Source organism: Maniola hyperantus, chromosome 25 (assembly GCF_902806685.2).
Source record: "Maniola hyperantus chromosome 25, iAphHyp1.2, whole genome shotgun sequence".
In the NCBI taxonomy this organism is placed as follows: domain Eukaryota; kingdom Metazoa; phylum Arthropoda; class Insecta; order Lepidoptera; family Nymphalidae; genus Maniola; species Maniola hyperantus.
In genome coordinates, this window is record NC_048560.1 from 1 (window position 1) to 113,941 (window position 113,941).

At 39.6% G+C, this 113,941-nt stretch overlaps 6 protein-coding genes across 14 annotated transcripts; 2 read left to right on the top strand and 4 right to left on the bottom strand.

Moving 5' to 3' along the window:
• The first annotated feature begins 5,558 nt into the window (after positions 1 to 5,558).
• LOC117993835 (pleckstrin homology-like domain family B member 1) lies at positions 5,559 to 56,064 on the top strand. Of its 4 annotated transcripts, XM_069507306.1 has the most exons (21): positions 5,559 to 5,617; positions 21,777 to 21,859; positions 22,069 to 22,242; positions 22,803 to 22,946; positions 23,697 to 24,386; positions 24,977 to 25,113; positions 29,955 to 30,060; positions 30,460 to 30,580; positions 31,594 to 32,614; positions 32,927 to 33,126; positions 33,737 to 33,865; positions 34,410 to 35,542; positions 36,107 to 36,247; positions 36,871 to 37,120; positions 40,287 to 40,317; positions 43,164 to 43,169; positions 51,284 to 51,365; positions 51,756 to 51,881; positions 52,387 to 52,486; positions 53,494 to 53,581; positions 53,941 to 56,064. In XM_069507306.1, exons 1-21 carry the CDS (start codon positions 5,574 to 5,576, stop codon positions 54,121 to 54,123), a joined length of 4,989 nt encoding a protein of 1,662 aa, XP_069363407.1. In that variant the 5' UTR covers positions 5,559 to 5,573; the 3' UTR covers positions 54,124 to 56,064. The 4 variants fall into 4 exon arrangements, with proteins under 4 accessions (XP_069363407.1, XP_069363406.1, XP_069363404.1 ...); XM_069507303.1 differs by lacking the exons at positions 5,559 to 5,617; positions 21,777 to 21,859; positions 22,069 to 22,242; positions 22,803 to 22,946; positions 43,164 to 43,169 and adding an exon at positions 23,087 to 23,470; XM_069507304.1 differs by lacking the exons at positions 5,559 to 5,617; positions 21,777 to 21,859; positions 22,069 to 22,242; ... (2 more) ...; positions 24,977 to 25,113; positions 43,164 to 43,169 and adding exons at positions 27,011 to 27,167; positions 27,873 to 28,502.
• A 6,263-nt stretch (positions 56,065 to 62,327) lies between these two features.
• LOC117993829 (uncharacterized) lies at positions 62,328 to 63,972 on the bottom strand. The gene has a single exon (XM_034981698.2). It carries the CDS (start codon positions 63,594 to 63,596, stop codon positions 62,355 to 62,357), a length of 1,242 nt encoding a protein of 413 aa, XP_034837589.1. The 5' UTR covers positions 63,597 to 63,972; the 3' UTR covers positions 62,328 to 62,354.
• A 28-nt stretch (positions 63,973 to 64,000) lies between these two features.
• Positions 64,001 to 67,856, bottom strand: Dcps (Decapping enzyme, scavenger). Its single transcript, XM_034981701.2, has 4 exons — positions 67,488 to 67,856; positions 66,271 to 66,416; positions 65,192 to 65,416; positions 64,001 to 64,512 (listed from the first exon to the last, which is right to left on the bottom strand). Exons 1-4 carry the CDS (start codon positions 67,828 to 67,830, stop codon positions 64,213 to 64,215), a joined length of 1,014 nt encoding a protein of 337 aa, XP_034837592.1. The 5' UTR covers positions 67,831 to 67,856; the 3' UTR covers positions 64,001 to 64,212.
• Positions 67,857 to 70,848: 2,992 nt separating this feature from the next.
• Positions 70,849 to 92,749, top strand: wrapper. 3 transcript variants are annotated; one of them, XM_069507204.1, is made up of 13 exons: positions 70,868 to 70,977; positions 71,082 to 71,247; positions 79,214 to 79,371; positions 83,943 to 84,000; positions 84,377 to 84,498; positions 85,618 to 85,759; positions 86,600 to 86,744; positions 87,104 to 87,234; positions 89,185 to 89,289; positions 89,593 to 89,715; positions 89,953 to 90,034; positions 90,836 to 90,888; positions 91,384 to 92,749. In XM_069507204.1, exons 1-13 carry the CDS (start codon positions 70,933 to 70,935, stop codon positions 91,587 to 91,589), a joined length of 1,536 nt encoding a protein of 511 aa, XP_069363305.1. In that variant the 5' UTR covers positions 70,868 to 70,932; the 3' UTR covers positions 91,590 to 92,749. The 3 variants fall into 3 exon arrangements, with proteins under 3 accessions (XP_034837707.1, XP_069363306.1, XP_069363305.1); XM_034981816.2 differs by having other exon boundaries at positions 70,849 to 71,247; XM_069507205.1 differs by lacking the exons at positions 83,943 to 84,000; positions 84,377 to 84,498 and having other exon boundaries at positions 70,865 to 70,977.
• On the bottom strand, positions 73,353 to 75,453 carry LOC138404108 (uncharacterized). Its single transcript, XM_069507338.1, has 2 exons — positions 75,359 to 75,453; positions 73,353 to 74,371 (listed from the first exon to the last, which is right to left on the bottom strand). The coding sequence occupies exon 2, from the start codon at positions 74,361 to 74,363 to the stop codon at positions 73,368 to 73,370; it is 996 nt and encodes a 331-aa protein (XP_069363439.1). The 5' UTR covers positions 74,364 to 74,371; positions 75,359 to 75,453; the 3' UTR covers positions 73,353 to 73,367.
• On the bottom strand, positions 92,747 to 113,322 carry Spred (Sprouty-related protein with EVH-1 domain). 4 transcript variants are annotated; one of them, XM_069507223.1, is made up of 13 exons: positions 113,119 to 113,322; positions 111,019 to 111,134; positions 106,100 to 106,200; positions 105,466 to 105,631; positions 103,884 to 103,895; positions 102,871 to 102,953; positions 102,499 to 102,628; positions 100,862 to 100,938; positions 100,185 to 100,284; positions 99,426 to 99,516; positions 98,253 to 98,364; positions 97,356 to 97,447; positions 92,747 to 96,936 (listed from the first exon to the last, which is right to left on the bottom strand). In XM_069507223.1, exons 1-13 carry the CDS (start codon positions 113,136 to 113,138, stop codon positions 96,807 to 96,809), a joined length of 1,230 nt encoding a protein of 409 aa, XP_069363324.1. In that variant the 5' UTR covers positions 113,139 to 113,322; the 3' UTR covers positions 92,747 to 96,806. The 4 variants fall into 4 exon arrangements, with proteins under 4 accessions (XP_069363324.1, XP_069363323.1, XP_069363325.1 ...); XM_069507222.1 differs by having other exon boundaries at positions 106,100 to 106,203; XM_069507224.1 differs by lacking the exon at positions 103,884 to 103,895 and having other exon boundaries at positions 102,871 to 102,914; positions 106,100 to 106,203.
• Positions 113,323 to 113,941: the final 619 nt, after the last annotated feature.

Consider the following 113,941-nt stretch of genomic DNA (forward strand, 5'->3'; position numbering starts at 1 on the left):
CTGTGATCTGACTCCTCTTGCAATACGGTATTTGACACATAGTCAAATTAGTTACTTTTTCTGAAACGTCAAAACGCGCACGTATGCAATATTCGATGAAATACTGATATGTGACGTCACGTCATTGTGACGTACTTTTTAATTTAATCGATAATTTAAAATGGTTACTACACTTAACTAACAAAGGACGTGGATTTTATGTATTTTGGAAAACCCTCTATTTAATAATCAGTGAGAAATAATTTATGTTTGATGTAGTCAAATACCCAATTACTTGAGCAAACACTGTTCTTTAAAACTGACAAATTTTTGTTCGCTTACAAATCCACATTCATACTAATATTATAAACTAGCTGACCCTGCGAACTTCGTTTCGCCTAACAGTCGATTCAAATTTTTTTTTTTTTTTAAATATCAATTCACTATCAGAAATTCTAAAATCCCCACGATTTAGGACTTCAGTACTTTGCAGCATCAGGATTGAGGAGTTAGGATCCGAAGTTCAATGATGTAGCCTATGCTTGGTACCTAAAATAATTTTGCATCATCCGCAGTTCCCGAAACATTATAGTTTAGGAGTGCTGTACCCTACATCATCAGGGTTGAGGAGTTGAGACTTGAAGTCTGAGAATAAAGTCCTTGCTTGGTACCTACAATATGAATTCACTATGAACACTTCCTGAATCTTGATAACCCAGGCGGGCAGTAACCCTGCAGCATCAGGATTAAGGAGTTGAATCCAGAATTTTTTATGTGACCACGACGTAAACTTTTTTTGTTGATTTAAAAAAAAAAATTTGCAAATCGGTCCAGAAACCTCGAAAAAATCGATGTAGAAAAAAGAACCACCTCCTTTTTGACAGTCGGTTAAAAAAACCCATGACCTTGAAATATTTACGGAACAATCTTTAAAATATCCCCTTTCTAACAAAAAAAGAATGAATGAAATCGGACTACGCGTTAATGAATTACAACTCAGTATACATTTTAACTTTCATCCCCTCTCCTACGGGAACCATGCTGAATTTCGGGATAAAAAGTATCCTATATTCTTCCTCATAGTATGGCCTCAAATCGTACCAAGTTTCATTGGAATCCATTCAGTAGTTTCAGCGTGATGCGCGGCCGTGATACAGACAGTCAGACAGACAGACAGACAGACAGACAGACAAAAATGAAAAAAATTACAGTTTTGGGTTCAGTATCGATTATAGAGTGCCCTCGAAAAAAAAATTTCAAAATATCTTCAATGTACAGAATTTGACCTGTTACAGTTTTATTATAAGTATATAATATAATATCTTCAATGTACAGAATTTGACCTGTTACAGTTTTATTATAAGTATATAATATATAATATATATTGATTGATGGGAAAGTGTGTCTGTGTGTTTGTTAGTTTTTCACGGCCCGTCCGTTCAACCGATTTAGACGTTTGGTACAGACTCTGTACTCTGTACTACAGAGATAGCTTGCGTCCCGGGGAAGGACATAGGCTACTTTTTGTCCCGGAAAATCAAAGAGTTCCCGCGGGATATTTAAAGAACCTAAATCCACGCCGATGTAGTCGCGGTTTCTGTAAACGGAACTGTAAAAATCGGCCAAGTGCAAGTTGGACTCGGACACGAAGGGTTCCGTACCCAACCATCGTACAACAAATAATACATTTTAATTTATAATGGCGGCCCTTTTTAAGTTTTTATTATTTGTGGTTGTAGCGGTAATAGAAATATACATCATTAATCATCATCAACCGATAGACGTCCACTGCTGGACATAGGTCTCTTGTAGGGACTTCCACACGCCGTGTCTGGCGCCGCCGCCGTCCAGCGGCTCCCTGCGACTCGTCTGAGGGGTCTTCCAACGCTGCGCCTTTCGGTACGAGGTCGCCATTCCCCAACATCGAAATACACATTCTGTGAAAATTTCTACTTTATACCTGTTTTCTATTACGGTTCACGAGATACAGCCCGCTGACAGACAGACGGTCGGACGGACGGACAGCGGAGGCTTAGTGATAGAGTCCCGTTCTTACTCTTCGGGTACGGAACCCTAAAGCTCGAGGGTATATAATGTAATAGGCTACTGATAGCCAGATAATGACATGTTTATCGCTGGGGGGTTATCGACCCGAGCCTCAGCGCGCCAGGTGGGGTCGGAGTTCGATTCCCGCTTACTGATAATGCTCACTTTGAAGCTTGGACGATTTCTTTGAAGTTTACGTGATATCTTTTTGCTTACCAAGGGGCGAATGATAATTAATTAATTACCATTGATAATAACAATTACTTATCAAAACAAATCCTCATCACCCATCACCCATGACCCATGTTCAACCCATCATCACCCATGTTCAACCCATCATCACCCATGTTCAACCCATCATCGCCGCCATCATTTTACTACATTTTTAAAACTTGTGTTTTTACACAAACATAGTTATAATAGATTTGTTAAATGGAGTAAAGGTAAGTCCAAAATGTGGATTTAGGCAGGATTTAGGATTTTGCAGCTAACTGCAAGTAGATTATGTGTAATAATAAAATTAAGAATGAATTACAATGTAAAATTACTTCTATGTCCAAAATCATAGAGTTGTAATTCGTTTGAATTGTTACAGACATGTTTTATGATTAACTTAACGATGGAAAGCAAGCTAAAATAATTCTTACGTGTATTGAAATAGGGATAATGTTAAGTGCACAGTTAATGTTGTCGTCGTGTAAATAAATCAAAACTTATACTGCAGTGGAAATGACGCCCTTACGCGCTAAATGTTAAAGGTGATTCTAAATTAGGCGCGAGTAGGGTGACCACTGACCAGCCAGTTGTCAGTTGGTTCAACGGTTAACTTGCACAAGTTAATAAGTGATTCAAGTGAGATCTGTCATCGATCGAGCAGCGAAGAGCAAACCTCAGCACATCACTTGTACATATTTAGTTGTCAACCAATCGAGCGTCAAGTTTCACTGATTCTAATTACAACTACTTTATCTATTATGTATGAGTGGTTCCGTGCGAGAGAATCGTTCGGAATCAGCTATACCTATTGAAAGGAAATCTTGTTGTTGCATATATAAAAGGAAAAGCTGATTGATCTATCAACGCACACCTCGATTTAATGGACGGATCGGGCTGACATTCTGCACGCAGATAGCTATTATGACGTAGACATCCGTTAAGAAAGGATTTTTGAAAATTCAACCCCTAAGCGGGTTAAATAAGGGTTTGAAATTGGTACAGTGCACGCGGACGAAGTCGCGAGCATAAGCTAGTGTTGCCTATACCGATGAAAAGGTGATGTACGTAATGTTGATGTTGTTTTTGTGTCAAGTTCACTTTTACACAAGTGTCTGTTTGTTTAGCATCAATTGCTTGACGGTGCCGATTGGAATCGGCACGACTTTAAAGTCAACTTTCCACGCCTAATTGTACAATTTCGTGCTTATAAATATTTTTTATTTATTTAAGACTACATGATGCCCGCGACTTCGTCCGCGTGGATTTAGGTCTTTAAAAATCTCGTGGAAACTCTTGCCTTGAAAAGAAAGCCTACGTTCTTCTGCGGGATGTAAGCTAACTCTGTACCAAATTTCGTCAAAATCGGTTGGACGGATAGGCCGTGAAAGGCTAGCAGACAGACAGACAGACAGGCACGCTTTCGCATTTATAATGTTAGTACGGACAACTGACATCAACAAAGTCTATATTATGCTCTAGTCTAGGCGAATAAAAATTAAATTATGATAAACTTTAGGTATACTGCTTCATATGTATTGCCTATTGGTAAAGATATCAAGTATATACCTACTTTATTACTATCTTATATTATATGTATTGTATGTTGATAGCTTCTATAAATGTTCTCCTCTGTATTACCTTTAATAGATATCACTTTACATTCGCAGTTATGGTTGGGCCACACTAGCGGGATTCGCCAAATGATTTATGATGTCGTGACTTGTATGGCCGGCGGAATCGTATCGTTCACTACACATATTAGCGCTAACCCGAATGTGTAAGCGTATAGTCCGCGACAGGTTGAGAATTGAGATGGCAATCGGGGTATGAGGCGAGGCGAGAGGGGGGGGGGGGGCTCCGGCCCATCGGCTGTTAGTTCTGCGACAGACCTGCACATTTCCACTTCAACTTGCTAAGCCTTCGAGCTATGTCGGTCGCTTTTGTTCTGCTGCGAGTTTCCTTGTTCCGGATTTTATCCCTCAGAAAAACCAGGTATCCACTTATGTTCGCGAACTGTGTTCCGCGCAGCTGCTAACGGCTCTGATGGAGACTGTACGCGCATTTCCATAAGTAACACGCCACGAACAGACTGAGCTTCCCTTTGTGTTCGCCCACAAAACCGCAACCGATTCGAGCGCGAACGTATCCACTACGAGTATGTAGAGCAGTTGCGGGAACAAGAGGCTCGCGAACATAGTGGATACCCGGCTTAAGGCTTTCCAGTATCGACGATTCGAAGACCTGAAATAGCTGGTCATGCCAGCTGAATTGTTGTGTGACCATCTCGTCATTTGTCGATTCCCGATAGTGGGCCCGCAGCATTGTAAATAGATTCCTCATTGTAATACAGTCGTTGTTGGTTTGCTTCAAGTGTAATATTCCTATCTCACGGGAATGTAACAGCAGACGATTTGTTATGTTTATCTGCCGTCACCCGTCAGTCATCTGTTATCAGCGGATCGAGATACTGTGGACTTCCACGTACAACACTTTACCATACCATGTTTACCACTTTTGTTGCGCTGCGCTAACGAAATTATTTCCTTTTAAAAATAGTGTGTGTCTATGATATTGTGCTGTGTTTTTAATTAAATCATTAAAGAAAGCATCTAATGTAATCTAATCTAAATCAGCCTGTGCTGTCCCACGTCTGGGCAAAGGCCTCCCTCCGATCCTTCCACAATTTTCTATTTCGTGCCTCTTCAGGCCACGTAACTGTAAAATCTAATTCATCGCCAAAGCATATTTGTGTAATATTTGCAAGAGTTATTTGTGACCATTTCTCGGAATTATTCTAGTTTTTAGGGTTTCGCAGTTCGTACCTCAAAGGTAAAAAGGAACCCTTACAGGATCACTTTGTTGTCTGTCTGTTAAGAAAACCTATAGGGTACTTCCCGTTGGCTTAGAATCATAAAATGTGGCGAGAAAAAATCCGAAACCCGTTACGTTTCATAGTAAGATAACTATACCAAGCAGGGTATAAGCGTACAAAAGAGCTTCACCTGTACATTCTAAAACAGATTTTTATTTATTTTTATGCATAATAGTTTTTGATTTATCGTGCAAAATGTCGAAAACTACGATATAGCACGAAACCCTCGGTGTGCGAGCCTGACTCGCACTTGGCCGGTTTCTTGTAGTACGTGAAGGTATGTGTTTGTTTGTATAAAACGCTGACTGTCTGAAAATTAATTTAAAAATTTGTAGGCTTTATTGAAGGATTTAATATGATTGAAGATTAATTTGACTGTTCAACAAAATGTGGATAACTGTATTGTTCTGGCTGAGATGGAAAGTTAGCTAATCTGAATCAGAAGTCCGAATGTGCATCAATGTGGCCGATGTGCGGATATACGAGTAGGACAGACCGACCGAGGTATTTATATCTACATACTTTTTTAAAGGCTATGTAGTATATTATAATAGTATACATTTTTTTATGCGAATTTTAATTTTAATTTAATTTTAAAATTTCAAGCTGCGCTTTGAACATTATCGTAGGAACGAGGCAGTAGATTCAACAACCTTATCTTTGACTAGCTTATGCTCGCGACTTCGTCCGCGTGGCCAACATTTTCAAACCCCTATTTCACCCCTTTAGGGGTGGAATTTTCAAGAACCCTTTCTAAACGGATGCCTACGTCTTAATAGCTATCTGCTTGCCAAATTTCAGCCCGATCCGTCCAGTAGTTTGAGCTGTGCGTCGATAGATCAGTCAGTTAGTCAACGTTTCCTTTAATATATACAGATATATATAATGAGTTGAATGTTTGTGTGTTAGGTAAGTATTTATGGATGGCATGCAATTGTCCAGTCACGTCGACTTATGAAATGTTAGTATTCAGGTATACACTGTACAGGCGGCAGGTTGCTAACTTAGGTCTTAGGTCACTTTCGTAGACTCGCTAATGGAATGTATCGTACCTAGACCCTAGTACCTACCAATGCATGGTGCTGCAATCGATATGTTATGATCAAACATTTGGAACAGATTGCAATCAATATTTGATTATAATTATCGATACTAAGTAATATAAATTATTAAATTTTTTGAATCCAACGTGTCATAGAAATTGAATGAAAACAAGCATAGTTTCGTTTTGTACAGACCTCAGATTTAATTATTTGGCCTAATCATCCATACTAATATTATAAATGCGAAAGTGTGTCTGTTTGTCTGTCTGTCTGCTAGCTTTACACGGCCCAACAGTTTAACCGATTTTGATGAAATTACAAAGTTAGCTTACATCCCGGGGAAGGACATAGACTACTTTTTATCCCGGAAAATGAAAGAGTTCCCACGGGATTTTTTAAAAAAACCTAATTCCACGCGAACGAAGTAACGGGCCTCAGCTAGTATTTATATAAAAGTGTGCAGCACCCACTCAGCACCCAGTTGTTGCCAGGTAAAAGTGTGCAGCACCCACTCAGCACCCAGTTGTTGCCAGGTAAAAGTGTGCAGCACCCACTCAGCACCCAGTTGTTGCCAGGTAAAAGTGTGCAGCACCCACTCAGCACCCAGTTGTTGCCAGGTAAAAGTGTGCAGCACCCACTCAGCACCCAGTTGTTGCCAGGTAAAAGTGTGCAGCACCCACTCAGCACCCAGTTGTTGCCAGGTAAAAGTGTGCAGCACCCACTCAGCACCCAGTTGTTGCCAGGTAAAAGTGTGCAGCACCCACTCAGCACCCAGTTGTTGCCAGGTAAAAGTGTGCAGCACCCACTCAGCACCCAGTTGTTGCCAGGTAAAAGTGTGCAGCACCCACTCAGCACCCAGTTGTTGCCAGGTAAAAGTGTGCAGCACCCACTCAGCACCCAGTTGTTGCCAGGTAAAAGTGTGCAGCACCCACTCAGCACCCAGTTGTTGCCAGGTAAAAGTGTGCAGCACCCACTCAGCACCCAGTTGTTGCCAGGTAAAAGTGTGCAGCACCCACTCAGCACCCAGTTGTTGCCAGGTAAAAGTGTGCAGCACCCACTCAGCACCCAGTTGTTGCCAGGTAAAAGTGTGCAGCACCCACTCAGCACCCAGTTGTTGCCAGGTAAAAGTGTGCAGCACCCACTCAGCACCCAGTTGTTGCCAGGTAAAAGTGTGCAGCACCCACTCAGCACCCAGTTGTTGCCAGGTAAAAGTGTGCAGCACCCACTCAGCACCCAGTTGTTGCCAGGTAAAAGTGTGCAGCACCCACTCAGCACCCAGTTGTTGCCAGGTAAAAGTGTGCAGCACCCACTCAGCACCCAGTTGTTGCCAGGTAAAAGTGTGCAGCACCCACTCAGCACCCAGTTGTTGCCAGGTAAAAGTGTGCAGCACCCACTCAGCACCCAGTTGTTGCCAGGTAAAAGTGTGCAGCACCCACTCAGCACCCAGTTGTTGCCAGGTAAAAGTGTGCAGCACCCACTCAGCACCCAGTTGTTGCCAGGTAAAAGTGTGCAGCACCCACTCAGCACCCAGTTGTTGCCAGGTAAAAAACTCTACCTACGTCCGCGTTGCCATGGATACCTGTTGAGTTTCCTCCACAGCTCACATTCAATCCACTTAATTACAAAGAGCACGTGTCCACTCCACACTGACTGACTGACAGAGCGGAAGCATGTTTTGTGTCTTGTCTTTGTTTATTGTCACGCTATCGCTATGGACTAAGAGCCCGAAAGGGCTAGACCTTCGTTATTTTACAAAAGCTGCAAGTTTCTCGGCATATTGTCCCCAACAGGCAACACTGGGAGGAACGATCAGCGACTATGAAGTGTGGATCATGGTGGCATTTGCATTGGCAACCCCCTGCCAATGCAATACCTTGACGTAACATTTTGTTACACCTTTGTTGCCTGTCATCTTCCAAAAAAAGCCAACATGATCCAATCTTCATAGTCGCTGATTGTTCCACCCAGTGTTGGGGACAACACGCAGAGAAACTTGCAGCCTTTAAAAAACAACGAAGGTCCGGCACGCGCTGGCTCTCTCTCTTCTACTCACGAACACCAAAAATATCTTGAACAGATGCACGTAGACGTGAAAAACGTGGCTGTTTTGTTTGGCGGCCGATTTGATTTGTGTCAATGACTTGAGTGATAGAGCCTCGATAGTTCAACGGGTAAAGGAGCGGACTGAAGCCCGAAAGGTCGCCGGTTCAAATTCCACCCGTTGCAATGTTGTCGTACCTACTCCTAGCACAAGCTTTACGCATAATTGGAGGGAAAAGGGGAATATTAGTCAGCAATTAACTTGGCTAATATTTAAAAAAAAACACTGTGTACACACTAGCTGTATCCGTCGTTCTGTAGACTGGTGTAGAGTGGCGCCCTCTAGTGTCTACATATAACACGAGAGTGGTCATTTGACCGCATTTTGTGTTTACCCACAATCGCAATATACCTACTTGCGATATGATTAAACGACAAATCAACAAACAAACACACTGTCGCATTTATAATATACATGAATTAAAACTAAGTAGGTACTTAGAAGTATAAACATTATTAACTACTAGTAGCTGAAGCCCGCGACTTCGTCCGCGAAGATTTAGCTTTATAACAATCCCGTGGGAACTCTTTGACTCTCCGTCCATGCAAAAACCACGTCGATTCGTTGCTCCGTTGCGACGTGATTGACGAACAAACCAACAAACCACAATAAACAATTGCACACTTTTGCATTTATAATATGGGTAGCACACCCGCACGTCATCCGCGCTACCCCGCACCGGGTTAACGCGAGGGTTGTGCGGGTGTGCGGGTGTGCGGGGCGCCGCCACCCCGATTACCATCTCGATCTGACGCGTAGTACCATGGCACCATGTACAGCATGGTGCTTTGGTATTCAGTACAATGTCCTGTGTTGAGTCGACACCATGGCGTCCCGCGCGCTATAAATATCTCACGACAGATGCACGTGACGCGACACGCGGCAGATTGTTTATATATACTTATTTTGGGCTTCGTTTCGTGAAAGCGATGATTTCTCGTGATTTATTGCATTTTCTATTATGATTTATTGACGAGCAGTATGAACAATTACTATTTTTGTTTCTCGCATGCGCAGCAAACAGAGTCTATAGTACACTGTTATTGTAAAGTGTTCACAAGCAACGAAACTTGTACAACCTTTGCCAACGCATTTCTGCCATTTTATTTCAGAGATTGATTTGAACACAGTGGAAATAATTTACCAAAGACTTATTACTTATTTAATAGAATTGTCTTGATTTTTTTTTTTCAAAATTTAAATAGGTACCTATTGCAACTGTAGTAGTAGATCATTTACATTTTTAACAAATTGTGGATGAAATATCTGAAATAAATGTTATTATTATTATTTTGGATATACATCTACTCTCACGCCCGCGTACAAAATAGATACATATAAAAGCCAAAAGAGTTATAATATACTTACATACATAAAAATAAATAAACCTACATAAACATTACATACATACATATTTGTAACGGGCGGAGGATTACACCCCGGCAGGGGAGACCAAACGGCCGAGGGTCAGGGCGACAGGTGAAGAAATCGGCGGACTATCCTAGCCGAGTCCAGCAAGACCGCTTTTTGCATCCTGGCTGCGAGCGAACTGCCACGGTGTAAGGGTGATAAATTGGGCGGAATAGAAATATACCCGGATACGGAATAATCTACCACCTTACAAAGATTAGAGGAAAAAAAAATAATTTTAATTTACTTTACTTGCTTGATCTATCTACCTAGTAAAGAATAGAAGCTAGCCGTCGACTCCCTTGTAATGTATATGAGGTGTTATAAATGAAATTTGCTAGATGTTAGGCAAAATTGTTTTTAATGTAACTTTTACCGGGGTCGCTTAATACATAGTGATGGCTAATAATGCTTAGTTATTCTAGCTTAATGCCAAGACTTAATTTAGATACATTAGAATGCCTTAGGTAGATAGTACATAAAATCTATGTTTTAAATTTAAGATGCCATTGGCATGGAATAGACAATGACACAGTAAAATTCATAAAATTGTTTCAAAATAAAAGCTCAGTAGTAAAGACAGGGTTCTTACTGTACACATACACTAAGAAGGTTCACTAAACTGTTCCAGGATACAAACATTTGCTTACTTGTAGGTGCGAAGACTGCAAGGTAGCTGGACGGCATCGGCCAAGATCCAAAACTCAATTTATTTGATTCTTCACAACCGAAATGTTTCATTACAAAGATTTTCACCAAGTCTTATCCATAGAAATTAAGTTGCCAACGTGAATGTGCAAAAGAAATAAATACGGAAAACCGAAAACTAAAAACGGAAACGCAAACGGAAAACGGAAACCCTATTGAACTCCTGGCCACCAATGGTTTTCAGAAGTCCACCCACAACCCATTATCCTCATTTATTTGGGAAGGTAAAATAACTGGAACATAATTGATGAAACATTGAAATACGTTAGGATGACTAAATTTATACTATTGTATTTTCCCAGGCGAAGCCATGGGCGAAAAAGAATGAGATTTTCCTGGAACGAAAAAAATTCGTCTTCACATGTTGACTCCAGAAAAATTCTAAATCTCACCAATCGGTGTTGCCTGACGCAACCCGAGTGTGGCCGCTCTCATTTAGTTTGATCATAAAGCCAATTCATTTTTGAATATTTGCGGAACCTAAGGATATATTATAAGAACCGTTTTGTTAATGACTTAACAATAAACAAATGATATTATGGTTTTATTTAATTATTTTGTTTTATTTTTACGACAATTGACAACGAAGCAAACGCCATCTATTGTGGCTCGAATGAACTCTGAACATCGACCCACGCGTAGTTCTGCACCTTGATGCTAGGTGGCACCAACATACTTTGAACAAAATAGATTTTAATTAAAAGCGAAACGCTAATTAGTAGTTCAAAATTTACAACGTCACAATACTTCCCCTCCTACGAAAAGGTTCAACAGGTTGAACCACGCTGCCCTCAGCGTCATCCAACAACTACTAACAATTTGCCTGAAACAAACAAAAAAAAACACAGAAGTTACGCGTGAACGCACATCTACTACTAACAAGGAAAATTGTCTAACAAAATAAATATACTGAAAACAGTGTAAGGTTTTATACATTATACTTAACTACACAACCCTAACTTCTAAAAAGAATATATACAAAAAAACTTCATGGTGTCTAAGACACTTGAGTGGAAACATCTTGGCATCATTCTTCAGCTGACTGATAGAATGCGTCTAGGCCTACGGTGGTTCACTCTTTTAAACTACCATCTTAATATTTGTTACTCAACAAATACGGAAAAACTGGTTGTGAACGGGTCCATCTGATATGGCAACCGTTCTCTATCCCATTCGGAAAAATAAAACCGAATCAAAATCGGAATATGAGAAAAAAAAACGAAATAACTCTCCTAGAAAATAGATCTCGGAACAGAATCGGAAAAATAACAGAAATGATCCATTATCTAGAAGGAAAACGAAAACAAAACACAAAACCCCCCCTTTTCGTTATCCCCAAAGTACGATATTTGCATTTTTACTTTCTCAACCGGTTGGTCTACCACAAGCATTCCAATCATCACATATTCATCCCTACATACATCCACTACATTCCTCCTCAACTGAACCATGGTAATGTAACTGTTAACTCAGAACATCACTACACTCATTCAAATTTCTAATTGAATATTGCTAACTTAAATATTCAAACAGTTTAGACCAAACTAAGTAATGGCAAATATCTACTTCTTAATATCCTTAATATGCCAAGTGCCTATTGGGTGGTTGTCAGCTACTCTAACTAGTTCATAAACCAAAGGTGACAAAACCTTGACAACCCTGCACTTTTCATACTTAGGTGCCAGCTTAGCTGCGAAAAAATTTGTAGCGTCGCTTTGTGGATAGGTCTTTTTCCACACTATGTCCCCAACAGAATAGCTTGCAGACCTACGCCTTAAGTTGTAATGCGTTGCATACTCTGCATGAGCCTGAAACAAATTTCTCCTAACCTGACCAAATATGTCCTCCAAAGTTCCAAACTTTCCTGCGTATTCCTCCCTTGGAATTCCGGCCTCGTACTCCTTATCCGTGTCCTTATAGAAGGAACCATTTAAGACCGGTTCTCTAGCGTGGACAAGGAAGAACGGGGAGAATCCAGTGGATTCATTAACCGCACTGTTTATGGCGAACTGGACCTTGTACAGGTTTTCGTCCCAGGACCTGTGGTTATCTTTCACAAAAGCGGCTACAGCAGTCATAACAACCTTATTGTACCTCTCAACAAGGTTAACTTGCGGAGTGTACAGTGGTGTGTAGTGTAATTTCGGAATATTATAACGCTTAATGAGATTACGGAATTCAGATCCTGTAAATTGGGACCCATTGTCCACAATCACAGTCTCTGGAACACTATGGTTCAAAAATACAAAATTCTCTAGCGCTTTAACAACAGCGGCACCTGTGGCACGCCGTAACGGAAACAACATTGTATATTTCGAAAAACAACACGTCACCACAAAAGAAATGTAAATCCTGATTTAGACCTAGGCAAAGGTCCGACTAAATCAGCCGAAATGACCTGAAAAGGTCTCTCGCAGACTTTAGGCTTCCCTAGCAGACCTGGAGTGGCTGATGTCGTGTGTTTATACGCAGAGCAAGTATCACAATTCTTAACGTACTCAACCACGTCCTTATACATACCACGCCAAAAATATCTGAGGGATAATCTGCGATGAGTTTTGAACACACCAAAATGACCTGCAGTTGCGTCTGCATGGTTTTGTTGCATAATTCTAAGGATGTCGTTCTTGTGGACTACCTCTTTCCAGTCGAACTCACTGAGAAGCTGGTATTTACATTTACTGTAACGATATAGTTTATCGTTCAAAATACTAAAATTCGGAAAATTTGCTGGATTGATTTTACAGCCATTAAATGTTTTGTCATACCAGTCATCTACCAAAACTTGTTGACTAGAGTTATCATCACGATCACCAACTACATCTACGTGTATGAGTCTCGACAAGGTATCCGGAACTACATTATCACAACCCTTCCTATGTTCGATAACAAAATTATACTGTGATAATCTACAACCCATCTGGCGAGTCGTCCTGAGGGATTTTCTAAATTTAAGAACCACTTTAGGGATGCATGGTCTGTGATAATTGTGACTGGCTTGGAACCAAAATAAGCCTGAAATTTCTCCACTGCAAAAATCACAGCTAGAGCCTCGCGTTCCGTCGCGCTGTAATTCCTTTCGTTTTTATTTAGGCTCCTACTGACATACGCAATGGGATGATCGCAACCATCGGTTTCTTGCGTCAGCATACCGCCAACACCATATGCAGAAGCATCACAATGTATTTTGAATGGTTTTTCAAAATTCGGTACCGCAAGAACAGGTGCGGTTACCAACGCATTCTTCAATGTATTAAATGCTACCTCTGCCTGTTCGCTCCACTCAAATTTAGGTGCGTTCTTTCCTTTACTCGTTAGTCTATTGAGTGGTGCAGCGATGGTTGAAAAATTCCTAATAAAGCGCCTGTACCAAGAACAAGTGCCTAGGAAAATCTTTACCTCCTGTGCAGTTTTTGGGGTCGGAAAGTTCAAAACTGCGGCAACTTTTCCAGGATCTGTGCGTAAACCAAATTCATCCACTATATACCCTAAATATTTCAAAGAGTTTCTAAAAAAATTACATTTATCAAAATTTATGGATAGTTGAGCCATTTTTAGTTTATCCAGAACTCTGTTTAATAAAATTAAATGGGTTTCAAAATCAGCAGAACAAATAACAATATCATCTATATAACAAAATACTATTCCATTTTCAATATCACTACAAAAATTTTGATTAAATAACTGGTCCATTAACCTCTGCTGTCGTGCTGGTGCACCGCATAGGCCAAACGGCATGACTTTAAATTTGAATAACCCTCTACCAGGAACTGTAAAACTGGTTTTTTCCTGAGAGTCGTCAGCTAACGGAATTTGCCAGAAACTTGAACTTAAATCAATCGATGATAAAAACCTTGCCTCTTTCAAGCTATCTAGAATTTGTGGAATGTACGGTATTGAGTATGAATCCCCCTTTGTCACTGAATTTAATTTCCTGCAATCTAGGCAAAATCTCCAGTCTCCATTTGCCTTTTTCACTAAAATTGCTGGGTTATTCCAAGGGCTTTCACTCGGAGTAACTACGTCCATTTCCAGCATCCTATCTAACTCTTTACATAAAGCTTCCTTCTTTTCGGGAGAAAGTGGATATTGTTTTATTTTTATTGGCAAGGCATCACCGGTGTCAATAACATGTTCAATTAATTTTGTTCTACCCAATCCAATTTTCGTTGAAGAAATATCTAAAAATTTATTTACTACAGACTGGGCTAATTCTTTCTGTTGAGATGATAAGTTTTCAAAAGAAGTGATGGTATGAATTTGTTCATTATCAATCGCACAAATATTGTAAAATTGAGAAGGTGCCTTAATTAGTTCTAAATTATCAAAAATGCCAGGGGCTAACTGAAATGTTTTCCAAAAGTCACAGCCAAAAATAACATCCGCTATTATAGAGGGTACTACAAAAAATTTTATTATGTGAGTTACGGAATTATAAGTAATCGGAATAAACATATAACCCATGCAATCAAGTTTGTCTCCATTTGCCACTGAAAATGTGGTATCAATACTGCTATGCAATTTATAACCGAATCTCAAAAAAACCTTGTGCGCCTGGTTACCCAAAATTGACGCGCAAGCACCGGAATCTAGTAAACCTGTAATTTCAAAACCGTCAACAAAAACCTTTAAATGTGGCCTAAAGTCTCGTTTATCCACTGAATACAGAACTGTGTCAGGTAAAAGGGATGTTTTGTTGTTAATGACCAAGTTCTTTACTTGTGTCTCTGCACAGTTCTTACTAATTAGTTTTTTGAATTTTTGTCCGGAGCGGGTTTACTAGTCGCCTTTTTACTACAACTTGGACATGTCTTTACTGTAAAGTTCTGACGTCCACACGAAAAACATCTAATAAATTTCGGAACTGTCCTGCAAAATTTAAAGGAATGGTTACCCTTGCCGCACTTGTAACATAGTTGTTTATTTGTTTTCGAAAAATCAGTGCCTTTACTTGTATCAACCTTAGGTGCAGGTGTGACTGAAAGTGTGTTTATCTGTTTTGTCACTTGTTTGTAAGCAAACTCTGAACTTAAAGTTGCCTTACTGTTAGTAGGCTCAGAAAATAAGGCGGGACGCTGCCTCGCAGCCTCTAGTTTGCGACACTTTTCCTTCAACATTGCGACAGACTTAATGTCAACAAGAGCTAATTGTTCTGAGTAAAAAGGGCGAATATTATGTAATAAAATTTGTAACTTTTGTTCTTCGGAAAGTGGTGTTGACAACCTTGAAAACATGCCAAACATTACAGCGAAATAGATAGACACAGGTTCTTCAGAGCCTTGTGTTCTTGCTCGAATTTCACCTAGCAACCTGTAGTCATAATCTACTGCATCAAATTCCTCTAAAAATAAAGTTTTCAATTCTGACCAAGACGAAACTTGACATTTGTTGCCTCTGTACCATAACAATGCTCGGCCTGTAAAAAGATGAAATGCAGAAACAAATAATTTTCCATCTGAAACGCCATAAGATCTTTTATATTCCTCAACGCGTTCGATGAAACTGCGCGGATCACCCTGTCCGTTGAAATGTAACTTCCACTTGGCAACATTTTTATCACCAGTGCAGTCAACGGCGGTACTCTCGGAATCCAGTGATTCGTCGTGAGACGACTCATTGTCAGCATCTAATCTGGAAATCAAACTCTGCAACTTTGTATGTAATTCACTCTTCCTACTTATTAAGCTGAGTTCGGAACACTGTATTCTCAAAATTCTAAAGTACAAATGTGAAGCTAAAGCTTTAGACCTACAGAGGGCATGTCTATCTTTAGTGTCAGAACACTTTTTTAATAAATCTTCTAAGTCTTGAAGTTTTTTAGTAATAACCCCTAACTCACTTTCAGAAGAGAAATCTGTCTCTAAAATTGATTCAGAAGGAATTTCCTGAATTAATTGTTTTAACTGTTTCTTTAAACCTAGCACTGTAGGTGCTGGAGTTTCGGAACGAATGGATACCTCATAACACAATTCGTCCTTCAAAAGTGAATGAAACTGGGCAAAAGTCTGTTCCATTGTGTTAAGTCAAAACACATTTAACAAAATATCGAGCTTGTGTAACTGTCTATGTTTAGCCTTATACAAATTGGTTAAACACAAACACAAAAGAAGTTATTTAAACTTATTAAATATACACAAGCAAAATACACCACAAAAACAATATTCTTAAGTCTATCCTAACTATTTTATCAATTATGTTCCTATTCCAAAATATTGTTAATAATACAAGCACATATTATTACTATAGTAAACAAAATATAACAAAATAAAACTTCCCAAAATTGAATAAATGATTGTAAGGTGCAGTATCACCTTTATGAGTACACAGTGTGTTACAACCTTTACAATTACAAAAGTAAACAGGCAACAAAGTTGCAATGAACTCTGACTAGCATATTATCTTTCAAAAAAAACAAAGAGATTGTGCAATGGTTTGATGGCTGTTACTTTACACTTTTAACACATAACCTAAAATACAACAAAATCTGTTTCTAAATGTCACTTTAAACTACCAGCATTCAATTAAACTTAACATGTTTTGTGTGTGAAGTAGCTTTTATCATAACCTTAACACAGCTCTAAACAAAATTTCAACAAAATAATGAAGTATCAAGTCACTGAAAAAAAATTGTTCATAACTTCATACTTGAACTTAATGTAATCTCTGAATATAGTTTATATATTTAGTTTCACAAGTTGTAACTCTTAGTATTTATAAATGTATGTGTGTAACTAGTTAACAGCACATAGCGTTTCAAAACTTTAATTATACTAAGTTACCGGAATTTTCAAACATAAGATGTACTTACTATTGAAAGCAATACCCAACAACAACTCAGTTAAGCAATGTTTATTACTAAACTGAAGGCAAACATTCACTTATACACCTCCAAGGTAAGTCAAATAACATAATTGAACGGCATAAGCACCATTTATAATGTGTTAATTAAATAAGAAAAAAAAACCAATGTTGGACTATACTCAGAAAATTACTTAAACTATCAAACAAAATTTCTAACTATTAGTTATTATTTAGTTAGTTAACCATAAAAAACAGCTTAGTGCTCTTTGCAATGTGTCACTACTTAGAAAATTGTACAATCAGCGGAGTACATTTCATAAAATTCACAAAATTTCTCAAAATATACTGAAATAACTATATAAAAAAAACGTTCGGGCGCCATTTGTAAGGGTGATAAATTGGGCGGAATAGAAATATACCCGGATACGGAATAATCTACCACCTTACAAAGATTAGAGGAAAAAAAAATAATTTTAATTTACTTTACTTGCTTGATCTATCTACCTAGTAAAGAATAGAAGCTAGCCGTCGACTCCCTTGTAATGTATATGAGGTGTTATAAATGAAATTTGCTAGATGTTAGGCAAAATTGTTTTTAATGTAACTTTTACCGGGGTCGCTTAATACATAGTGATGGCTAATAATGCTTAGTTATTCTAGCTTAATGCCAAGACTTAATTTAGATACATTAGAATGCCTTAGGTAGATAGTACATAAAATCTATGTTTTAAATTTAAGATGCCATTGGCATGGAATAGACAATGACACAGTAAAATTCATAAAATTGTTTCAAAATAAAAGCTCAGTAGTAAAGACAGGGTTCTTACTGTACACATACACTAAGAAGGTTCACTAAACTGTTCCAGGATACAAACATTTGCTTACTTGTAGGTGCGAAGACTGCAAGGTAGCTGGACGGCATCGGCCAAGATCCAAAACTCAATTTATTTGATTCTTCACAACCGAAATGTTTCATTACAAAGATTTTCACCAAGTCTTATCCATAGAAATTAAGTTGCCAACGTGAATGTGCAAAAGAAATAAATACGGAAAACCAAAAACGGAAACGCAAACGGAAAACGGAAACCCTATTGAACTCCTGGCCACCAATGGTTTTCAGAAGTCCACCCACAACCCATTATCCTCATTTATTTGGGAAGGTAAAATAACTGGAACATAATTGATGAAACATTGAAATACGTTAGGATGACTAAATTTATACTATTGTATTTTCCCAGGCGAAGCCATGGGCGAAAAAGAATGAGATTTTCCTGGAACGAAAAAAATTCGTCTTCACATGTTGACTCCAGAAAAATTCTAAATCTCACCAATCGGTGTTGCCTGACGCAACCCGAGTGTGGCCGCTCTCATTTAGTTTGATCATAAAGCCAATTCATTTTTGAATATTTGCGGAACCTAAGGATATATTATAAGAACCGTTTTGTTAATGACTTAACAATAAACAAATGATATTATGGTTTTATTTAATTATTTTGTTTTATTTTTACGACAATTGACAACGAAGCAAACGCCATCTATTGTGGCTCGAATGAACTCTGAACATCGACCCACGCGTAGTTCTGCACCTTGATGCTAGGTGGCACCAACATACTTTGAACAAAATAGATTTTAATTAAAAGCGAAACGCTAATTAGTAGTTCAAAATTTACAACGTCACAACGGAAACCCAGTCGCCTCAGATGTTGAGCGAGGCTGACTGGGATCAACCCATTCGCAGATATGACGATTGGGATGATTTCAGTGGACTCCACATGCCACATGTCGGAAACCTCGTGAGCCAGATCGAGATACTTGCGCTTTTTCTCCGTCTCAGCTCTCATGAGGTTCTCGTCATACGGAATGGTGATGTCCACCAAAAACACCCTCGACTGTGCCCGGTCCACCACCACGATGTCAGGCTTATTCGCTAGAATAGTCCTGTCCGTGATGATGGACCGGTCCCAATAGAGCCGGACTCCGTCGCGCTCGAGTACCGGCACCGGTGTGTACTTGTAATACGGCAGCCTCTCATCCAGGAGACCGTACTTCAGAGCAAGCTCTTGGTGAAGGATTTTGGCTGCTTGGTTGTGTCTGTGCAGATACTCAGTGTTGGCAAGCGCTGAGCATCCCGAAAGCACATGTCTGAGTGACTCGCCGGGATGGCGACAAGCTCGACAGATGTCATGAGTGCCATCCTTCAGAATGTACTTTCGGTAGTTCCGCGTCTTGACCACCTGATCTTGTATCGCACAGACAAAACCCTCGGTTTCCCCGAAGAGGTCACCAAAGCGCAGCCACTGCACGGACGCTTTTTTATCTACGTGTGGCTCATTAAGAGCTTTAAAAAAGCGTCCGTGCAGCTCCTTCTCCCTCCATACGGCCTCCCGGTCAGAGGTGCTAAGTACCACCGGTTTCTGCCACTCGGTTTGGGCTAAGGATAGTGGGGTGAGTCCTTTATCACATTCTATGACCTCTCTATGCATGGGGGACCCCCTCATCGTCTCAAAGTAGGTTCTGAGGTTGGCTATCTCCCGGTTATGCATGGTCTTGACGCTCAATACGCCTCGACCACCACACTTCCGGGGGATATACAACCTCATCACAGACGATTTTGGGTGGTGCATGCGATAAAGAGTCATAGTTGTGCGGACTTTTCTGTCCAGGGCGTCAAGTTCGGTCTGAGTCCATCTGAGCACGCCAAAGGTGTACATGAGAACGGGCATGACCCAGCCGTTATAAGCTCGGATTTTATTGGCGCCTGACAAATAACTTTTACAGATTTTTGTCAGACGGCCAAAAAAGGCCTCGCAAACAGACTGTTTCACGTCCGTCTCTTTTACCCCTAGCGACTGTGACATGCCCAGATACCGGTATGACTCAGCTTCAGAGAGGGTTCTGATGGTAGATGGCTCGAGACTCATCTCAGCCGAATGAGTTACCTGTCCCCTTTCCACATGCATGACCGCACACTTGTCCAGCCCAAACTCCATCCTGATGGAATTGCTAAAGTCAGTGGTGACATTCAGCAGCTCCTGCTATTATTATTATTATTATTTAGTGATGTAACGAATCTCATATTTTGGACATTCGCGGATGCGAATGCGAATATCTGCTGCCAACATTCGCGAATGCGAATATTCAATTTTTGTTTTGGCGCCATTTGTCTATGGCTCGGTGACCTTGGCGGCAGTCCCGTCACCAAATGATATACAGAAGACTGATAATGTGATTACGAGGTTAAGTTACTTTTTATTACATTAAAAAACAAAGAAATTAATGTATTTTGTTTTATTAACCAACTATTAGGTACATCAAAAAAAATTATACTCGCAAAACATTCGTAGTAATTTGACGGAATGCGAATGCGAATATTCGTCACATCACTGGTAGGTGGTAGATAGAACTAGGCTAAAGGAACTCGGAAATGTCGGAGTGGAATATTCGTCACATCACTGGTAGGTGGTAGATAGAACTAGGCTAAAGGAACTCGGAAATGTCGGAGTGGAATATTCGTCACATCACTGGTAGGTGGTAGATAGAACTAGGCTAAAGGAACTCGGAAATGTCGGAGTGGAATATTCGTCACATCACTGGTAGGTGGTAGATAGAACTAGGCTAAAGGAACTCGGAAATGTCGGAGTGGAATATTCGTCACATCACTGGTAGGTGGTAGATAGAACTAGGCTAAAGGAACTCGGAAATGTCGGAGTGGAATATTCGTCACATCACTGGTAGGTGGTAGATAGAACTAGGCTAAAGGAACTCGGAAATGTCGGAGTGGAATAAATAGTAATAAACTGTGTAACGCAGTCTCTGTGTAGTCAGTGCGAGTGAACTCGGCGCCGTTTGTGGTGGTCAGTCAGTACTGTTATGTTAGTGCGATGCAAATACAGGGCGGCACACAAAAGCGCCCACAATGCCTGAAATAGACGCGCGTTTCCTGTGGCTCCGCATCCGTGACTATACACCTGAGTCTGCGTCTAAGGGCCTTCGCACACCTGCAGACCTGCACCTGGGGGCCGGAGCCGAGGGCAACGCATTTTTCTAATAACAGCTCAAACACAGTTTAATTTCATAATAGGTACTATGTAAATGATGCTTGCATGTCTGAGAGTTCTCCATTAGGTTCTCAAAGGTGTGTGAAGTCTACTAATCCGCACTACACGCCCAGCGTGGTAGCCAAAACCCTTCTCACTATGAGAGGAGACCCGTGATCTGTAGTGAGCCGGCGATGGGTTTATCATGATGATGGTGTGGTTATCATGGTGATGACCGCGTGGATTTTTTGGTTTTCGTTAAAATCCCAGGAGTTTTATTTAATAATTTTTCGGCAAGATATGTAGCTTATGTGTATTCCCGGGATGCAAGCTTCTTGTGTATCAAATAGATGATGGCAGCGACTTCGTCCACTTACAATTAGGTTTGCTAAACATTTCATAGGACCTGTTTAATTTTTCGGGACCAGAAGTAACCTATGTGACTATGTCCATCCCTGGGATGCAAGCTATCCCTGTACCAAATTTACCAAGCAGAGGCTAAATGACTTTGATCAAGGTTTTTTTATGAAATTCAGTAACAAAGTTGTTTCCATAATTTGCAGGGTGGCCACGAACACCCCCCACCTGGTGAGCCTGGGCACCGGCCGCCTCAGCACCGCCGTCACGCTGCACCCCATCAAACAAGGTACTCCTCAACCGATACTCGTCCACTGCTGGACATACGTCTGTTGTAGACTTCCACACGCCACGGTCTTGCGCCGCCGCACACGAAGCCGCAGATCCCCGCGCCCGTGTGCCACGAGGTCTAGACCCTTTCTCTATATCAAGCACCCACCTATCACCGCAATATTTTCCACTTATACCATTTTAACTTTCCTGTGTTGTCTCCCTCAGGCCGCGTCACGATCGGCTCGGACCCCACCTGCGACATCTACGTGGTGGGCACCGGCGTGGCCAACGTGCACTGCCGGGTGGAGAACTCGCACGGCGTGGTCACGCTGTACCCCACCAGTGGGACCACGTTGCTGGACGGGCTGCCCGTCGACAAGCCCACCAGGCTCTCCCAAGGTATGAAGACTATATAGGGGTCCCGTCAGCAGCTAGCCCTGCGGTGACTAAAACACCTCATCACGGGCAAGTCCTTGCACGGGAGACGACACTAGGCTCTGGTAGCGATGATGGGGGGGGCTTTCTTTCAAAGCTTTCGGGGTTTTGGATATGAGCACGAGAAGGTCGGAGCGTAGACTTCATCAGTCTAGCCCTTTCTAGCTTAATGTGCCTCCTACCATGCGATGATCGGTCCCGGTCTCTACCCTATCTACATTATAGATCACAGAGAGATGTACGGGAGCGGTGTGCACTGTGCAGGCTCGACCGTGCCAAAGGCAGTTATACTCGGTAGCGCCAGCTGGGCCGACGGTTGTGTCTTGAAACTTCTATATATATAGTCCAGATTGCAGAAAACTCCGTTAGTGCGAGTACTGTCTTCGGTACATTTGTTCGGGGACTACGTCGTGAAATGTTATCGGTTAAACAGCGCCCTCTAGTTTCATCTGTGGCAACCGCCACAATCTCGTGCAACCACGTCTCATTGAACGAGCTACTTATAGATGTTAGTCATGTTCCAGGCAGTATGCTGACCATCGGCCGCTCCAACTACCTCCGCTTCAACCACCCCGAGGAAGCCAAGCTGATGAAGTCCGTGCTACCCTCGGGGCACGTGTCCATGGCGCCTATCCAGTTCCAACCGAACGAGCAGTGTGTGCCCACAGGTAAATACGCTCCAACTACCTCCGCTTCAACCACCCCGAGGAAGCCAAGCTGATGAAGTCCGTGCTACCCTCGGGGCACGTGTCCATGGCGCCTATCCAGTTCCAACCGAACGAGCAGTGTGTGCCCACAGGTAAATACGCTCCAACTACCTCCGCTTCAACCACCCCGAGGAAGCCAAGCTGATGAAGTCCGTGCTACCCTCGGGGCACGTGTCCATGGCGCCTATCCAGTTCCAACCGAACGAGCAGTGTGTGCCCACAGGTAAATACGCTCCAACTACCTCCGCTTCAACCACCCCGAGGAAGCCAAGCTGATGAAGTCCGTGCTACCCTCGGGGCACGTGTCCATGGCGCCTATCCAGTTCCAACCGAACGAGCAGTGTGTGCCCACAGGTAAATACGCTCCAACTACCTCCGCTTCAACCACCCCGAGGAAGCCAAGCTGATGAAGTCCGTGCTACCCTCGGGGCACGTGTCCATGGCGCCTATCCAGTTCCAACCGAACGAGCAGTGTGTGCCCACAGGTAAATACGGCTAACAATGTATAAACAAAACAGTATTAGAAATAAATAGTCGAAATTTTCGTAGGGATCTTTAATTTTTTTAAAAATAAAATGTAGCCTGCTAGATGATGCCCGCGACTTTAAGGATTAGGTTTTACTAAACCTAAAGCTGCTAAAAGCTCGCAGACAGACAAACTTTCGCATTTATTTACAATATTAAGTATGAATGTTCAAATATTTTTTTTAGGCTATGTTAACCACAACACAGACCCAAGCAGCCAATGTTACCAGCACAGTCTCCAGCACCTGTACCGCGACACCTCGCTCTCGTTCCTCGACCACGAGCTGGACATGACCCTCAAGGAAATGTCCAGGAAGAAGCCCCCCCTGGCGCCCAAGAAGCCGCACAGAGACCTGGACGCCTCCGACTCCAACTCCGACCAGGAGTCCAGGCCGAAGATAGGCAGCATCATGGCTAAAGTCTCCAAATTCGAGTACTACGCCAAACAACACAAAAACGTCGGCCGGAGCCAGTTCTACACGACCAACGAAATAGAGATTTCCCCAAAAGTGTTCAGCTCGAACTCACTGACTGTCAACACTCCAGCTAAAGACGTGCTGGGCAGCCGCCATATCCCCAACTACATGAACAAAAGACAAGACCAAAAGATGATTGTACTCAGCGAAAATAATTTAGATACCAAAAACTGTTCGTACACAAATGTGGCTCCGAGACAAAACAACAAGACCAGAATAGATGACATCGTCAGAAACTTCGACGACACGACACGAAACGACACGAAGCTGCCCAAGAAGGTGAACAACGACCAGCAGGGCCGGCCCGACCAACACATATACGGGAAAATTAACACGGACCGAAAGGACAAGAATCATTTGGATTGCAAGAATGATAGCAAGAATTTGAATCTGGATATAGGTAAATATTTACAGCTAGACTGTATGATGATTTTGTCCACGTAAATTCAGGTTTTTATAAATCCCTGTTTTTCCATGGTTAAAAATATCCTATGCCCATTTCTGAGATGCGAGTTACCTCTGTGCCAAGTACCCGCCTGTTAATGATGACTTCATCAAAGGTGGACTTAGATTTTTAAAATTTTGCTTTGATTTTCCGGGACAAACAGGAACAAAAAGCAACCTATGTCCATCCCCGGGATGCAATCTCTCTCTGTACCAAATTTTGACAAAATCAGTTCAACGGACCAAACACCAGTTGAAAAACCATGTTTGGTTTGGTTTGGTTGGTCTCATTAGATCAGTATAAATAAATTTTTCGATAATTATTAAATAGAGGGTCTTCCAGAATACGTAAATCTACGCCCTTTGTTAGTTTCACGTGTAATAACCATTTTAAAATATCAATTAAACTAAGTAAGCACGACAAATAATTGTGACGTCATATACCAGTATTTCATAGAAGTTCGAATACTAAACGCGTGTTTTGACGTTTGATAAAAAGTTACTGATTTGACTAGTTGTCAAACACCGGATCGTGCCATGTTCCAGGCGAGTACGGGCGGCTGTGCGGGGTGGGCAAGGTCGTGTGTCTGTCGTCGCCCTCGTACGAGCACAACCCGCAGTACTCCCCCGTGTACGCCAACTGCTACGAGCGAAGCGTGGAAGCGGAAACTATGAGGAAGAAGGTAACTTGAACATTTTTTTACATCACTGGCTCGACAATGCTAGTTTATGTATGACAATGACAAGACCTGTTTTTTAGGGTTCCGTACGTACCTCAAAAGGAAAAAAGGGAACCCTTATAGTATCACTTGGTTGTCTGTCTGTCTGTCCGTCCGTCCGTCTGTCCGTGTCTATCAAGAAAACCTGACACCGAGAATAATAAAATTTGGCATGTAGGTAGATCTTATAGTAAAGTAAATTATCCGAAAACCGTGAATTTGCGGGTACATCACGAAAAAAAAAATTAAAATGTGTTCATGAACAATTAATTAGTATTTTCAACTTTCAAAGTAAGATTATACTATACCAAGTGGGGTACCATATTATGGTTTCTACGTTCGTAGACTATTTTGTCTAACAAAATGTACATGTTGTAGTAAATAATTGAGAGGCCGCTAGTGGCTACTGTAAGGATACCTATTTCCTTACATTTCTCTCGAAGGGAATCGTGTGGTTTTATATTATAAATTGCGCGTATTGCCCTTTTTTGTAAAACAATTTTTTTCCAATATCTGCCGCTTTACCCCATATCAAGATTCCATAACACATGAAACTATGAAAATAAGTTAATTATACCATTTTTACAGTTTCCACGTCAGTTAACAGTCGAATGTTTCCAACAGCGTGAGCTGCAAAACTCAGTTGTAATAGTAAGAATAGTTTCATACGGTCCGTCTGTCTGCGTGCCCCGTCGAGTGATATCTCATTGAATCTACATATAATAAAACTGTAGGTACCAGTGGCGAAGGGTGAAAATCTGATAAAGGGAAGCCGGAAACGTACTTACCTACAAGAATATCAGCTGTTCGATTTTTGTTTTCAAAACTTAATTTAGAAAAATTACTATCGTTACGTAACAAGAAATCTGTTAAACAACAATCTATGTGAATTAAGGCCATATCTGATTTTGGCTTACCAAACTGAATCAAAATTACCGTGAACTTACACTTATAAGTTATTAATCACATCCCCAATTTATTATATAAAAATAAAACACCACTAACAACTTTAAAAACAAACAAGCATGGCCGCTTCACAAAAACAAAATATGTATCAATATCAAATAACCCTTCAAAATACAAAATACTCAAAATAGTAGCATGTACCTGTTAAAACAATACTATTAATATAATTTTTAATTTGGAGGTATTATAGGGTAACTCGGATCCAACCGAGTTATTTACGTCAAATTTGTCTGACCTGTCAGAGTTCCAATTTCGTATTCGCTACTGGGCCAGATTAAATTGGTGTGCTCTTTATTAGTCGACCGTAGAGCGAGACAGACCTAGTTCGCTCATTTCGCTTTCGCTAGGGAAATGAAAGAGATAAATACTAAGCAAAAATCTAACTAGGGAATCCGATATTTTACGGCTTGTAAGGTGTAGGACGTAGGTGTATGTTACTTACATTAGCTGTTATGTTTTTAACTTAAATTAGTACTTAATAACAAAAGAAAAATTAGCATTTGTGACGATCGAACCTTTGTATTTACGAACGTATTACGGAATTTATGTGAATAGTACCTACTTACGCTATATTATGCCAATTCTTAAAGGGAAGCCGATAGGAATCGTGTTATATTGACTCTTCGCCGCTGGTAGGTACCTAACTAAACAATTTGTAGTGGCTTTGGAAGTCGGTTTTTGAATGTCACTTGTTTTGTTCATAGAGTTTCAAATCACATACAGTAATAAAGAAGTTTTGACTTCGTATTAAATCTATTCCGATGTTTGCCGAAGATACCCGATCTAACATTTAATTAAGATTTATAATATGTGCTGATAACTGTGTGAGAGACGGCAAGGAACAATAAGTGCTATCTTATGATAACAAGTGTGTTGCGTGCGTACTACGTAGATAGCACGACACTCGGCAATGCAGTTGTTTTGTGTTGTCCCAGCTATGGACACTGAACACCTGTAGATAAACTGTACAAAGTAATATATTAGTGGTCCTACTGACAGCGTTACACTGAACTTTGGAAATAAGAAGTGTCAAAGTACTTCCTATACAGCTTGTATGAAATAATTAAGTTTATAAGTGTTATACGATGTTATGAAAAAGTGCACTGCTCTAACCCTAACCTACATAATATAAAAAGTGTTTAATAAAACAAAGAGTTATGTAAAAATATTGTGAAGTGTTATCGCAATTAAGATAAAATAAAATTTGACTAGGTATTAATTTAGGTTAAATTTTGACAATTACCAAAAGTGCATATTAGAAAAATTATAATTTGACGTACTTAGTGTTTTTTTTTTCATTTAAATTATTTGAGAACAAATAAATGAACAAATATAAATGAACTTTTATTTACTTAGTGCTAAAATTATTTATTAATCATGAAATTTGTAGTATTTTTTTAATTAGATATCAATTCAATTAATGTAATTATTATTAGAAACGAGAAGAATTAATTCGAAATTAATAACAGTTTCTCAAAAGGCTTTGTTCTTAGTTGGTTCTTTGTGACAAAACTAGAGGTATTATGCTACAAAATGACTTCTCACGCGCCATCTTAACTTTACGTGTCAATTGTCACGTCAAAAGTACGATTTTAGTTCTTATTTTAAAGGCGAATCGTACTTTTGGCATCACACTTGACCCATAGGGTTAACATTTTGTACGGACAATACAACATTTGATCTAAAATACCTTTAGTTCTATTGTTTTGATATTTTGAAAAAGTTACAAAAAACTCACTCTCTTCTACTTCCTATAGATGACAACGAAGAAGCAGACGAATTTAAAATCATACTAATGTAAAAAGTAGTGTTTAGTGCAAAAAGTGTTTAGTGTAAAAATGACTGTAAAATCAACACAAACGAACTCAAACAAAAGTGTATCACTCAAACATCTACTCAAACTCTTTGTTACAAACATCAAGAAGAACACTCAAGCTTTGAAAGCGTTAAAATGTTCTTTCGAAAACAAATCCAGCAGTCGAAAAGAAAACTACGAACAAATATTCGAAATAGCGAACTCTGTCAACGAAAAACTCGAAATTGTACAAAAACTTCGAAGCGACATCAAAATATACAAAACGATAAATACTATACTGACGAATCATTACATTAAATTGACTAGAGACCATGAAAGTAGCATCGATGCCAAAATAATTAACATCGAAAATCAGATTCTGCACACTTACGAAAACTTACGATGCGATATATCCAAGATGGCCGACGCCTGTGTTGCTAGAGACAAACATTCAAACTATATTTCTGCACCAGTGCAAAACATTTTTATGGTTGGCAATGATTTCAAAAGTAATCAGTTCAGTGAACTGTGCATTAGAAACCAGATGTATAATAGTATAATACACAAAATTGATGACTTGTTTGTTGGTTTGGTAAGTTCTACATCGTTATAGAAAACTTTATGGAATTTTGTCCTTTAAAGTCTCTAAAATAGAGTTGATAAATAAGTAATCACAGAGTTTCTATCTAGTATTTTTAGGGTTCCGTACCTTAAAAGAAAAAAGGAACTTTATTGTCTGTCCGTTTATCGTGTCTGTCAAGAAAACCTATAGGGTACTTCCCGTTGACCTAGAATCATTATTGGTAGATAGGTAGGTAGGTAAGCTAATATTTATTATAAATAAATAAATTATATTCATGAAATAATAATTTTCAAAGTAAGATAACTATACCAAGCAAGCAATTAAATAGCACTTGCTTTAACTTGAAGGAAAACATCGCGATCAATCCGCAGTAGGTCAGCGTGGTAGACTACAGTCCCTTCTTGTTCTGAAAGGAGCTACCCGTGCTAAACCGGCAATAGGTTCCTCAGGATGATGATGATGATTGTTTAAATTTTATTAACCATCACAGATTAAATTATACTGTTGTTTTATGTCACATACTGTATAAATTATACTGTTGTTTTATGTCACATGCTGTATAAATTATACTGTTGTTTTATGTCACATACTGTATAAATTATACTGTTGTTTTATGTCACATGCTGTATAAATTATACTGTTGTTTTATGTCACATGCTGTATAAATAAGAATGTGATAAAAATTATCTGCACTATTTGATAATTACAATAAAACATGCGAGTCGGATTAGCTGTCTTCCTACATTGTTCTATGATAAAGGGCCAACTGTTCTTATACTCGAAAAATGCGTACAATTTTTTTTTATTCTGATACAAGTTAGCCCTAAACTGCAATCTCACCTGGTGGTAAGTGATGATGCAGTCTAAGGCCTCGTTTACGGAGACGCGGGACGTCGCGCGTTGCGACGGGCGGCGCGGCCCGCACTGAATTTAAACATAAATGGCGTTGTTTGAGTGCGTTTACGGAGAAGCAATTTTATGCGCGTTTGTTTGAGATGGAGCGTTTTTTGCGGCCGAGCCCGCGGACGGCATCGACGCGTCCCACGCGGCGTTCATCGCGGCGTTCATCGCGGCGTTCATCGCGGCGTTCATCGTGGCGCCGGCGGCGCACGCGGCGGCAATTCTCGATGAAGCGATGCCCGCAGCGGAACCGTCTGTCAGTTTTTATTTGGAAATCCCATAACGCAGATGCGTCGCCACTCTTGCCGCCTCGCATCTCTATGAACAACATCGTATATTGTCATATGTTTGTGATTACGCGTGCGATTGTCAGTGCCGCTTCACGCGCCGCCTCACCGTAAACAAAAGAAACGTACGACGCCACGCCACACGCGACGCGTGACGCCCCGCGTCCCGTAAACGTGGAAGCGGGCTAAACTGGAAGGGGTATGGCAGTTTTTTTTAAACCCATACCCCTTTGGTTACTACACTTTACTGTCTTGATAAGACCTACTGTTTCAGGCGCACCAGGACAGAGTAAAGGAGGAGGAGCAGAAGGACGCGGAGACAGCGCGCCTGGAGGAGATACTGACCATGTGCGCCGAGTACGAGAGGCAGATCGCTTCAGGTATTACAATACATAAAACTTAAAGTTAGCCTTATCTCATTACTATACGAATCATGCCCGCATGAAATGGTACCAACAATACTGGCTGCATATCTGCGTTAGAGAGCCTGGCTGATCCGTTGCGCAAAAAATGAGCCAACCCTTCTGTCACCAGAATTGATTATTAATCGCGGAGAAATGGCTGGTACATCAATGTGTGTAAAAAAATAGGATTTGTCGATAGTCGATAACAGGTTATAAAAAGCGCCCATACTTTTTACCTGCGTCTACTACCTGCGTCCGAACGGGAACGACTTCTGCGGCATTCTTACACCCATAGGATCGTAAAAATGACCCCGTTCGCACGTTCGTAATGGCCTTAGTATAGCGCTTTAGTGAGGCGGTGTGTTTGTCCCGCAGGTGTGCCCATCACCCCCACGGAGAAGCGGCCTCACAACAAGATCATCACCAACGGGTCGTTGCCGCGCAGCGTCACGCTCACCAACCCCAACTTCGTACAGACCAGCGATGGTTACTACAAGTTAGTACTATATAGTCAAACCGGCCGGCTAAGGGTTAATAGCAATAAAACTTTTTCACAATAGTGTTTTAACAGTCATAAGTCCTAATACGTGGGAGTGAAATTTAACCTAAGGGGATACTTGTTATAAAGCTAAAGATCTTTTCTATATCCCGCAAACAATGGATTCTTTACCCATGCATAGGTAAATAAAAGTCAAATAAATGTATATTTTAAATAGCCACTATCATAGCTGTACATAAGGTAAATAATCTGTCACATTTATATCGAAACATCAGACTAAATAGTAATTTTACTATTTGTTTACGCTGAAAATTTAAATAAATCCGACCAGGTACTTACCTATTCATATATGAACTCTTCCGCGATCTATATCCTACCAATTACAATCCGGGTATCTTTAAAACAAGAGTAATTCAATTCTCTTTATTGCGAATTTGGGTTAGTTTACACATCTTAAAGGTATTATTAGTGTAAATAGGCAAACGCGGTAAATCTTCGGTGAACGCGTCCCATCTTAGGCCTCATCATCACGTTCTATCAGGTGTGAATGTGGTCAAGCCTATAATGAATAAAAAATAAAAATAAACTATACGTAATATTTTTCGAACGTGTGGTTATTTTGTCAGTTGTGCTGGTTGCCTGTTCGGATATCCGTTTGTTGCAACCCTGTTGTCAATTTATTTATGACTCTTCTGCAATTATTATTGACATCATTTGACATTGAACCTTACCGCAAACCCTTACATTAGCTTTTTGTGTGACTTGTGATCTTTTGGAATATTTTATCGAATTAGTAAACTTTTATGGCTTTTAGCTCTTAGCCGGTCGGTTTGACTATACCAATAAAGTGGAGGTTCGCCCGAACCTCGCGATATCCCACAATTCCCGATCCTATATCCATACATGGATGTCTTCAATTATTTAATTGTGGAAACATTATTTTTATCTGTTAATTAAACATTAAACTTTTATCTAATTATGACATTGATAGCAAATTTTATCATCCACAGGTTCGAAACTAGTCACAGTAGAAGTTCTCCAGTTAGCCAATCGTTGCCCATACAGAGAAACCTATCGAGCTACGAAAACTTCGACACATCACAATCTCCTAAACCAGAATGTATCACCCCTGAAGTATCTATAACTGATAATAATTACCAAAATGTGGGGAGAATGGACGAATTAGGTATCCCAGTGTTCGATGAGATGACACGAAACGATCTATCTAGTCCCTTAATGATAAGAAAGCTGCAAAACCAATCCCCCATAGGAAGCCCATACGAAAATGTCTATTACAAAAACAACATAGGTTTCAAACCTAAGTCTCCTAACACGCAGAGTCCTAGAACAAGAATCAAAACATCGTTCGCACACAAGAATCTACCGTCTCCACAGTATTTCATATTCCCGTCTCCTGTCGACGGTACAACTAAACCGTTTGCCGATACGAGTATAAATACCACGGGTAATAATAGTACAGGTACAAAACCGAACTGTGAAGGTATCGAAAAACAGTTGAGTTTGGAAGAGGAAATACCTATGATCGATGATGCGGATTTGACGAACGATATCGAGTTTCGATACTCGAAAATAATCGAGAAAAACGACGATTCCACGCAAAATGATACCGAAACTGATAAAACTTGTATCGATTTAAGATATGCGAAAATCGATACGCTTGAATCGAAAGATGAAACAGACGAAAATGAAGTAGAATATGCGATGGTTAAAAATAAAAGTTTCGATGATGTGAAAAATGAGTTAATGGCTGACATACCGGAGTTGGAGGAATTCGAGAAGGAATTAAAGCAGAACAAGAGGGAGAAGATGATAAGAACGATTACAGGAGATATTAAGAGGATGGATGTGGAAGACGATTCGTTTATTACGGTTCTGGATGAAACGGTCGAAGAGTTGAAGTCCAAGTATGAGAACTTGAAGGAAGAAAGAAGAAAGTTGGTCACGCAAATACACGAAATTAAATGTAAGATGACGGAAATCAGATCGCAGGAGGATGATATACTTAGAGAAGTAAGTCCAAATTTTATTTAAAAAAAAGGCTCCTACTGAAGGCTGAACTATTAACGCACAGCTCAAACTACTGGACAGATCGGGCTGAAAATTGGCATACAGATAACTATTATGAAAGGATTTTTGAATATTCAACCCCTAAGGGGGTGAAATAGGGGTTTTAAATTTGTGTACGGACGAAGTCGCGAGCATAAGCTAGTCAATTAATAAAGGCTTAAAAGTCAAAATTTTCTAAAATCAAATGTTTTTTCAAAATGCATTTCATATATGGTTGTAGAATCTCTAATACAGATTATATCGATTTAATTACAGTTGGAGATGGAGAAAGCCCTAATCAAAGGAGAGTACGACTCGGAGATCGCAATCCTGAACATAGAACAGAAGAAGAGAGCAGAGCTGGTGGTCAGGGCGAAGAAGATAGAAGAAGAGATTCGGCAGCTCAAGGAGAAGCAGGAGTTACGGCACAGTGAGATGAAGGACCGAGTGGAGATCGCCACTCTGAAGGCTGAAAGGTGAGTGCCACGAGAATGGGGGTCCCCAGGCAGAACTCAGAGAGCGCCACAAGAGGTCCGTGCACAGGTATAACAGATATGCAACTGGCGTGGCCCCTCCCCTCAGTCCCTCCCCTCAGTCCCTCCCCTCAGTCCCTCCCCTCAGTCCCTCTCGCTCAAGCAGAGGTACTTACTTGTCAAATGTTATTCCGTCTATTTTATGTTCACTTCGGCTATTGTAGCCTAGTTACTAGTTACTAGTTACTAGTTACTAGTTACTAGTTACTAGTTACTAGTTACTAGTTACTAGTTACTAGTTACTAGTATACTGCAACCCACCATTGCACAATAACTTTAAAAAGAAAAATTGTCAAAATAAATCAATTTTTTCTTTACAAAACCTGAGTCAACATAATCTCACTTCATGTTTTTTGTCAAGATCTTACGTAAAAAATACATTTTGACAAACAAAAAACGTGGCCACGGTGATAAGGACAAAAAATAATCATTTGTCTCGTTTTAACAAGTGCTTAAAAGCATTTAGCTATCTCGCTCTAACAGTAAGTAAGAGTCACAAAAGGGCATCTCCTTTTTTATACTTTTAAATATTTGTTTTTTTTTCTTTACACAGGATCGAAAAAGACTTAAAGGAGAACAAAGCGACACTGGAAGAGCTGCAGAACGCGCAGGACATCCTCGACAACGAGACCAAGATCTCCGAGGATCTGGAGTTCCAACATCTGGAGGAGGAATCCGAACTGTAACTTAACTTCTCTTCTTACTCTTCTTCTAAATATATAAAAGGGAAAGCCGACTGACTGACTGTTCATTCCAATTGTTAATTATTCTAAAAAGTATTGAAACGTTGTTGCCGGCTCTTCTCGGTAGAATCTTCTTTCCGACCCGGTGGTAGAGTCCCAGGCGTAGCTCGATGACACGCTCTTTTGTCCTAACTCCTACGTCAAATAAATACATTTTGAATATCAGTATTCAAGTTGATAAAAAAACTAATTATATGAATAAGTATGGCATAATATTATATATCAAATCTTATTATATAGGTATCAAATCTTTGAAAAGAGCAACTGCCGAGTTTCTTGCTGGTTCTTCTCCGTAGGAAAGGCATTCCGGATCAGTGGTAGATGAATTTGACGAATCAAAAGTACTTTTAAAAGTTTAAATTAATAAAAATATTTTTATTTATTTATTTGCATGTCTATTAATTGGCTCGCAGAGATGCTCAAATTTTTCAATATCTAATTCATGAATGAATTCTCACATTTAAAATATACCTTATGTTACAGATTAGCTAACAGAGAAGATTTACAAAACGAAATAATGCTCCTATCCAAGAAGATAGAAGCTCAAAAGACCAGAATTCTCACGCTCAAATCTGAAGCCAACAATAATCTGACATCAGCGTTAGAGGAAACCAAAGTGTTACAGGCAGAATACGTGAAGTTACTGAACCAAGTCGAACATTTAACTGGCAAAGTACAGTTAATTGAGAAAGAGTTAAAACCAGTGGTAGCTAAACTGAACGACATAGAGAGAACGCAGTCGCCCGATAGTGCCTTCTACACCGATCAGACGAGAGCCAAATCCGGCGAGTTCGGATCCTCGCCGCAGAGCTCGGACAGCGACGACCTAGATGTAGCTAAAGTATCCAATTTCGAAGATCACACCAAGCTACTGAAAGATAAATTTAATTCTATCGACCAAATGTCACAATCTATGATAGTGGATATAGAGAGGAGAGTTACAACAGATCTGGACGATCCGATAGAAGTCGACAGCAGTCCGTCCAAATCCTCCAACTCCTCCAAAGAAAAGAAAGGTTTCTGGGAGAGGAATTTCGATTCTCTGAAACGCAAGAGTAAAGATAAGAAAAAATCAGAAAAAGTCGATATAATGTCTCAAAGTTTGAACGAGAACATTTTCTTCAACGACAATATCGAAGTAGATGTATCGCTCGACAAATTCAATAGTTTAAGAAATTCCAAGAAGAAAGATAAAAAAGAAAACGGACCGGTCAAAAGTAATTCGTCGTCCAAAATACCAACCTTTGCAGCGTTAGGGAAAATTATCAAAAAGGACTCGTTGAAAAGAAAAGAGATGAACGCACAGAAGGATAAGGATAAAGAAAGAGACAAACAGATACAAAACCAAAACGAAGAAGCAGAGCAGAATAACGTTAAAATTCGTTACGTTAAAAACTTCAAACCGATAATAGCAGATAACAAGTATGTCAAGTCAAAATCGTTGTCACCAGATAAGATATCGAGTGAGGCTATCAAAGAGGAGGAGGAGAGTGGTGGTGTGTGCAAGAGGTCGGAGAGGAGTGCCAAGATGTTGCACAGGAAGAGTTGTGGAGACGAGCCCAATGTGAGGAGCGACTTCCACAAGATCACCGATTCTGGCAAGATCCCATCGCAAGGTACATTCATACTAGTCAATTAAAAACTAATAAATGCAAAAGTGTGTCTGTCTGTTTGTCTGCTAGCTTTTCACGGCCCATCCGCTTATCCAATTTTGACTTTAGGTATAAACATAGCTTGCATCCCGGGACATCGCATCACATTTGAAAATGGCGCCGTAGAGCCGCCATATTCAATTTAATTAAAAGTGCGAGTCAGACGTGCGCACCGAGGGTTCCGCACTACAGTCGTATTTTTTCGACATTTGGCACGATATGCATAAAAAGAAATAAAAATCTGTTTTAGAATGTACAGGTAAGCCCTTTCATATTGTACGGGAGCGTTGTGCGGTGTTTTTTTTTTTTTATATAACCTCAAATTTAGGGTTTTCAGATTGTTTCCTATACTTGTGCTATAAGACCTACCTATCTGCCAAATTTCATGATTCTAGTTCAACGGGAACTACCCTGTAGGTTTCTCGATAAACAGACGGACAACAAAGTGATTCTATAAGGGCTCCTTTTGAGGTACGGAACCCTAAGAATGGCGAGTCCTTTCTCAAAACGTATAATTCCGTTGTTCAGATGACATCGACCGGATATCCAAGGTGACGATGGACGCGCCCATCCTGTCCAGCGACACCGACGTCAGCTCGCTGGGCAAGAGGACCCTCGACAGCCTCATGGAGATCGAGAGGAAGCGGATGGAGATGCTGGAGGAGAAAGGTGGGTCGGCGACTGTGGTGGACTACGGCCCAACCCTTCTCATTCTGAGAGGAGACCTGTTCTTAGTAGTAAAGCCACTGCCGTGCGAGGACAACATCTCAAAAAACCGGCGAAGTGCGAGTCGGACTCGCGCACGAAGGGTCCGTACCGTTCGTCCGACAGACGGACGGACAGTCTTACCTTTTGGGTAAGGAACCCTAAAAAGAAGCATTTTTCAGAAATTGCGATTTTCCGGTTTTTTTCTACGTTTTTGAAAATCCCGTCAGAACTCTTTAATTTTCCGGAACATAAAGCCTATGTCACTCTCCAAGTCTTTGACTATAGACTATATCCATGCAAAAAATTACGCCGATCCGTTTCTCCGTTGTGACTTGTGACGTGATTGAAGGACAAACCTACAAACAAACACACTTTCGCATTTATAATTGGGGGTAGTGAATTTAAATGTCATATGATGTAACCACGTGCGAGGAGCTGATTCATCGTTACCACAAAACACTATCTGCAGATACGGTGTATTGTCCGACACGACAGACGGACAGACTATATATAGATACAGTGACCTTACACGGCAGGCTGCCGATGGCTCCATATGATGATAATTCTTTATCTTTCTTTACCAGGTTGTCAAGTGATAGAAGACGAACGAGAGAAGATATCCGAACTGAAGAAACGGGTTCAGGACGAAACCAAGAAACTGTGGGACCAGCGCGCCAAGGAGATGAGAGCTGACAGCCGCCACCAACACGTCAGCAGCGACCTGGCACACCTGGCGAGCGCGGTGGACTGCGAGGACAGGCTCGGAGGCGGGCTGGACAACGTCAGCTTCGAAGATCCATTCAATGTTACCAATTCCACGATCTATGAAGAGAGGTGAGTGTTCAAATGTCTAATTATTTCTGATAGTCTGTCAAATCTGTCAAGTTTGGAAGTAGGCTGGAAGACGTCAATTTTGAAGATCCATTCAATGTTTTGTTTAAACCAGTGTCACTCGGGATGATGTAAAGATTCTAACGATATCCCCCATACATTTTTTTTGTATTTTTATGCCTTTGCATACCTACAATCGTTTTTAGTTTCTTTGGTTTTTGTCTTTTTATCTCATGTTTTGTGTGCAATGAAGTATTTCTATCTGTCTATCTATTTTAGAAGTTATGGTGGAATTAAGCAACTCACATACATCACACATTATTCATCAGACTTACAAGAACACCGAAAACATTACACACCTTTTTTTGGGCTGTCGTGTAAAAAATAACTAAGTATTAATTAATTAATTAATCAACATTCAAATTTACCATTATAGTAACGCGCGTTTCATCTCCTTAGACTTTTGTTTTCTCTCGTGTTCTTCTTTTTTCATCTCTTTTGCTCTTACCTTTTATTAAATAGCATTATGTACTTTATAATGTTATCTACGGGTACATACCACGATTAATTCGATTGATCAATCGGGTTGAAATATCGACAAATAAAAACATCAAACTAATTGTGATATGTACCCGTTATCTACATTAAAATAAGCTTAAAACCATAGATTAATTATTAGTCTCGCATGCTTAAAACCATGAAATAAGCTTAAAATCATCCTTACTTTCTCTGTCTAAAGTGTAGGGAGCTATCTGTTAAAGCTGCGCCAGACATGAGACCGGTATCAGCTGATAGCTTATCAGTCGCTGTCGAGTGTCGAGTCGCGCACGCGGGTACTACTTGGCCGGCGAGACCAACCGCTCAATTCTTATATACCGATACAAAATGCAGTTTAATATGTATAGCGAATACCTAAGTAATTAATATTTGTGGCAATGTCGTGACAGTTTCTAAATTCTTCCTATTTTAAAAACCGGTTTAGATATAGCGAAATCCGGTTTTGCTGTTGTATAGCGAATAGTGATAATAATTAACTTTTGTGACTATGTTATAAGTGACCAAAAAGGATCTTTTAAAATTGTGGTAATTTTTTTTTAAAGTCAAGTTTTGTCCAATAAGATATTATTTTTTAAATAAATACATACAAATAATAGAAACTGGAATAACAAAAAACTATTTCTTAAAAAAAACTAAATTCACTTTTGTTATCAAAACCCACATAACATGGGACCTATTCGATTGGTTGATGATTTTAATTATTAAATTATTGAATGCACTTAATTTTTATAAAGCCAAAAAAGAGTATTTTTCAAAACTACATTGTAATTTTATGTTCATGAAATTAATTTTTTATAGAGCTTGCAATGAATGTTTGTTACAACATTCATTGCAACAAATTAGTATGTTATTTTATTCTGTGATAATAATAAATTAATTTTGCGTGGATTCAGTTTATCTAAAAAGCCTTCGGAATTTCTTTGATTTTGTGGGATGAAAAATTAGCCTTTCTCTTAGAATCGGGGCCATTATGGTTCTTACGATATTATTATGGTTTAGCAGTGAAGCATTTGTCATTATAATATTATGATAAGCATAATGAGTAACATGATAACTGGCATCTCGTTGAATGTGATAACTGATAACTGATAAGGCTATCAACTTGACCATATGAATGATGCCCTGTCTTATATTATCCTTGCGATAACCTTTACCTTTTGAAATTATGTTTAAGTTTTCAGGAAATCTATCTAAATATATGAAAGGAAAGCTGACTGACTGACTGATCTATCAACGCGCAGCTCAAACTACTGGACGGATCGTGCTGAAATTTAGCTAGCTATTATAACGTAGACATCCGCTAAGAAAGGATTTTGAAAATTCAACTCTTAAGGGGGTAAAATAGGGATTAGAAATTTGTGTCCACGCGGACTAAGTCGCGGGAATAAGCTATAGTTACTGAGTAAATCTATTGGGCTAATATACTTGTTAACTTTGTGAATTATGTAAACGAGTTGCTACCCGCTTGAACTCTGATACTATTTCATCATCATCATCATCATCGACCCGTCGCCGGCTCACTACGGAGCACGGATCTCCTCTCGGAATGAAAGGGGGTTTGCCACAGTACTCACGAATGAATTTAAAAGCTAAAAATATTGATTTAGATTTTAGATAAGTACATAGATTAAACATAAATAAGAGAGGAATATCATCGAAATTAATCATAATTGTCTGAGTAATACAAAACATACAAAAAAATTGAGAACCTCCTTCTTTATCGAAGTCAGTTAAAAATGGTTTTAAAGGTTGACTGCCACGTGTATGTCATAAAGTCATAACCAATTGTATCAGCTCGTCACATCGGCTATAGACAGAGTCAGCCGAGCTGTAACACTGAAGGATGGAGAAAAGTAAACGGAATCTATTATGCTGGTGAGTATCGCTTTACAGTATCCGGCAGGAAATATTGCACTTCGAACTTTAGAAAGAGATAACAGTTTGGCAGGGCGCTGTCTTCCTCGTTGAGACCGACGAATCGCCACAGGGGTATGAGTGGTAGAGATGATGCTCTACGAAACCGAAATCTCTTTCTAAAGGTCGATATTTACTGTTCGACGTTTTGTCGATCTCATCGACAGACAACGCTCTACGAAACCGCTATCTCTTTCTTAAGGCCGATGTACAATATTTCCTAAGTAAGGTCCTACTCCTAGAAGATTCCGATACAAGTTAGCCCTTGACTGCGATCTCACCTGGTAGTAAGTGATGATGCAGTCTTAAGATAGAAGCGGGTTAACGTGAAAAGGTTATGGTAGTCTCATTAAACCCTTGGATCGGTTTCTCTTGTTGCTAATATGAATCCGCATCCGCAAAAGCTTCGCATGAATTGATGCGGATGTTCCGCATTTGCGGATGTGGATGCGAATATCCGTATCACCCCTGATACAGAGGCAGAAGAATCTACTTTTTAAAAAAATGGCGAGAAAACGAGCAAGGCGGGTCACCTGATGTTAAGTGATTACCGCCGCCCATGAACATTTGCAGCACCAGAGGAACCGCCGATGCGTTGCCGGCCTTTCAGGAATTTGTTGTTCCGCCCCTTGAATAACCCCATGTTGTAATTGTTGTCATATACCTAATAGATTGTATGTCTGTGTTGTTGTTACAGTTCGGGGTTCATGTCGTCGTCCATAGAAGAGGTGAGTCATTATTCCGATCATGTTATTGTATACTAGTGACCCGCCCTGGCTTCGCACGAGTAGCTTAATACAATTTTCGCAGAGATCTTTAATTAAAAAAATATTCAGAATATTATGGCACTCAGGAATACTGTAGCTTTCTACTGGTGAAAGAACTTTCAAAATCGGTTCAGTAGTTCTAGAGATTAGCCCCTACAAACAAACTTACAAACTTTACCTCTTTATAATACAGATCTAAACTAGCCTTTCCGCGATTCCGTCCGCGTCAATTTAAGTTTTTTTTTAAATCCAGTGGGAAGTCCTTGTAGCCTCTGTCCTTCTCCGGGATATAAGCTAAGTCTGTACCAAATTTCATTAAAATCGGTTAAATTGTTGGGCCGTGACAAGCTAGCGGACAGACAGACACACTTTCGCATTTATAATATTAGTATGGATGGATGTTTAATGCTACTTATCACTAATTTTTAGTTTGTTTATACGTAGGTACTGTACAACATGAAGAAAGTAGTTTCTTTGTTTCGCAATGTATAATTCAGTGAACTGGTAGATTGTTCATCATCAACAACCGATAGACGTCCAGTCGTCCACTGCTGGACATTATGTCTCTTGTAGGGACTTTCACGCCCCACGGTCTCGCGCCGCCGCCATCCAGCGGCTCCCTGCGACTCGTCTGATGTCGTTCGTCCACCTAGTGGGGGGTCTTCCAACACTGCGTCTTGCGAGGTCGCCATTCCAGCACCTTGGGACCCCAACGTGTATCGGTTGTACGAACTATGTGTCCTGCCCATTGCCACTTCAGCTTCGCAACCCGTTGAGCTATGTCGGTTACTCTAGTTCTCCTACGGATCTCCTCATGTCCTCATTGATGACGTAGAGAAACTCCGCACACAGCGCTCTCCATCGCCCGCTGAGTGACTCTGAGCCTCCTTATGAGGCCCATAGTTAGCGACCATGTCTCGGATCCGGATATGACGTCATCACTGGCAACACGCACTGTACATTTCGTACACAACTATTTATAAAAGGTTATTCTTATGATTATATTAAAGAAACAACAGCGCCTCTTGGCTATAAAAAAATAATCAAAAGTTACTTTCAAAGACACTAAAAACTTTTTCCCTACAAAATGATATACATTTAAAACGCCATGGGCCACGGGCGTCAAATTATTTTCGGTACAATATTTTATTTTGGTCCGTTCCACGCTAGGGTGACCATTCTTTGAAGTAACTGAAGAAAACCCACTCAATCTAAAAAATATACAACTACAGTACTTCATTTTTAGGGTTCCGCACCCGAAGGATGCCAACGGGACCCTATTACTAAGCCTCTGTTGTCCGTCCATCCGTCTGTCAGAGGTCTGTATCTCGTGAACCGTAATAGGTAGAGAGTTGAAATTTCCACTTAATGTTTAATTTTATTGCCGCTATAATCCATACTAATATAACAAATGCGAAAGTGTGTCTGTCTGTCTGCCTGCTAGCTTTTCATGGCTCAACCGTTCAACCGATTTTGACGAAATTTGGTACAGAGACAGTTTGTATCCCGGGGACGGACATAGGCTACTTTTTATCCCGAAAAATTAAAGAGTTCCCACAGGTTTTTAAAAAACCTAAGTCCACGCGGACGAAGTCGCGGGCATCATCTAGTAACAAATAATAAAAATTTCAAAATGACCATTGTGAAAATTAAAAAAATAAGTTATTTCTAGTACGATTTTTAAACCAATTGTATGTTCTGAGAGGAGACCTCATAGCGACAGTTTGCACACCCTGGACTCTGGACCTCTCGCTCGAATTCGTTAGTTGAAGTGAGATAGCGATAAGTGGGTATTTGTAGCGCTCGATCCGCTTTTGTAAACCCTTCTTATTCTGAGACCTGTGCTCAGTAGTGGGCCGGTGATAGGATATGTCCGAGGAAACTCCAACGAGTGGTGCCCCTACCCACGTGTTCTTGTAAAGGAAGTACATAGCGGCATCCGCTCGCGACCACTACATACATATATAGGAAATCATTTGTCTTGTCTGTACAAAGGGAAATCTGTTTTTATAGTCTATTTTATTTTGATGGTTTTGGAACTTTTAGACAAATTGATCGTTTCGTTATTAGTGATTTTTATTAACTGTGGCTTTCCGGTAACGGATGCATCCCGTCTTATTAATTCACTCAAAATAGTATCATTTAAATTATGATGGTCCGTGAAAAGGTAACAGACGTATAGACAGACCTACTTTCGCGTTTATGTTATTAGTATGAGTTTAGATCATATTTCACATCACGGTAGATATAGCTAAATGAATTCAAACCAACCTGCCTCTTCAGAACACACAAATGCACTAGATTTTTCATATAAAAATATTTAGATTATGATTTATGATTTATTTATTCATTTGCTTTCATGGTTACATGAAGCCCCGTTAGGGCATTGCAAAGTTAGGTATATTAACAATACATACATGCTAAATATATAATTATTTTACAATTACATGCAAACTACGTGTTACATTATTTTATAATAGATTTTATCATGTAATTATATAGGGCATTCATTTTGAATCGAAATTATTTTTATTTATTGATCGCACTAATTAATTAAGTTTGTTATAATGTTTATTACCTAACTAATACTTTATTTCAATATTTTTTATATACTTTGTATAGAAGTAATTTAGTAGATATAGATAGAATAGAATACAAGCTTTCACAAGTACTTTTGAATCGTCAAGTGAATCTATCACTGGTTCGGAATGCCTTTCCTACCGAGAAGAACCAGCAAGAAACTCGGCGGTTGCTCTTTTCAAAGATTTGATATGTACCTTCTGATTCCCTCGCATTGCTAGAACGAGCTGCAGGTCAAATCCACGCTCTTTTATCATCTACATCATTTTCAATTGTGTAATATGATTTTTTCAGGAGCATACTTTTAATAGATTTTTTAAACTTGTGTAAAGGCTATATCTAATTCTAAGTTCATGACCCAAAAGCTCTAAGGTCATGGCAGAGGGAACGCAATAGCTATGGGCAATGGGCATGGCAAATATCATACAAGTAGGTACAATTCCTGTTAGGCAAAACATAGTTATCAGTGTATCAGTGATGTGATAACTCGCCTATCTTGTATGTTTGTGTTGTACTTTGTGGACACCGGGTTTATCTGTTCCTAGTACTGATTTCATTTCACTACAAAACTATGTCCAAAGACTAACTCCGGATCCACAGTCACGATAGGAGCTTCTTTAGGGGACCATTTAGAGGGCAGGTGTCATAATTATACAACCTTAATGCATTGTGTAAAGGTTGAATGTGTCATACATGTCGCCTGAATAGTCCTCCAAAGAAGCCCCTACTTTGACTATGAATTAACAGGGTTAGTCTTCAAGTACTGATATATTTAGGCGAGAAGACATCTCGAAGGCAGCATTCGGAAAGCTTCGAGATGTGTTTCCTCAGTGCCTGAAGACCAAAGTGCTTGATGCCCCGTGATGACATATGGAGCCGAGACATGGTCGCTAACTATGGGCGTCATAAGACAGCTCAGTCACTCACTATATACCCATGCAAAAAATCACGTCTATCCGTAGCTCCGTTGTGACGTGATTGAAGGACAAACCAATAAACCAACAAAGACAAACCAATAAACAAACACCCTTTCGCATTTATAATATGGGTAGTGATTAAATACATACCTACTATATTGGTCAAAACGTGTAAAGTGGTTGTCAATCGGCGCTCAACGGACGGACGGACGGACGGACGGACGTGCCAAACAAAATTAATCGAAGACTATTTAAATTTCAGCGCCAACTGTTAAGAAAATATAAGTAGAATCAGGTGTTTTAGGGTTCTTTACACTTTATATATACTAGCTAAAACCCTCGACTTCGTCCGCGTGGATTCAAGTGTTAAAAAGCCCGCGAGACTTTTGGATTTTCCGAAATAATGCCCATGTTCGTCTCCGGAATGCATGCTATCTCTGTACCAAATTTCATCAAAATCGGTTGAGAGGATGGGCCCCATATGCCGCGTCCGTGCACGGACGTCACACAGTGAAGCATAAACGGCTTCATATCAAATGTTCGTGATGTTTTGAATCCGCGCCTCGTACGCACCTCGTACGCGCCTCGTACGCGCCTCGTACGCGCCTCGTACGTGGCACGGCCCGCGCCCGCCACGAGCTGGCATAAATCATCGCTAAGGAGACGGACATTCATACTGGCTGGCAATAAAATGGAGTCGAAATGGGACTCTGAAGAATACTCTCCTTCCGAGATTCGATACGATTTTACTACTTTCGATGTTTACATGTGAATTGAATATAATTACTATGTTGCGATAGCAATCGCGCTCTAATTAAATACTACATTTTGGCGTTTAGATTAGATCTCTCCATAAACCTCTACGACCACGTCTCTGTCCCCGCAAACTTCAATCTGAGAGGACATTTCAACTATTCGTTTAAAATACTTTCTACCTGCTTTCTCTGAGTGATGCTTACAATATGCATTACATATTTTAATCTAGAGTTTGCCGGCAGTGTTGACTTTGCACATCTTACAGACTTCCCGTAGCGATAACTATGACATAGTAGCATCGCAATATGAGTTAGTCAGATTTTGGCGCATCTGCGGAACCCTAACGACCGCGTACGAACGTCAACTACGCACGTTAGCTAATAACACTCGCAATTCCGAGCGGGTTCCGCCCACGGTTTCACTAAACTAAAATAAACTCCTTTTTTCATTCATCATCGCAACTCCCCTTTCGACTAAGCAACGTACTCCTTTGCCTATGTACTAGACCATTTGGTCCATCAAATATACAAAGATGTTACCGAAATGTACGAAATTTTTCTGAGAAATTTTCTTCTGATTTTCTCCTTTCAAAATAGAGAACCTTTCCGTGAAACGCAATAACTTTGATTGTTGTGTTGCTAATTTTTACTAGAAAAAAAGTGTTAATGTACTTAACAATTTTCAAACATTGTGAGCTTTTGCTTCACAGATTAAATAGCAAGGGTTACAAATAAAAAGCTATTCACGTGATTTTTTATATGCTACCTGTGAAATGGTCTATCTGTCTTCCTCGCTACGCTAACCTTAAAATCCTTCACTTGCTCGGAACACTCGCGCCAAATAACAACTTTGCAGCCTTGCACAAATAAAGGCAGAAACAAACTATGGGGCGCGTCCGTAAGCTGCGACTGATTGGTGTGCCCAGTCGTTTGGGACGCTACTTGCGAGATATCTCTCGGACGTCTGAGCGCTCAAGGTTACGTCTGCGACTTACGTCCGATAGTCTGCACAAGAGCGATCACGCACTCATCCGATCCGAATCCGTGGAAATACGGATACAAAAAATCATGTCATACCATAGAAAGAGTTCTATGTTCTATGACAACTTTGGAACGTATTTTCACGGACTCGGATCAGTGCGTAACCGCCGTAAGGCGCGACAGTCAGCCGCGTCCGATAATTAGTTTTATGCTTAACTGTTGCACCGGACGTCCGCCATCATGATCTCTTCTAAACGTGGAACTCGAAGCGGAAAACTAAAATAAACCCCTTTTTAAATTAGTATTATTTAGTCGTCAAACTGCCTCTCGGCCGCACGCGTGCAGGCGGTGTCCCTTTGCCACTTGCCACTTGCCAGTGTCAAGGCGATAGGAAATTAAAAAGTTATTTCGGCCGTGTCCGTGTCGCAAGATATTAAAAAAGTTATTGTATAATTTATGTGACTCTCGGTCGGCGGGAATTTTATGTTGTTTTCACTCGTGAAGTTGTGGTTTGATAAAAACTTTTATTTATTATGAGGACTTTAGAGTAATAAGTGAAGTACTTATGAAATAAAAATACATTTATAAATTAGTAAAAGCTCTAAATAAATCCCTTAGCCTAATCGATATTAATTGCGAGTAAGTCAACTAAAAAATATTTTAAAGTTGTTCGACCATGTATTAAGTAAAAACCAAGTTGAAATAATTTTAGGAAATGATAAGTTACCTAACTACTTACATAATTTTTTTTTTTCACAAACAGTATACAAGTAACAGTATACATATTATAAGTCATTGTACAAGGGTCGTTTATTACAACTTTCCTCGGGATCTCTATTTTTTTGACAATAAAATATAGCCTATGTAACTCAGGAATGGTGTAGCTTCCTACTGGTGCAAGAATTTTCAAAATCAGTTCAGTAGTTCTAGAGATTACCCCTTACATACAAACTTACAAACTTTACCTCTTCATAATATTAGTATAGAAGATAAACAATAAACATCCTGCATGTATCATTATTCATTAGTTACGTATAAATAAACCCATGTAATTCAGCTAACTATAGGTAGGTTTATCACGAATAGTTACATTCCGACACGCCTGCTGTATTGTAAACAAACACTCATGTTATTACCTGATGACGCCATTATGAAATCCGACTGTGACGTCACATGGATTGATGTTGTAACTTGTAATGTATTTCACTAACAAAATGTCATTGTTTAACAATCCATGTGACGTCATGACAGTTCATGAACCTTAAAAGATGGCGGGTAGCGTTTTCGCGGCGAAATTTGAAATGCAAACTTGAAATGCATTTTTATTGCACTTTATCGATCGAATTACATTTTTGTAAATTTTTTGGTAGTTTTTTATTATTTTAGGATCAAATTAAGACACTTTTCAAAAAAGGGTAAAATGCCCTTTTGTCAAGAAGACCACACAATTAGTGACAAACGTTGCTAGCAAAATAACCTATCGACAAATAACATAAATTGGAGGATTGATTTTATTGATTTGGTCCGTAAACAGCCAACTGCCGGTTACGTCACAAACTAGCAACTGTGCGTCACCATTGTTCCCCCCCTCGGGACTAGTCACTAGGAATATGAAGCACGCTCAATGACTGTGGGAGCCATCTCGTCCCACATCAAAAGATAAACTACCTAATTTATATTGTTTGCATTTTTGTGCCGAAACGATGCTTGTTCTGTGCCAACAATTACCAAAAAATACCTCCTCAAATAATGAATGGTAAACAGTTTAACATAATTATCTTATACCGAAATATATTATTATCCGTATCAGTAGTCAGCACTAATAAGCACAGCTTAATAAGAATCAGAAGAAAATCCATAGGAACCAGAATTACAGTCATATCCATCCAAGTCGAAGTTGCAATGGGCAAGGCATATATGTAGTCCCAAAAAACCGGCCAAGTGCGAGTCAGACTCGCGCTCCGAGGGTCCGTACTACAGTCGTATTTTTTCGACATTTTGCACGATAAATAAAAAACTATTATGCATAAAAATAAATAAAAATCTGTTTTAGTATGTACAGGCCCTTTCATATGTTACTTTGAAAATTGAAAATACTAATTATTATTTGCTCCACATTTTAATGTTTTCTGTGATGTAAACACAAATTCAGGGTTTTCGGATTAATTTCTTTACTTGTGCTATAAAACCTAGCTACCTGCCATCATGATTCTAGGTCAACGGGAAGTACCCTATAGGTTTTCTTGATAGACACGACGGACAGACAGACAGACAACAACGTGATCCTACGGGTCCGTGATACGGGTTCCTTTTTCCTTTTGAGGTACGGAACCCTAAAAACGAAATTTTCAAAATCTGCCAAAAATTGTGATAGGTAAAATACAGTGCAAAATATGAATATGATTATCTTTTAATATCTACTTACGAATTTATGACACTGAATAATATCTCTATTACACCAAAATACACTTGAACGGCGCGTGGGCAGGATTTAATGTATAGTACGCGACAGGTCGACATGGCAATCGGAGTGGAGATGTCCCGCACACCCGCACAGCTCCCGCGCTAATCTGGTGCGGGCGAGCGCAGGTGATGTGCGCGTGTGCGGGCCCCCCCCCATACCCCGATTGCCATCTCGACCTGTCGCGTGCTACATGTATAAACTTGTAGTAGGTAACATTTTCCCGCCAAACAGTCGATTCCAAAATGATCTGGAGTTACGAGCCAAATGAGTAATCAGGACATTGTGAATAATGCCTGGAAAATACTAATAAGGCCAAGTTAAATTGGGCTAATCTATACTAATATTAGTTTTAATAAAAATCTGTCAAGTGCGAATCGAACTCGCACACAAAAGTGTTCCGTACCATCGTATAAGCCATTTTGATTTTTGGGGTTCCGTACCTCAAAAGGAAAAAAGAACCCTTATAGGATCACTTCGTTATTTGTCTGTCTGTCTGTCTGCCGTGTCTGTCAAGAAACCTATAGGGAACTAGAACCATGGGCAGGTAGGTAGGTCTTACAGCACAGGTAAGGGTAAAAATCCGAAAACCGTGAATTTGTGGAAAAAACCCCAAAAAAAATTAAAATGTGTGCATGAACAAACTTATACGTATACATCTTACTTTGAAAGTAGATAATTAATATTTTCAACTTTCAAAATAAGATTTTAACAAGTGGAAAGTATAAAAGGACTTTACCTGTACATTCTAAAACATATTTTTATGCATAATAATTTTTAATTATCATGATGATGACAGCTAAAGACTTGGAGAGTGACATAGACTACTGGTTTATCCTGGAAAATCAGTTCCCACGAGATTTTTAAACCGAAATCCACGCGGCCGAAGTAGCGGGCATCATATACCTAATCTGTTTTATTATTTAATCTGGATGAGTTGTGAAATAAATCTAAACTATAATAGAGAGGAAATGAGCAAAACAGATGTTTCATGTTATTATTCCAAAACAATTAATCAGATGAATGTAATTAAGCGATGAAAACGTTAATAGTTTCGTACGTAGGTGTATTCCTGTCGATGTATGAATGTTAATAACATGAAACAGCTGTCGCCCATTTCCTCTCATGATAGTGTTCTATTTTGATTTATTTCACTACTCATTTACCTCAAAGTGGTTTGAGATAAATAATAAAACAGTTTAGGTGATGCCCGCGACTTCATCCGCGTGGATAGATTTAAAAATCCCGTGGGAACTCTTTGATTTTTCGTAATAAAGTCCGGAAGTAGTTTCTATCATTATTATATACAACATGGGGTTATTAAGAGCCTCGATAGCTCAACGGTTAAAGAAGCGAACTGAAAACCGAAAGGTCGCCGGTTCAAATCCCACCCGTTGCACTATTGTCGTACCTACTCCTAGCACAAGCTTTACTCTTAATTGGAGGGGAAAGGGGAATATTAGTCAGCAATTAACTGAGTCCAGGTGTTTAACTAATTATATCCGTGCCATGCGCAATCCGTTGTGGCGTTATTGATGAAAAAACAACGACCCAATAAACCAACAAACAAACAAACTTTCGCATTTGTAATGTGGTACCTACTCTTTTTGATTGAAAAAGATAGATCTAAAAAGTGCCTATGAAGTAGATTTTTTTTGCAAATGCAAAATGTTACCTAAACTATTACAAAATATGCTTTTGAATCTAAATCAAAAACAATGTACTATACAAAACATATACTATAATAGCTAGTGTACCACTAAAGCATATAACTGCGCCATCACTAAAATAGAATAGAGCGATAAAGTTCAGTTTTCAGTGTAATATTCAGAACGTTTAGTTTAAACCCGTATAATTGAGTGTTGATACGCTAATCGCTAATCGCTAATCGCCGTTGTTTATCACCTACGAGTATGTTTTTACGCTTCGCAATATTCCGAATATCTAATATTAGAATACATATTCTGAACACGATATTCGCTTGTTCAATGAATCTTTCGATGGCTCTTTGATTATGATTAAGTAATATTTTCTTTTAAACGGTTTTGAATTTGATGTACTGGTTTTTAGTGTTTTAAACGGAAGCCATTGTACGATTGTTTTTAAATGCACAAATTTTTGATAGTATTTAATACTAAATAGCGCCCGTGAATTCGTCCTCCTGGATTTAGGTTTTTTTTAAATCCCGTTTTTTAAAACTCTGCTTTTACGAGAAAAATAAGTAGTAGCATTATGATCTATGTCCTTTCTCAGGATTTTTGTAAACCTACGAACGGCTGTATAGATAATTTTATGTAGATACAGATACCGTTTAGGCTAAACTCAAAACGTAACAAATAGTGCATTGTAAAGGTGTTGATAGTTACAAAACAATACAAATCTCAATAAATGCTAGCAACATTATGTCCATGTGGCTCACACTGATCAAGAGTTCGCGCCCGGGGCTGCCCTGCTCTCCTAAACCGATACTTGTAAGTATGAGGCACGTGAAAGGTTCTGCCAACTCAGTGTCTAACACTGGATTGGCAGAGCCCATTTGACATTTAGTTTAATCCATTGAAGGTTTTCTACGAAAACATATTTTAATATTACTCGGTGAAGCGGCAATGTAGAACCAACCAGTGTCAAATGAGTTTGCTGGCTACCTTTAAGTGTTAACACTGAGTTAGCGTATCACCCCGCTGTTCTATAATGTCATATCTCTAGTTAGAATGTCGCTATGGATTGGAGACATGGCAACTGCCACTTGCCTTATAAGAAATCTCAGAGTCACTCAGCGACGATAGAGAGAGCTATGTGCGGAGTTTCTCTACGTGATCAATTAGAAATGAGAAATGAGGAGATCCGTAGGAGTACCGACACAGTTCAGCGGGTTCTGAAGCTAAGTAGCAATGAGCAGGGCACCGAGTCGTTAGGCATCTTTATAGTCACGATGTTTGCTAGTTTTAAATTAAATTAAGTTTATCTATCCTTTTCTTATTACACTGACAAGAAAAACATAATCTGTGGCCCTACCGCGGTTGTTTGACAGCTACAATGTAACGATCGCAATCATCTCTGATTGGTTAATGCTCGCTCACTATTGGCCACAATGCATTGTTGCAACAAGAATCGCACAAATTCAGCCAATCAGAACAATTGAGATTGTAATAATGATTGATGCAGGTTTTAGACAATCGCCCTACAGGTTGCGATCAGAATGAGTACCAATGTCCCCTTGCCCTGTGCCGCAGGTCCGCACCTCGCGCACGGACTCGGCGGAGGACGACAGCCGCCCGCTCAGCCGCGCCTCCGACTTCAGCAGGGACAATGTCTGTTAGTATCTATTTCTTTTGTTTTGTTCTCCATTTTAACACTTAAGCATAACATAGAACTCACACGCCATTTTAACTTTGTGTCAAGTGTCATGTCAAAAGTACGATTTTAGTTCTTATTTAAATGCAATGCAAATTTTAATTTTAAGTTTTAAAGGTACACCGTACTTTTGCCTTGACAGTTGACATAGAGTTAAAATAGCGAGTGAGTTCTAATTGTGTACGTGTTATACGTAGATTGTTATTCGCGTGGCTATGGTTGAACCCGGGCGCTACATGAGTTAGAGCAGAGCTGATCGTGATTGGACCAATGTGATACTTACCACAACTTTTGTGTTAAAAAGGCTGGTTTGTGTCGTTAGGTCACTCCAATATTTCCATGATATTCCAGTGTGTGTGGGGAGCGCGCCTCGCCGCAGCCGGCGCGGGCTCGCCAGCGAGTGGCAGCGGCCCCTCACGCGCTACTTGCCCGTCGACCGCGACGACTTCGACTTGCGGAGACACGTCGAGTCCGCCGGTAAGTTGTACCATTTAACCCCCCCTCCCTCCTCTCGGTAAGTTGTACCATTTAACCCCCCCTCCCTCCTCTCGGTAAGTTGTACCATTTAACCCCCCCTCCCTCCTCTCGGTAAGTTGTACCATTTAACCCCCCCTCCCTCCTCTCGGTAAGTTGTACCATTTAACCCCCCCTCCCTCCTCTCGGTAAGTTGTACCATTTAACCCCCCCTCCCTCCTCTCGGTAAGTTGTACCATTTAACCCCGTCCCCCCTCTCGGTAAGTAAGTTGTACCATTTGCTCCCCCGGTAACTTGTACCAGTTGCCCCCCGGTAAGTTGTACCAGTTGTAAGTAATGGTACAAGTTACAACGTTAAAACCCCCCATTTCGTATGAAAGCTGCCCTGAATAATAAAGCTTTTTATGCAATATTCGGCTGTAATTCAGAAGTTATAAGGACAAGTGCAATTTCGCTCAAGTAGTCAGAGAGCTCGCTTCGCTCGGTCACTTAGTTGTTGTGTGTGCAGGTCACCAAGTGGAGCTGTGCCCCTACGTGACAGTGAACTCCGCGTCGTGTCGCGGCTACCTACATAAGCTGGGCGCCAAGTTTCACACGTGGTCCAAAAGGTACCTAAAAACAATTGTATGCAAAGGCGGCCTTATTGCTCAGAGCAATTTCCACCAGGCAAGCTTTGGTGAAAGGAGAAACTAGGTAGCTAGGCTTTCGGATAGTACCTACTTACACGCAATACACAGAATCTTATATATTAGTATATATATATATTAATATATATACTATACATAGTAATATAGTTACCTACATATTATAGTAGGCATACTGCATACATAACAAAATAATAAAAACTAATAAAGTAACTAAACTATTATGGCATAGTTAAATATAATTCTTTAAGGCGATTTTTATATATGGACAAGCATTTCGAATTAGGAAGATTTTTGGATCAAAATGGCGATCGGGGAGGGAACGTCCCGCAGACTCGCCCATACCCCGATTGCCATCTCGAGCTGTCGCGGACTTTACAACTAGTTGACAAAACCTCGAGGTGAAGCCTGCACTCGGCACTGGCAGTGGCAGGCGTCAAATGTAGGCTATGAGCAGTGGCGTGCAGCTCATAGAAGCATAAACACACTGCTTACCCTCATTGTAATAAATCAATGCTTATTTTTCATTATAACCTGCCGTAAAATAAGTTCATACATAAATGCATACCGTGGCTTGAACTCCTGTGCACGCCACTGGCTATGAGACGACTAGGTGTGTGAAAAGCGTCGTGTCAAAAGTGAGCCTCGATAGCTCCGAGGAACCCCACCCGGTGCACTATTGTAGCACCTACTGCTAGCACAAGCTTGACGCTTAGTTGGAGGGGAAAGGGCATTAGTCAGCATAAAATTGGCTTATATTCTTTTTTTTAAATAGTACCTACTTTTGATATGACAATAATTGACACATAAATTTAAAATAACGCGGGTGAAGTCATTTTATACGCATAATACCTATCTCCTTTACAGACTTTGCAACCATCCAACCGATGTGCCCCAAACCGGTTTCATTAGAAAGACAACAATGCGAGGATAGGATGGTATCCGCTAGTACAAAATGTAAATTGTTTCAGGTGGTTTGTGTTCGACAGAGAAACCAAAACGTTCGTGTACTACTGGGACAAGAGCGAGAAGAAACCGCGCGGCGGCGCCTACTTCCAGGTGACGTGTCGCCGGCACACTACTGAGCACTCCTCTCCTCTCACAATGAGAAGGGCTTAGGCCACACAAGTGCGGCTTGGTAGCCTTTCGGGTTCCGTAGCTCAAAAGGAACCCTTATAGGATCACTTTGTATCCCGGAAAATAAGTGTTCCCGCGGGATTTTCAAAAAATCTAAATCCACGCGGACGAATTCGCGGGCATCATCTAGTCGAGAACCTATCGCAAAAATCTCAAATTTTTACACTTAGCTGTTTAAATTGATCAATAAATATATCAGTTTTCCTCTTCTATATTATTCGTATTGCAGATATAAAAAAGAAACTAAATTATTCACATAAAAATGATATATTTATGTACAGGTGATAGAAGAAGTGTACCTCGACCACGGCAACACGTCCAAATCTCCCAACCCCCAAACTACTTTCATAGTAAAGACTAGACAAAGGCGCTACTACCTCATGGCGCCGTCCGGGGAAGCCGCCAGGATATGGATCGACGTTATATTCACCGGGGCACAGGGTTACACTGAATATTTGGAATGAATACTATCAATATTCTATTCTAGAAGAAATATTGAGATAAATCATATTGGACTACGAATATAATATAAACGGGTATAACATTTCCGTTATAGCTAATGGTTTTTGAAGGATATTTAGAATGAATATTAATAATATTTAATTCTGGAACAAATATTGATCTAAATTATTATTATATTCGATTATGAATACAAAGTTTACATGCACCCAATATAATCTCTAATGCTTTTTGAAGCATATTTAGAATGAGTATTAATAATGTTCGTCGAGTATGTTTTCGGGGTTTCCCAGGGTACACATGATCTTATAGAATGATAATTTATTATAATCCATTCTGGTTGTAAAAAGTAAGTTACATTTTTGCATATGGATCTTTTTAAATATTAATATTTTACGATTTCATATGAATATTATTGATATTCAATTCTAGCTATAATATTGTATCGGATTATTCGACTATGGTTGTAAACTTGAAGTGATTATGAAACAAATATAAAGAGGTTGATTACATTGTAGTAGCTCCTCTTAACATTTGAATAATTAAAAGACAATATTCTGAAAATAATATTGGTCATAATTATCATATGAAAGTGATATTCCATTCTGAACTGAATATTCTAAATGTGAATATTGCGTAATATTGTGATGTTAACATATTATGTATTCATAATATTTACTATATTGAGTTATAGTAAACGGTTTTGAGAGACTTAAGAAATGAAAATATTATATATATTAACTGCTTGCTAAATGTAGGTACAAAATACGAACGACTTTATTAAATTAATTATTATATTGATGCAACTTTTTGCATTCGATATTGTATTGATGGGTCCGCAAATTAAAGTTAGTATTGATGCTGCTTTCGATAATTTTTGCGGATTTCTGATATGAAATGGTGTTTAAACATATGATATATCTATTATATTAGAAAGTACATTTTGTACCGTATTATTATACCCATGTTTTGCCATGTAGGTACAATGTACATCTTTATATTATTAAGTACATTTAAAAACATTATTCAGTACGAATATTTATGAAAAATCAATTTGTATGCAATGATATTATAACCAATAATATTCCTATTCAAAGTGCTTATTCTTAAAAGTAACCGTACAGTATTTATATGAGAATAAAATATATACCTAGACAATAAAATATAAATTATGTGCCAATTATTAACTTAATATTCCAATATGGCGGCTATTTTTATACATATTTATCGGTTTAGTGTATTGGTGCCTTGTGACTTGTAGAAGACTGATCGATTTCACGCGAACTACCATTATGAAAAAATAATAAAATAAAAATGTGTGTATCGTTCATTTATTAAATTCAATTTGAAATATTTTCGTATTTATAATAATTAATAAAAACAATTATTAATATTATCGCGTTAAATTATGCACGCTTATTAAAATTAGTAATAAAATGTTACCATAATTAAAAAAGTATTGAGGCAACTTTTACATTGTCTGTCAAATCGAATACTTTTTAAAAACCTACATTTTAATATTTTCATTCAAGATTTAGTTAGTTACTTAAAAAATTATGTTGTAAATACCTACGTCCATATACTTGGTCGCATTTTAAGTAGGAATATGTTTTTAGATAGGAAATTCATCTCACTATAGATATTCAATGTTAGTGCCTGTGCCTGAACTTTTAATTTTATCTAACCTCACTGTTATTTTAAATAGTTTATTATTTGGTATTGCATTTACATACTGCATATATTATTGTAACATAATTTTAAGTACAAAATCGTATTTTTTATTACGACACTACCAGTGTATAGAAAACATTTTATTTTTAAGGCTTGCAACACTATTTTAACTTTTTTTATAAGTAACGGCTGATACCAATATTGTAGGTGTAAGGTCACAGTATCTTAACGAATCTAATTAATTAATTGCATCCTTTAATAAAATATTCATTTTATTATGTCGTTTTCTTAATTACCTTCCCACTCTTCCCTAAAATGTTTACACTGTACGCGAGCTGTGTCTGTCAATTACAAAGTACTCTGTGCTGTCAGCTGTGTGGCGTACACAGACCGTTGACTGTAACTTGTCCCCTGACGTTATGTTGGCACCGCTGCAAATCACACAATAATAAACCCTAAGTTGTAAGTAATAGAGCAAACAAAGCAATGGTGCCCACATGACGGCAGGGGTCAGGGTACAAGTTCCAGTGAACGGTCTGTAGGCGCGACCGTAACAGAAGGTCGAAGGAAGATCTCCTCCGGGCGGGTGCCATGCTCGGAGACCCAGCTAGTCCGAGCGTGCAGCGTTGTACCTAGTAGGTATAAACTTCACTAATGAACAAAAACCCACGTGTCTCTCTAATAATGTTTTAATTAAAAAGCAAAAATAAATTGATTTTCTTCAAAGTTCAATACATCCCTTTTATTTCTTCTGGTCGGTACTCGATGATACAGCCGTCAAAGAGTAGGTATTATTTATATACTCCACTGTCCACAGCTTTTATTTCTGGTCGGTGGTCCACAGCACCTATACGGCACGTGCAGGGCGATTGTCTAAAACCTGCATCAATCATTATTACAATCTCAATTGTTCTGATTGGCTGAATTTGTGCCATTCTTGTTGCAACAATGCATTGTAGCCAATAGTGAGCGAGCATTAACCAATCAGAGATGATTGCGATCGTGACATTGTAGCTGTCAAACAACGGCGGTATGGCCCCTGCTGGGCGATTGTCTAAAACCTGCATCAATCATTATTACAATCTCAATTGTTCTGATTGGCTGAATTTGTGCGATTCTTGTTGCAACAATGCATTGTGGCCAATAGTGAGCGAGCATTAACCAATCAGAGATGATTGCGATCGTGAGATTGTAGCTGTCAAACAACCGCGATAGGGCCACTGATTTGCAACCGGCTTGCATGTCGATTGTTATAATGTTGGTATTGAAGCATACATTCCAGTTTATACATTTTCATTTTTTTCGGTTTTGTATGAAGTCCTCTCTTATTAAGTACCTACAACCTCTTTGGTTCACTCATACATTGATAGGTACATACATCTTCATTTATATCGGTGAACGGTGATTTATATTTTATTACTCTTTGGTTTGGTTAAGTTGTTTATCAATAATTATTTTACAAAATATATAATAATAAATTAATTTCAAACTTTATATTTTGTGATTTAATAATACGAGAAGCCAGCATAAATATTTCTTATTGAAGCCCTAAACTCACTTTAACTATAAAACGTTGTGCACCCTCGCACCATGGAATCAACAAAAGTTAACAAACCAAAGAAAGTCGGCAATTTTGTGAGTCGCTGGATCACAAGGTACTTGCTGTCGACTGAACTGTACATGGTGGAACCCTGGGAGAAGGTGTTTATACGTATCCTTTTTAATATTTTACGATAAAAGTTTTCATCTCCAAAGAGTTAACTGCAACTCTTAGAAACCAACCGCAGGAATTAATTTTACTACTGAACAGCGGGATGACGAGACCCAGATAGAAACAAGAGCGTTAAGTTTTTTTTTTAATGGACTACGCCAGAAACTCGCTTCTGGTTTCGCTCTTTACAAAAACACTAAGGGTAGACTGCTTGGGGTCGGGTGCTCAGATTTCGTTTTAGACCACATTCAATTTATTTTTGCAATATAGAAATTAATAAATAGACTTTTATTTTATCTTCATAACAGATCTGTCTGTTGTATGATAGTCTAAAGTACAAATTCTAATTCTTTGAGTAGGTATAATGGGCTAAGGTCATCTCAATTATTATTACTCTAAAAAGTACTTATAAGTGTTAATTCAACTAATGTTATTACTAACTAGTGGGTAACTAGCTACATTATAGATGCGAAAGTGTGTTTGTTTGTTGGTTTAATGGAGCAATGGATTGATGTATGATTCTTTGCATGGATATAGTTAACTATATCCATTAGACATGGCGAGAGACATAGGCTACTTATTATCTTGGAAAATCAAACCGTTGATTTCCTGGGATAAAAAGTACCTCGTGTGAAGTGGAGGACATCAGCTAGTCTAAATATATAAAAGAAAATGGAGACTGACTGATCTATTGACACACAGCTCAAACTACTTTTTTTTAAAATCAGATACAAGTAAGCCTTTGACTGCAATCTCACCTGGTGGTAAGTGATAATGCAGTCTAAGATAGAAGCGGGCTAACCTGGAAGGGATATGGCAGTTTTTATTCTATCTATCTACACAGCATCGTACCGGAACGCTAAATCGCTTGGTGGCCGGCTTTGCCGGTAGGGTGGTAACTAGCCACTGCCGATGCCTCCCACCAGACCAGACCAGAACTTTAGAAATTATAAAATTCCAAAGCCCTGCCAGGAATCGAACCCAGAACTTCTCTCTAATAAGACCACAGTGCTTACCACTGCGCCAGGGAGGTCGTCACTACGGGGTCGGTCTGAACCAATCAGAGGCGATTGCGATCGTGACATTGTAGCTGTCATTCTACCGCAATGGCTATTTGGTTGTAGCAGCAACAATGAAAAGAAACTTTTAAAAAGTTGACAGTTTCTTAAACTGAAGTTGCTTCATCTGCAAAGCGCCTTAGGGGGTAAATACGGGTTTCAAATACATATGTGCAGCATAAATAATTGATTATTGGTTTCGCTACGCTATGTGCAGTCCCTGCGGACGAAGTATATTATGTTTTCCTCAAGTAGATACCTATGTTATGAATTGGTGAGTCAGATGTGTTGTCCCGCGGACGGCGTAAGAACCCAGCTTTAATTTCCCGTTTTGTGCTATTTCTTACGTTCCTACAATGTTTTGTATGTTTTACCTGGTTGTATACTTGAATAAACATATGGATCTATTATTTATTTATTATCTACTTTGAATATTTTGAACCGTTAGGAACGGCATTCCGAACCAGTGGTAAATTAAAACTACCTGACTATTCATAAGTATTTGTAAAAAGTTTACATGAATAAAACATTCTATTCTATTCTCTATTGAAAGTGAAACCAAAAGTTAATAAAATAATTTGAAATTTGTGTAGTCCGCGTGGACTACACAAATTTCAAACCCCTTTTTCTCCCCCTTAGGGGTTGAATTTTCAAAAATCCATTCTTAGCGGACATCTACGTCATAATAGCTACCTGCATACCAAATTTCAGCCCGATCCGTCCAGTAGTTTGAGCTGTGCATTCATAGATCAGCCAGTCAGTCAGTCAGTCACCTTTTCCTTTTTAACCGACTTCAAAAAAAGGAGGAGGTTCTCAATTCGTCGGAATCTTTTTTTAATTTTTTTTATTTTTTATTTTTTATGTATGTTACCTACATTACTCGAAGACGCCTGGACCGATTTTGAAAATTCTTTTTTGTTTGAAAGGGTATACTTCAAAGGTCGTCCCATTTAAATTTGGTGACGATCTGATGTACATCTTCAAAGATAGATAATGGAACTCCTACACGGATAAGAGTAAATTGCTCGCGATCAGTGTAATAGCTTAGTAAACAGTAGATTTTTAACCAGGCATAGCATATTTTAATACCATGGGGCTACTAAAAATTGTGAAATAAAATTTTTTTACAAAAAAAATAATATGTATTTAGAATAAGATCTTAAAAAAAAGAATTTCATAAAATTAAATGAAAATTTGACAAATTAGTCACAAAATGCGTTGGTATTGAAGGACAAACCAACAAACAAACATACACACACTTGAGCATTTATAATATGGGTTGTGATTTAAAAATGATTTTTGATTTTTGATTTTTGGAGTACACAGTGGTGCAACAATAGGGTGGCAGATGGCCTGCCGCCCGCGCCCAAGGGGAACCGGATTGACTGATCTATCACCGCACAGTTCAAACTACTGGACGGATCGGGCTGAAAGGCATGCAGATAGTTATTACGACGCGCGACGTAGGCATCCGCTAAGAAAGGATTTTTGAAGAGACACGACAAGTGTCGAGACACGCGGACGAAGTCGCGATCATAAGCTAGTTACTAGATAAATAAATCATAATAGTACAAGGAAAAGCTAACACAATGCAATGATTAGCCAACAATGAACATGTCCTTGACAGCAGTAACGCAGATGTGGTGTTCGCGCTGGTGTTCGGCGCGTTCTGGTACTTCAACTACCACATCATAGTCAACGTCATCTCGCAGTTCCGGGACTCCTCTCTCGTTCAACTGCTGTAACTGTTTAGTTTTATAACTTAAGTTGTGTATACATCGATCTATTCTAATTTCTAATGTTTTATTAATAAAACTTATAGTAAAATTTTGTTTTTTTCGGTTCCGTACCTCAAAAAGAGAAAAGGAACCTTTACACTTTGTCGTATGTCCTGTGTGATGATGTGTGCCTTGTGGTCGGATCGTGCAAAGATTACCTATAGTATCTGTCCCGGCTTTACTCACGTGTGTAGTCGACGTTAGCCCGACTAGTTTCGAACCCATACGGGGGGAAACTAGTCGGGCTAACGTCGACTACACACGTGAGTAAAGCCGGGACAGATATTATTTAGAATGGAAATCACTCACGGTAGTTTAAACGCTAAAATTACCTATAGTACCTACGACAAGGCTATCTTGGCGCGTGGTGAAAATCGGAACTAACGTTGCCGTCAAGTGTCCCCTTTGTTCTATAGTTATTTCTCGCTTAGTGGCTTTTGGTAGTGCCACCACGACACAATTTGTTCACCAACAGCGGCCCCCTGTCAATGTTACATACATTAGAAGCTTTAGAAGCCTTAATAGCTCAACGGGTATAGGAGTGGACTGAAAACCGAAAGGTCGCCGGTTCAAACTCCTCCCGTTGCACTATTGTCGTACCTACTCCTAGCACAAGCCTGACGCTTACATAGTTGGAGAGGACAGGGGAATATTAGTCACTAGCTGCTGCCCGCGACTTCGTCCGCATGTAATTAGGTTTTTTAAAATCCTATGGGAACTCATTGATTTTCCGGGATAAAAAGTAGCCCATGTCACTCTCCAGGTTTTTATCTATACCCATGCAAAAAATCACGGCAATCCGTTGCACCGTTGCGACGTGATTGAAGGACAAACCAACAAACAAACACACTTTCGCATTTATAATAAGGGTACTGATTTAACATGGCTAATATTCTTTAAAAAAAAATGTCATTCAAGTGCCAAGAGAGCCTTGTCACACGTCACTAGTTAAGTTATGGTTAAGTTCTTTTTATTTGTCAAGATATTTTGCAAATGCTGTGTACACATTTTATAGATACATTTATCAGCCTGTGTTTGTTTATAAGTGTCGTAGTTTGTGTTAAATTAATGTATTGTGTGTGTTCCTAATAAATAAACGAGATCGTTAATTGCTATGTCGGCCGAGATATTAGTACTGATTCTGAGCACAACCAAATTTTAAAGTATTCGCATCCTATTCTTACTAGGTAATGTAATATGAAAAGGACAGACACAGTTTGACAATTTTAAATTTAATTTTTAAATGTTAAAACCCGTGACCGCACAGTCGCGAGCCTATTGCTTAAAAATTTGTAGCGTGCACTAAAATTTAGAGCCTTTAATGTAAAGTTCATGTTCTGTCCTTTTTTTAGCAATATCAAAAAGTAAAAGATGCAGATACTTTAAATTTAGTTTAGAGATAGACAACACAATCGGCGCCATTGTATAGTGTTATTAATTTTAATTTTTAATTAAAATTAATTAAATTATAGTACTTTTTCCTATTTGCGAGTAAACAATAAAAAACCTAAACTTATATGCAATGATAATAAAATAATAAATTTATAAAACTAAACTCATAAGGTCATTAAAATAGTAATAACTCAAAATGTTATCATTCAGAAAATCGTGTAACTAAAAAACATTAAAATAATTATGTAAGTAACCGTCTTGTTAAAAAAAATAGTACTTAATAAGTTAACGTTAGTGAATCTACCAAGTAAATATTTTTTGTAAGGAATTGCATTCTTAAATCGTGGTGTGATTCCATGGAATTTTTAAAGAATCATGCATTTGAATGTTTTTACGAAATTTGGTAGGCACTTACATAGCCTATATGCAGGTTACATTTTTGTCTTGGAAAATCAATAGTTCCCACGGGATTTCTAAAAAGCATCAGCTAGTCATTAGAACTCCAATTTTACATATGAATCTGTAATCTTTCGATGCTCCGGCGTTACGCCGAAACCACGACCTGTCGCGTAGGTACTATACAAAATAAAACAAGTGACTTCAATTTAAGCAAGTTTATTCACCGATCAAGCTTTCAAATAACTGACAGTATATCCATTGGTATATCGAAAGGACTCCGGCACTTTTAGAGACATTTGCTCCAAGTGACTAAGGCCTTGGCTGAACATGCTCTTTGATACGTCACTATTGACCACGCTGGGGTCCGCCAGCCAAGTTTCAACTTCGTCATTGAGTTCCAACTCAATTTTATACAAGATCTTAGTCAAAAAACTAGATTTTAACATGACTCGTTCTGAGTTAATACATTTTTCTTCGTTTCTCAACACTTGCAACTCTTTATCCATCACCCATATTAGAAGATATTGCTTTTTTGACACCGACATGGTACACTCTAAAACGATTTTACACATCATTGTATATTGCAGGCCGAGGTTGAATTCACGAGTCAAACTTTCTACTGTGTAAATAAAATCATCGATTGTGACATTTTGAGTCGGTTTCTCGTGACTAAAGATATGTTTAACATTGGAATCGTGATGTATCTTAACATCAGAGTTGTATAATTTAACCGTATTCTTATTCTTAACACCCAACCACGCTAGACATCTGTTGCAATGATACACTGTTCGCTTACAATTAAACTTATTGACTTCATCAGACAAAATCGTATTATTGACTATGAAGAATGTCAATCTATATAAAAAATCTAAAGTATTCGGTTGTAGGACATCATTTTGTGGTTTATAGTTGGAACTGTGGGAATGACCATGACAGAACCATTCCGACATATCCAAATTCGCCGTTGGCAATTCCAGGATTCTGTCAAACTTGACAAAACCATCTGAAATGACATTGGAACAATTGGCACATACGATTTTTATGTCTTCTTTGGAATTGAAATTAATATTCATTTTGTCAACTTTAATTTCTTTAGTCAAGTCATTCGTTGAAATGATTTCCGAATAGAAGTTGCCCCCGTTCTTTGGTTCCGTCAAAATCCTGAACGATACAGTGTTTTTCTCGATTTTGAGACATGACATGGAATTCGGTATTATAGAACAGAATTGTTGGATGGGAATAACGCATGTCACATCTGACTCATCGTCTGAATAATCTGACAGACTTTCTATAGATGACAAACTGTCGTATCTCTTCAATTCGTTATCGTAGTAATTTAGTACGATGCAATTGGATTGTATGTTGATTTTTAGATTGCAATCCTTTTTAAAATCTACATTAGTTGTTATATAGACGTTGCAACTCCGCAATCTGGAGCGGAGTTCCATAAAAACACTTTTCACAAGCATTTTGATTTTCCAAAATGTACTGATTACTAGTTCTTGCTGGCTTTTTTTTAATTTACTGAATGATAGTGTTACTTTCTATTGAGTTTCTCAAGAATTTTGGACTAAATCAATTATTTTGAACCTAATGAACAATTGTTATAGGACTCAAGTAATGTAGTTTATCTATCAAGATAAGCAATAATGGATTAAATTTGGTCAAAGTGATATAATTTTTCTTTCCAAATCAATAATATAGGCCCAAATCAATGCTATCAGACCAAATTAACTATATTTGGACCCAATAATTAATTATATTAGATCAATGTGATATAGTTGATCTTTCCAAATCAACAATATTGGACCAATTAATTATATTAGATCAATGTGATATAGTTGATCTTTCCAAATCAACAATATTGGACCAATTAATTATATTAGATCAATGTGATATAGTTGATCTTTCCAAATCAACAATATTGGACCAAATTAACTATATTTGGACCAAGGTGATGTCCTTCTTATATTTCCAAATCAACAATATTGGACCAAATTAACTATATTTTGACCAAAATGAGGTACTTATTTTATCTTTCCAAATGGACAATATTGGACTGATTAATGTTAATATAACTGTCACTTATTTATCAATCAATTGTATATCCTTGATTCTCTTGATATAACCATTAGTTTCGTAAACATTGAACAGGGTGTCCATCTCACGGATGGCGAAGGGTAGGGTAGCTCTCTGATAGTAACTGCTCATCATTTCAATGTTGCCGATGACAGTGTCGAGGAGATGTGACTTCTCCGCATGTATGCCGGGAGCCTCGTGCTTGAGGAACGTGAAGTGCACGTGCAGGTGGTAGAAGGAGGGTTGGTAGTGGAGGTACACCCTCAACTGACTGCCGACGACTTTGTACTTGTCGACGATTGCTTTCTGAAAACGTGGAAAAATTGAAATTAGTTTATTACTAGCTTATGCTCGCGACTTCGTCCACGTGGACTACACAAATTTCACCCCCTTTAGGGGTTGGATTTTCAAAAATCTTTTCTTAGCAGATGCCTACGTCATAATAGCTATTTGCATGCCTTTCAGCCAGATCCATCCAGTAGTTTGAGCTGTGTTGATATATCAGTCAGTCACCTTTTCCCTTTTATATATTTAGATTATTAAAGTGACTAGGCATTTTGGGGGACCCGTGCTCAGTAGAGCAAGAGCACGCGTCTTCTCTCAGAGTGAGAAGCGTCCACCATGCTGGCCAGGTGCGGATTGGCATTGGAAAGCACAGGTAAAGCCCTTTCATATGATACCCCACTTAGTTATCTTACTTTGAAATTACTAATCTTATTTGTTCAGAACACATTTTTTTTTTGTGATCAAACCACAAATTCACGGTTTTCGGATTTTTTCCTTTACTTGTGCTATAAGAACTACCTACTTGCCAAATTTCATTATTCTAGGTCTAGGGGAAGTACCCTATAGGTTATCTTGACAGACACGACAGACTAACAGACAGACAATAAAGCGATCCTCTAAGGGTCCCTTTTTCCTTTTGAACTACGGAACTCTAAAAAAACGGTTCATCATTCAAAAGGTCACAAAAGCACATCCTCACCTTTCCCTCGTCACGGACCCTCTTCAACAGCGGCAGATGTGCCTCACGCAAGTCCCTCAGAGACTTGAGACCTCTCTGTCGCACGATAGCCAGCAGGTACAGGCTCTCCTTGCTTAGCCCGTCCCACTTGAGGTCCGGCAGCAGCACAAACCCTTCCTTGTCACACTTGTTGTCGTACACCACTCTGTCCTGCTCACTCTTGCCTTCTAATATGTTGTATACCCACTAGAAGAATATAAGTTTTTTTTAAATTTTGTTGAAACCAAAATAAAATCAACCTAAGGGGTAATTTGAGCATTTTTAGGGTACCTCAAAAGGAAAAACGGAACCCTTATAGGATCACTGTCTGTCTGTCTGTCAAGAAACCTACAGGGTACTGCCCGTTGACCTAGAATCATGAAATGTGGCAGGTAGGTAGGTCTTAGCTGGCATTCAGGCAAAAATTTGAAAACCGTGAACTTGTGGATACATCACACAAAAAAATTAAATTGTGGTCATGAACTAATAATTAGTGTTTTCAATTTTCAAAGTAAGATAACTATATCAAGTGAGGTATCATATGAAAGATCTTCACCTTTACATTCTAAAACAGTTTTTTATTTATTTTTATGCATTAGTTTTTTAATTATCGTGCAAAATGTCGAAAAAATACGACTGTAGTACGGAACCGTCGTTGCGCGAGCCTGACTCGCACTTGGCCAGTTTTTTATGTGTATAATGCAGCTAATAGAGTCTTGGACTGTAGTAATGAAATGCAGTGATTTGTTTTATAGCGTTAGTTTATGGCGCTAGAATTCATTATTAAAGAGAATAATTTAAAAAATCGATTTTTATTAATCTTCATTTTTATTTTTAAATATATAAAAGGAAAAGCTGACTAACTGACTGATCTGTCAACGCACAGCTCAGACTACTGGATGGATCGGGCTGTTTGGCATGCAGATAGCTATTATGATGTAGACGTCCGCTAAGAAAGTATTTTTGAAAATTCAACCCCTAAGGGGGGGATAAAGCCGGGGGGGATAAAGCCGCGTGGGTAAGCTAGTATTAGTACAGAAGTATAGATGAAGAAGCATTACCTGCAAGTTGAACTGCTCTCTCTCAAGATGCGGTAAAGTAAACTTGTCATACAACTCTGGAGTCTCCGGTATGATGTGAGTCTCCTGCTGGCTGTACTTGGCCACGTGCTGCTCTGTTGCTGGGTAGATTACCGTTGTTTTTACACCTGGAATAACAGAAAATCCATACTAATATTATAAATGCGAAAGTGTGTCTGTCGGTCTCCCCCGTATTCACAATCATTACTATGAGGTCTCATAGTGCGCTTGAACGCACAGTGTGTGGTTCCACCAATCAGATTTTTTTGTCACATCAATTTTCGATGATCTGATTGGTGGAAATCCACACTGTGCGTTCGAGCACACTGTGCAATTTCATAGTAATGATTGTGAATACGGGTGTCTGTCTGCCAGCTATTCACAACCCAACTGTTCAACTGATTTTAATGAAATTTGGTACAGAGTTAGAGCTTACATCCGGGGGACAGACACAGGCTACTTTTTATCCTGGAAAAACCTTTTTTAGTTTCCACAAGATTTTTTCAAAAACTTAAATCCACACAGACAAAGTTGCAGGCATCACCTAGTATTTATAAAGATATTATATCTACATATTTAATATTATGGGTCATACAAAACCCCACCCATACCCACATGGTAAAAAACTATGATAGCCTAGTGGTGGTGTTAGCCTACTCAGCAGTAATGTAGCTTCCTACTGGTGAAGGAATTACTAATTAGCTGTAATTACTTGAGTCATTTATGATTTCGAAAGTCATATGTAATTAACATTGATATAGGTACATAACTACAAATACAATCTTGTATGAAATAAAATTAGCTTAATTTGAACAAGAAAATAGTTAGGTATTTGTGTTTTAAATTATTATGAAACTGGATCTTATGAACCCTACCTAAAATATTTCACATTTACACACAAAGAAAGCATTCACGAGTCAATTTTATCTACTCTTTATCTTTGTTATGCTAGCATATTGTTATCAATGCAACTTTTTTATGCTAATTAGCATTTACATTACATCCGATTATTTTGGGAATTTCCCGATAATTTTTGACGTAGGTTGCAGGAATATGAGACAAAGGGTATAAGAATAAACATATTACTCACGTTTCGTACGAAAATAACTAGGTAGGTTACCAAATAATCGCAAGTTGCCTTTTGTAGAACCTTGAAAATCGAAAGTGCAAAATATGCAAAAAATTTAATTCCCACTCACCATTTATACTGGAATTTGGAAAACACACGTAGTTCCCATAAATATCGTTCTGGAAGAACGTACGAAGCTCACTATCTTCCGAAAAATACCCCTTTTCGGTTAGTTCTTCCTCTTTGAAAGCATTTTTCTCCAAAATCACCAATGCCACACCACTTTTGTCTTTGAAATTCCCAAGGACACAAACAACTTTCCTGTTCGTATTGTTGTTTAGTATTTTACTTGGGATAAAGTCTTTTAATTCCAACTGCGATTCTTTTACACCGTTCTCATTTTGGTCGTCTTTTTTAATTTTCTTTTCGCAAGGCGGTTCAATAACGTCGCTTTGGCAATTCCCGTCAGACATTTTGTGACGGCGTTGCCGTTTGCGAAAATGCTTTTGATTTATGTGAAAAGTTGCCATACGAATAAAACTCCGATGACTAATAATTCCATCTATCGAGCTAACTCCTACTCAGAGTCAATGTACTTTGCCCACTTTGACTTCACAGAGTAGGTAGTAGGTACCTATTTGTTTTTGCTTGAGTGTGGCGGACCTCACTTCCAACTTTTCGGAGTTTTAAACAATTAAATTTTATTTGCTTTAACGGTGCAGTAAAACATCGTGAGGAAACCTAACTACCTACGCCTACGTGGCTGAGAGTATAATGTTCTCAAAGATGTATGAAGTCTGCCAATGCGCATTTGGCAGCGTGGTAGATTACATGGACAAACCATTTTCATTCTGAGAGGAGACCCGTGCTCTGTAGTGAGCCGGCGACGATCATGACAATAATATTATTATTGTTGTTTTATTTTATTCAGACGAGTTAGCCCTTGACTGCAATCTCACCTGTGGTAAGTGATGCGATGCAGTCTAAGATGAAAGCGTGCTAATCTGGAAGGCGTATGGTTGTTTTTATTAAACTCATACCCCTTTGGTTTCAACACGGCATCGTACCGGAACGCTAAATCGCTTGGCGGCACCGGCGGCCGGTGGGGTGGTAACTACTAACTAGCCACATCCGAAACCTCCCACCAGAGCAGACCAGAGATTTAGAAATTATGAATTTCTGAACCCGGGACCTCCCACTAATAAGACCACAGTACTTACCGCTGCGCCAGGGAGGTCGTCAATTATGATAAATTATTACTTATAGCATAGATTTGACTCGTTCCAGCAAGGCGCGGGGCTGCAATTGCTTTACAGTAAAGCATAAATACCTATAGTAAATTGAACACTTGAAAAGAGCAACTGCCGAGTTTCTTACAGGTTCGTCTCGGTAGGAACGCCATTCCGAACCAGTGGTTAATTATTTTGACGATTCAAAAGCACTTGTAAAAGTTTACTTGAATAAAAATATATTCTACTAGCAAATCCTTATTTTACCCCTTTAGGGGATTTTCAAAAATCTTTTCTTAGTGGATGTCTACGTCATAATAGCTATCTGCATGACAAATTTCAGCCCGATCCGTCTAGTGGTTTGAGCTGTGCGTTGATAGATCCGTCAGTCAGTCACCTTTTCCGTTCATGTGTGTACTAGCTTATGCTCGCGACTTCGTCCGCGTGGACTACACAAATGTCCAACCCCCGCTTTATCCCTTTAGGGATTCAATTTTCAAAAATCATTTCTTAGCGGATATCTACGTCATAGCTATCTGCATGCCAAATTTCAGGCCGATCCGTCCAGTAGTTTGAGCTGTGTGTTGGTAGTCAGTCAGTCGCCTTTCTCTCCTTTTAAATATGTACATTGTACATTGTACATATTATATAGATTCTACTCTATTCTATAGATATAACCGCTTCTTCTCTTCTTCTCTCTCTGGGCTGGTTTCCGCCTGTTGTGCGCGCATCGCCCCTCCCCGCTGAAGTGTTCACTCTTCACTGCAGACATCCAAGCTCAGTCCAGAAACCGCTTAAGTAAAGTCAAAGTATAACGGTCGTTGATCCAAAGTGGACAATGATCAATATCACAGCGCGTTCTGTGGAATATGAATAGGAGATTATTTAATTCAGCTCCCATTCAATACGCTCCGTCACTTTACACGTGAATTGATCACCGCCTGCACTCTGACGACACACAATGGACTCGCCTCAAGAATGTCAGACACTATTGACACTATTGAATTAGGGTTTTAAAATTTGCGTAGTCCACGCGGACGAAGTTGCGAGCATAAGTTAGTCAATAATATTAAATATAAACTGAGGGTTCAGTTGAAACGATGGACCACACACAATTTCTTGATGTTTGTAACATCCAGAAAATCTTAATTAATTTCGATTTCATGGCTTAATAGTTTAATTGCATTGAAATGAGATTTAGGAACCGTCACAGAGGTGAGAGGAACCGCAGTGGCGTAGCGGTAACAATTGTGTGCTCTTACAAAATACTGTTCATCATAATCATCATCATTTAAGTTTGCAGGTTTAAATCTGATTTATTTTTTAAGTTTTTATTTCTGTTTTTAGGGTTCCGTATCTCAAGAGGAAAAAAGGAACCCTTATAGGATCACTTCGTTGTCTGTCTGTCTGTCTGTCGTGTCTGTCAAGAAACCTAAAGGGTACTTCCCGCGATGACCTAGCTAAAATCATGAAATTTGGCAGGTAGTAGGTCTTTTAGCATAAATAAGGGGAAAAAACGGAAAACCGTGAATTTGTGGTTACATCACAAATAGGAAATTACATACCTATTAAGATATATTCCATTGTAGACTTATTCTAGATCAAGGAAGTGTCTAAGTCGACATGCGATCCCGAAAGGCGTCTTAAATGACTAATCTTGGTTTAAATGCCGCCTGTTTTATAAAGGTGAATCCATTAATTGACGGGAAGCGCTCGAGTGGGGGGGGGCACACCGAGCTCTATACAATACACCGAAATAATAAATAATAAAAAACAATACAGGAAATAATGTACATCGACCGATGATGCCCGCGACTTTGTCCGTGTGGATTTAGGTTTTAAAAAATCCCGTTATTAAAAAATTAACCTTGAAATAAAATTACTTTTGAATCGTCAAATGCATCTACCACTGGTTCGGAATGCCTTTCCTACCGAGAAGAACCAGTAAGAAACTCGGCGTGTGCTCTTTTCAAATATTTGATATGCAATATTATCCATTAGTACCCATATTATAAATGCGAAAGTGTGTTGGTTTGTCCTTCAATCACGTCACAACGGAGCAACGGATCGACGTTATTTTTTGCATAGGTAGGTACCTATATTTAAAGACACGGAGAGTGACATAGATTAATTTTTATCCAGGAGAATCACAGAGTTCCCACGGGATTTTTAAAAACCTAAATCCACGCGATGTGAAGTCGCGGGCATCAGCTAGTACTGAATAAAATCTCCCATTGTGCCCACAGGAACCCATCTAGTCATTGAATGCGCGAGCGCGGGAGATGATCGTTGTTCTTTTACAGCGCGCGCGTTCAATGAATGACTGTCGTTCCAAATTCGTATTGAATGCGGTTTCATATTTTTCATAGACAATCATTTTTTTTTCGTGAAGTAAACTTTTTAATTTTCATTTATGTAGCGAATTAGGTGTAATATTTTTGTTTTTTTTTTGGATTTCCTTTTGAAGAGTCAACATTTTCGTTGTGTTTTTTAAGGTGTGGTGTTTTAGTATTTGTATAGAAATGGGTTTTTTGAAAGTTTTTCTATTAATATTGCTAGTAGAAATTGTTTTAAGTGAAAAAGTGTTTAAAAGTGTGCCAGTGACTGTAAAAGCTTACGAAAATGATACTGTGTTGCTTCCATGTTATACTGATAATACTGGTTGGTATTTATTTTATTTATTCTTTTTTTTAAATCAGATACAAGTTCGCCTTTGACTGCAATCTCACCTGGGGGTAAGTGATGATGCTGTCTAAGATGGAAGCGGGCTAACCTGGAAGGGGTATGGCAGTTTGTACCGCTTTGGTTTCTACATGGCATCGTAACAGAACGCTGAATCGCTTGGCGGCACGGCTTTGCCGGTAGGGTGGTAACTAGCCACGGCCGAAGCCTCCCACGAGACCAGACTAGAAATTTAGAAATTATAAAATTCCAAACTCTTGCAAGGAATCCAATCATTAATTGCTTTAACGGTGAAGTAAAACATCGTGACGACGGTACCTGCATGCCTGCGAGATCTGTTCTTTCTGCCATATAATGTTCTCGGTGGTGTGTGAAGTCTGCCAATCCACACTTTGCCAGCGTGGTGGACTATGGCTTAAGCCCTACTCTTTCTGAGAGGAAACCCTTTGGCTGGCGATGCATTGAGATGACGATGATTAATCTTGCTTATCTATCATGTTAATCTAAATATATAAAAGGAAAAGGTGACTGACTGACTGACTGACTGACTGAATGACTGACTGACTGACTGACTGATCTATCAACGCACAGCTTAAAATACTGGACGGATCGGGCTGAAATTTGGCATGCAGATAGCTATTATGACGTAGGCATCCGCTAAGAAAGGATTTTTGAAAATTCAACCCCTAAGGGGGTGAAATAGGGGTTTGAAATTTGTGAAGTCCATGCGGACGAAGTCGCGATTATAAGCTAGTTTTAATTAAAAACGTTCATCACTTCTTGAGATTAGTGCTCTCAAACATACATACGGATTACGGACTAACTTTACTTTTAACTGCAAGAGGTGGCTATAAAATATTTAAAGAGAATTTTGGGATTTGCTTTATAATGCGCCAGCGCATCGTCGAAGCACGTTCCTTATACAATAATATAAGTAGGTACTGTACGCGACAGGTCGAGGTGGCAATTAGGGTATTAGCTATCCGCACTGGGTTAGCGCGGGTGCAGGTGGGCGGGGCGGCCCACCCCGATTGCCATCTCGACTTGTCGCATAGGTACTATAGCTACTACTATATAAATAATATTTATTAATAGGAAGCCAACGGTATACAAAGATTTATTTTATATCTGAATTAAAAGTAAAAAAACCACATTAAATTAAAACTAAAATAAATTAAATTAAATCTAAAACCACATCGAGACCACCGAAGCGAGGCATTGTACCCAAGATGCTGGCAGCATTACCTACCCCTTTGGATGGCCAAACTAATTCTTTGACCAAGGTAGCTCCCAGCTCTCGGGTCCCCGGTTGACTCGATAACCCTTTTGAAATCTCCTCAAAAAGAGCTCGAGCCCCCGGGCACCACGGCCCCAAGGTCTCCACACCAAAAGGCACGAATGTGGAGCTCCCGTCGAGGATTTCATAGTTAGTACATATCTATATTAATCTTAAATAGACCTCGGTAGCACAGTGGTAGACTATCGCTTAGAAACTAAAAAGTCCTAAATTCTACTTAACAAAAATAAAATGATCCTTACCTATTATTATACGGTACATTATTCCATATCGTAATTTAAAGTGATCTAAATAAATTATAGTTGTTTAGAGCTTATTTAAATTTAAATTATCATGCGCCAACTTGACATAGGTAGGTATCTACCCATGGAGATATTTCATCCAAGTATCTACCCGTTGGTTTATAGCGTTAGGGCTCTCGAACACGACGCTGTTTCATATTCAAATGTTTAAAAAAATTAGTTTAAAAATGCAATGATATTATAAAACTCTAGAGGCAAAGCTTATACAATTATATTTTAACTAGCTTATGCTCACGACTTCGTCCGCGTGGACTACACAAATTTCAAACCCCTATTTCACCCCATATTAGGGGTTGAATTTTCAAAAATCTTTTCTTAAGAGATGCCTACGTTATTATAGCTATCTGCGTGCCAAATTTCAGCCCAATCCGTCCAGTAGTTTGAGCTGTGCGTTGATAGATCAGTCAGTCAGTCACCTTTTCCTTTTATATATATAGATTTGATATTTCACAAAATATGACGCTGTCCGTTATTAACTTGCAGTGTTGCAAATAAAAGTGTTATACCTTGGACGACGGTACGGAACCTTTCGTGTGCGAGTCCGACTCGCACTTGATTGGTATTTTCTTGAGGAAATCATCGAGATCTTTTGAGCTAATAGGTACATTGTATTCATAGATTTTCTTATCATGAGCAAAATATACAACGGATATCATTTCGGCGAGAGCGGTCGGTATCGACTTAGGATCGAATTTAGTTGTAGAAGCTATACTGCTGCCATTAGAATAGACGAAGTACGATTCGTTATCAATAAGAATCGGTGCTCCATTCTCACGGATCATAGGAGGTTTAAAAATAGTCACAATTCCTGTGGCTTCGGGGAGACCTTCAATTTTCTTAACACCGTCAGCTGTGCGGACGTACAGTACCTTATCATCGGAAAAGAAGTACAGGTTGTTTTGGTAATCTAAAACGATTTGCTTGGGTTTAACAACGTCTTCTAATTTCTCTTTCTTCTCGCCATTATCAGTAACTTTGTACACGTCACGATCTTCTGTCAAAATGTAAATCACTTTACCAAATCTCTCCATATCGATTGCAATAATGCTATCTGTGATTGTTCCATATTTGTCAGCGGAGTTTGTCTCTGGGTTGTACACGTAAAGTCCATCTTTAGCTCCAAAGAAAGCTTTTGTGCTATTGTGTCTTGACGCAGCGGCGTCTCTGCCATAGTCCAGAATTTTTGTGGCTTTTCCTTCCTTGAGGACGTACAACCCTTGATCTACACGGCTGCCATCTTGGTGAACATCTGCTTCAACGAAGAATAATGTTAAGTTTAGACAATCTCGATCCTTCGTTTCAGGTGAAATGAGATTTTCATTCAAATTGAGTAAAACCAAATTCACGATATCATGTTCAGCCTTATATATAACAAATTTTTCGTGGTAAAATTTCTGTGTCCTTAAACCTATCTTGTCTTCTTCATCGTTAGAGGTGGGAGCGGCCACCAGAAGGCCGACCAGCAATAACGCTGTGAAGCACGTCAGCAGTCTCATTTTGAAATCTGAAATAAGACATGTAGAAAAGTGAGTCATTGAGAAGGGGATTATAAACAACTAGACTAGATGATGCCCGCGACTTCGTACGCGTGGATTTAGGTTTTTTTAAAATCCCGTGGGAACTCTGTAATTTTCTGGGATAAGCCTATGTCCTTCCCCGGGATGTAAGCTAACTCTGTACCAAATTTCATCAAAATCAGTTGAACTGTTGGGCCGTGAAAAGCTAACAGACAGACAGACAGACACACTTTCGCATTTATAATATTAAATATGGAATATGGAATTTGAATTTTGAATTTTTAAAAATATTGCACGGACTTTCCGAATGGATGGTAGGTGATTCATGTCCACCCCAGAATGCAAGCTTAAAGTGCCTTTCATCTTAATTAGTTCAGGCGGTTGAATCGTGAACTAATCATCATCATCATTATTAACGATAGACGTCCACTGTTAGACATAGGTCTCTTGTAGGGCCTTACACACGTCATGGTCTTGCACCGCCTGATTCCAGCGACCTTCAGCGACTTGTTTGATGTCGTCTCTCCAACTAGTGTGGGGTCTTCCAACGCTGCGCTTTCCTGCGAGGTTGCCATTCTAGCACCTTGGGACGCAGACGTCTATCGATCTTTTGAACAATGTGTCCTACTCATTGCCACTCAGCTGTCGAGTTCTCGTGGATATAAGTTTTTTAAATCCCATGAAAACTCTTTGATTTTCCGGGATAGAAATGGCTTATGTGTTAATTCAGGGTATAATCTATCTCCACTTCAAATTTCACCCAAAACTGTCCAGTAGTTTTTGCGTGAAAGAGTAACAAACATACACACACTCACATACAAATTTTCGCCTTTATAATATTAATGTGATTAAAATAAATCCAAATACTAGCTTATGGCCAGTCAGTCTGTCAGTCAGTTAGCTTTTCCTTTTACATATTTAGATTTAATTTAAAATATAAACTTCGTGAATAATAAGTAAAGTTTTGTACTCACCCGTCAAATGTTCTTAACGGAATAAGATGCAAAGATGCTGCGCGTGTAGTAAATACCTTGGTGATTTGTTTATTTGTATTCTGCATTCTGAACTAGTTATTATCAGTGCATTCACCAGAATTCAAGTTCAAGGTTCAATGTCCGAAGAGTGCCAATGGACTCTGTTACTAAGCCTCCGCTGTTCGCTGTCTGTCTGTCAGCGGGGTGTATCTCATGAGCCGTAAGTGAGTTGAAATTTTCAGTGTGTAAATTTCTATTGCTTCTAAGAACAAATAATAAAAATTTCAAAATGGCTGCCATGCAAATTAAAAAGTATCTCAATAGCTCAACGGTTAAAGGAGCGGACTGAAATCTGAAAGGTTAACGATTCAACCCACCCGTTGCACTATTGTCGTAGTCTACTTCCAGCACAAGCTTTACGCTTAGTTGGAGGGGAAAGGGGAATATTAGTCATGATAATAAACAGCGCTAATAATCTTTTTTTTTTAAATGGTTAAGACGTCCACCTCCTACTCGGGAGGTCAGAGGTTCGATCCCGGACATGCAACTCTAACTTTTCAGAGTTATGTCACTTTAATAGGCACTAGAGTGAATAGGCACGTTCTAGGCAAACGTGTCCCATCTTAGGCCACATCATCACTTCCCATCAGGTGTGATTGAGGTCAAGCGTGCGCCTATAATGAATAAAAAAACAATGAGTTATGTGTGTTTTAAGCAGTTAAATATCACTTGCTTGAGTTGTTTTAATGGTGAAGGAGAACATCGTGAGAAAACCTTAAGCGTTGATCTGAGAGTTCTCCATAATGTTCTCAAAGGTGTGTGAAGTCTACCAATCCGCACTTGAACGGCAGGGGAGTACTTCCCGTTGACCTAGAATTATGAAAGAGGAAACATCCGAAAACCGTGAATTTGTGGTAACATCGCAAAAAAATGTGTTCATGAACAAATAATTAGTATTTACTTTCAAAGTAGTATTGATATACTAAGTGGGATATCATATGAAAGGGGTGGTAGGTACCTTTACATTCTAAAACAGATTTTTATTTATTTTTATAATAATAATTTTTGAATTATCGTGCAAAATGTCAAAAAATACGACTGTAGCACAAAACCCTCGGTTCGCGAGTCTAACACGCACTTGGCCGGTTTTTCCTATCTATGGTCATATAATCTAAGTGCTATAAAATATCATTCACGATAGTTTAAACGTAAAGTTATTTTAAGTAAGTAGGCAGTTAGGTATACGTTTTTTTGTAACACTAAAAGATGGCTGGAATTTGAAAGTTCAACAGCTTCGTATGTAAGCTGCCTTAAATTTTCAAATTAGTTTAAACAAATAGCCCACTCATATTTTGTGTAACAGTCACTTTAATTAATGATTAGATTATAGTCGCGCTGCGTTTATGTAATTTATTTTCATCGCCCGATCCGTTATGTGGTGAAAGACCCATAATTTAATGTAACGATAGGTACTGGCATTGACTTATATATTATTTCGTTTGGACAGGGCCATTGAACAAACAAAATGGCACCGACTCAGTGGTGCCTTAGCATCAATGCAACCTTAGTGACGTCTGGATTTCAAAAGGGTCGATCTAAAAGGTGGCGCTGATTTATTTGGTTCCAAAACCATGAAAAATTTTGTTCGCTTAGACATTATCTTGTCATTTATATCGATGGGTGCTGGTGTAATCTATTATTTTGTTTGTCTATGGTACCTAAATAGGGATGGCATACCATACTAGTAGATATCGATATCCGATTATCGTAATGTTTTTACCTACCTACTATTTAATAAGCAGCTGTGAATGTGATAGACTAGACTATAGTGGTTAGGACGTCCGCCTTCTAATCGGAGGTCGGGGGTTCGATCCCGGGCACGCACCTCTAACTTTTCGGAAATATTTTCGTTTTAATTAATTAAAAATCACTTGCTTTAACGGTGAAGGAAAACATCGTGAGGAAATCTGCATACCTGAGAGTTCTCCATAATGTTCTCAAAGGTGTGTGAAGTCTACCAATCCACACATGGCCAGCGTGCTAGACTATGGCCAAAAACCCTTCTCATTCTGAGAGGAGACCCGTGCTCTGTACTGAGCCGGCGATGGGTTGATCATGATGATGACTATTTAATAAGAGCCCAACGGATCTCAGCCTGGCTGTCCAGCGCGGAAATGCAGCCAGTATTCTTGGCACCATTCCACGCGGGCATAAAAAATGAATAAAAACAACCTTAATAAAAGAATATGGCGCTCTGAAAAATAGATGTTCTGTTTAGCGGCCAGTGTTACCACTCTAAAGTTTTACTTCGAAAATAAGTAATAAGTAGGTAGGTACTTAATAATACAAATTATCTCCATAATATGTATTCCGTATGTGCCGGAAATCATTAAAATGATTATCTTCATAATTTGCAAGTCGCAATCAGATATGGCGGCGGTTCCAATGTGTTACGTTCACAATAACACAAAGGCGGCTACAAACTACAAAAGCACGACGCTTTTGTGTCACACACGCGCGTCGCGCGTCGCGCGTTCTATCCTGTGCCGGTGAACAAAACCGGTCAAAATAAAAAAATATCATCATCACCATGATCAACCCCTTATTGGTCCACCACTGAGAACGAGTCTCCTCTCAGGGTGAGAAAGGTTTAGGCCATAGTCCGCCACACTGACCCAATGCTGATTGACTTCACACACCTTTGAGAACACGAAGCTCTCTCAGGCATGCAGGTTTCCTCACGACGTTTTCCTTCACCGTTTAAAAGCAAAAGTGATATTCAATTGTTTTCATAAACGTACATAACTCCGAAAAGTTAGAGGTGCGTGGCCGGGATTGAACTACTGACCTCTCGAAAAGAAGGCGGACGTCTTAACCACTAGGCTATCAACGCTATAATATACCTACTCGTATATTTACTTACTAGCTTATGCCCGCGACTTCATCCGCGTGGACTACAAAACCCCTATTTATCCCATTAGGGGTTGAATTTTCAAAAATCCTTTCTTAGCGGATGTCTACTTTGTAATATTCAATCTGCATTACCAAATATCAGCCCGATCCGTCTAGTAGTTTGAGTTGTGCGTTGATAGATCAATCAATGAGTCAGTCAGTCAGTCAGCTTTTCCTTTTATATATTTAGATTAGGTCGCAGACAACATTCATCCAAAGGAATAATCATCACTGTGGTAGTTACGGGCCGGAAGGGAGCACAGATTCTGATCTTTGTGTACCAATTGTGCGTCAATGGACCAATGGACGTACTCGGGACAACAACGATGTACTTGCAGTACGCGGCAGACAATAATGTGACCTTTAGACGGAGATAGCGGATTTGTAGAGCATTGTCTCTATCGTTGAGACCGATAGGTATGAGTGACAGAGACAACGCTCTACAAAGTCGAAATGTCATTCTAATAGCCGATGTACCTGCAGTACGCGCCCAAAAGTGATGAACATCGATCTTTAGAAGGAAACAGTAGATTTGTAGAGCACTGTAATTAAATATCACTCGCTTTAACTAAAAAAATTAATAGTTGTTAAATTATTTTAAACTAGCTGATGCCCGCGACTTTATGTGCGTGAAATTGGGTTTTTTGAAAATCCCGTCGCGGAAACTCTTTGATTTTCCGGAATAAAAAGTAGCCTATGTCACTCTCCAGGTCTTTAACTATACCCATGCAAACAATCACGTCAATCCGTTACACCGTTGCGACGTGATTGAAGGACAAAACAACTCACCAACAAACAAACATACTTTCGCATTTACAATAAGTGTATTGAAGTACTGATTATCTTTTATTTTCTACTTTTTCCCAATATACTTAAAGGTTTATTTGAATGTTTTTTTTCCAGAAGGCGACGTCCGCGTCCGCTGGTACAAAAGCAACATTCTCGTAGCAGACAGCCGCGACCCCAACCTGCTGCTGCCTCTGCGCACGCGCATGCACGCCAACTTCAGCCTGCAGCTCGACGAGCTGGTGTCCAGCGACACTGCCGACTATACTTGCGAGGTAAGGACATCATGGCGACCTCCACACAACACCCCCCACTGGCTGGACAGATGGCATCAAACAGGTCTCCGGGAGCCGCTGGGTTCAGGAGTGTGGAAGTCCATACGTGGTCTCTTGACCTTGTTTGGCTCGTCTTGGCGGGGACACCCGCGTGCGCCTGATTACGTAGGTAGGTACGCTTTCTGTATTCAACAGTCAGTGAGTGTCAGTTTGTAGGGTTCCGTACCCGAAGGGTGGCAACGGGACTCATTACTAAGACTCCGCTGTCCGTCCGTCTGTCAGCGAGTTGTATCTCGGGAACCCTCCACCTCTCATGGCCCCACCAACCTCTCGGTATCTCGTGAACCCTCAGGTAGAGAGTTGAAATTTTCACAGTGCTTATCTATACCTACTTATTATATAAAGAGGTAATGTCGTTAAGTTTGTTTGTAGGGGGCAATCTTTGGAACTACTGAACCGATTTTAAAAATTCTTTCACCAGTAGAAAGCTACATTATTCCTGAGTGACATAGGCTATACGGGATCTTTAAAAACCTAAATCCACGCGGGCGAAGCCGCGGGGATCAGCTAGTAATACATATATATATATCTATTGCCACTATAACAACAAATACTTACAGTACGCGGCAGAAAGTAATGTACATCGGCCTTTAGAATGACATTTCGGCTTTGTAGAGCGTTGTCTCTGTCACCTATATGACGTTTTGTCGGTCTCAACGACAGAGACAAATGCTCCACAAATCTCCTAAAGGTCGATGTACATTATTTTCCGCCGCGTACTGTACAAAAAAAATCAAAATGAATGACCTCCATGAAAATTAAAAGTGAATTGTGTTTTGTATTTCTTTTACGATGGAGCGGAACCCTTCGAGTGCGAGTCCAACTCGCACTTGACTGATTAGTAAATCAATTAAAACAGTAGAACCCGCCGTTCAATTGTAAACTGCAGAACGGATGGCATCCAACAATTAGCTTCATCGACCGACAGCCCTTTGAACTCCTGCCTCCTAACGTTATTTAATAGGGATGTGCATGGCATCTATAAATATAAAAGGAAAAGCTGACTGACTGACTGATCTATCAACACACAGCTCAAACTACTTGCTGGACGGATAGAATGGAATATATTATGTAATAGAAATTTGAATAGAATAAATATTTATTCAAGTAAACTTTTACAAGTGCTTTTGAATCGTCAACTAGTTTAATTTACCACAGGTTTGGAATGCCGGATCGGGCTCAAATTTGGCATGCAAATAGCTACTATGACGTAGGCATCCGCTAAGAAAGGGTTTTTGAAAATTCTACCCCGCGGCGGTAAAATAGGCGGAATGGAGATAGATTAAACCCTGGATTAACACATAGGCTACCTACTTTTATCCCGGAAAATCAAAGAATGACCACGGGATTTTTTAAAAAACCTATGTCCACGTAAGCGAAGTCGCGGGCATCAGCTAGTGTAATATGAAGGAGAGACGCTTTGAGACATCAGCTAAGAAAGGATTTTTGAAAATTCTACACCTAAGGACTTAAGGAAGTTAAATAGGGGTTTGAAATTTGTGTACGTACCTAGTCCACGCGGACGAAATCGCGGGAGTAAGTATAATATGGTGTAGTTGGTATAGTTATATCGATATATTTAAATAGTAGGTATAATAAAATTGCGTGCAGTCTGCAGTCCCAGCACTACGCACGAGCGGAGCGCGCTTCAAACTTGTATACAGTAAAGTATCGTGCGTGCAATTACGCAATTAACCAATTTGGTGAAATGTTTCGCGATGCTCCCGTATGTGTACACGCTACAATTAATCTATTGTTAACAGTTGAAACATGCCGCCTTGTTTGTTGGTACGTCATCAAGCGAAATCGTTGCCAATTTAGCCAATCTTATTAACCGACTTTAAAATAAAACCGGCCAAGTGCGAGTCAGGCTCGCAGCAAAGAGGGTTCCGTACTACAGTCGTATTTTTTCGACATTTTGCACGATAATTCAAAAACTATGATGCATAAAAATAAACAAAAATCTATTTTAGAATGCAGAGGCGAAGCCCTTTTATATGACACTCCACTTGATATAGTTATCTTACTACGAAAATTGAAAATACTAATTATTAGTTCATGACCATAATTTAATTTTTTTTGTGTGATGTAACCACGAATTCACGATTTTCAAATTTTTCCCCGAATGTCCGCTAAAAACGGAACCCTAGGATCACTTTGTTGTCTGTCTGTTGGTCTGTCAAAAAATCTACAGGGTACTTCCCGTAGGTAGGTAGGTACTAGGTAGGTAAGACCTACCTACATGCACAATTTCATGATTCTAGATCAACGGGAAGTACTTACCCTGTAGATTTTTGGACAGACCAACAGATAGACAACAAAGTGATCCTATAAAGGTTCCGTTTTTCCTTTTGAGGTGCGGAACCCTAAAAAGTACCTACTTAGGTAGGTATACCTAATCTACACTAATATTATAAAGAGGAAAACTTTGTTTGTTTGTTTGTTTGTTTGTTTGTTTGTTTGTACTGAATAGGCTCAAAAACTACTGGACCGATTTTAAAAATTCTTTCACCATTCGAAAGCTACATTATCCACGAGTAACATAGGCTATATTTTATTTTGGAAAAAAATAGGGTTCCGTAAGATATTTGGGTTTTTCGGACACAAGGTGTAAAAAATCAACCAGAAAAGTTACTTATTTTGCGTACGCTGCCTAAACTATAAAAGATAGAACCATAAAATGTTCTAATTAATTGTAGATCTTATAAATATCTACAAAAAGTCCGCGACACACTATACCCATCTATGTCGAGTGAGGCACAGCAACCATTTTTTTATTTAAAAATCTTGAATTTTTTTTGGACTACATTTAAACGCGTTTATTTTACTCATGCTATTAATCCTTATCAAAATAAATGATTTCATCACTAAGAACAGTTTATGGAGATAATATTTGGTCTTTGAATGATTAAAATTGGACGTTTGGTTTGAAGTTATGGCGAAATTAAAATATTACGATTTCTGCTGCACGGCCCGTTGTCTACACTAATATTATAAAGAGGAAAACTTTGTTTGTTTGTTTGTTTGTTTGTTTGTTTGTTTGTACTGAATAGGCTCAAAAACTGCTGGACCGATTTTAAAAATTCTTTCACCATTCGAAAGCTACATTATCCACGAGTAACATAGGCTATATTTTATTTTGGAAAAAAAATAGGGTTCCGTAAGATATTTGGGTTTTTCGGACACAAGGTGTAAAAAATCAACCAGAAAAGTTACTTATTTTGCGTACGCTGCCTAAACTATAAAAGATAGAACCATAAAATGTTCTAATTAATTGTAGATCTTATAAATATCTACAAAAAAGTCCGCGACACACTATACCCATCTATGTCGAGTGAGGCACAGCAACCATTTTTTTATTTAAAAATCTTGAATTTTTTTTGGACTACATTTAAACGCGTTTATTTTACTCATGCTATTAATCCTTATCAAAATAAATGATTTCATCACTAAGAACAGTTTATGGAGATAATATTTGGTCTTTGAATGATTAAAATTGGACGTTTGGTTTTGAAGTTATGGCGAAATTAAAATATTACGATTTCTGCTGCACGGCCCGTTGTTATTATATAAAGAGGTAATGTCGTTAAGTTTGTTTATAGGGGGTAATCTTTAGAACTACTGAACCGATTTTAAAAATTCTTTCACCAGTAGAAAGCTACATTATTCCTGAGTGACATAGGCTATACGGGATCTTTAAAAACCTAAATCTACGCGGGCGAAGCCGCGGGGATCAGCTAGTTAAAATATAAAGTGGTGACGTTTGGCAATAGGCAAGCTCTTAATTAAACGTCTAATAAATTGAATAAAACTGTGCTACTTAGTTAACCGTTTTTTAGGTTAGTTGACCTAAAAAACGAAGATCTTTGTTTCCTTGATACATTTGAAAGACTGTAGGTACCACGGAGAGATCGTCCGTGGTAGGTGCAGTAGGGAAGTATAATACGCGCCAGGTCGAGATGGCAATCGGAGTGGGAACGCCCCGCATGGAAACAAAAACGTAAAATGTTGGCGGGGGACAGGGGAGAATGCTTTGTTGTCATTGGTGGACTTAAACGTCACGTTACTTAGTCACGTAATGCGGAAAACCTGGGCGCGTTTGGAACCCTCGTAGCTTTAGTTTTAAGTTTGCGTTATAATTATCACCACTATATCTTACAAATCTAACACCATACCAGACTAGCAATAAGAGTAATTTATTACCTATTTTGAATAAATCATTTGACTTTGACTTTGAATGAGGGTAGGGAACGGGCGCGGGTCGACGTTTATGCTAAGCAACTGCCTAAGCTTGGCGATCGGTGGTGTCCGGCTATTAGGCGTCTATAGTCTACGCATTTTAAACTGAGTCGTCAAGTTATCTGTTTGTTTCGCTCGCACTTACAGATCGTAGGCAAGTGCGAGCAAAACAGAAGGATAACTCGACGACTCGGTTTAAAATGCGTCGACTATATATACGAGTAGGTGGTGGTGTTTAATGAGCACTTATAGCAATGATTTATTATTTGTAGGTAATTCGTCCAGAGCCTTGGGGTCCAATCAGACAGACGCACACCATAGAAGTACAATGTAAGTAATGTTTTTAAATCCAGATACAAGTTAGCTCTGACTGCAATCGCACCTGGTGGTAAGTGATGATGCAGTCTAAGATGGAAGTGAGCTAAACTGGTATGGCAGTTTTTATTAAACTCATAGGCACCCCTTTGGTTTCTACACGGCATCGTACCGGTACAATAAATTTCTTGGTAGGGTGGTAACTGGTAACTAGCCAGGGCCGAAGCCTCTCACCCGAAAAGTCCAGAGAAAAATTAGAAATTATATAAATCCGAATTGCCCCTACCGAGAATCAAACCTGTGACTTCGTGGACATAGGGTGCGAGGCCGGCGGCACACTCGCACCCATAGTCAACTGGAGGAAAAACGTACGGAAATATTGCCTTTGCAGATGCTCCCAGCGTCAGGACGGTTCCCGACGACGGGTTCCTGGAAGTGAAGAAGGGTGACTACGTGGACATAGGGTGCGAGGCCGGCGGCACCCCCGCACCCATAGTCAACTGGAGGAAAAACGTACGGAATTTTGTACCCTCCGATTTTAATATGGGTACATTGAAGTCTAAAGGCAACCGACATAGCTCAACGGGTTGCTAATCTGAAGTGGCAATGATCAGAGCACATAGTTCGAAAAGCCGATAGACGTTGGGGTCCCAAGGTGCTGGAATGGCGACCTCGCACCGGAAGACGCAGCGTTGGAATAGAGCAAGAGCTCCCAATAAGTGGACAACCCACCACCTCCCATGGCCCCACCAACCTCGCGGTTATATGGGCTGAAACGCGGGAGGGCGTCCGTTCGGTACTTGCTCGGTGGCTCTTTCCCGGGGCGCCTTCTTGACTCCTTACAAATTCTTTCTTTCCTGTCCTTGTCCCTAATTGGTCTTTCTCCCCTTTCTGGGGCAGACGTACACAACACGCAGATCCCCGCGTGCCCCGCGGTCCGGATCCTTCCTCAAACACCCACTGGTCCACGATCACGGTCCGAGCTGTTCCGCCTCTTGTGCCAGTGGTGCGCGAACTCCCGTAGCTTGCCGAAGTTTTCCGCCGAAGCAACGAGGTCCTGGTAGTAAACCGGACCCTCTTCCTCGCGAACAATCCCGATACAATGCCAATAATTGGACAGATGAGAGCAAGCTATATAGTTTGTCGCTCGCGGCGGCGCAAGACCGTGGCGTGTGGAATACCAAGAGGTCTATGTCCAGCTGTGGCCATCTTTCCATTGAGGATGATGATGATGATCATAATAAGTAGGTACGATTATAAATTAAAGACATTTAAATTAAAGTGAAGAAATTGAAAAATTGACAATTTACACAAAAACACAAAAATGGTGCCTCCAATTTTGACAGTTTATATTTGACTGGGACCTCTAATTTTTCGGACTTGTGCGTTTTAAAAAATTAATAAATAAGTAAGTATCACTCGTATTAACGGTGAAGGAAAACATCGTGAGAAAACCTGCATACTTGAGAGTTCTCCGTAATGTTCTCAAAGGTAGGTATTTGCAGTGTGAAGTCTGCCAATCCGCACTTTGCCAGCATGGCAGACTATAGTCAAATCCTTCTCATTCTAAGAGACCCGTGCTCAGTAGTGAGCCGGCGATGGGTTGATGATGATGATATGTTACATGTACAGGGGGAGCCGATGGCGCTGCTGGAGCACAGGTCGCGGATTCGGTTCCGGGCGGAGCACCGGCTGCTGGCCGGCGTGTACGAGTGCTCGCTCAACAATGGGGTCGGCGACCCTGTTACCGCATCTATTACTGTTATTATACAGGGTGAGTTCGTACCGTACACATGACATATACAGGTTTTTTTTTTTTTAATATTACAATAAAACTTAAAGCTAGCCTTATCTAATTACTATATAAATCATGACCGCGTGGAATGGTGCCAAGAATACTGGCTGCATTTCCGCGCTGGACAGCCAGTAGGGCGATTTTCTAAATCCAGCATCAATCATTATTACAATCTCAATTGTTCTGATTGGCTGAATTTGTGCTATTCTTGTTGCAACAATGCATTGTGGCCAATAGTGAGCGAGCATTAACCAATCAAAGATGATTGCGATCGTGACATTGTAGCTGTCAAACAACCGCGGTAGGGCCACTGGATTCTTGTATATATCATGTGAGTTTCTTTATTCGACGATAAAAATCCTCAAATGAGACTGTTTTTTGGCAGAGCAGTGGTGTTTTATTTAAAATCACGATTTATTAACTAGATGATGACCGCGACTTCTTCTGCGTGGGTTTAGGTGTTTTAATTCCCGCGGCAACTGTTTGCTTTTTCGGTATAAAAAGTAGCCTAAGTTTATCTTTTTTCCGGATGCAAGTCATCAAAATCTGTTATGCGTTGTCGGTCAAAATGTCAAAAACGGATGGGCCCTGCTGCTCGATTGCGGTAGAATGACAGCTACAATGTCACGATCGCAATCACCTCTGATTGGTTGACGCTCGCTCACTATTGACCAGAATGCATTGTTGCAACAAGAATCGCACAAATTCAGCCAATCAGAACAATTGATATTGTAATAATGATTGATGCATTGATAAGGTAACTTTTTCAGACAGACAGACATTTTAACACACAAATATAACATGTTATTTGTTTGGTAGATGCTCCTGTAGTGTCGACGGACCGCAGTTTCGTGCACACCGCGCTGGGTCTTCGAGCGGCTCTGGCTGCCAAGCTGGAGTTCGCTATACCGGCTGCACGAACCGCCTGGTACCGGGACGGGCAACCTGTCAAAACCGACGACAGGTCGGTAAATCTATGAAAAGAGCAACCGTCGAGTTTCTTGCTAGTTCTTCTCGGTAGGAAAGGCATTCCGAACCAGTGTTAGATGCATTTGACAATTCAAAAGTACTTGTAAAATTTAATTGAATAAAAAATATTTTAATTTACTTTGCTTACAATTATAATGTTTGTTTAAAAAATATGTCCCATGTCTCATTAACATCGAAATGACGTCATTTTGACGTCAGCCGAAATAAAAATATACCATCAGCTCGAAACTTCAATTTAGTGTTGACATCACCGTGGCGGCGACGCGCATTAGCAATTTGCGATACTTATATACCTAAGTGCATCTAAATTAAAAGTACATAAAACGTGAACAGGATAGTGATGATGGTGCGCGACAACGTGCACCAGCTGATATTCCGCACGGTGCGCAAAGCCGACCTCGGCAACTACACGTTCCGCGCCGAGAACAAGCTGGGCATGGCGGACGTGGCGTTCAAACTGACGGGTAACTACCTTTTTATCGTTGGGAAATGCGTTTAGAAGGGCATCCATAAATTACGTGAGATGTAAACATCTAAAGGGGGGGAGGGGGTCGAGTCAAATCTCATCTAATCTTACGTTGGAGGACGGGGGTCACGGCAAATATCACGCATTTTTTTTTGGATTGAAACAAAAAAAAAATTAAACTATTTTGGTCCATTCAAATCCAGATTGTACATGCTTAAGATATTCTATTGTTAAATTTTTATTACACTTATAACTCTCAGCAATATTGATTACTAGTTTTAACTAAGTAGTCGTAAATAAAAACACGAAGCAATTTTTTTTTTCTTTTTACAATAACAATCCAACGCGTTAACGTAAAAAACCCACATTTTGAAAAATCTCACGTGAGAGTGGGGGTTGTGGGAGGGGGTTGAATAAAATCTCATGACATCTCACCAGGGGGGGAGGGAGGGACAGAAAATTAAAAAAAAAACTCCACGTAATTTATGGAGGCTCCCTTACGCATCCCCCGTCCCTGGAAGCCAGCCAGCTACCCATCCAGCCCGCCAACTGGAGAGAAGGTATGTGGGAGTCGCCGGCCGAGAGGCGACCGGAATACCCACTAACACCCACTCCAGCGCGTCGCCTGGCGATTGGGTCACGGGAACACTGAAGCAATCTACCGCGACCCAGCCAGCGACCCTCCACCGGGGACCCACTTGCGAGGTCCCCACTACACGTCCGAGGCGCACCAACGGTGTGCGCCCTTTTGAGATGTAACCACAAATTCGACACATTTGACAATCAGAAATCGTAAAATTTTACATCATCATCATCAGCCCGTGGACGTCCACTGTTGGACATAGACCTTCCCTAAAGAGCACCACCACACCCGGTCCTCAACCTTACTCATCCAGCCTCTTTATATCGTGGGTCCATCGTGCTGGAGGGCGTCCCACACTACGCTTGCTTAAACGCGGTCTCCACTCAAGGACTTTCCGGCTCCAACAGCCATCGCCTCTACGACAGGCATGACCTGCCCACTGCCACTTCAGCTTGCTAATAGTTTGGGCTATGTCAGTGACCTTGGTTCTCCTGCGGATCTCCTCATTTCTGATCTTGTCCCTCAAGGAAACTCCTAACATAGCCCTCTCCATAGCTCGCTGAGCGACTTTGAATTTGTGGACAAGGCCGTTTGTCAGTGTGCACGTTTCAGCACCATAGGTGAGGACGGGAAGAACACACTGGTTAAAGACTTTCGTCTTGAGGCACTGAGGAATTGACGATGAGAAGACTTGACTCAATTTCCCAAAAGGTTGGCTTCCTCGTCGAAATTGCTTCTGCCTAATTGAATTGTTTGAATTGAAAAATTTTACATACTTTATTCTGAATTTGAGTTTGAGTTTGATTCACGGTTTTCGGATTTTTCCCCTGACGTGGGCTATAAAACCTACCTCCCTGCCAAATTTCATGATTCTAGCTCTCTATAGGTTTAATAGGGAAGTACCCTATAGGTTTCTTGACAGACAGACAACGAAGTGATCTTATAAGGGTTCCTTTTTTCCTTTTGAGGTACGGAACCCACTGATACCTACTTTACTATAGTTTACTTCAAACTTGTTCTTTTTGACATTTTTTTTTCCAATTTCAGTTTATTTTAGACATCTTAGCTCCATTATGTGTGATAAGTTAGGTTATCGATAACAATGAAAATATGGGTATATCTACTTCGTAACATAGGTTGTATGTACCTACTGTTAATCTGAAGGCACTTGTTCAGATCAATGTTGTCAACTTAGTGCTTTAGGTACTAAACCTGCATTTTTAATATTTAAGTGCCTGGACTTCGACTTTAGTGTCTAGTGTGAAGCAGTTTGCAATATTTTATTTCCTGTAAATTGTGTATAGAGATATTTTAACAAGTAAATTAATTTTGACACGGTTTCTAATGTTTAGTTATTTTTGGCAGGTGTACCAAATGTAGCGTCTTTCAAAGTGGACCCCGTGTTGAATAAAGCGACATCCACAAGCTTTACGCTTATATGGGAAGTCGATTCCTACTCCACCATAATAGGTAAGTGCAACTGGCAAGGTGACGACCTCCTGGCGCAGTGGTCTTACTAGTGAGAGGTCCTGGGTTCGAATCCCGGCAGGGGTTTGGAATTTTATAATTTATTTTCAGGTCTGGTCTGTTGGAGACTTCGGCCGTGGCTAGTTACCACCATCACCCTACCGGCAAAGCAGTGCCGCCAAGCACGGCATCTACACGGCATCGTACCGGAACGCTAAAATCGTTTAGTGGCACGACTTTGCGGGTAGGGTGGTAACTAGCCTCGGCCGTAACCTCTCACCAGACGATATGGCATACGTTTTTCAGAATATAATCTATGGTTGCGCCCGTACTACGGCCGCCTTTCAACCCCGGAGCCCGACGCGTTCACCACGGAGACCCCCGCCAACCTGTGGAGCAAGATCGTGGTGCCCGGGGACTCCAGTGACGGTAACAGATGAAACTGCCTACCCTTTTCAAAATATTTCACGCTCGCTTCGCTCGCGCTTTTATCTGAAATGTTAATACTCGCGATCATCTCAATAATATAATAGAATAACCCAGAATTTTTTTTTTCACCTAAAGTAATATGTATTTGTCTATTTTGCTTTCTCTTCTCAGTAGAAAATTGCTTTCCATCTTATTAAATTATTTTATTTTCAATATAATAATAATCCCTTGTTCCAGGTCCTATCCACAGCGCGACTTACACAGTGAGAGGCCTCACTCCTTCCACGGTCTACGAAGCCATCGTTACATCGAGAAACAGGTACCTACTACGTACCTACATTTTATTTTTTAACCTTTTGTTTATTTAAATTAAATTAAATTATTATTGTAAACTAGCTTATGCTCGCGACTTCGTCCGCGTGGACTACACAAATTTCAAACCCCTATTTCACCCCTTGGGGGTTGAATTTCCAAAATCCTTTCTCAGCGGATGCCTGCGTCATAATAGCTATCTGCATGCCAAATTTCAGCCCGATCCGTCCAGTAGTATGAGCTGTACGTTGATAGATCAGTCAGTCAGTCATTCAGTCACCTTTTCCTTTTATATATTATTTAGTAAAATAACTGACGAAATTATTCGGGAGAATGTTTAGATTCTATTGATCATTTTGAACAGGATTTTTAGTACGCGACAGGGTGAAATGGCAATCGAGGGAACGCCCCGCACAGCCTCCGCGATAACCCGGTGCGGGCGAGCGCGGATGCCGTGCGGGTGTGCGGGGCGTCCCCCGCCTCATATCCCGATTGCCCTCTCGACCTGTCGCGTACTTACGTACCTACCTAACTATTAAGTATCTGATTAAAAAATTAACTCGAAAATTTTTCATTATCAATCATCTAAACTCATGCAGCAAAGCGGCGGTAATCACTTAACATCAGGTGATCCGCCTGCTCATTATTTTTTATTAAAAAAACCCCATCGCCGGCCCACTACTGAGAACGAGTCTCCTCTCAGAATAATCACACTGTCCAAGTACCTACGGAAACTATTGAGAGATTACAGAGCATTCTCATACACGCAGATTTTTTTACAGCTAATTTCTAAAACAATATTTTACAGATTCGGTTGGAGTAAGCCTTCGGCAGTTTTACATTTCGCGACTGAACCTGGAGGTAGGTGCAACAGCATTTGAAATATTTTTATTTTTACAGCAGGTGTTTTTTTTCACAGTTTAGTCAACGTCTGTACTTTTGTCCGTGTGTCACAGCTTCAGGCTTGTATGACCACAGTTATAATAAGTACTTTGTTATATAGAAATCTATTACCGCATACATACCACATACATTTAAATTTTTAAAAAGTAGGAAGGTATCTCCTTTTTAGGGTTCCGTACCCGAATAGTGCCAACGGGATATCCGTCTGTCTGTCAGCGGGCTGTATCTTGTGAACTGTAAAAGATAGAGTTGCAATTTTCAAAATGACCGCCATGAAAATTAAAATATTATTTGTTGTAGAGTGCGACAAAGCTAGGTTTGCAGTCTTTGCAACCGTGCACAGTCTTACACTGGCGGGTGAAAATCTAGCTTTGTGGCTGTTTGTGCTATACTACGGAACACTTAATGTGAGAGTCTGACTGGCTCTTGACCAGTTTTATTATATATTTTTAGTTGGCAGAACGCTTCCCGCAACATCAGAATATACGGATATAACTCCGATACTGGAAGAAATAGAGTCTCAGGAGCCTTACAACATAACGCAGGCGCACGTGTTCGATCGCCTCAACGAAGTGTCGAGCGGAGCGCGGGAAACGCCATCTTGCGCGGCCATCTTTGTTTTAATTGTGACGTTTTTGGTTGGGTTTTTTAGCGATTGATATTTATAAAATGTATGGTCAATCGTGTAATACACTAAACTACAGTACGACAAGGCTCTTTTGGCACTTGAATGACATTGACAGGGGGGCGTAGTTGTAGAAAAAAGGCTGACTATGACTATTCAAACAAGAATAAAGGGGACATTTGACGGCAACGTTAGTTCCTATTTTTGCCACGCGCCAAATGCCTTGACGCTTTTACTGACGGGTCTCAATCTAAGTGCTTTCCTTTTTCGCAAGAAGCGTTTTGAAACGGGTAGCAATACAATAGGGTATTTTACCCTTTTCCGAAAAGTGTCTTAATCCTAAAGTGATAATAAACTACCAAAAATGTAAGTGCAATAAAAATGCATTTAAATTTTGCATATCAAATGTCGCCGCGAATACGCTACCCGCCATCTTTTTAGGTTCATGAGCTGATGAGCTGTGATGACGTCACTCAGACTGTCAAGCAACAGTGCTTTCTTAGTGAAATATATTACAATTGCAATCCATATGACGTCACAGTCGGAATTAACATGGCGGCTAATTTCATACATACGTTTTGTGCGTTTTTGATATTTGTCGAACAGGTAAAAATCTTTAAAATTCATTATATAATTTTATAAACTGGAATTAATATTTTTCGATTGCTTATTAGTTATTGCTAATACTATTTTGTTAACTGTATTAGATTTGCTAATTTAGGAGTGTATTCAAAAGAATTTTGGAGAAATCTAACAATTCTAGATAAGTGCGTTAGAAATCATACCTAGATATAAACGCAGGCGCACGTTTTCGAACGCCTCAATGAAGTGTCAAGCGGAGCGCGGGAAACGCCATCTTACGCGGCCATCTTTGTTTTAGTTGGGACTTTTTTGTTTTAATTGGATGAGCTGCTATATAGCTAATAACATTAAATTGTAATGCCACAAGAACACTTCGTTTCCTATAAAAGTGCTTCATGCAGGTCCATTTTACTCTGATGTTATTGTTTTATAAAATATTAGCAAGTTGTAAAAAATACTCACCGCAGATCTCTGTAAATATGTCGTTTAGTAAAATTAGTTATTAAGTTATTATTAAGACAGAAAAGAATACGGAACTAATTTATAATTTTCATAATAATTTTATGTAGGTACCTACTATTATTTTGTAAAAAATAAAACTATTCGAAATGATTTGTGTACGATTATTTATTCATAAGTCAATACATTAACGTAAACAACCACATTCGACGGAGTTTGTCCGTCCGTACATAACTTTGGTTTTATTTCATTTAATGTGATTTACGCTTACAATATTATATGGAACACTAAAACACATATACTTTAACCTTTCTTATAAGATACCTATCATATAGTCTCTTTATATTCTAGTTAACACTTAAAAAACGGGAAAGAAATGATGATTTTTTTATATATCGTATATTTTAAAACTTTATATGATTTTTTTAGTAAATATTTTTTTATTAATTCAAAATTTTAATGCAGAGTTATAATTACGGAGGTTTTAGGTATCTCTCGTTAGGCTTTCCGCGCTGGTGAGTTTCCGTGATTTTTAACAGTTTTTGATCCTGACTTTCAATGTAACGATACACAAAATTTCAGGTATCGTGACAGTGAAACTATATACAAAATCGACAAGAATTATCGCAAGTGAGCCCTTTATCTTGCAACAATTGTGTGGATTTTATATATCTACTTTAGTTTTTTTAATAATAAATATAGTTTTCAATATTTTTGTTCGAGCGTGCAAAGCCCCAGCGACTTCAACCCAAAACGATTCCATGAAAAATCTTATATTTATAAATATACAAAAATCCTTGGTCATTTTTCTTTAAAAAAACTGAATTATTTAATATGTTAAAAAAATGTGAGTATGAATGAGAGAAACGTTAAAGAAATTAGACTAGAATCGAATAAAACAGAGAGAATGTGAGTGATTTAAAATTTATGACCTTAACAACTATAAAGACAGAAGCATATTTTTAACTCGTGCGACTCGAAGTAGCACTGAATCAAATCAAATCTTAGTATTTTAGTCAAATTAAGAACAATCAAAACCACATAGTTTTATATGTATTTTTGATTTGAATCAAAATGCGTTGAATTTTATCGCATCGCGTGTTAAAAGTATGCTTTTACCTTAAAATACATGTAATACCACATGAACATTTATGATAAAGTTTTAACAGATTAACTGCAAGCCCAATGCAGACCAAGCAACAAGTGAATTCTTTAACGGATAATTAACTATTGTTATCCTTAAATAGTTTAAATAAAATAGTATAAAACTTGAGTAATTTCGCGACAATTCGACGAGTTATTCTCAAGCAAATTAATTGTAATATATTAACTATTTGAATTGGATACGGATAAAATAATTATTAAAGTATCCGTTGAATGCTTCCGCATGCTCTAACAGTTTTTGCTTGGTCTGCGTTAACGCTACCACGGTTAAATGTTAACCGTCGTTTAAAGTGACATTACGATTAAATTATTTTTCGATTAAACATTTTATACTCACAATTAAGTATATTATTATAGTAAAAAGTAAAAATCGAAAATTCAAATCACGATTGAAAATTTTAAATTTCAATTTAACGAAACCCGTATGAGAAATCAGATCTTTTTGGAAATGTAAACGACCATTTAATCTAACTTCAAACATATAAAAGTCTAAAAAACAATTATTTTACTACAAAATGTTCCCAATTATATCTTACAAACGCAGCGAAATATGCTTTTAGTAAACCATTGCATACTTGTAAAAACTAAATTGCGTTAAAAGTTTATTAAAACATATTCTAATATAAAAAAATGTACTTCACAGTTCACACACATAGAAAAACAGTTTATATAAATTAATAAAATATTTTTCGTTATAAGAAAATATATTCATTATAACGAAATATTTTTCTCCTAAATAAAATCTAATATTTAGTAAGACGGATGTACCTAATTATATCAAATGCATGTGCTGTTTGAAGATAGACTAAACATATAAAAAGATTAAATACAATAACATCGACAAGATATGTTAACTTGCGTAATATAATTTGTATTCTAGAATAGAATAAATAGAATTTACAAAAATGTAACTAATATTTATCGTGTAGCATCAAAACTGATACATTCAATGTAACGAATACGAAAAAAAATTACAATACAAATTCAATATGGAAGACGCAAAATTTTTACAAATGGAATATCAAAAAAACAAGCATTTTAAGATGATTAAATATGGCACGTTATATAATAAATAAGTGCGCATGAATAATGGCGAATTAAAAAGCAGAATTCGTTAGTTTAATTTTTAAAACACCATCAATATAATTACAGTATATTATTTTTTCCACTCCCAATGTTCAACGTGGCAAAATTACTAGTTAGTTTCAGGTAAAAAGAATACAACATCGAATAGATCGATAAATCGTCTGCTGCACAGGTACATCAGGCCGGTCTTTCTACTTGAAACTAACTATACAGAATGGAATAATGGATTTTATTAATACTGGTATAAAAATGTGATTTAACACTAATCGTTCCACATTTTTAATTTCGCCACACCACAGATTAAGTCAGTGTTCCAATCTGCACTTCACTCCTTAATGTTGTCGCAATAAAAAATTGTTCCAACACCACTGTTTTATGAAACCCTTCTCCGCAAACGCACTGTTTCTTCTAATACCACTCACAATTTTTCAATGGATATATACCTAAATTTAAAATTGAAACACTATTTGTTACACATACATTATAACGTACCAATCATGGTTTCGTGAAAAAAATTCTGATCATAATAATTTTGAGTCCATGGTAAAATAGTTTTAAAATTTGTAAATATTAATACAATATAATCATTTTCTTACTCTTATAATTCCCATTTACGAATTTAATATGCATTGTTCGTTAACTTCATTTCTTGTGATTTATAAAATGATATAATAGTAAAATGTATAACTAAATCTGGATTTCATTAAAAATAGCTTTAAATAAATATTTACAATCTGATTCGTGATTAAATATATTTTCTTACTATAGAATTATTTTCTTGAAAATATACATAAGTAATTTTTAAAATAAAGTAAATGAAATGTAAAGATAGCTGCAAATTTGAAGCAATATTCTGAATAAATAATCTTTCACATTATACTTCAATTCACTGAACTGTATGTAAAATTTTCTATTAAATATTTTGTGTTTAAAATGACATTATGCCATAAAATTGTACGCGTTTAAAATCATTTGTGCTAGCAACCAATGTAAAGTCTATTTTGATTTCGTTTTAAACTGAATTATCACTTAACATTTTTTCACATCACAACTGCAGTTCCGTTAAAACAATTTCTGCCACTTGTATTGATACATTATGTTTTGAACAACCTTGTAAATGTATGTATATTTATTTGTCGTTGTATTGTTGTTTCGTTACATCTATTTCATCACGATAATTAATTCCCATTTAACTCATACTTTGTGAACATTCATGTAAATACTATATTGGAATCAACAAGTATGTCATTCATTTCCATTGTTTTTATGTTCTTTGTTTCGTTACATCCATTTCATCAAATTAATTCATTCCCATCTCTACTGTACACAGGTTACAATGTTTATTCATCAAATATCATCTCAGGTTTAATAAATCTTGACATAATGTTCTCAACGACTTGTGGCATATCGTTAAAACCATTTCTCAGTTAGAGACATACCAGACACAGGTATAAATACTGCGTAAATCAGCATTTCAAAGTAAATTAGTCTGCTTAGGCTTCCCAACATCATCCCTTGAATTTTGATTTCGCTTATATTGAATGCGAATTGAGGTCCACTGTCGCATATAAAGTTATGTGGAACGCCAATTCTGGAATAATCTGAAAGTTCATTTGTATAATCATTCTTCATTTTTTGACGTTCTAGGGTCATTCTTTGACTTCGCATACATCAGACACAAACTAAGGTCCCTTATCGCAAATAATTTCTTGTGGTAAGCCATAGCCAGGAGTTTATTGGTGTTGTTAAACATATTTTCACACATAAATCTCCAGTACATTTCTTGAACTTTGGGACTTTCTAATATAATTTTTTGACTTCACATACATCGAACGCGAATTCGCATATAAGTTGTGGTAAACCGTTTCTGGAGTGAGCTGGGAGTCTACTAGTGTCTATCGACTGATGTGATAGACGACTATCTCAAGTCTATCCTGTGTCTACCTTTTGTCTATCTTGTCTATTTGTGTTGTGGAGCATGCACACCGCCCGCGATTCTGGCGGCTCTGGCCGCTCGGTGTGCGCATTTCAATGGCACGTAACACCAGAGACACGGCACTAACAAACTTAGAAGGGTTATGCCCAACCACCTGAAAGAAAAGTATAATTAATTATTAATCCAAATGTACTCTTATCACTACCCATATTATATATGCGAAAGAATCTTCGTTTGTTGGTTTGTCCTTCAATCACGTCGCAGCGGAGCAACGAATAGGCTACTATTTTACTCAATTAGGGGTTGAATTTTCAGAAATCCTTTCTTGGCAGATGCCAACGTCATAATAGCTATCTTCATGCCAAATTTCAGCCTGATCCGTCCAGTGATTTGAGTTGTGCGCCGATTGATCAGTCAGTCAGTTAGCTTTTCCTTTTATAAATATATATAGCCTGAATTTAAAAGCTTTAGACAACCTCCTTGGAATGTGTTATAGATGGAAGGTCTCAAGTTCGAGTCCCAACAGCGGTAATTTGCAGGCAGCAGCGGATGTGGCAAATAAAGGCGACTTACCGTTTAGCGCACTGCTCGTCCGGGGGACCGCAAGTGCAGGGATGCATCGCGAACTCGCCCTCCGCGTCCGACATGCAGTGGTACAGCATACACTGGAAACGTCATGCACATTATATTAGTACTTAATTCTATTCCCTCACTTACACACTTTCATCATCAACCCATCACCGGCCCACTACTGAACACCGGTATCCACCACGCTGGCCAAAATCAAAGAGATCCCACGGGATCTCACCTAAATCCACGCGGACGAAGTCGCGGGTATCATCTAGATTCTAGTCTAAATATATAAAAGGAAAAGGTGACTGACTGACTGATCTATCAACGCACAGCTCAAACTACTGGATGGATCGGGCTGAAATTTGGCACACAGATAGCTATTATGACGTAGGCGTCCGCTAAGAAAGTATTTAAGAAACTCAACTCCTAAGAGGGTGAAATAGGGGTTTGAAATTTGTGTAGTCCACGCAAGCATAAGCTAGTAGAGCTTGTCTAAGCTGAAATGACGCGCCCCACTACCGCATTAACACACACAAGCAAATTTAAAATACGAAGGCAATACACATATAGAGGCTATTGTAATTGGTCGTTCAGTTGCGGTAAGACTGGACAGATTTGTTGTCGAACTTGTCATAATTGATCTGAAGGCGCGCGAGAGCGGACGTAATGTTTCATATAACGCGCCATCGCTGCTCCATACAGTGAGCGTTGTCGGATTTATCACGCGACTAGTCGACTGCGATGTTTGCATACAGATCCTTATTAGCAAAACAGTCAACGCTCCCACACAGATGAAACCTCGTTATTTATATTTGCACTCGCACATCTAATTCAACTTACGAAGTAGTGGGGCGCGTCATTTCAGATTAGACAAGCTATACATAATATAGTTTTTACCTGTGCACACTTGATGCAGGACACGCAGTCTATGCAGGACTTGAAGCAGTCGGGGGCGAACTCGCACGCGCCCGCGCGGTTCGCGCTCTCCAAGTACCACTCGTGACAGTGCCTGCAATCGCAACACCAGCTATACGTCAAGTGCGAGTCGGACTCGCGCATCAAGGGTTCCGCACCATGGAACAACACATCTCAAACCAGTACAGTTCTTGCAATTCACGAAGGCGAGTGGCACTCGCAAACGCACACATTTACTTTACCTTAAGTGCCTGATACACATGCTAGTTACAAGCAAGAACGAGCTACTAGCATGTGTGTCGAGGTTCTGCCAGTAGCTCGCATGCCAGTACATGGCATACCAGTAGATCGCAAGGCGTTTGATTTTTCCCCTTGAGGGGAAGTGGGACACTCGCATGCCAGCTACACGCACGCGAAACACGTCGTAACGTGTTTGCTAGTAACTCGCACATCGTACTACTACTAATCCAATTTCTCTCCATATTGTTTTTTTTTGTCTATTCATTGTTTACAAAAGTTTCTTCACTAAGATAATCGCGAGTTGTATTGTAACACTATTTATTTCTTCATGAATATTCATTTTGTAATCTTCAACTCGCACGTCACTGGCACGGTACGCAGCCTTTCTAGTAACTGGCATTGTATCACGCACTGACATTCTGCTAGTAGCCGGCATGCCAGCTTACCAGCACCTAGCATATGTATCAAGAGCATTCCGTATACCGATACGACTTAAACACAAGCATGAGCCACTCGCCCTCGTGAAATGCAAGAACTGTACAGTAAAAATTTGCAAGTTAATGCCGGACAACGCCATCTTGATGTGATTTTGTAAGCTAATTATTTGATCTGGAACACCAAATCTTAATTTTTTTGTGATGTAACCACAAATCCAAAAACCGTGAATTTTGCCGCAGAGTCGATGCCCCGCCTACGACGCGGCATTGACTCTGTGGCACCTATCTACGCAACGTTCATTGACTTCTGACGTCAGTCAGATGTTTTATTTACCATATTATGTTGCAAACTTTTATAAATACAGGTTTTAAATCGCGTTTTTTTGTGATCTTATCATGTCTTCGTTTATGCTAGCGTTTCAATCGCATCCTGTATAAAAGGAAAAGGAGACTGACTGACTGACGGTTTACAACTCACCTGCACTTGATCCTGGCTTGGAAGGGTTCCGCAGGCTGCTTCTTGTCGGGCAGCGGAGGAGGACCGCTGTACCCACATTTCTTTATCGACCCTGAAAAACAAATCACATGGTTTTTTAGGGTTCCATAGTCAACAAGAAACTTTTTTTATTTACTTTTTATTCAATACAAGTTAGCCCTTGACTGCAATCTCACCTGGTGGTAAGTGATGATGCAGTATAAGATGGAAGGGGGCTAGCCTGGAAGGGGTATGTCTCTTCTCAGATTGCAAAGGGCATAATAGTCCACCATGCTGCACTGTGTCATCTATATATATAAAAGGAAAAGGTGACTGATTGATTGACTGACTGACTGATCTATCAACGCACAGCACAAACTACTGGACGGATCGGGCTGAAATTCGGCATGCAGATAGCTATTATGACGTAGGCATCCGCTAAGAAAGGATTTTTGAAAATTCAACTCCTAAGGGGGTGAAATAGGGGTTTGAAATTTTGTAGTCCACGCGGACGAAGTCGCGAGCATAAGCTAGTGTATGTATATTACCAGACTTCACACACCTTTGAGAACATTATGGAGAACTCTCAGGCATGCAGGTTTCCTCACGATGTTTTCCTTCACTATTAAATCAAGTGATATTTAATTGATTAAAACGCACATAACTCAGACAAGTTAGAAGTGCATGCCCGGGATCGAACCCCCGACCTCCCGGGTAGGAGGCGGTCGTCTTATCCACTCGGCTACCACGGATGATGCTTACCTGAATCTCGCTTGAGTAACGGCGGTTTGGTGTTGGGCGAAGACTTCTCTGAACTAATCACGCCTCCCGGACCCACTTGCGGGTACGTGTACTCGTGCACCTGAAATATACAACAAAAGCTCAGTGTGGGTTCTTCTCGGACCTGGGCGCGTTTGGAACCCTCGTAGCTTTAGTTTTAAGTTCGCGTAAAAATTATCACCACTATTATCACCATCTTACAAATGCAACAACAGACTATCAAAAAGTGTAATTTATTACCTATTTTGAATAAACTTTAATTTTTACTTTTTAACTTTTTGACTTTTTGAAAGAAAGTTAGGTCCTAAGGCTCACTTGATCACGTGACACGTGATACGAGACATATGCCTACGGCCGCGCTCTATCGAGAGAGGTTAGCGGTAGGGGGAGAGGTGGAAGAAAAGGGAGGTGGTGATAGGGAGAGAAAGGCTAGAGGAGAGGAGAGAAAGCGAAGTGAGAGGCGAAGGGAAGGAGGTCCAGGGAGTGGGGAAGCGAGAGAGAGCGATATGAGCTAGACGCTGCGGTATAAATAAACACCTCTCTTTCTATCGCGTAAGCTCTTATCGATCTCTCTGGTGCACTTCCCATCCCCCTCTTCCCTTCTCTTGGCTTCCAAAATCAATGGTAATACAATGGTACATAGAATACATGCGAGTTACCGCAGAGAGATGCACGTACGGACACCTGTCAGTTTCCGAGTCGTCCAATTTGTCGTCGTATTGCAAGTTCAGTGATTCTGGAAACACAAATAACAATATTTTGTATAATGATCTATATATAAAAAGAAAAAGGTGACTGACTGACTGCCTGATCTATCAACATCATCATCATCATGATCAACCCATCAGCGGCTCACTACAGAACACGGGTCTCCTCTCAGATTGAGAAGGGAAGGCCACAGTCTATCAACGCATAGCTCAAACTACTGGACTAGTTATTTTGAAGTGGAGGTTGAATTGGACGCTATATTATGTCAAAAACAGCTACATATTGTAACTTAAACTTGTGTATAATTTCAGATATAGCCTGTACTTGAACAACAAATGTATACTAAAACTAGATAAATATTATAACGGAACGAAATTGTTACATATTTAATCGGCATTACATTATTTCAAAATAAATAATATTGAAGCGAACTTGTTGCGTTATTGCTCTCAGCATTTTAACAAACGTCCGCGAGGTCTGAGGCTGATATCTATAGAGCGCACTTTGACTTTGCTCAGACTTAGACTGATATCATTAGAACGCACTTTGACTTTGCTCAGACTTAGACTGATATCTATAGAGCGCACTTTGACTTTGCTCAGACTTAGACTGATATCATTAGAACGCACTTTGACTTTGCTCAGACTTAGACTGATATCTATAGAGCGCACTTTGACTTTGCTCAGACTTAGACTGATATTTCGGCAGCTCTTTATCTCCCAGGTAATTTTACGCAAACACTCAAGACACAAATGCTCAATCCAAATGCAAATGCAAATATCCTACAAAGACGCAAACAAAAAATATTCAAAATTTTGCCGGTCGACAATACTTCTTCCTTAGTTCTAAACTTTATAATAAAATAAATGACATGCTAAATATATCTAAGCTCAACAAACTAAATTTAAAAAAAAACACTATAACGCTTGGCTAAGGAGTCTTGACTACTGTGGGGTTGAGAAATTGTTCGCTTCAACGAACAATTTCTCAACTTCGTAGTGGTTAAGACTTAGTTAAGACTAGTTAAGTCACACACACACACACACACACACACACACACACACACACACACACACACACACACACACACACACACACACACACACACAAAATATTGTTAATAAAATAGCCTACATTTAAATTTGTACTCCATATTAATCGATGGATCCAAGGGAAGGCTGCGGCGCCCGTAACACAGGTTCACAGGTTTAGCACGGACGCCAAAGCACTCCTTCAGGTTTTCATATTTTTATTGTTTCTACCTTTTTTATGTGTACTAGTTTTAAGGAGTCTTTGTGTTGTACAACATTTTTAAATAAATAAATATATTATAATATTATATTATTATTATATCTATAGAGCGCACTTTGACTTTGCTCAGACTTAGACTGATATCTATAGAGCGCACTGATTGACTTTGCTCAGACTTGCGACAAGAATGCGAACAAAGTTGCGGGCGGGCAATAACTATTACAAGTCAAAAGCGCGAGCGAAGCGAGCGTGAAATTTTTGATATATATATATATATATATATATATTGTTTAAACCCCCAAAACTCCCCCTGGCTACGGCCATGCTTGTGACATACCGGTGAGGGGATGCTGCGGTAGTGTGATGGCGGAGAGGATGGGAGTCTGCGTCAACTCGTCGTTGCGGCGAACGCGACTCGCGGTCGAGTTCTCGGAGCTCGAGTGCGAGTCCGTTGGCAGATTCAGACACTGCAAACAAATAAATTAACATATACAACATTTTGAAAGGAGAACTTTGTTAGACCCTGAGTAGCCTTGTACGGGAGCGGTGTATATTGCCTTGTACGGCGGTGACCGTACCAATAGGAAGATGTTCCTCCGAACAAGGGGTGTTACGGATATTCGCATCCGCATATGCGGAACATTCGCATTAATTTAGACATCCGCATCAATTAAGTGCCGCGATGGGTTGATGTGGATAAGGTACTCACTTCAAATATATTGTTCTCTTCGTCATCCTCTTTGCTCTTCTTCCCTGCGTACCCGTACATCGAAGGCCACGCCCCACCCAGACCTGGGCAACAAGGGTACATACTATATGACAATAACCTCAACAAACATAGTGGAACCAGAACGCCAGCAAAAACGGACACAAGTGATAGTACTAACGATTACTGATACGATACCACAAAAAAACCTATAATTTTGTAAAAGTTTACGATATATTGCAAAGTAAACATCTGACTGACACTCAACCAAAGTTGCGTAAGTAGGCCATTCGGAGTCAATGCCGCGTCGTAGGCGGGGCATTGACCCGAGTTTTGCACGCTACACATTGCGGGATTGAAAAAATACTAAATCACTAAAACTACAAAATGAAGCAAATGGTTATTGGTATCGGATTGTGTTTAGGTAGTGTAACATTGTGGCTAATTCCGTTGTACACAATCTCTAAACTAAACTAAAATGGCACGTCTAAATCTATTGCTATCCCTTTCATAATGTTGCTTGCGGAAAAGAATAGCACTAGATTTAGACCTTTTAATTTAGTTTAGTTTAGAGATTATGTACAAGAGAATCGGCCCCAATAACGCTTAGTTTTTGCTAGCATTCTGGTTACACTGAGAGTGAGATCTGGAGAGTGACATAGGCTACTTTTTATCCCGAAAAATCAAAGAGTTCGCACGGGTTTTTAAAAACTTAAATCAACGCGGACAAAGTCGCGGGCATCAGCTAGTATTGAAATAAGAACCAAACTAGGTTTGTATGGAGCGGGCGACGGAGGGCGAAAGCGTGTCTGTCTGTCTGTCTGCTAGCTTTTCACGGCCCATCCGTTCAACCGATTTTGACGAAATTTGGTACAGCAATAGCTTGCATCCCGGGGAAGGGCATAGGCTACTTTTATACCGGAAAATCAGAGTTCCCACGGGATTTCTAAAAACCTAAATCCACGCGGACGAAGTCGCGGGCATCATCTAATACCTAGTACAAATGATATACTCACCACATAGGAAAGCAGTAGCGGGAAGCAAAAAAACACATTAGATAAATCAGTTATGTATTACACTATTATCTAAATATATAAAAGGAAAAGGTGACTGACTGACTGATCTATCAACGCACAACTCAAACTACTGGATGGATCGGGCTGGAATTTGGCATGCGGATAGAGTATTATAACGTAGACATCCGCTAAGAAAGGATTTTTGAAAATTCAGCCCCTAAGGGAGTAAAATAGGGGTTTGAAATTTTTGTAGTCCACGCGGACGAAGTCGCGAGCATAAGCTAGTTTTACCATAGTACGCGACAGTTCGCGCGCTAACTGCGACATAACATCGTTGCGGCGCCGCACCGCTCGTGTGCCCGCTGATACGGTGAAATCTTTGCGGTGCGGCGCCGCAACGCATCGTGTGCCCCCAGTCTTACTGATACGGAAAGCCTCGCTCTGCGCTGACCACCCCGCCTGCCCAGCGTGGTCAGTGGGGGCATTACTCTCTATGAACAGCACCAGCATTCATAGTATGCTCCATTATAGATTGGCTTTCATTTGGGGCTAATTCTGAGCACAACCTAATATTAGAGTATTCGCATGCTCTTCTTACTAATGTAATATGAAAAGGACGGACACAGTTTGACAGTTTTAAATTAAATTTTTAGATGGTAAAACCCGTGAATCGTGATTTTAGCACGCACTCGCGAACCTACTGTTTAAATTTGTATTGTGCACTAAAATTTAGAGTCTTTAAATGTGAAAGTCATGTTCCGTTCCTTTTTAAGCATTAGTAAAAAGAAAAGGATGCAGATACTCTAAATTTAGTTTAGAGAGAGACTAGATAATCGGGGCCAATATAATACTAACCAATCTAACCATCCTGATCCAACCAATCTAAAAAACCAATCTGAATACTAACAATTTGAATACTAACACACTGAAACTTTCTAGACTATACATTGTAGGAACAAATATCTGTCTGTAATGTTCCAGATTACCGTTAAAATATCCAGTTGCAAAGTTAGGGATGATGACTAGTAGTCAAATCAGCGACTTTTTGGGTGCGAAATATAGAATGTGATTTTTTGAAGTGAAAACTTCATTAAGCGCGTTGGGCGATTCAGGGATTGGTAAATACTTCAAGGTCACTTCACCGACCTGCTATAAATATTTGCTAATTACTGATTAGATTTTTAATATTTGTTCTTTAACGCAACCTGCAGGGCGATTGTCTAAAACCTGCATCAATCATAATTACAATCTCAATTGTTCTGATTGGCTGAATTTGTGCGATTCTTGGTGCAACAATGCATTGTGGCCAATAGTGAGCGAGCATTAACCAATCAGAGATGATTGCGATCGTGACATTGTAGCTGTCAAACAGCCGCGGTAGGGCCACTGTTTAGGTTCAATATTTAATGGAAGTGTCAAGTATGTTTTCGTAGTTTTAAGTGAATGTCAATTTTTTAAAGATTTGACGGGAGGGGGAGAGTGCTGGGAAAGGGGAGTGGGGAGTGGAGAAAGTTGCCAAATGGGGGGAGTGCTGGGGGGATGGCGAGGCAAGTAGGAGGTAGTACCAAGGTCAGCAACTCACGGTACAGCTCGCTGACGGCGGTGCGGACGCCCTTGTCGAACGCGCGCGCGTCCGCCGCGGTCTGGAACGTGAGCCCGAAGCGCTTCTCGTCCGACACCCAGTGGTGGAACGTGGGCATCACCTTGTGGTACTGGAAGTCGTCCTTCACTGTGCAGTCCAACACCAACTGGAGTAGAGATGGCGTTTTAAGCACTCAGAAAAATTATACACAAAGAAGTCGTAAGTAAAAAATTTAAAAACACGACTACCCTCCCAAAAATGTAAAACATTTCATATTTGACAATGGCGCTGTACAGCCGCCAAATTAATTTTTTTTAAATCTGCACTCGGGATGATTTAAGGATTCTAATGGTCATCATCATCAACCAATAGACGTCCCTCGGAATTGGACCTACCCAACTGGATTGTGTGTCCTATGTATACTCGTCTACAATTTCGAGTGCAGAGCTCTCAACGATTACTGGGTGGGGCCGGACATAAGTATTAAAGCTAATTAGACATGATTTTCGTCTTACTCATGTTCATTTTTAGGCCCACCTGCTGAGAAGCTCTGCTAAGGTCATTGAGGTCAGGATTCTAATGGTACCCAAAGTAAAAAAAAAAATGTTTAGCATTTTTGATAAAGGTCACGCACCATGTTATCGCTGATCCGTCGGCCGTGGATGTAGTACTCGGTGTGCGGTGCGCTGGCGGACGAAGGTGCTGCGTCGCTACTGCTCTCCCCACTGCCAGTGCCTGCTGACGAAAAACTTGCTGTAGGTCCATTGACACACTAGAGGATATATTATGTTCAGGATAGCCGCGGTTATACGGCCGAGTTAAGAAGGTCGCGCGTAGTCGACGGCTCGCGACCAGCGATTTTACGATTATGTGCTTTATTACAAATTTTCCTTGACCCTATCATCGAAAATATTCACAATTACAGTTAGAATCGTAAACATCCAATTATTTTGAAAAAGTATTAATTAAATGCTTTGGTCTAAAAGTGTGGTGTAAATTGTTCACTTTGTTTTGTTGTCAAAATAAAAATAAATATAAAATATAAAAATATAACCTCAATATCAGCAACATAAACAATAAGATTTCTTTATAACCAGGGTGAATAAATGGAAATCGTTTGCAGAATATAAAAAGGTAATTATTTGTCTACAAAATAAAATTAACACCATGGTGACATAACAATTATATTGGGGGGGGGGGGGGGGGGGGGGGGGGGCAAAGCTCCTAAGCAAATGGGCAATCTCCTTTAAACAAAACGTGCAGGGTGGCAGGTGTGAGTAGCATGCTGCTTCCCTCGGTGTAGTTGTAGTGATTTGTTAGATGAGGAATGCCCGGAAAATCAAAGAGTTCCACGAGTTTTTTATAAAAAACTTAAATCCACGCGAACGAAGTCGCGGGCATCATCTAGTTGAAAATTTTAATATATAAAAGGAAAAGGTGACTTCCTGACTGGTCTACTGGCATGCAGATAGCTATTATGACGTAGGTATCAGCTAAGAAAGGATTTTAGAAAATTCAACCCTTATAAGAGGGTGAAATATGGGGTTGAAATTGGTGTAGTCCACGCCGACAAAGTCATAATAAGACATAAGCCAGTAAAGCATAAATACCAACATGTACAGACAGTACTTAATTTTCATTTCAATATTATTTACTCATAATTTAAATGTGATAATATTCGTGTAGTAGAGGAATGCAATTTAGGTTTCAATTTGAAAGTTTCGTTTTAGAGTTAGTCCACAAACATTTGCAATTAACTACAGTATTGCATTAAAGCTTAACTTGTTTTTGATATGTATTTAAAAACTAGCTGATGCCCGCGACTTCGTCCGCGTGGAATTAGGTTTTTTAAATCCCGTGGGAGCTCGTTGATTTTCCGGGATAAAAAGTAGCCAATGTCACTCTCCTGGTCTTTATCTATACTCATGCAAAAAATCACATCCATACGTGGCACCGTTGCGACGTGAATGAAGGACAAACCAACAAACAAACACACTTTCGCATTTATAATAAGCTCTGATTATCTAGTGTACATATATCACACACCAGCTTTACTCACGTGTTTAGTCGACGTAAGCCCGACTAGTTTCGAGTAAAGCCGGTGTGTGATATATTATGTATAATGGAAATCACTCACGATAGTTTAAACGCTAAAAATATTTAAAAAACCGACTTCCAAAAGCACTACACAATAAAAAATAACTTTTGTTTCTAGTTTCTACACGTGTAGGTATGTATGTTGAAGTCGGGCGAGCTGGACGCTTTGATTTCTAGTTTCTTTTATGCTCGCCCGACTTCATACATTTTTGGAAGTCGGTTAAAAATTAACTAGTGGTTCGAATTAGAAACAAGGAGGCAAATCGCGGAGTGATGCGCGTTATGAGCAATTAAATACCACTTGTTTCAACGGTGAAGGAAAACATCGTAACGAAACCTGCATGCCTGAGAGCAGATGCTTTTCGATAGTCCAATATCGATACTCTATCGATAGTTAAATCCAAACCGATAGTAATTGCAACCTATCGATAGTATCATGACGTCACAATACTATGGATACTATCGATAGTATCGATAGTTCTTCTTTCGATGCCAAAAATCGATAATACCAATAGTTTACACTATCGATAGTAATGGTGGGGTTGCTATAGAGTACAATACCATCCATTGGGATAGGGGGCAGTAAAGGGGGTGCTCCTGAAACTCTAAGTTAAAATTTCAGAGCTCGAAAATCATTTTTTTAAATAAAATTAATCACTTTAATCACAATTAGCATTTTTAGAATAAACTAAACAAACACAATACAAAATCGCAAAATACAATAGATACTGTCATAGGTTACCACCGTTAACACCTGTAATACTTTATTTTTAACTGGTTTTACGGCTCTGGGTTCTAATCTATAATACTCTTGCTGCTGCTGTACAGACCAGTAAAGTAAACTTTTTTTTTCTAAACGGCTTTAAAGCGAGTCTTCTGGCGTAGCCTGTTTTAAAAAACCTAAGGATTGGGTAGGTTAGGGGGGGGGGGGGGGTTTATCCCCTTCTAACCTAACCGTTCCGAGTCGGAGTGCCCCAAGTCCCGAGCTCGCTTCGCTCGCTCTTGATGGTGAGAGCGGGGGGGAGGAAAGAGACCCCCCACCATAGTGGTGGTCTCTTCTCGTCGACCGGGGCCCGTCGACGGAGCCCCGCTTCGCGGGGCTCCTTTTTTCTGGGTGGTAAAAAAAGAAATAACCCACGAAGGGGATGGCGGGGTCTTACAGACCCCGCCATCCCCTTCTAACCTAACCGTTCCGAGTCGGAGTGCCCCAAGTCCCGAGCTCGCTTCGCTCGCTCTTGATGGTGAGAGCGGGGGGGAGGAAAGAGACCCCCCACCATAGTGGTGGTCTCTTCTCGTCGACCGGGGCCCGTCGACGGAGCCCCGCTTCGCGGGGCTCCTTTTTTCTGGGTGGTAAAAAAAGAAATAACCCACGAAGGGGATGGCGGGGTCTTACAGACCCCGCCATCCCCTTCTAACCTAACCGTTCCGAGTCGGAGTGCCCCAAGTCCCGAGCTCGCTTCGCTCGCTCTTGATGGTGAGAGCGGGGGGGAGGAAAGAGACCCCCCACCATAGTGGTGGTCTCTTCTCGTCGACCGGGGCCCGTCGACGGAGCCCCGCTTCGCGGGGCTCCTTTTTTCTGGGTGGTAAAAAAAGAAATAACCCACGAAGGGGATGGCGGGGTCTTACAGACCCCGCCATCCCCTTCTAACCTAACCGTTCCGAGTCGGAGTGCCCCAAGTCCCGAGCTCGCTTCGCTCGCTCTTGATGGTGGGAGCGGGGGGGAGGAAAGAGACCCCCCACCATAGTGGTGGTCTCTTCTCGTCGACGGGGCCCGTCGACGGAGCCCCGCTTCGCGGGGCTCCTTTTTTCTGGGTGGTAAAAAAAGAAATAACCCACGAAGGGGATGGCGGGGTCTTACAGACCCCGCCATCCCCTTCTAACCTAACCGTTCCGAGTCGGAGTGCCCCAAGTCCCGAGCTCGCTTCGCTCGCTCTTGATGGTGGGAGCGGGGGGGAGGAAAGAGACCCCCCACCATAGTAAGCGGTCTCTTCCGTCGGCCCGGTCGACATATAAAAGATTTAGTGAATTCTTAAAGTATTTATCAAATAGTTCATTTTATCAAACAATTCATTTTATCAAAAAAAAAAGTGCTATATGTTGTTTTACTAATTAACACGATTAAAGAAATCAATTGTTTGTCAAATGATATTTTATGAAATGACAATTTGTCTGGTAATTTGTTTTATCAAGTGAATTATTTGTAGAAACATAAGTTTTATAACGATCATAAAACGATTCATAATTTTGCCAAAATTTGTTTAGGAAATGAAACTTTGTCATTTGTTTTTTGTCAATTGGTTATTGGTCTTTGGTTCCCAGCAAGATTATTATAGATTAGAACACAGAGCCGTAAAACCAGTAAAAAAAAAAGTATCTTGCTAAGTTTACTTTATTGGTCTTTGGTTCCCAGCAAGATTATTATAGATTAGAACCCAGAGCCGTAAAACCAGTTAAAAAAAAAGTATCTTGCTAAGTTTACTTTATTGGTCTTTGGTTCCCAGCAAGATTATTATAGATTAGAACCCAGAGCCGTAAAACCAGTTAAAAAAAAAAGTATTATAGGTTTATGTTATGGTAATCTTTATATGTGTTCGTAGTTCATACTTTGCGGTTTTGTGTTTCTAAAAATGCTAGGGACCTAATTAATTTCATTTTATTTACATAAATCTGTATAAAATACGCGATTACGTGTCTTGAAATTAAGAAATTACGTAAAGATCAGTGCAAATTAATATCTTTCCAGTGAATATTAACGAAATCTATGTAGTAATCGTGTTTTCTATTTATAATGTTAATCATTTTAAAATTGTATAAATGTCTATAAATACGTGTCTCCGAAACTTGAAATTACAGATATGTAAAGTGCAAATGAACCTCTTTATACTGAATATTACCGCTATACCTATATAGTATAATATTCGTGAATAAATAGTGGTGAACCTTTCTATAGTGGAGCCGTAATGGTCAACTATTGATAGTGTAAACTATCCATACCATCATATTCTGACAAGTTTTCGAGGTCAACTATCGATAGTTTTGCAACTCTACTTGAGAGTTCTCCATAATGTTCTCAAAGGTGTGTGAAATCCGCTGTACGGGAGCGGTGTGCAGGCTCGACCGTACCAAAGGGAGATCTCCCACCGAGCAGTTGATTGTGCTCGGTAGCGCCAGCTGCGCCGACGGTTGTGTCTTGAAACTTCTGTATATATAGTCCAGATTGCAGAAAACTCCGTTACTGCGAGTACTGTCAGCGGTACATTTCTTCGGGACTACGTCATGAAATGTTATCGATTGAACAGCGCCATCTAGTTGAAATTGTGGCAACCGCCACACCGCCAACTCGCACCAGGTTAGCGTGGCGGACTATGATCTAAGCGCCACTCTTTTTCGAAGGGAACAGTACTCAGTAGTGGGCTGGTGATGGGTCGATCATGATGATGATGAGAGCCATGTTACCTGGTCCGCGGCGGCACACCATGACGTCTGCCAGGCCGCCGCCCCCCAGCGCCATCCAGCCCCCCGTGCCCTCGTCTCGACACATCACCTGCGCCCGTACGCGCACCAAGTAGGCACTGGAAAACAACACCAACATTTAGCTAGTTAAAGCACGCGCCAGGCTGGGTTGCGCAAACGGGTTTGGTCCCTTTGCCCAGCCACTAGTTCACAATGGATTGGAGGAGGTCCAAGTGATACAGGGTATTCAACCCATAGAATGAGAAGCCCAGCCACTAGACGATGTGTGGAATACCTCAGTGCCTCCCCCACGTGGAGGTAATGGCGGCTCCCCACAGTCGGCCAACAGGAAGTCTCTTGGAATAAGAAACCCTAGAAATAGTAGGTACAGTACGCGACCAAAAGTGATGAACATCGATCTTTAGAAGGAGATAGCATATTTGTAGAGCACTGTTTCGGTCGTTGAGACTGACAAAACATGTGGGTATGAGTGACAGAGACAACGCTCTACTAACCTGAAATGTCATTCTAAAGGCCGATGTTCATTATTTTCGGCCGCGTACTGTCCAGCAACTTATTCATACACAGAGTATCATTGTAGTTTAACGAATGCAGCAGTGTTTGTCTGTGTGGTATATAAGCTACTTCCTGCCCACTTTCCTTGATTAGACAATTGTCTAATAATGGTCCGTTCATGACTAATCTAATTACTCTGGCTCATTGCTAGTATACTTTTACCCAACCGTGTTAAACCAACATAATGAGTTTTTTTTTAAATTCACTACAATTTAATGGTGGTAAGGACCTAGGTGCTAAGCTGTGATAGTTGATACCCTAGTGGTTAGGACTTCCTAGCCACTAGGGTATCACAGCTTAGCACTTCTAATTGGAGGTCGGGGGTTCAATCCCAGGATGCAGCTCTGAGTTTTCGGAGTTATGTGCATTTTAATTAATTAAATATCACTTGCTTTAATGGTAGAGGAAAACATCGTGAGGAAACCGGCATGCCTGAAAGATCTCCATAATGTTCTCAAAGGTGTGTGAAGTCTACCAATCTGCACATGGCCAGCGTGATAGACTATGGACAAAATCATGATGATGATGATGAAGAGCCTAGATGGTAGGAGGGTGATCCTAGAAGGGGAGTCCGGAGTCAATCCTACTAACTTTTCAGAATTATGTGCATTTTAAACAAATAAATATAACTTGCTTTAACAGTGAAGGAAAACATTGTGGGGAAATCTGCGTGACTGAGATGAGAATTCTCCATAATGTTCTCAAAGGAGTGTGAAGTCTGTCAATCTGCATTTGGCTAGTGTGGTGGACTATGGCTAAACCCTCCTCATTCTAAGAGGAGGTCTGTGCTCAGTAGTGAGCCAGCGATCGGTTGATGATGAGGATGATGAAAACAGTTTTTGGTGTACTTACAAAACATGTAGGGGATTTTATTTGGTAATTCTAAATTCCCTACTGATAATCTTTAATCTAGCTCTAGAATCATTCAGTTTTAATTAGGGATTTGTAAATTATCACAATTTAAGCATAATTAAGTATAAATTTAATTACTAAAAAAAACAGCTGTTTAATCTTTAGGTTTTAATTTAAAAATCAAACGTTATTTTTTTAAATCAACGCAGAATAAAAATTAAAACAAAATAATCATTCAATTTTCAAACCATCAGCAGCATCAGCAAGAAACATGAATGAATTGAATTCATATCGCAAGCAGCACGTAAAAAATTGGTTCTGCTTTTGAAACTGAATGTAATTCATTCAGTAAAACACAAGCACCGCACGATCCAGCTCGGGTGACCCCGATAGCAGGCTATGTACTTTATTGTGAATGAAAGTCGAGTCATTGATTATACCTATCCTATACGCCACATAGGGAATCAAGGGCGGAGCTTGTGATACGCCTCTGCAGGGAAATGTTGAGTTCGGATGCTTCTCTGAGCTTAAACATCCCTTGTTAGAGCTTAGGGGAGTAGTAGAATTCCCTTTACACGTATTCCGAGCTCAGAAAATGGCCGGGGTAAGGCCCTACCTACCTAACGCAGGGCGAAGCAAGTATGTACGTAAAACTCTATTCCAGGCTACGCTTACCTTTCAGATTCCTCGGTCATGATTCGACACGTCGAATATCCTAATTTCTACTCGCCACTTCACAGATTTCACCATTTTTATGACATAAATACATCAGATTCACTTGCAAACCGTTCTTATTTCGGCCCTTTGTTGGGCCTCAGTGCGCGTGCGTCAACACAACAGTCCGGGCGGGTTTTCAATGAAAGCGGGATGAGCGAGCGACAGGTGGCGCGGAAGTCGGCCGGCGACTACGATCCTCGCTCTCCTATTGGCCGGCTGCGTCCACGGCTGCACTATTGGCCAATCACAGCACCGACTCAAAGTTTAGACCAATGAGATTTATGTGCAGATAAAAAATAAAATTTTGGCGGCTATTTTAAAATATTTGACGTTTCAGGACGAAAATCAGTGCGAACTGTTTCAGGCAGCCTTTATTATAGAAACTAGTTAACAAAACCTTATAAACACGTCTTTTGGTATTTAAAACGTGATTTTTACTCAAATTTACTGCGAAAAGTGTGTTTTTCGTACCGGTACCGGGCAATGGCAAAATGTAGGTCACGTCGACCTCGGAAGTCGGAACTTCGTTCGTTACTGAATGGAGGTTCGGCGGGGCCCGTTCATACTAGCACTCCATTGAAAAATAACTAGGTCAAATGATTGCAGTGTGACCTGGTTGCAAGGTGGTTGCACTTCGGTTCTAGTTCCATTTATAGCTGCTCTATATTTGGGCACGCCATTCGTAAATGGCTAAAGTAGGTTACCTGATTTTCCTGGATAATAGTTGTATGACGTCATACCCAACTGTGACGTCAGAGGAAATATACACATTTCGAATTTA

Bases quoted from the DNA above. Each gene is read 5' to 3' on its own strand.
- wrapper (XM_069507204.1), top strand. From the start codon at position 70,933: ATGCGGTTTCATATTTTTCATAGACAATCATTTTTTTTTCGTGAA. The intron at 71,248-79,213 runs GTTGGTATTTAT...TTTTTTTTCCAG, and splicing joins ATGTTATACTGATAATACTG to AAGGCGACGTCCGCGTCCGC. The intron at 90,889-91,383 runs GTAGGTGCAACA...ATATATTTTTAG, and splicing joins TTTCGCGACTGAACCTGGAG to TTGGCAGAACGCTTCCCGCA.
- Dcps (XM_034981701.2), bottom strand. From the start codon at position 67,830: ATGTCTGACGGGAATTGCCAAAGCGACGTTATTGAACCGCCTTGCGAA. The intron at 66,417-67,487 runs GTGAGTGGGAAT...CTGTTATTCCAG, and splicing joins TCCAAATTCCAGTATAAATG to GTGTAAAAACAACGGTAATC. The intron at 64,513-65,191 runs GTGAGGATGTGC...CCACGTTTTCAG, and splicing joins GGGTCCGTGACGAGGGAAAG to AAAGCAATCGTCGACAAGTA.
- Spred (XM_069507222.1), bottom strand. From the start codon at position 113,138: ATGACCGAGGAATCTGAAAG. The intron at 102,629-102,870 runs GTGAGTACCTTA...ATTTGTTTGCAG, and splicing joins AAGAGAACAATATATTTGAA to TGTCTGAATCTGCCAACGGA. The intron at 98,365-99,425 runs GTGAGTTGTAAA...TTGCGATTGCAG, and splicing joins CAAGCCAGGATCAAGTGCAG to GCACTGTCACGAGTGGTACT.
- LOC138404108 (XM_069507338.1), bottom strand. From the start codon at position 74,363: ATGAGACTGCTGACGTGCTTCACAGCGTTATTGCTGGTCGGCCTTCTG.
- LOC117993829 (XM_034981698.2), bottom strand. From the start codon at position 63,596: ATGCTTGTGAAAAGTGTTTTTATGGAACTCCGCTCCAGATTGCGGAGT.
- LOC117993835 (XM_069507306.1), top strand. From the start codon at position 5,574: ATGTGGCCGATGTGCGGATATACGAGTAGGACAGACCGACCGAG. The intron at 21,860-22,068 runs GTACTCCTCAAC...TGTCTCCCTCAG, and splicing joins GCTGCACCCCATCAAACAAG to GCCGCGTCACGATCGGCTCG. The intron at 37,121-40,286 runs GTGAGTGTTCAA...TTGTTGTTACAG, and splicing joins TCCACGATCTATGAAGAGAG to TTCGGGGTTCATGTCGTCGT.